Source organism: Talpa occidentalis, unplaced genomic scaffold (genome assembly GCF_014898055.3).
Source record: "Talpa occidentalis isolate TD23 unplaced genomic scaffold, MPIMG_talOcc4v2.1 talOcc4.5, whole genome shotgun sequence".
Lineage (NCBI taxonomy): Eukaryota > Metazoa > Chordata > Mammalia > Eulipotyphla > Talpidae > Talpa > Talpa occidentalis.
In genome coordinates this window covers 17,128,131-17,272,309 of record NW_023604861.1, presented here as the reverse complement: position 1 = coordinate 17,272,309, position 144,179 = coordinate 17,128,131, and positions in this window count along the sequence as shown.

Sequence of the window (144,179 nt, the reverse complement as noted above, 5' to 3'; positions counted from 1 at the left end):
ACAGTCCCACTTGCTGCATCCGTTTTTCTTGTTGGGCGTTTTGGTTTGTTGTTTCCTCCTCTCTGCAGGTCGGAGAGTGCCGCCTCTGTGGGCGGGGGAGGGGAGCAGGGTTCTGCGCTTCCCTCCCTTCTCGTCCTCTTTTATGGCAACTTTCTTCTTCGGGCAGTTTGCTGGAGTCGTCCGTTTATCTTCCCTGTCTCAGTTCTCACTGGGACCTGCCGCTTTTCCTCCCTATTAACTTTTTTTAATGGGAGATCTTACTCGCAGCGTCTCCTCGCCGCCATGTTGCTCCGCCCATCTCTAGGAGCATTTCTTAATACCGATATTCTCTCTCTGTCAGCCCATGTGTCTACCACAAGCCATGGACAAATTAAAACGTCAAATCTGTTTCAGAATATTTCAATTATAACTCCTTCAAATCCTTCAAGTAGAGAAAACTAAACTTACCACGTATCTTGTTATAATTTTTGTATGTTACTTTAGAATTTATTGAATATTTTTAAAATATTTCTTCTGTCTTTTGTAACAGTGACTACAGCTATAATGAGAAGGATGTAGTGAATCTTATATTTAGTCAAAAAATACACTGAGTCAACATTTCTTTTTTTTTTTTTGCAAGTCTATATCAATGCAAAATTAGGTTTCATCTAACTTATCTCCTTGAATAGAAAATATTCTTATAACACAAATAAATAATATATAAGATTAAGCTCTCAAAAGGTGATTAATTTTTATATAATGGCACTGCCCAGCCTTGAATATTACTAATCAAATTTATTTCATTAAGGTGCAATCATGTAAATGATAAGCTGTTCTCACCACAAATTTGAATAATTTTATATAACACACTGAAATCATCTCATTACTTGATGAAACTTAAGAATTCTAAAAAAGGCAAAATATTGATTTCCTGTAAAATCTGCAATATTTTGTCTTATATCTGTAATGTTGCATTTATATTTATTTCTTTCTATTAAAGATTATTTTGATTAACCATTACATTGCATTATTATCAGTACATTTCTGTGTCAATTGTTGGCTCATCATGGTTGCTTGCATCATAGGAACATATATGTGTCTATACATACAAATATGTGTCATACGCATACATGCATGTGTATATGTGTCTATGAATGTACACACAGCTTCTTTTTCTGGGGTGGGGGAAATGGGAAGATGTGGCAAGCGTACAAACTTTTCAATTATATAAAGAATAAATTTTGTGTATCTAATTGATAGCACAGTGACAGCAGCCGCAGTACTGTACTGTAAACTTGAAATTAGTGAAGAGTATAGATCTTACCACACATAAAAACAAACAAACAAACAAAAAAACTGGTTACTATGTGAGGCGATGGCTGTGTTAATGACTTTCATTATGGTAATCAATTTACAATGTACAAGTATATCAAATTATCATAATATATACTTGAATATATATCATTTTTACCTGTCAAATATACCTCAAAAAGTTGGAAATGAAAAAGTATGTGCATGAAAAGAGACAAAAATTAATACTCATATTACATCAGAAAACTTAAATTATCAAGTACTAAAAGAAAAATATAGGGGAAATATAGGGGATCAACAAAGGCTAAAATCCAGATTTCTAAAGAGAAATTAATTTGGGGCTAGATTTGAGAGAAAAGAAAGACATTCTATAAAGGTTGCCAAATATCTCCCAAAATCCCACTGCATAAGGTAAATTCTAGAATAACATATAAGAACACAATCAATGGTATCCTCACCTATCCTCCCAGATTCCATCATTAGTTTCATTTCCAAAATTGACTCATTATTATGTATGAGCACCTTCATTTTATTTCTTTATTCTCTTTTTCTTCTTTTTAACTGTCCTTTCTGTTGTGCACAAAATCTACTTCTTTCATGTACTTTCTCAGACCTCGACTACCTTTAAAGTATAAAAAGGAGGGGGAACGCCACACTGGAAGCTAGACAATTAATTTCATCATTTATTGAATACTTTCTCCAATTATAAAACTAAGAAAACAATACATATTGTGATTAACTTGTGATATTTTGTGATTTTGAAGTGAGATTGCATATGTATAAGCAATTTGCAAAGAACAATGCTTTAGAAGATTGAATCAAAGCAAATAAAACTGGCTCAGGAAATATTTCTCTACTCCACATCTAAGAAGAATATATTTTTCTCTGGTCTACAAAAGCTTTTAATTCATCTATAAGGTATAAGAGTTAGTCTATAAGGCTCAAAAAAAAAAAAATCCCCCACATTAGATGGCACGTCTTTTGAAGTTACAGGCATTATCCATTTCATTCAAGGACTTTCAACCTAGAACATACCCTCCACTAGGTAAAAGTTTATTGAACAGGAAATTCTGTCTTTTGCCTGCATTGCTCACTCTGCCTTTAAACATAAACTCCTCTATGTTTCTCTATCCCCCTCCTTTTAAAATATTGTCTTAAAATTTAACAACTTTGAACTTTATCACAGTTCTATGATCTTGGATAACAGTATAGATTAAAGAAAATCCCTCACCCATTATGTTCATTCTATGAGTTAGATTCTAAGTTGTTTCCCTTTTACCTACGGAATCCTAATTGCATTCTTTGCAGCATAATTGTCCAATCTGGCAAAATATATAACTGGACCAAATTTAGTTATGCTTCTTTCTGTCCCTAGGTTTCTGGGTTTTGACTCATGATCAGTCTGATTCAGTACACAACCCTTCTTAAATAGTGCCCTCTTGAAATGTGGAATATAGAAAAACAAAACAAAGGAACAGACAAAACTAAACCAAACAAATGCTAGAAATTTAATTGTGGGTTCAGTTTACCAGAGGGTTAGGGTTGGTGTGGAGGCAAAGTGGGGAGGGGTTAAAAGGCATGAGGGTGGGGGATTATGGGTGTATAGTTTAGGTGAAGAGGTCAAAAGTATACATTTCCAGCTAAAAATAATTAAGTCACAGGTTAATAATGTACAACATGGTGACTATAGTAGAAATGCAACATTGCATATTTGTAAGTTGCTGAAAGAGTAGATCTTAAAGCTCCTCGTTATAAGAAAAGAATGTTAACTTTATATGGAACAGATGTTAACTTGTCTTATTGTAGTATTAATTTCACAATATATACACATATTAAATCATTATGCTGTATATATGAAACTAACAAAGTAATGTATCAATTACAGTTCAATAAAATGTCCAATAATAATTATTTAAATTGAATAGAATAAAATAGAATTTCCAAATTATATATATATATATATATAGAATAATAGAATTTGAAAAAATACAGTTCTTCAACAGTCATAACTTGTTAAGACAAAAGTCATTAGTAAATGGATGCTAAAAAAGCAGTGAAAATTAGATGAAGATATTCAGTCTTAAAAGCTTTCTTTACAGATTATGGAAACATGAGAATTGTAAAGGGAAAGTAGTAATTTCATAGTGGAAGGACATGACTTGCACACATTTAATTAATTGATCAAATTTAACATCACCACTTAGGTAAATTGACATCACATAGTGTACTGAAGGGATCATTTCTTACCTGCAAAATCCCTGCTATATAAAGCAAATAGAAAAATAAGCAAATACCAGATAAACCTAAAGTGAGGGATAGACTTACTATTTGCCAGTACTCTTAAAAATTAGCCAGTACTCTCAAAAATGTCAGGAGCATGAAAGAACAAACATAGCTAAAAGAGCATGCTAGAATAAGAAATCTAGAAAGACAAATAATTAAATATACTGCAAGATTCTGAACTGATTCCAGCTCAGGGAAGAAAGTGCTATAAGGATATTATTAGGATAAGTGGCAAAGTTTGACTTTGTCATCAGTTTATTGTTTTAATTTTAATAATATTTCTGAGATCATAAAATATATTGTTTTTAAGTTATGGGTAGTTATGGATAAAAGGGCTTGTAAACTAAAACTTTTTCTCAAATGTTTCAGAAAAAAACACATTTTTCATGCATAAATATTTAAACATTTATATTTGAATGTACAGATTCATAGAAAAATCATACGGTAGCCAAAATTATAACAATTGGCAAATACCTATATTTTAACAAACTATATATTTGAATTATATCAAAATTGAAATCTATACAAAGTAAAAAGATATCCATTCAACTAGCAATTATTTATCTGTTTCTGTTATCCTTTCTCCCTCAACACCTAAGGTCAATGTGCTATGCATTTGGGGAACTTTCTATGGCTTTTAGTTTTTGCTTCTAGTAACACATTTCCTCTATTTCTTGTACACTTGGCTGACTATATCTTTTTCTTTCTCAAATTATGTACCTAAGTTGTAGGTTTTTGTAGTGAAATATGAGTCTCCTTGTTGTCTGAATTAAGTGTCCAAATTCATATTTCTATCTGTCTTTTTAAGCATATGTTTACAGAGTCCCTGCCTTAAGGGAAAGCCCTGTAAAGCAAATTTATTTCTTAATAATTTTTAGCCTTTATTAGTAATGTGCTCAGTGGAAACTGTGGTTGGCCTACCTGGATTTAAATGGTGGTTTTTATCACGCACCAGCTCTGTGACAAGCATTGAGACTCTCTAATCTCCTGTCTTCTCATAGGTTAAATGAGGATAAAAATGATTATCTCATAAAACCAGCAGAATAGAGGCTCATTCAAGGATGACAGAGAAGGATGAGATTAGAATAGGTGAATTGTAAGTTCTTGCAGAAAATGTGATCTATGTTAGAGGCAAAGAACGGATTATTTGAAACCCATTGTCAGGCTGTTAAAAATAAAACTGTCTGATAAGAACTACTGAAAGCAGTAGGAGGCTATTTGTGCTTATCCATTCACATTAATCCATATGACAAATAATTATAGATCGACTTTCTATGTCAGGCAATTATGGAAAAAAATAAATGATTGAGTCCCTAAATAGGATGAGAAAGATAGAAACTAATGATAAAAACATAAGAATTTTTCTGGGAAAACAATGGCAGGACTGTATCCATTGGAATAAATGATTAGGAATAGACGCAATGAATGATAGTGGTGAATGTTTAAATCTGGAGAATAGAAGATTTGAGGTGTCAGCAACAATAAACTAAAAATTGGGAAAGAATCATAAGGTAGAAAATGTGGAAGGTGGCAGCATTTTGAAAGACATATCACTTTGTAACTACATGTTTCAATAATATGGTAAAATCCCCACTCCCATGTTCAGAATTTTAAAATATATCAAATTTATATTTTCTTCATGTTTGTTAATTCCATATCCTCATTTTTTGTTGATTATATCACATATATTGTATATATTTACAATCTGTTTACCAACCATTATTTTCCTAGCTCTCTAGATTTCTGTATCTATGTTAATGACGACTGAAATCCCATAATATAGTGAGGGCATATATTGAAAAAATAAATATACTCATGTATTTATATTAAATCATATTATATATTACAGTTAAAACTTATCATAAGTTTTTATCAATCTTGCATATTCTTATGTTCCTCACTATAATATAGCTCATGATTTCCTAGATATAGCCTTCAGGCAGACTTATTCCTTCAAGAATGTACTATTATCATAACTTGAATTCCTCATTTCCATGAATGTTTGTGTGTTATCACAAACACAGTAAAATAGGGCTTCCCTAGTGGCACAAGGGGTTAAGCACCACACTACGAAGCAATCTGCAGCCTCTTCAGCACCAGTTCGATTCCCTGCCGGCCAGGGAGCAACCCACATGGCGAAGCAGACCTCTCCTCAGCAGTGCCAGCTGCTCCCCTCAGCAGTGTATTTCAGTCAATCTGCCAGTACTACTTCCCACTGTGTCTCTGGTGAATCCTCTTAACCTCCCACATCTCTGGCCTGTACCCAGCTCTTGTATGCATAAATAAATAAAATTTTAAAAAAATGTTAAAAAAAAACACAGTAAAATAATCTTACGGGGCATCTAAATCAGGATAGATCATATTGTAATTAGATTAAATGAAATCTTTGTTATTTAAAAAATATACACACTTTCATCACTTCTTATGTTTAAATGTCCATCACAGATCAGTTGTGGCTTATTTACACATATTCAGTTCTGAGCCCAGGCTGACATATTGAGGCTGATCAACACAGCACAGAAAAAGAGGTTATGAAGCTCTACTGCCCCAACAGAAGCCACTAGCAATGTGTAAATCAACAAGAATTCAATAAAATTTCAATTTCAATTATTGAGTCATACTAGACACATGTCAAGTGTTCAGTAGCCTAATATGACTGATGACCACTGGATTAGAATGCACATGTCTAGCCAATATTGAATAGAAGCTATTGGCTAATATGCTTCATTGACACGACTGAAGTGAGCAGAATAATATAGGTACATCAGTGCTCAACTGATTGGCCAAAACTAGTCATGACACCCTATGCACACCCCAGGGAGTTAATAAGAGTATTTCTACCATATGACACGAAGAATTTTTTTATATAATATTTATAGAAATATTTAGCAAATAATCAGTTGATTACACCAATTAGTATAATTTGGGAGGTTCAAATTTCCTCAAATGATTTTGTAAAATTATACAAACATTTTCTGGCATAGAGTTTGTGGATAACTCTTAAATGGATTCTTTTTACCTCATTCCCCTTTAACGTGGTGCTGTTTTTCCATCTTGTTCTAATGAATGTTTCATCCTACATGATACATCTTTAACAACTGTAGATTCAGCTTCCTTCACATCAATGCAAACTTTTTCTTCTATCTGTGAGTAGTCTGCATGCATCATGGAACCAAATATTAATACACTGATTTTAAAATATTTCACCAAATATTTTTATTTAATTTATTTATATTTTTATTTTTTATTGAGGTAATGTTGGCTTACATTGTTGTCTGTATTTTGGAAGTATGGGGTATCCCCCTTTTGATGCTATTACAGTAGTGCTTCTAATACCACCTAGTGTTTTTAGTCTTAAAAGATACTTTTTGCTTTATTCATTATGACTATAACAAGGCAAAACTTCATGACAATTTTTTTTTCAGCTGAGCCAGTTCTGTTTCTTGTTGTTTGTTTAAATTATTAAAGCAATAATTTATAGTTTTGATTCATATTATAATAACCTGAAATTTATGATGTAATGAATTAATTTTATCATTTAGCACTTATTTTAATACATTTATTTTCTTAGTATTATTAGAGATTGAAGCATTTTTTAAAAAAAGTGTTCTTTGTATTGTGGTTTAAATTTTCTTATTATTTTATCACTCTTTTGTATGTTATTTATTTTGCCTGTTTTCACCTAATTTTCTTTATATGCCCATTTCTTCTGCTCTCTTTCCTTGTTCCCTTCCTTCCTGTCTTTTCTTCCCCTCTTTTTCATTTATTCATGATAGGTGCTCAGTCATGTTTTAAAAATACACTGTTGCTTGTCACAGGAAATTATGTCAAGAATTATTTCAGCTTATAAATACATACATATATATATATTTCTCTTCAGAACTGTAATTTGAAATGAGTTTCAATGTGAATTGATAATTTAATCAATATATTTGCAATATGAATTGTAAAGAAAGAGGAAATGGAGTTAAGACTTCAGGCTGTACTTGATAGGGAAATTGGTATGTACTTCTCTAAAATGATCTTGAATATCCTATATTAGAACCTTTTCCCCCAGATAGTTGTATATCAACCTCATGTAGACCTTAGCTTTATTCCCTGTCTTACTACAATTATCTTTGAAAATGGTGCACTCTTATTGCCTAACCTTGCTTTATAAAATTTCCATTTTGATAGACACAGAATTACCTATCTAGAATTTTTTTCATGTCTTTTCCTAGATCATGTGACCATTAGATCACTTATTTCCAATTTAATGGATATAGGAACAGGGCTGGAATCCATGTAAATTATACTTAAATTTCTGTTTGCTAACCTGATGCAATTTCTTGAAGTCTGTGATACTCAACATTATCATCTTCTTTTGTAATTACATCTTGTTTAACATAATTTACTGTTTTTTTTTTATTCTCTTGGTATCAGATAAAGAAGATTCTGAAGAAAGTTTTTCTATCTTTACCCACAGCAAGAATTTTATGAAGGCAAAATTGTAACTCCATATAATTGATACAATTAAATACAAAGAGATAATAATAACCTATTTACTACTGCGACTAGAAATATGTTTTGTAGATAATGTTTTAACTGATTATTAATAATTCCATGAGGTAACACATAAGAAATTGAAATAAGCATTATGGAAACTTTGCCTCAATTTAACAGGGTAATTATTTATGTGCTGAATCTAATAATAAACATAATTGGGATTTTATTTTGCACATATCTGGTGATTTTATTTTTGTATGTACATAAATTATATGTACAATAGATTCAAAATTTATGTAAAACCAAAGCAAACAAAATGAACCAAAATTATTCCCTCAGCAGATTATCACATAAAAAATGAATATCAACCTTCATCTAACACATATGCAAAAGTTAATTTGAAATTTATCACTAACCCAATTATAAGTGCCAAACTATAAAAATTTTAGAAAAAAAAATTAGAAAATACCAGTGATATTGGGATTGGCAAATATTCTTTAAGAGATTACAAAAAGCAAACCTAATAAATAAAATAAAAATTGAGCATAATCAAAATTAAAACCTTGTTATTCAAAAGGCAATGTTAAGAAAGTTAAAAAAGGGAACCTTCCTGGTGTCCTATAGTGTCAGTGTTCCATCCTCGGCCAGGTAGCTAACACACATGGCCCAGCAGACCTCTCTTGTCTTGCCCACTGCTCTCCTTAGCAGTGGATTTCAGTAGATCTGCCTGTTCTGCTCCCTGCTTTGTCTTTGGTGAATCCTCTCAACCCCCACCTCTGGCCAACACCCCAGTTATTCTATGCAAAAATAAATAAATGAAAATTTAAAAAGAAAATAAAGTGAAAAAGAAAGCTATAGTCTGGTAGAAATACGCATAGAAAGAATATGATAAAATACATATACACATAGTACAAAAATAACACTTTTACCTCATAAAAAATAATAATTCACAAGAAATTTGTATATGTCCTCTACCAAAGAAGATGTATATGTATAGTAAATAATCACATGAAATGATGACCAACAATAATTCATAATTAAACTACCATGAGATGCTACTACATCATGCTCATATAATTATTTTGGAAAGCACATTAAATAGCAACAGTTGGAGAGCATGTGAAGATATTGATCTCTTGTGCATAACTGGTTGGAAATCAAAATGGTACAATCACTTGGAAAACAGATTAAAAATTTTGTTTATAAATTAAGCCTATGCCTATCATATGATCTAGCGAATCCATCCTGAAGTATTTGTGAAAAAGAAATGAAAATCTTGGTCAATACAAAAAAAAAATACCCAATTATTTAACACAGCTTTATATATAATCACAAGAACTGGAAGCAACTCCAATGACCTTCAGTTTGTAGAAAAACAGCCTTCAATTTGTAGATAAACAAATTTGGCTTATCTATTCAATAGAAACACTGGAATAAAATGTAGACTACAGCTATTCCTACACATGGAGGTAATTCAAAAGCATGATGCTAGTGTAAGAGGAAGTATTAAAGACTACATATTCACATACGTGCACTTCCACTTTTACTGTAGGAAAGGGAATCTTTTGACAGAAAGAGGATTGAGGTGGTAGGGATGAAGAAGAGGGATTGACGTCAAGGGAACAGAAGTGAATACTTTTGGCATTGGACACGCCCTATTTCACAATTTTGGCGTTAATTATGACTGCATGACTCTATACATCTGTCAAATGTAAAAAATGCGTACTTTATATTGGTGAGTTTTATTGGTTATAAAGTAGACTGCTACACAAATTTCTCAATACCAACCAACCACGCTATCCTTCTACAAATGTCATCAACTCATTCATACCAATGAAAACTGGCAAATTCCTACTATTATACCCCCTGAAATCCCTGTTATATTTTGACTATGAATGAAACTTTTCTAAAGCCTCAACATGGTATTATACCAATCTAGTAGAAAAGCCCTTATCAATGATCATGAAATAAATATTTGCAAGTAGACAATCTTTTCCCATCTAACCCTAAAAGATATAATAGATAAACCTGTGAGGTTAAACCTATGAAGACAAACTAATATCCTAGCCCCTACAAGTTTATTTACTGGTGACTGATGGTATATAATTTTGGTGTTTGCAGAATTTATTTTTTTCCAGATCTGTGTGTTCCTTTTTCCTCTTTTAGTAGAAAACCTATATATGTTCAAAGTTTCACTATCTTAAAAAATAAAACCTCCTCAGAGGCAAAAACATGAGAGAGATGATGCCTCTTTGGTATGCATATATTCATCACAGGAGAGATGTGTCTCTTTGAGCTTGAAGTGGTGTGTCAGACCAATAATATGAAACTTTTGCTTTTCTGCTTGAATTAAAATATTGCTTTGGGCTTTTACCTCACTCAACAAAGCACAGACTTTTATTTGGTATCATTTTTATTGCTGCTCTGCAAGTTCTATTTTATTCTTGAATAGGAAGTCATGCTGTGAAGTAAAGGCTCTTTTCACTTTAAAGTACCTAAAGCCTTTGGAAAATGGCTTTAAACCATGTTCTGCATCAGCTGAGCAGGGTGGAATTTATATAATTGCCAAAGTCATGGATTTCACCTTAAACTCTAAGCAAACCAAGAGAGATCCAGAAATAACCCAACACAATTTTCTCCAAGTTTATTGTTCTTCCTTAAATATACTCAATTCGATATTCATAACATTGTCCATGGAGAGAAAATGGTCATTTAATTTATGTTGTAGTGACAGTACCAGAAAACTTCTCAGTGGATGCACTTGTCTCCTAAGATTCTGGCTCTAAAGTGAAATAAGTATCTATGACATTAGGGAGTCAAAGAAGGTCTTGCATCCAGCAAAAAGGATCTGAGGGACCCTGATTGTGCTAGTGATTTTTTTTTTTATCTCTCCAATGCATTTTATTTTATTTTTTTATTATTTTATTTATTTTTATTTTTATATTCCCCATACAATTGGTTGCAATTGTGCTAGTGATTTTGAGAGTACATTCTTTGCTAAGGTGTTTTAAAAGAGACACGCAGTATCTTTTCCATCTAATATGATTCTAACAGTCCATACAAAAGACTGCTGCTGTTTTTTTTTTTTTTTCCCATCTCCCTATTTATCATCTGAGTGACTGTAAGAAAATACTGAGTGCTTTCAGATAGTTTAGGTAGAGAAACTTGAAAACTGCCAGAAAAGATAAAACTTTTCTTTTGAGAGTAGTAGCCAGGTTGTTTTCAGTTTTAGTGGCCTTTCTTTTAAAAGCTGCTATTATGTCTGATTGATAGACTAATAGTAATTTAATAATAATCTTGGCTTAATAACTCTTCTGAATATAATTGATTTTGAACAAGAACATTAAGTATCAATTGCTGTTGTGTTTGGCTGTGTATAAAATTTGCTTTCTAAATAGAAGTTTCACTTTTCTTAGGCACTTTACAATTTGCAGATAAACAGTTAATGCTTGATGACCCCTCACATGCCTGCTGCCAGCGGGACTGGTTCCCGATTTCTCTTAGTTTGTGGTTTGTATCCTCATCATCACAGGATGTTACTCTATCTCCCAAGACCAAGTGTGTGTTCCAATCAAGAGAAGAAAAAGTGCAAAGGGCAAAAGCACATAATAGGTAAAATCTGAGCAAGTTATAACTTTGATATTTTAATGTTATACAGTATGTTAATGCGTGTATCAGTGTATCAATACATGATACATTAGCTTTTTAATAAAAATAATATATAAGAAGTGACAGCTTTTTATGGAATTATCCTCTGAAGAAATAGCTGTTTATATTTTTTAAACCAGATTATATCTCATAACCTATGTAAATCCCTGATGATATGCTATAACCCTATGCAGCATGAATATGACTCAGCTGTTAAGAAACAGCTATAAGGATATTTATTGTGTCAGTTGTACTTCCAAGCAACACTATTATTTTGTATTTCCTCAGACACATGTACTAAGTGGACACTACAAATAGTGAGGTAAAGAATTATATATTTAGGGGTAACTGCTATCCAAACTTTCAACTGAAGCAAATTATCACTGGAAAAACATCTTTAGAGGCAGAAACCAATTAAAAACACAAAGTTGTAGTAGAGTAAAAATTGAACACAGTCTTCAAAAGTCTGTAGTACTTAATAATTTTTACCTCAGAGACATCTTTATTATATACATTTGTATGCTAAAGCCCACAGAGGCAATTGAAGTAATTATTTGCATTTATTCATGAGGGCATATCTGTTTCTATTTATGCAATATTTTTTTTTCATTTTTGCTTCTTTTATCTACCCCTAAACCCTGTATGCATTTCTGCTACCTACCTTGTTTCTTCTCTACTGGGTTACTCACAAAATAAGATTTTTCTTCATGGCCTGAGCTTTCAGCTCAGTTTCTGCCACAAACTTAATTTCCTCCCAAGTCTGCATTCTAATAATTCTCACTTTGCCCCTGCCACTCTGTACATGAAACTCTTACTTCTTCCTATCAGAGTTCACACATTCTCTCTCACTGACTCTGAATGCTTTGTCCTCTAATTTGGGAGAGTAGATGTCTGTCTTCATTATCACATGGACCTAAATTCCAGAGATTTTCAACATTTTAATCACTTTTTTATTTATTGTTGGAAAAATACTACTATAGGGCATCTGAGAATTCATTAGATCTGACACATTCATCCTTCGAAATTAAGGCATAATTATTCTTTAGTCAATGCCAGGCAGTTAAAGTCATACTGTCTCTTCCACTGAAGACTGTCTTATTCTCCATCCTGTCTGACTTTTTTTTTTAATAATGAAGTACCATTGTTTCACATCCTTGTGAAAAAATCACAAGGATTTTTTTCCCTTCAGGTGTGGTCACCATAGCTCTCCTACCACCAAAGCACCCATAGTCCTGCACCACAGCCCACTGTGCTCTCTCCCTACCTCCTTGCCTCACCCCTTTGTCCATTTCTTCTCCTCTCTTGGATGCCTCAGAGCTATGATCAGCTTTCAAGGGTCGGTTTCAAAGTTTTTCTTTGTCCAAATATTTGTTTATATTTTTTCTCTATTTTCTACATGTAAGTGACACCATCCGATATTCATCTTCCTCCTGGCTTATTTCCCTTAGCACTATCCCTTCCCGCTCCATCCATGTTGCCTTTTTTCCATGCTAAGCCAAAGCAACTTTCAGCCCTGGCTTTCACTGAACAGTGCATCTTGGGATGAGGTACAGTTTCTCCCTCAGACTTTCTCTTGTCTCTTATTTGACTTCTCCTTGATGTTTCACCTTTTCCTCATTCTCTGCCCTGAACATTTCCCTCCTATGCAGTATTTTTCAGTACGTCCTCAAACTTTCCCCACACTTTACAAATGTATTTTTTAACTCTATAGCAGAAAAATAAAAGATTTGCAAGTTATTTTTTCTTATGTTGAAAAATGTAAAGGAATGATTGGAAGGGAGGGTTTCATTTGACCATCAAAATATTGTACTATTTCTCTTATTTTTTAAATCTATGTTTTATAAATAAGTTTCTTTACTATCAGCCCCAGTTTCTCATTGAGTAGTCCCTCCATAGTCCTCTAGAATTTGATTTCATTCCTAATAGCCATATTAAACTGTTATAACTGCCTGTACTTTGGTCCCACAAGAAACTGACTTTAGGGCCTTCCTGGTGGTGCAGGCGGTTGAACTCCGCACTGTGAAGCTGTCCACAGCCTCTGCAGCACAGGTTCAATCCCCGCCGGCCGGCAAGAATCCCACATGGCACAGCAGACCTCTCCTGTCGCACCCACTACTCCCCTCAGCAGTGTATTTTGTCAGTCTGCCTGTTCTGTTCCCCGTTCTGTCTCTAGTGAATCCTCTCACCCTCCCACAAATCTGGCCTATACCCTGGTTCTTGTATAAATAAATAAATCAATCTAAAAAAAAAAAAGAAACTGACGTCATTCATCCATGTTTTCCATTCCTGACCTTTATCACCTTTTTTTTTTTTCTTTTTTAAGATTGATTGATTTATTTATACAAGCATTGGGTACAGTCAGAAGCACTGGAAGTTGAGAGAATGCACCAGAGCCAGAGCGGAGAACAGAACAGGCAGACAGACAAAATACACTGCTGAGGGGAGCAGCAGGCGGGGCAGGAGAGGTCTGTGCACCATGTGGGAACCTCACCAGCGGCGGGGATCAAACCGGCACTGCAGAGGCTGTGCGCAGCTTTGCAGCCCAGCGCTCAACTGCTGAGCCACCAGGGGAGGCCCCATTATCACCTTCTATAATCACCTTTCTTGACTTCTATGATACTGTTTACAATTTTTCTACATCTCTCCTTTTCTTTTTGTCAGTTTATGGCATCTCTCTGTTTTGCTTTTTCAGGAAATTCTGTTGTTGTGAATAACTCCAAAATTTGCTTCTACAGTACAGGACCCCTCTATTTTTCATTACCTAATAATTTCTATATTTGGTAATGCATTAACTTCCTTTCTCATCCCAATAATTATCCTTCTGAATCTCCCTATTTCTATTAGCATTCCCCATACTCATTATATGGTACTTAAGATTTTTCAGTTCCTATTCATCTGCCCTTTTGGGATACTGATTCTCCTCTATTTAGCTACCATATCCCCAAGTCTTTTAAGATTTAACTCATCATTTGTATATTCATAGCTACTACCTTATTCCAAGCACCCATTTTCTTATGCAATTGATTCTATGTAATGATGCTGGATAAACCACACTGAGAAATAATGTCATGTTATAACAGTAATCAATAACCATCAACTCACTCTCTATGATAACAAAATTGATCTTCTTTGAAGAGTTGAGATTTCATTGCATATTTACTTGCCTTTTGAACTTTAACTACAAATCAAGCATTACCACTTTGTTCAAGAGAGATTTGTTACCCTCCTTCAATCATCTTGCTTATTTTTATACATAAACCTGTGATACATCATGTTTATTCTCTTAGGAATCAAAAATAAGATTCCAAAATTAAAACTTTCAGCCTAAAATCATTCCACTCTAAATTATATATAATTCTTACATGGCACATGGAAAATAATTTCATCTGCATATATTTCATAGCTGAAATATATATTATCCTCCCTAATTCCTAAAAGACAAATTTAAAATGTGATATTTATATATTTTAAATTAAAGACTATATAAGTTTGTTAAGTAGAAATGTTTACAAATTCATTCTTGAGCCATAAATTTTGATAATTGCTAAGTAAGTAATAATGCTCATGTTTCCCCCATATTTCAATTTTAACAGACTTGCTTCAGAATTAAGATATTTTGGAATGTATTCCCATCTCTTTTTTTTTAGCATTTTTTAAAATTAATTAATTAATTTTGTTTGTTTGTTTGTTTTTTATACATGCACTGGGTACAGTCAGAAGCTCGGGAGGGTGAGAGAATTCACCAGAGACAGAGCGGGGAGCAGAGCAGGCAGAAGGACCGAAGTACACTGCTGAGGGGAGCAGTGGGTGGCAGGAGAGGTCTGCGCGCCATGTGGGACCCTCCTCCAGTGGCCGAGGAGCAGCCGGGGATTGAACTGGCGCTGCAGAGGCTGCGGGCAGCTTCCCAACCCAGCGTTCAACCGCTGCACCACGGGGGAGGCCCCCTATCTCTTTTTTAAATCTCAACACATAAAATACATATTTATTAACAGAAATATTGGAAAGTGAAAGCATTATCTGACTGAAATTTTGTTCCTTTAATTTTGTGACTTTTTGGAGCATAGGTGATATAAAGAAACTGAGGTAATTTTGTTTATACAATATGTTTATTAGGGAAAATTGAATTCTAAAGAAATATTTTAAATATCCTTACAGAGAAGAAACTAATCAGTGTTATTTAAGCAGTGTAAAAATATACCTTCCTTCAAAGTTACCTTCAAATATGCAGTAATAATTTGGACACATATGTATGGATATTAAGCAATTTAAAGTATCTCATCTATTTGCTGAAAAGTAATGTTTAACACAGTTATATTTTGGATATATTTTAGAAGAACAATTTTTGATTTATGCTAATAGACTAAAGATTCACTCATACTTTCTGGTACATTAACAAATCTAATTCCATCAATTTGAAAGTAAGCTATTCTCATTCTCTATTATAAAGTTTGGACAGACCAATTTTTTACATTAATTATCAACTAATCCCATCTTCCACATTTATAACCAACATATAACCTCATATACTTGTTCACCAAATTAAATAATTTAATATTGCAGACTTTACTCTTTTAAAGTTATACAATACAAATATCTAGTAAAATAGTTGTTAGTTGTTTTACAATGGGAAACTTTTTCTTACCAGGGTTTAAGAAAAATAAAAGAGAAAATGCTATTGAAAGATCAAAAACCATAACATTTTTGTCAATTTCCTAGGTTATTATGATCAATAATAATTCATTATTCTGTTTATTTAAGAACACCACTAACAACTTTTTCTATTTTAGCTACCATTCCTTCTGTTTAGAGTGCTGTCTAACAAACAGTTGAAAAACTACCCCAGCTATTGTATAAATAAAAAATAAATATTAAAAAAAAAAAACCACAATGGAGAAATGAATGAAAGAGAAACTCTCTATAGTATGAATGACTTCAAGGGTACATTTTAAATATAAGTATACTTGAGAAATTTAGTTTCATTGTAAGACTTTATTTCCTAGTGCTTATGAGGTTGGAGAGAGTATTTCTATCCATGATGCTATCCATAGTCCGTCATATGATCAGACTTCAATTTAATGCAAGTCATGGGGCTCTTCAAAAAGTAGTTATTGCCATGGGAATCATCATTAGTTTATATTCAATTACCACTTAGACTTTGTGTTCAGAATTCACAGAAATCCTTAAATGTTATACTCTTTGGTACTATACTTACAAATCCAAGGGTATTTCAGTACTCAGGAATACAACTGCAGTTTTCCTGATAATTATGATGACAACTAATTTAACACTTTGTAGTTTTTCCTGGTCTGCATATGCCTCTTGGCATGTAACTACTACATGTGTAGGCGAATTTTTATGGACCCCTAACTGAAGAACACAGGGCAAATTTAAATTTATAAGAGCAATAAGACAAGTCAGCATTTTCCAAGTATCTGTCACATTTCCTAGTTTTCATAATTAACCAAAGCAAGTTATATGGTCAAAAGTTGGATGAGTGAAGCAGGGGATATCTTCACTCAAGGGAGCAAGAAAAAATTGAGATATAGCCACAATCTAACACATAGGTAATAAAAAATGATGTGCTATAATTAAGATTTTAAATCTGAACCTGAATTTTTTTTTCCGCTAGAGGGATAGTAAATACTCCTTTCCTATAAGAATACTGAACTCACGGAAGTATAAAACATTCTTATCATCAAAAGAATATTTTGAGTTAGAGAAATAATCATTAATTATTATCTGGAATACAAAATGCAGGCCAGGAAACAAAGCAATAACAAAAATGTTGTGTGAGCAGGACAGACAGGAGTGACTCATAGGCAAAATCTGGAGATGCTTTTAATAAAGATGTACTGCATAATATATCACAAGCATTTTTTTTAGAAATTTATAGTGTTCCCTATAATATCATATATATATGTTTGCATACATATTTATTATATATAATCTATATTTTTATTATTAAGATAAAGTTTATGAAATGCCAATAAACCCCTTTTAGCCATTTTAATAAAATTCCAAGTGAAAATCCATTCCTAGTTATCATTACCTTTAGATTCCTATTGTCTGGACAACCTCTGAATTTTTCACTTCAGATTAAGCTAACCACACAAAATTACTTCCCCTTAATAGAATATTATATCATTGTATCACACTATGTAGTAAAAGAAAATGTCATATGGCTTATTTTTCAAAAGGGCTCTGCTGCCATATAGCCTTACTTTATATTTTTATGACTGTTTACTATCTATGTGACTTTAAACAAGGTAGTTATTCTCTTTAACTATTAATGTCTTCATTAGATGGTAATGAAAGTAGCTATTGCTAAGGTTCTTTTAAGTTGAAATGAAGTCACTTATAGAACACTGAATAGACTCAATAGATTTTCTCTGCTATTGATAGCAAATTGCACTAAAAGGGATTAAAGAAAAAACTGCTATCATATAATCTGTAGAAAATGCTACTTAACTTTGCAATTGCTCTATCCAGTCTTTATATGAAAAAAATTAGACTAGTAAATATAGTGTTATTTCATTTCTTTCATACCCCATTTTACAGAAATTACCTTAAAAGAAAGAAAAAATCGAAACTATATAAAATGATTACACTTTAAAATGTTTAGTGCAAATGCATTTCCTATACCACTTTAACCTGCTATTTAACAAATTAACCTGTTAATTAAAAAAATACTATTTAGGCCTCCCTGGAGGCACAGGGGCTAAAGTCTCAGCACCATCAATCTATTGCCAGCCACTAAGGCATAAGTTTGATTCCCAGCCAGGGTGCTAACCCACATGGCACAGTAGACCTTTCCTGTCTTGACCCTGCTCCCCTCGGTACTGCATTTCAGTAAATCCACCTGTTCTGCTCCCCATTCTGTCTCTAGTGAATCTTTCCACCCCCCACACCTCTGGCCTATATCCCAGCTCTTGTAGGCATAAATACATAAAAATAAATATTTTTAAAATACACATATCTGGGCCTCCCCAGTGGCACAGCGCATTGAGCACTGCGCTGTGAAGTTGTTCACAGCCTCTGCAGCACAGAGTGGGTGGGTTCGATTCCCGGCAGACCAGGGAGAAACCCACATGGTGCAGCAAACCTCTCCTGCCTTGCCCATTGCTCCCCTCAGCAGTGTCTTCAGTCTGTCTGCCTGTTTTGCTCCCCTCTCTCTCTGGTGAATTATCTCACCCTCCTGTGCATCTGACCTATACCCCCTGCACATCTTATATAAATAAATCAATCTTTTTTTTTTGTGGGACCCTTGCCAGTGGCCAGGGATTGAACTGGCACGGTAGAGGCTGCAGGCATCCTCGCAACCCAGCGCTCAACCACTGTGCCACCATGGGAGGCCCCTAAATAAATAAATCTTTAAAAAATACACATATTTGATAAGACAAACATTTTTCCTTATTCTGGAGTAGTAAGATATAATGGCTTTGGAAGAACAGAGAAGACTAATGAACAAGAAATAGGACACATGTATTAACACCTTTTAGTGCTACTAATTTTAATTTTTAATGACAGTTCCCTTCAAAAGAAGATATGTAATCACATAAGCTCACATTAGATAATTGTACCTAGTAGCAGCTCTGAAACACACGATATCCATGTGTTTTCAAAATATGACTAAATATAAATACATGAGAATTATTCTGAAAGTGTAATTAATTAAACAAATTATGCTGTACATTTTCTTGGAAAAATGAGAAGTGAACTGAGAACCGAACATGTGTATCAATTTTCCAGGTATGTTAGGGCAAGTAGAACTAAATGTTCCAAAATTCCTGCAGCTAAAAGACCTGGAATTGTTTGAGGAATCAAATAAAATTATTATCTAAAGCAATGGGATGGGAAGGGCATGTGGTCTAACATAATTTGGAAGAAGAAATTTGAGTCAGACATTGTAAGAACTTTCAGACCAAGATAGGTAGGAATTTCCCTCTGTCTAAAAGCAGAGAATTTTAAAAGAGCAGGATAAGATGATTGAATTAAGGAGATCATTCTGAATATCATGTGGGGAAAAATATATATAGAGAGAGAGACAACAAAACAGATTTAAGGAATTAGGCAGATTTTATGCCTTTGGAGTATTGTTGAAAAAATAATTGTGTTTTGTTATTAGAATAAAAACAATGGAAAGATCAACACATGGAGAACAAAATTTTATAACTTATTTGATGTGGTGGTTGATAAAAGGTCTGCTCATGCTTCCCAGACTTTTTTTTTTTTTTTTTTTTTTAGAGGCATGTTTTTATTTATTTATTTATTTATTATGTTTGTTTGTTTGTTTTGTTTATACATGCACTGGGTACAGTCAGAAGCGCGGGAGGGTGAGAGAATTCACCAGAGCCAGAGTGGGGAGCAGAGCAGGCAGAGGGACTGAAGCACACTGCTGAGGGGAGCAGCGGGTGGCAGGAGAGGTCTGCGCACCATGTGGGATTCTCCTCCGGTGGCCAGGGAGCAGCCGGGGATCGAACCGGCGCTGCAGAGGCCGCGGGCAGCTTTGCAACCCAGCGCTCAACCGCTGCGCCACCGGGGAGGCCCAACTTCCCAGACTTTTGATTTGAGCTATTGAGTAAGTTACCAAGATGAGAAAATAACGGAGGAAGTATACATTTGGGGGACAGGGGAAAATTACATGAATTCATGAATTCAGTAAGAGTTGCCTTTACTAAGAAGATTGATCCAGCCATCTATTCAATCAAAAAAGGTAAACTCATGCCATTTGCAGCAACATGGATGGAGCCGGAAGGGTTCATGCTCAGTGAAATAGGCCAGAAAGAAAAAAAAAAAAAAATACCAGATGGTCTCACTTATAGCAGGAATGAAGAGGAACCAAATAAGAGATGGGGGGGGGGGGCTAATTATAATAAAGTAAAAATCAAAATCAACAGGCAACTATAAACCAGAGACATACTGCAGGCGGGGAGAAAGGAGTAGAATCAAAACAAGGGTGGGAAGAGCACAAGGGACCATGGTGATAGTTCATGGGTGAATGGGTGGTGGAAATTTCACAGGGACTATAACCAACATGAAAATGCATACATTGTATAAAAATAAAAAAAAATGATGCAAAAATATATAAAATTTAAAAATGAAAGGAAAAATCCTTTAAAAAAAAGAATATTGATCAGGAACTAGCAGTGAATCTCAAGATAGTTGAACTATTTAAAGTTTCAACAAAGAAAGATTACCTGTAAATGAAGGATAAGTAAAGAGAAAAATAAAAGGTGTAATGTGAGAGGAGTCAAGGAAAGAGCATTTTAAACAGGATTGTTTTTTTAAAATGTATTGAAAGTTGATAAAAGTGTAAAGTAACAAGTGTAACAAAAAGTTGCTATCAGGATATAATAACATAAGTCAATGGGATCTTAGAAAGAATAACAACCATAAGTACTGGGAGCTGAAGGCAGACTGAAGTAGGTTGAAGAAGGTCGGTGGTATTGAGGAGAAGAGGCAGTAATATAGGTGATTCTCTTGAGATACTTTATATAACAGTAGAGAGAGTGTTGAACAGTCAGTACAAAGAGACTTAGGAGAAAAGAGTCACTGTCATGATTGAATGTTAATTGGAAATGTCTATTTACCAAGAACTATAGTGATATATGGTTTTATGTATTGAAGAGTCATTAATGAAAGGAAAGATGGGCAGTTCCTTCAATGCAACAGAATCAGAAGATAAAGTCAGATGTAAGAATAATTTTAGATATGGTGGCATGATAGATAAAATTTCTTCTTGGAGTTTTCTTATTTTTCCATGATAATTAAAGCAAGAGTAGACCAAATCAGAAGGCTGGAAGGCGAAAAAGAGAAAATATGAAAGGTAAATAGAAGGAAAAAAAAAGAATTTTGAGCTAATTAGAAAAACATGGCTAAATTCTTGGACAGGATAGAGCGTATATAAGACTATAAAAGACTAAGTATAGATCAGTTGTTGTTGCTGCTATTTTTTTTTTACTTTTTTTTTTTTTTTACCCTTAGTGCTCAGATTTTTGACAGTCTGTTGTTGTGGTGCATACATTTGTTTCTGTTTTTGGATGCACAGATAACCTGCACTTTTCAGGTTCTCTACATCAATATTTGTGCCATGTAACTAATTATTGCAAATTAATGTGCAAAGACAATGATATATTGTTTGAGTCCTAAAGCAGTTAAGGAAAGATATGCTTTCTGCACATATGCTTATACTAACGGAATAGGAGTATGGCCACAACCTGGAATGCCTGCATAAAGGAAAGCCCCTATTCTCCTTTATCTAGCTGACTGCACTGGACAAATGAGAGAGTAATAAATTTTAACCATAATAATCCACTGAGATCTGGTTTGCTTTTAAACAAGAATTGTTCTACCTTAACTAATACAACAGTTACTAAAATAGTAGCTTATCCTAATTTATTCTGTCAGTTTTAACCATTATATTCTATAGAAAAATAGTTTAATGTGTTTTTTTTTAGAATATAATGGCAAATAAAATTCTTAAAACTAAGTTAGGTGAAGGCACCTGGTGATAGAAGATTTATAATAGATAATTAAAAGACTGAAAGTTAATTGATTTACAATCTCTATTAGTTCATAAATAATTAGATTAGTGGAATTGAACTATAAGTACTATAGTAGAACATGGTCAAAATAAGGAATGCTTTCATTAGTGATTTCAGAGTAGCTTCTGTTTAGCTCGATGGAAAAATGATTCTTAGATTAATCCAGGGAACGTATCAGGTGAATAATGTGATGTTCATGTGAAAGCTATTCCTAGGAAATCAGGTTTTATGAGGGAGAGAACAATAGCATTAATGTGCTAAAACCTTCAAAGAATGAAAGATTGAAAAGAAAGTTGGAATTTGATATAAATGAATGGAATATGGTAGTTGGTGTTGAGCCAAAACAGACTTAAAAAAAAAAAGAAAAAAATGTATAATTATAGGTCATGGACACATGAAATAGGAGGTGACAGCAGCATTAGTAGGGTTGGATCACTGGAAATGTGCACAGCATTATGAGGGCAGTTCAAGAGCACATATAGAACATACATACATAGGTGCGTGCACACACGCACAAACACACATCATGATGCCATGTCCATATTTTGAATTTGATCTTATTATTTGGGGGAAGAAAATAATTATGACTAGTAGAATCAACTTTGGGTGCAAAGAGTGCTCTATGCAAGAGTTAGTCAGTGTTTCTTACAGTCAGTTAGTAGTAGTAGCTGGAATAAATGTAATACAGCAGTAGCAATAAGCAAATAAACAAGATGTCTGGTCCTCCTGGTGATGTATGGCACAGCAGACCTCTCCTGCCTTGCCTGCTGCTCCCCTCAGCAGTGTTTTTCAGTAAACCTGCCTACTCTGGTCCTTAGTCTGTCTCTGGCGAATCCTCTTACCCCCAACCTCTGGCATACATCCCAGTTGTTTTACGCAAAAATAAATAAAATCTTGCAAAAAATACAAGTGGTCTTTATTGGAAGAAATGATTCTTTATTTCCATGGGCTAGAATGTGAGATCCTGAAACTATTACCTCAACAGAAATCTTGGCTGAAATAAATATTTATCTGGTAAGTCTGTTTTGCTTGAATAAAAAAAAACAACTTTTTAAGAGGTGTGTAGGGACAAGGAGATTATAGAAGGGAGGAGAATGGGACAAATGAGATCTTGGAGGAGGGAGTCTGATAGGCCAGGAGAACAAACTAAAGATTCTGTAGCAAAAATATAATACAAATAGAAATTGAAACAAGATTATCTAATGTAAATTTTTACCTTTGTTTTCCTTTTAATGCTATCCTCACTTGACTCTAAGATCTTCAGTAAAGTATTTTCCTGAATTAACATTTGGGTGTGTTTCTTTTTTTAGAAGGGATAGAATTTTAGAAAAAAGTCTTATTTTCCAATCTCTATCAATAAAACCTTTGTTTCAAAGAAAAAAGGCACAGAAGCAGCATTCTAGATGTTGAGGTCATCATGAAAATGGAATTCGTCAGGATTGACAAAAACCCTGAAAAAAAATTTGGATTTGTATGGATTGTAGAACTTGAATTCAAGACAATAGCAAATTCCTATGGGAGAAAAGTAACCTTCACTAAAATCTGATTTACATAAATAGAATCATCTGCGCCATCACTGCTGATTTGTACTTTGCCAGTTTTCATTGACTCAATACTCTGTGGTTTCCTATTGTAAGTTTCTCAATTATAACACAATAATACAACTTTAAAAGTTGTTACTATTGTTATTGTCACTTTGATGAAAAGGAAGTTTAAACTTAGATTTAATAACCTGTCAAATTTTAGAAAGATGGTAACGGACAAAGTTAAATTTTGAGTTAATAAGTTCTCCTACCACCAAATTCTATTAATACATTAAAGAAGTCCCTTGAATATTATTAAATACACATATGAAGTCCTAAGGAGTTTTACTTTTTTAATTAATAAATGATTTATTTTTCCTTAGCCCAACACTTTAAGGGGTTAGAAGTTTTCTTTTTACCATCAGATAAGTTAGATAAGACTATACTAGATTATACATACAAACATCCTTTTATATTGAGACTCAAAATCAAATACAGATTAACTTAATGCTCATTGTCCAGCACTAGGCTAGAAACTTTGATATATGTTGCTTTTTGGTCTGCATATCTATGTGCAGAATCCTCATCTGTGATTAATGAAATGTATGGTTCCATACAGTTCTCTTGGTGCCACTGGTGGATGTTTACTATTCTATTTAAAGATGGCTTTTGAACAACAGGTGCTAACTGTGGTGAATGTGAGCTAACTTTGGTGTCACAGCATCATTATGTTGTTTTAGTTTCACTTCATCACATGTTGAACTTAAACTACCATTCTGAGATACTCACCTCAAATATCAAAGACATATAGGTAAGAAAAAGAAGAAAAACAAACTTTTCAAAGCATTTTATGCATTTGACAACTATTTACAACTTCATACTATGAACAGTTACTATTCTAGGGTTAGAGATAGAACATAAACTAAACAAAACATCTGCCCCTTTACAGTTTACATTCCATTGGGATTGATCTGTCTGTACATTTATTAAATAGAAATATTATGGTGGCAAACATACGGGCATTGCAGTGATCATGCATACACCTTGGTAAATTTTCAGGGATTTGAAGCAATATTTGAAAGTTTAATCATAAAATAATGTGCCTTCATTTACCAGATATGCAAGAATTTGCATAACTTTTTAGACATTATTTAGTACCAAGAATATTACTGAATCAGTAAACACATGACTTGGTATCATTAAAATCCCATTTGTCATAGGTTCAAGTGGGTTATTTTCTAAAGAAATGTTTGTAACTTCTTTTTATTTCATTTTAAAGATTTATGATACATGATTTTCAGTGGACTCCCACAGGGCTAATACCTTTAAAGTGGAAAAATAGATTTTCCATAAGTACAACCATTTTGAAGATAAAGAAATTTACACAAAGGGTACCAGATCTCCATTATCACACACAGACTCTTAGTCTTGGAAACAAAGCATACTATGTGAAAGGACTAAATGGTGATGAGTCAGAAGTCCCAAGTTTTATTCACAAGTATACTATTTAAAATCATGTGAACCCCACATCAAACTACTTTCCATGGAAGTGAAGCAGAGTTTCCTCATTTGTAAATTGAGACCTATACTTCTCCTTTATAGATTAGAGAACTGTTTTAAGGATCAGTTGAAAAAATTATGTAAAATTTATCTGAAATTTGCTCTTCAAATTTAAGATTATTTGGCACACAGCAGGCATTCAATAAATATGTTCTGACTAAATGGAGATTTTATTAGCACTTTTGCATGCAGGACTAAGGTGTTTCAATTCATTGTAGATGGAGAGAACTAGTATTTGAAGGTAGTGTGGCATCTCATTTATATTTGACAGATAATCAGATTGTACTGCCTAGTTTAATTATATATCTTCGTGGGGAGCTAAATTTATTATAGAAGATGAAGGGCAACTTGCAAATTAGTCTAGTAGTGTGGACTAATCATAAAAATGGAAAGCTGAATTCAATTAAATGGAATATAAAAAAGTCAAGGATATATAAAAAAAATCAAGTTGGGGGTTTTACTGATAAAACACATCCTTCACCTCAGTATTTTTCATAAACATTTGTAACTATTCAGTAAATACAATAAGTTAAAAGTTTCTGCAGATTTTATGAAAACAGAAAAGCTTCCAGGCAAAACGTGACTAAGCAACACAATCCATAAAAAGCATTTGCTAAAGCAATGATTGTGATACTACTTTCCATTTTATAATAGCAGTTATCATATTGATTATATACATGCATACTTAGTGGAAATAAGAAATCAAGCAGTCTAATCAGCGGTTGGATTTTTCATTAAATGCTTGCCTCACCAACTTACTATTTTCTATAGCTCCATCAGATTAATGTGACATGTTTTTCCTGAGTGATATCTTCAACCAGATTCTCATGACTACCATGCTCAATTACTCTCAAGTCACTATAGTGGTCTCAAGCTCCCAAACCATAAGTTTCTAGAATTCCAACCCTATCCTGACTATTAATGCCAATTTGCTCTTCTTTCTTCAAATAGTTCTAATCTGAACCATTAAGGAGGAAACATTCTATTATGTTCATAAGATCCTTTGGGCTGAAGCTACTAGCTTCTGCTTCCCAAGCTGATATAAGGGAACACATTCTATCTTTCCAGGTGCCAAAGAGATGCTGAAAATTGTTCCTATTCGCTCCTCTTTTAACAAATAATGATTTTTGGATCCGTGGGTGTAATGTTCTCTATACATTTCATTAAAATGAATAGAATGGAAAAATGCATGAAGTTATTTTTAAATAAGTTGTTATAGATGATAATGGATAGTACAGAAAGCTGCAGTGGTAAATATTAATCTGAATGGTAGAATCTAGAAAAAACTTGATGAATGAAGAGCATAAACCTGGCATGTAAAAGATGGGTGGATTTGAGTAAGCAGACAAGATTTAGGATAGAAGAATCTAAATAGAAGGAACATTTAAGCTAAGGAAGGAAATGCAGAGGTCCATTATATATTGAAGGCAGTTTAAAGTAAAGGGGTGGGTGATGAGACTGAAAAGTAAAGAGTGACATAGAAAAGCAATCTGTTTTCGGAAGAATAGTTAGAATAAGTCTGTATAGAGTATTTGGAACTGAAAGAATAAAAAACAGTGCTACTCCAGGTGTGGTCTGTAAACCAAGCCTGGCAATCAGATGTTACCATTCAATTAAAGAGGGAAAAAAAAATGACAGCTTTAAAAAAATAAAAACAGCAACTTTTTAGAACTTTGCAAGAGTATTTTTGTCTATTTTAAGGACAAATAATCTTTTTTATTTTGAGATTATAGGTTCATACCCAATTTTAAGAATAACATGAGACCCCATGTACACTTTACCCAGATGATTCCCCAAAACATCTTTCAAAATATAGTGTAATATAATCAGGATATTAAAAATTATAGTAAGAATGTATCTACTGTAAGAAGTCCCCTATTTTTAAAGATTTGTTTATTTATATAAGAACTGGGGTACAGTCAGAGGTGCGGGAGGGTGAGAGGATTCACCAGAGACAGAGTGGGGAGCAGAACAGGCAGATGGAAGAAGTCCCCTATTTATAAACACAGCCATTTCTCTCTTTTCCCTAAACCCTGACAACCACTAATTTGCTCTTCATTTCAGTAATTCTGTAATTTCAAGAATGCTCTATAAATGGAATTGGACAGTATAGAAGCTTTTGGATTTTATAATAAAGTATGATATTTTCACTTTATAGCTATTTCTAAATATTTATGTTTTTGCTAATTTCATATTGTATTTTACAAAAATATTGGTCCACAAGAGTTTGAGAAAAGCCACCCACCCCATTCACCTTATATAATTTGAGGAGCACTGTTATGTTTTGGTAGCAGCATGTGATAAATGCGGATAAGTGGAATTGGTAAGACAAAATAAGGCCAGATAAATGCGCTGTGCCCTCAGGCTGGGTTCTCAGTTATTTATTAGCCATAGGGAGTGAGCAAGACTATCTGCACCTCCCACTGTTTCCTTTAAGGTGTCATCTTCCACCACTGTTGCTGCTGGAGTTTCTCCCTGGAGGCTGTGTTCACTGACAATGTTGATGGAGGTAACTCACATTGAAAGTGACAACCTTAATAGCAACACTGTGAAAATGCTCCCAACAGAAGCTATCACAAGTCTTCATTTAACTGGATTCTTCAGCATTCAACTCTCTTTATTCTTCCCCTACTATCTTGGTGTCAGTTTCTCAAGTTCTTGTTCAGTATCTCTGATACACACTTCTATCCTCTATCCTGATACTACTTTCAAAAATTGCCATGTGTTCTATCCCTAAAATTATATCCATCCCAGCAACTAGTTATACATTTCTTTTTGGTCACTGGCCTCTGGATCTCACTGAAAATATGAGAGAAATGGTGTTTGATGACCCTCCTCTTTAAAAATAATTATGAATACATACACTTAAAATTTAAATTTATGTCCCATTTGTCTACATATATGTGTATGTGTGCATATATATGCATATACTGTTCTGTTATTAATGAATAGAGCACCTCACAATAAGCCAGTTGATGAAAAAAATCCCCAAAAAAGTCAATTTTCACAAACATCATATTTTAATATTGCTCAAAATTCTTTCAAAGAGATCATTTATTTGACCTGAATGGAGTGTTCAGTAGGAATTTGCATATCATTCTTTTCGTTTAATCAAAAAAAAGTTTCTCATTTTTATCAACACTGCTAAAATCAATGGTTTGGAAACATTTTGGGGAGTAAATGTGACCAAGAGAGCTTTGTTAGTTCACTTGGCAATATGTTTAGATTACAGCAAGACTCTTCTAGTTGAGGCCAAATTGCTGTAACCTGGTAAGCAGTTCTTTGTCCTCAAGTAAATGGTGTGCCTACCTATGGTAAAATCTGCATTATTCTAATGCCACATTTTGATTTTAATGTAAACATAAAAAAAAAAAACATGGATAGCATTTTCACTTGTCTACAATCCCTTGCCTATGAAAGTGGTAAGATTACACTGCTCTCAAATCTGATATATATGAACGACATTGGAAAGTCCATGTAGCTCATTTAATCTCCTCTTCTAGAGTAACATTTCAGTCAAAAGAGTTCATAGTTTGTCAGTAACATCCATAATCCTGAATGCAGAGTCTTAAATAAAGAATAAATTATTCATGTAATCAAGACATTGCCTAAGTCAGTGGGTATCAAAGTACTAATTCGTGGGTCTCATCTCAAATTTCCTGAAGCAGAAACTATTGGGGTGGAACCCAAATGTCTATGTTTTAATAAGCCCTCTAGGTGATTCTGCTCGACACTACAATTTGAAACCAACTGCTCTAAGTAAACAATCTTCTAATTAAACATTGCCATGAAAGAACTCCTCTGGTCAAACTGTTCTGAGAATTTCTTATCCTTCTCAAAATAAAAGATAAAACTTCTACTTTAAGTTCAATCAAGTGCTTTAAGACTTTCATTTGGAAAACAGAAAATTTCCACATGTAAATAAAAGTGACATCTATGCCCCCATTAAAAAATATATAATACCAAAAATAAATGAAAGTCTTGCCTCTAAACTGATAACATTCAGAATAGTAAACAAGATATTTTGGTAGTGTTAACTGAGATTTTATGACATTATATACAAATGTTACAATTTACGATTTTGATGATGTTCTATTTTCATCTTCAGAGCCTCAAAAACAGGCATGTTAATAAATTTGCCAGGTGCCCACCTACACACAAAGTATGCCAATTTAATTTCATTATAAGATGTATTTCTTCAATAAAAGTTGGCCACTCAAGGGTTTGATACCTTTTAAATTAATTAAATAATGAGAGAATACATGTAATTGTGCAAGCACAGAAGCTGGACAAACACAATTATATGAGCATTCCCATACGGCTGCACGTTGAAAGGACAGAAATTTAGAGACTATTTTCTCATGACAAGTTTCAAAATACCAAGATAAATGTCATCTGCTCTGTGAGGGTGGGAGAATGTCATGTGTCAAATGGTATCTCATATATCTTTTTGCCAAACCTAACCTTGACTCATTTTCAGAACAAATGGCTTTACCAAATTGTGATTGTGCCAAATGGCGTGTATACTTTTATAATTTGATTGCATGATCATGATAAAAAAAACAAAAACAAAAACAAAAAACAACTATAAGATTTTTTTTTTTATAGAGGCATGTTTTATTTATTTATTTATTTGTTTGTTTCTTTACACATGCACTGGGTACAGTCAGAAGCTCGGGAGGGTGAGAGAATTCACCAGAGCCAGAGCGGGGAGCAGAGCAGGCAGAAGGGCCGAAGTACGCTGCTGAGGGAGCAGCGGGCGGCAGGAGAGGTCTGCGCGCCATGTGGGACCCTCCACAGGTGGCCGGGGACAGCCGGGGATCGAACCGGCGCCGCAGAGGCCGCGGGCAGCTTCTCAACCCAGCACTCAACTGCTGCGCCACCGGGGAGGCCCTATAAGATGTTTTAAGGTAATGATTGGGGTAAATCCAAGATTCAACTAGTATTCATTCTTCTTCACATTGAGCTTATTCTTCACATGTGTTTTTATTATGGGCAATTATAAAGTACTCTTTTACTTCTGCTAGCTCCATGCTTACATTGCTATTCTCTGGGGAAAAGGAACTACAACTTCTACAGCTTTATAATCCCCATAGTGACTAAACCCAAAAGATGGGCCTGCTCTCCCTCCTTCCCTCCCTCCCTTCCGTCCCCCTCTTATTTAATACAATAAAAAATAAGAGAGGTTCCTAATAAAATGTCACCATATCCAAATTGAAGCCTATATGATTTTTTTTTTCATTCAATGAGAATGTACAATACTATGGACAGCATGAGATATAATAGGAATGCTAGTCTTGATTCTATACCATAGCATTTTATGACAATTTAATTTGCTTGGAGAAAAATTATGTGTTAAAACAGAGCCTTAGAATTTTCAAATAACAAGAAGGAAATTCTTTGAGGAAATTATACATATAAAGCCTATGCATAGTTCTTCATGCTAACCCCTGTAGATTTCAGAGCGCTAATTAAAATCCATGTCTTTTATCTTCTCTTAGAGCACCAACCACCTCTACAGTTTCCATCAGTCAACACCTAGTTGAAAACTAAAAATAGCTAGCTATTCAGAATTTTGCTTTGAGATAAATTTCAATATAGCTATTTGCCCACATGATACCTTTAGCTCAGTGGATATAACATGGACACCTAAACTTGTATTCACAATTGTACTCAATTTTGCTCAAATACCTAAAAATAGGGAAACAACTTTAGAATTGAGGAATATATAGTGGTGCGTTTTGAGATGAATATAGAAAAAGGAGGTATTTAGGTGAATATATAGCCAGCGGTGATTCTGATAAGAACCCAGAAAGAAGAGAGCTGTAGAGAAAGGCTCAGTCTTCCTAAAGAATATCCAAATAGGTGTGGACAGAATTTGCCAGAAATAAAATATGGATGATAAAGACTATGCTGATGTGATCTTAGAAATGTATCATTGGAGATTGCAGATAATGTGACACTTGCTATAAAGTAGCAAACATCTTCTTATGAATTGTTTTTTATGGAAGGAAGAACTCATGAAAAATTACATTGAATATTTGGCTGAAGAAGTTTCTAAGAAAAGTAAGATCAGCATTGCTTCTCTTACTTTTTAAGAAGAAAACATGAGACGAGAGATGTGACTTGAAGACTAAGTACTTACGTTTTATAGCAATTAATAATTGTTAGTTACAAAAGAGGTAGATCCTAAAATTTTACAAAATTCTTATTCTATCCAAATTGCAAAGTAAGTAACACCTTGCTTGGGAGAAAACACAGAGTGGCCAAATTTGATTTGCAGATTAGTATAGATTGGCCAACTCAACAGAACCTAGTAGCTATTCATCTAAACAATGGGGGGATTACTGAGTCATCTAAACAAAAACCAGGATCTATTGTCCAGGATAAAGGTAGAATGGCACTGAAAGCATTCTGGAAATTCCTGGGGTTGCCACTGACAACGTAGGCCCTTTGTAAGAACCTGCAGAAGAGAACATTTTTAAATTAGGGTTACTATATGGTGAGTTCACCTCAAATCTAAGCCTCTCTGCTACCAGAATTCCCTCACTCTGTCCCTTGTCTTGACCTTGAATTTCTTAGCCTTTAGTACTGTAAGAATGTAATTCCTATAGACTTATTAGAGAAATACTATGACATATCCTTTTCAGTTCAGCTTTTTATTTCATGGGTGGGATTGAATACTTCCAAATTTATTACATGTCAGGAAAAACGTATTAACATTATATTCTGTTCAATGGATTACTGGGGTCAGTCCTCATACAAATTCAGATAGGCTTTTCTCAATAGGCCCAGAGCAGACCTCCTGTCACCTTGGCATAAGAACTAGAGGTCAATGAAAGTTCTGTGAGCCTCAGGAAATCTATTACCATTACTTAAAGAACGTAGATTGTCTTGAGTTGAAACCAGTGAGGGTTCACATCTGTTCCTGCCCAAATCCTTCACATATCCCTAATTGAAGAAATAATCACTGTTCTTTTTATGACCTAGCAGAATGCAGTTTGATTGTCTCACCCAGTTTTAGATATATAAGCAAACATGTTCTATATATCTAAGAATCTCCTCTTTAATGTCAGAGTAAGGATGAGGTCATCCTCTTAACTTTGAAAAGCCCCCTTTTCTGTCCTTGATGACCTTGGTTCTTAAAACTCAGGAAAAATATGCCTGACCTGCTCCATTATACTTCACAATTTACAACCAGGCAAACTTTCCATACATATGTTCTATGTTAATAAATTCATTGATTTTCCTTTGCTAACTTGTCTGCTATTGTTTTGATTACTAGTCCAGGCACAGAGGAAACCAGAAAAGTACAGGATGAATTATTTTGTGCCAATACAACATACTAGCCACTGTGAAACTAAAATAGCATAACTAACACTCAAGAATCACTTTCTCAAAATCAACTGCTTATAATATATATTGCAATTTTTTGAATTTCTCATTTTTATTCATTATTTTACATCATTGTTCATTTTTTAACAATATTTGCTTCCCCCCAACACCTCAGGTGTAGTCCCCATAGAGTTTCCTTCCCCAAGGTACCTGTGCACCATCACCTCAGTCCCCTGTGCTCCTCCCTCCCTCCGTCTGCCCCTCTCCCTCCTCCTCCCCTGCAGGATGTCTCTGATTTATAATTGTCTATTTTTGCTTTGTTGTGTTTTGTACTGTTATTTTTTTTACACTGATGTCTTATTTGGTTCCCCTATATTCCTGTTGTAAGTGAAACCATCTGATATTTTTCTTTTTCCTTCTGTCTTATTTCACTGAACATAATTCCTTCTAGTTCCCTCCACATTGCTGTGAATGGCCTGAGTTTATCTTTTTTGATTGCTGAATAATATTCCATTGTGTATATATGCCATATCTTCTTGATCCAGTCATCTATTTTGGGGCATTTGGGTTGTTTCCAGGTTATTAATATATATTGTATAAACATTAATTAGAAGCTGTGAGTAAAGGATAGGTCCCCCAAAAGTGTTCAGAAGACCTCTCCCAACAATATGCCACATTAGCATGTGAATTATTTTTAGCTGAGGTCAATACCAGCTCTGCAGGGCTCATAAGAAACTTTAACCACTATGTAAAACAATAAAAATTAGGACATTATCCAGAACTGTGGTTATTAGCAGGAATATTATTTTTTGTAGAAGTCTGTATGACAGGGCAAACATCTCATTACAGAATATCTGGTTTTCATGATAGGAGTCACCCTCTCCTTATCATGTGATTCTCATTCTCCCTCCTTAAAGCCCTAGCCCCTGTCCCATTCCTTAGCCTGGATATATACCCTAATTTTGCCTCACTGTGTTAATGGGCAGGTTTAGTGGCACCCCAGGGTCCCCAAAGCTGCCTGGTTAGGTTCTGCCATACACTGCATGAAGACCAAACATACTCTAGTAAGACCTTCAGTGAAAAAGAATTTTAATACAATTAGTGTGCAATAGAGACAGAAACAGTGTACAATTGAGAGAAGAGAAAGAATAGTTAACATAGTTTCTAATTAAACATCCAAAGTTACCTACATCCCTGTCTCTTTCTGGTGTCTCCTCTTTCATGTCCCCCAAGTCCCTGGTACAAGTCCAAGGTTAAGAAGCAAGCATAGCTTCCTCCAGTCTTCTTGATCTCCCCCCTTCTTCTCCTCCCGATCTCTAGCTTCTCCTTCTGCTCAGTTCCACCCTTTTTAGGGTAGGGTAGGGAACGTGGATCCTCTTCTTTCCCTGGGGAGTACCCTGTTAAAACTGGCATTGGAATTCCTGTATCTGTGCAGATTACCTACACTTACTAATTGAATTTAGTTTTTTTTCTTATTTATCTGTTTGATGTTAATATGATTACTCAACCAGCTAGAAAAGAACTCAAAGGGGTAAGGGGAAATTTCAACCACACCCTCAACATAGATTCAGACATTTTTACCAGAAGGGGATACTGAAATGCTAGGAAGTGAAATTACATCAATATCTCATAGGTGGTAAGTGGTTGAATTGACATATGAACCTATGTTGTTTAGTCTCATATCTCATGTTTATAGGCGACAATTTACTGACTATTTTCAGTACGTCATGACTTGCAAAGGCTTAGTTATCCTCTCTCAAATCAACAAAACAGTAAGTTTAGCATTTCTCTTTCAAATTTTAATATGTGGAAACTGAAACTAAACTTGGTGGATACATACCATCAAGGACTTTGTAGAAGTTAGAAGCAATGGATGAGATGTGTGTATACCAAAATAAATGAGTCTTTACAAAAATGACAATACAAAAAGAAACAACATAAAGTATATAATCCAGTCCATTTATGTATTAATATAAGTAAAACATTAAGCAACCATAAAATAATATCCGTTTTGTAAGAACAGACTCAAATAAAAGGGCAACCATTCACACCGAAGCTATAGCTAGAATGGTAATTTCAGGTAAAGGCAAGAAAACGAAAAACACAAGAAGAGTCTCACAGGAACTAATGGTGAAAAATATGATATTAACAGAATAGTGAAATTAATACTGTATTTGATATATAATTTAAAAAAAGGAAGGCAGAAGGGAAGGAGAGGGATACTGAGTCACAGGAGAGAGACACAAACACCAGGAGAGGAGGGAAACACAGAGGAAGAGAGAATGAAAAAAGGCTCAGGTAGAAAATATAACTAAGAGATACACAGTCTACTCCATGTTCTCTTCCAAATATAATTTTTCTAATATGAAGTGCTAGAAGAACCACAGTAGATTTTTAGTAAACACCAAAACTAAGGAGATTTTTAGGAAAGAATCAGAAACCAAGATGAATCCAGAATATGAAACCTCAGGTAGTTAAAAAAAAAAAAAAAAAAAAAAAAACTCTAGAAAACAAAACAAAAAAATCCAGGATACTTTTTAAGTTTGCTGTATATTAGCTACCAGGTGATATAACTAGACTGTTAAAACCCATCTGATCTAGGCTACAAGGGACAATCCCATAATCTAACAAAACAGGTTTTACTGATATGTTGCACCAAAGTAGACTACATATCATAAGTCCACAAGGCAATCATGTCAGGGAGAATGGGTTTCTGGTAAGTCTTAGGTTTTCTTTGATTCATTCCATGAAAGATCACCTCAGAACTGATAGCAGTTTAATTCTAAGGTAAAACAAAGCGAAGTAGATTAGTGCTCAGGACTGGTTGCTGTCATGAGATGATGTATGCTAACAGTTGGGTATTACACTGATCTTGATTTACAGTATGAGAGTAGCAAAGTAGGGCTGTAGTAGTCTCACAAAGAAGGGAAATCATTTTGATATCATATAGCAACAATGAGAGAAGTACTATTTCCTGTTAAGTTGGCAGTTGGCTTCACAATGTCTGCTATCACTACCTAATTAATTGTAGTGCTGATTTCATTGTCTCTGTTCTGAAAGATTTTTTTCCTCTTTCAATTTCAGATTATTTTTCACTTCTTCTGATGTCTCAATTATTATTTGTGGAAAATATTTTGAGTTAAACAGGCTCCATCTTGACTCTAACTGCCACGATGAGACTTCTAGGTGAAAATTAAAAAGCCTGGTTCAGCAATTTGATGACTAAAACAAGAGACCATCTGCTGATTGTGACAACAGACATTGTAGGTCTCTGTCTGAAGACATGTCAGCAAATTCATGGATAGACTTATCCAAACTTGTTCCAAACAAATGATTTAAAAGTCCACTTCCCTGCATGACCCATTACAAGTTTCCTACATTCAACATAACTTGGGACTGCCCCTTGCATGAGTACAGATCATGATTTCTATTCTGGGATAAATGTCTTTTTGATTATATTGCAACTGATTATTAGTCTGAAACTAGAGAGTCTGGAAGTGAATTCGCTTCTGTTACTTAGAGATCTGAGCAGTGGAAAATTCACATAACCTCCGATGCTTCAGTTTTTTTCATATGTAGGGGTGGATAAGAATTCTATTTTCCTTCATATTTGAAACAAACTTAATACAATATCTGGCACTTAGTAAATGCTATATTTAACATATTAAAGTGTAGGTAGAGTTTCTTCATACTCACAAAATATTGTGACACGATTTTTGAATTATGGATGGAAAGAAAATGCAATGCCACAAAAATATGAAATACAAAGCCACAATCACTATGGATTGTCTTTTTGTTTTCAATCTGTTAATCTTTCCCCAATCCAAAAGCAAAATCTCATTAACAGACCCTGTTATGTAACAACAATGAAGATGGAAACATTCACTAAAACAGTATGTCTTTGGCCTAATAAGAATTCAAACAAGGTTAGAAGTCTTCATAAATATAAAAATATGATCAAAGTACACAGTCGGTGGCTACTCATGAGTTTCACTACATTTCATGTGAGGTAACTGAGGTTCTAAGAGATTATATGATTTTCACTTTCATGATCACAGAGATAGCATCAATATTTAATGTACAGAAAAAGTGATAAAGTTCAAAACATCCTGAAGTAAGAAAATTACAAAAAAAATCTTTATCAGGTAAATATGAATTTTATCTTTGGCATGACTTAGGACCAAGTTTCTAAGTTTTGTTAAACAAAATGCAGAGTTCAAGAAAAGGCTGGTTTTTGAGAAGAATTGCTATAATAAGTGATTAAGATCAAAACCACCAATTGTATATTGTTTGGGAAAACCATACATATTTTAAAGCATAAAGGAGGCTATTTATACTATGTATTTTTTCTAAGATTGAATGCAAAATCTAGAATAGAAATATAGACAAAAACTTGAATATAGGACAAAATATGTAGCTGAAACCTTAAAAAATAAATCAAAATATGGATAAATGGAAACTGCACTGAACAGAATAACTTTAGAGTATGACAGTTCTCTTAATGTTGAAGCATTTTGATGAACATATACACCTCTGGGGAGTGGTGACTATGTATAACACATTATTGATGAATCTGTAGAATGTAATATAAAATAAGAGACATGTATTATCGTATTACTTTTTTCTTTCTTAACCCATCCCTAGTGACTGTTTCATATGAGTAAGATATTTCTTATAATAGGTATAAGGATTGTAGGTAATTTCATAATTCATCCTGTTTTTGTTCATCCTTCGATTGTGTTTGTACTTTCTGGGATCAGTTGATTTTTCTTTTCAAGGAAATACTGAGATTCACTCATTAGATGAAAAAAAAAAAATACTGTTCTGATAGCAACTCATGGATTTTACCCCAACACTTCAATAAGTTTGGAGAAAAGAGATGTGAAATATGTTTGATTCTGACAATGTGTAACACATTTAAGGAGGCACAAAGTAAATAACTTGCTAGATTTTGCCACCTCTTTTCAGGAATCCTTCATTTTAAAAATTCCTGGCAATAATCTTCCACTATTTCCTCTTTTCTAGGATTTTTATTCCTAGTAAAAGATGATTTTTAGATTGCTCTGTTTCTAAAAACATAGCAAGAAAACCTTAACAGGCGGGCAATTTTCTGATCTTCTTGTCTCAAGAACAGATGACTTATCCTTCAAATGACTCCTGTGATAGGGAAAATAAATGAACATTATGTGTGAGGCTTTCAAATACTCCATTTTCCTGTCATTACAGCATGCTAAGCTTAACATTTCTAATTATATACAACTATAACTTTTATTCAAGATTCTTACCCTGTAGTGAAAGAAGCTAGCTTTGCCAATTTCAGTTAATCACACACACACACACACACAAAACTTCCCTACTCTAATTCTAAATTAGCTTAAGAATCCATTGAATTATTCAGAATATAAATTTCCATTCATCCAATGTACCAACAGATGAAGCAATTTTTTCCATGTGGACTAAAGTTGTTATTTGTTGTTGTTGTTTTTGCTTTGTTTGTAATCTGATTAAAATGCCTTTACACATATACTCCTCAAGACTGGAATCCTTAGTTCTTTTTTAAAAAAAGCATTTCTTGCAAATGGCCAACAGGCATATGAAAAAATGTTCAACATCACTTGTAATCAGGGAAATGCAAATCAAAACTACCATGAGATACCATCTCACACCAGTGAGAATGGCACATATTAAAAAAACTAGCAACAACAAATGTTGGCGAGGGTGTGGAGAAAAAGGAACTCTTCTGCACTGTTGGTGGGCGTGTAAACTGGTTCAACCACTATGGAGAGCTGTGTGGAGATTTCTGGACCTACTAAATATAGAGCTTCCATATGATCCAGCAATTCCACTCCTAGGTATTTACCCAAAGGATACAGAAACATCAATTCCAAAGAGCACCTGTACCCCTATGTTTATAGCAGCACTATTTACAATAGCTAAGCTTTGGAAACAACCCAAATGCCCAAAAATGGATGACTGGATCAAGAAGATGTGGTACATATATACCATGGAATATTACTCAGCATTCAAAAAAGATAAACACATGCAATTTGCAACAACATGGATGATGCTGGAAGGGATCATGCTCAGCGAAATAAGCCAGAAAGAAAAAGAAAAATACCGGATGGTCTCACTCATAGCAGGAATCTAGAAAACTTAAATAAGGGACTAGGAAAATTAATAACTATAAGAAAGCGAAAATCAAAATCAACAAAAAACTATGAACCAGAGACACTCTATGGGGGGTAGAGGGCGGGAGGGGATGGATTGGGGTCAAAATAAGGGGGTTGCAATTGTATGGGGAATATAAAAATAAAATTTATTATTAAAAAAAACATTTCTACTCCACTTTATCCTCTTGCTTAAATGTTAATCTAAGTCAATTTGACACAACTTTTAGTATCTGTCACTGTGAGATAATTAACATTATTTGAAGTGGATGAAGTTTAAAATGTCTCTATAATCTTGATATATCAATTTATAATGAAGACAGTTCACAGCCCAAATTCTATTACATATACTATTAAGTAAATATACATTGAGAGGCACAGAATATTTCATAAGGCCTGTGTTCAAAATAAAACATCTTTGTTATATTTTATCTTTCTGAACATGGCTTTTATGAAATTGTTGTGGATGTATGCCTGACAATAGTCCAGATTGTCTGATCTTGATTATTGGCAATTGACAAACTCAAATTCTCCAATTCAATTTCTACATGTTGACATTTTTATTGATAAAATTTAAGCTTTTTCTGCAGGTCTCATTGATTTTTTTTTTTTATGTTTGTTGATGCAAGGTTGGGATCTGTCTATAAAGTATTTTATTTTTAACATATCAACTACCATAGAATTCAGCAGAGTGTCAGTTTCTAAGATTTATTGAGCAGATTGAAGATAGACTAATTTTACCAGTTGACCAGGTCTGTAATGAGGCAAATAAAATATTGTGCTGCCCTGGCTGATATACTTTAATTGCAGATTTTATAACATTTATTTGACATATTGTTTTCTCTGTGAAGGAATACTCCTTTGTTGTAAAACAACAAAAGAAAATGTTCTTTATTATTTTGAACAAATCTGTTTTCTACAAATGGACTAGAACATGATTATACGGGGAGGAGCTCATGATATATAACTCTTAGTAATCACTGCAATAGATTTTCTAGAGCGCCTATGCTTCATTGGTGTATAACAATATTTAAATTGTGTGGGCAAGAGGAAGAGTTCAGTCAGGTAATATTCTGTAAAAGACTCTCAAAGATTCACTTGTTTTACTACTCAGAGTACAGGATGCTTAAAAGGTAAACTAAGAGAGGTCCCCAGCAGAGGAACAGTGGTTTGGCAACCATGCCTTCATATGTAGTGAAATCTAAAACCATAGGCTGAGACAATAAATGATTGAAATCTAAAAACAGGCACTGTGAAAAAGAAGAATCAATTAAACACAAAGGCATAAGTCAGAACGTCCAGGACAGCCTTAGTTACAATAATAATGCCTAAGTATTAAGAAACTTAGCAGCCTTCATAACTATGAAGGTAACAAAAAAGCAAAAATCTCCACGCATGAAAATGGTACAAATTCATCCAAACAGGTAGCTTTTTAGCCGTCTTTATTGTGATTATTGTCAGCACAATTTTTTTTTCTCTTACCTGAAACTTACCCTAAATGACCTCTAAGATAGCAAATTAGAATTAACAGCAAAATGCAACTGTTATTTCCTGCTCCTGTGATTCTTCCTTTCAGATTCCTAAACTTTTGATATAACTCTACTGATAGATGACTGTTTTTAGTATTTAGACTACAATTTAGTTGACCTCAATCACCTTTATTATTCATATCAACCAAGAATTTCTGTAGCAATCTAAGACTAGCCAGGGAATTAAACTGAATTGATGAAATTATTTAAATCTCATAAGTAGTCAATGGATATAGAAGTGTGAGGTTTGTTTTCCTTGGTTATCTGGAGCCAAAAGATCACCAAAAATCATTTCCTTTTTGGAAAGAATTATTAACTTTGAGAAAGTGATCTGTTTATTGATCCTATTTTATAGACAATTTAATACAATTCTAATGAACAGATTAACCTGTGTGTGCCCCCATTGTGTTAATCCCCAAAGTACAATGATGAATAATATGCATTCCTAGATTTGAAAGGTTTAGTTCATTTACTAAGTATAATGCAGTCTCCATATTTATGGCAATGGAACAGATATTATATAAGTTTGGAGGAAATGTACTTTTCACAACAAATTATATGATGAGTTCTAGGTAGTTTGATTTTTAGCTTTTGCTTATAAATAGCTAATCTATGGTTAAGAGATAGAACACAGAAATGCACTGATGCCTACATGTTGTAGGAGCCTGTGGAAATTCCTTTATAATTACTTAATTTCATAAGAACATTCACAATAAGGTTGATAATGGGGTAGGGGGTATTAAAAAGTGGAACAGGTATTAAAGAGTCATCTTGGGAATGATGGGCCAGTGAGTAAATATGAGTAACGTAGAATGATTGTAGGATAGCACTGAAATCAACTTAATATTCATACTCAGGACTTTACAGTGGGAAGAATTCCAGTGGCTGTATATTTTCCCACAGCCACATTAAGCTGCACAGGTGCAAGGGTGTTGTAGGAAGAAATGTGCATTTAAACAGGGTTATAGTTTTGTCAAGTGTGTGAGATGAAGAAAGAGAATGGCGGGAAAGTTGGTGTGTAAGTTAGTGTTGTAATGACTGATCTTAGGATTTAAATTTAAAAAAAAAACAATTGATAAGGACAGAGAAAAGGACATCATCAGTTTGAATGCAAAGGGAAAAACAATCCACAGTTACCGGTGTCCTAGTAGAGGAAACTCATAGGAAGCAAAGGAGGTGGTGATCAGAAAGTGCTTCATAGAGTAGAGATGGTGGAGTCCTGAATTATTGAGAAAGATAAAGAAAAGGCAGTGAGTGGCAGAGGTAGGGTAAAAGTAAAGAAGGATGAAAGTTCAGTAAACTAGAATTCTGGAAGAATCATCTAGGATATTGAAGTTACTGTTCATAGGGAGGAAAATGTGAGAATAATATGAAAAGTAATATAAGACCCAAGAAGTCATCTATCACATTGTAGGGTAAATGGTTTCAGGATTTTCTGCCCTCCTGTCATTCTGCCCTCCTGTCAGGATTAGCCCCTGATGGGGCACCTGCATTTTGTTACATTGTTAGAAGTTATGTTGTTTACTTTTGTGGGCCATGGCAGCAGTATTGAGATATTGGCCAGGAGAAGCAGAGGCAGGAGAGAGGCGGGAGAGAGAAGGGGAGAAAGCACCAGAGAAGTCCAGAGTGAAGACTCACCAGGGGCTTGGAGGCCTCCTGGCACCCCAGCACCCCTACCTGTTGTGTGCCTGGTTGCTGTACTATATGCAAAAGCTCAACAAAAGCCTGGGAAACCCACTGAGGGCTCCAGGACTCCTCCTTTACCCGGTCTGCTCAGATCATAGATATCCTGCTCTGTGGTCTTCCTGCTCCTACACACATATAGAAGTCATTACATTTTTTAATTATTTACCTTACTTAAAAGCAAGATAGGCTATTTTACATAGTGTTCCTATAATTAGAATTACAGAAGAAAATAACAATAACAGCTTCATGCATAGAGACTTATATTTCTAAAGTGTGTAATTTCATTCTTGGTACATTTCCTCAAGCATCTTCAATATTATTTTCTACTATGCTTTCTTGAGCCTTCAGCTTTTTTTAAGTTCAAATGGTTTCCACATCATTTAACAGTTTTCTATGAATTTCTCTGGTTTTCTAAACTGTTTAGTTAAAAACTGATGCTGTTTATCCATTTTAGTTCTCAGGTGCTTGGTTTCTTGCTTCCCATAGCTGATTTTGCTTGCATCATCTCTCTAATGCTGTCAACAAGAGAGCAAGGGTAGAATGGAAAGCACACCAAGTTCATATTCAAACTCATTTTCCTTGAATCCTGGCATATTTCCAGCCACCTACTCCCTTACTGAAGTTCACAGTAATTTAATCTCACTCTACACAAAGAAAGTAAAATTTCCAGTTTAATTTAAAATATATAAGATTAGGGCCTCCCCGGTGGCGCAGCGGTTGAGCGCTGGGTTGCGAAGCTGCACGCGGCCTCTGCGGCGCCGGTTCGATCCCCGGCTGCTCCCCGGCCACCGGAGGAGGGTCCCACATGGCGTGCAGACCTCTCCTGCCGCCCGCTGCTCCCCTCAGCAGTGTACTTCGGTCCTTCTGCCTGCTCTGCTCCCTGCTCTGGCTCTGGTGAATTCTCTCACCCTCCCGCGCTTCTGACTGTACCCAGTGCATGTACAAACAAAACAAACAAACAAACAAACCAGCAAACAAATAAATAAAGCATGCCTCTATAAAAAAAAAAAAAAAAAATATATAAGATTAGAAAAGCAGCAGTATGCAAGTAAAAGGAAAAACTTCGTCAACCCAATAAAAGCGACTGACATCTTAGAGAGCAAATAAGAAACTTTCATCTTGCCCCACGATACACTATCTCATTCCAAAAAGAGGCCCTGACATGGATTTCAGTTTTCCATTGGGAACATAAGTTTTCCCACCCACAATAGCCATATGATATGTGGCTGAAAAGCTGCCAAATAACCCATAGCCATTTATTGCCAAGAATTCCATACAAGGCAGTCCACACAATCAGTGTTCAAGATTCCATGTACTATAAGATTGATGAGCTTTTTTGGAGAGCTTCCCAAAAATACAGAGACATGATGTTTAATATATGCGGCCAATTTCTATTCCTGGCAAGTGCCCCAATTACCTGACTTGATCATACTGCATTCTACAATACATAGGAAATCCTCAAGAGTAATTCATAATAAATTCCTTCACTCAAATCAATATATTTTAAAATATTCTGCTCTCTCATTTTTTTAAAATTTTGCATAGTTTAAAGCTGCATAGTTCTATATTCATCTATCTACAAACTAATGCCACTCTTTTCATGGCTATTGCTAAAAACAACTCTCTATGCATTGCTTTCCCATAATTTCTAACAAAGTTCTTATCCTTTTATTTTCCTTTCTTTTTTAGTTTTAGTGAGTCAAAATTTAAGCCTTTTAAATGAGTTCTTATGTGTCTGTCCTTAGAGAAACTTATTCTGACAATAGCACCATGGCTTAACTTATGTTTTCTGATTTAATCCTCCTTTCTCAGAAAATCACCTAGAATTATAATATGACCTTCAATTGTGTTATGTTTAAATGGAGGGGAGAACTCATGGGTATAAATAGGACAAAGACTGTTTCCTTGAACAATTATTTCAGAAGCTACACAAAGGATTTGGAGGCAATGCCAAAACTACAGGTGAACTATCCTCTTCCTAAGTGCTTGGTTTTGATAGAGATGATTCATCATTACTTTTTAAAATGTTTTTTAAAAGAGTCATTTTTTAAGGTAAAGTTGGATTACAGCAACATATATGAGTATAATGCCTCCTCAGATGTATGTTATCACATCACACCCATCACCAAAGCACCCATAATTCCCCAGGGCCATCTATTAGGCCTCCCCTTCCCATTTTCTCTGCACCCTCCACCCTCTCCTTCTGGTAACCTGGAGTTTCTAGGTAAATCTAGGGTTTCTGGTAATCTAATTTCTAGGATTTATTTTAATTGTTTTTGTTTCATTGCTTTGGTTCTTTATATTTCACACATGAGTGAAATCATCTGGCATCTGTCTTCCTCTTGTGACTTTCTTCACTTAGCATAATCCCTTCCGGTTCCATCTATGTTGTCACAAGTGGCGAGAAAGTTCATCTTATTCTCTATAACTAAGCATTATTCCACTGTGTATTGATATATATATGCTACATCTTCTTCAGCTACTCATCTGACCTTGGACACTCAGTTGTTTTCATATCTTGATTATTGTAAATAATGTTGCAGTGAACATAGGAGTGCACATATTATTTTTAATACCTAGGACCTAGGACAGGAATTACTGGATCATATAGCAGGTATATTCTGAATATTTTGAGAAGCCTCTATGCTGTTTTCCTTAGGGTCTGGACAAGTCTGCATTCACTAGCCTACATATACTCATAAAAGCTGGGAGATGATATATGTGGCAAGATATTGGGAAGTGAAATATGGTGGATGGAAAAAAATAACTGAATACAGGAAAGTTCAATGATATTTAATTACTATCACTTAATGGACTAAGTAGAAATTTAGACACTTATGGCAAGGCTGGATTCAATATACACCTGTGCAATATGTACCTAATATCCTGCATGCTCCTAGGAGATGGTGTAAATATATCACTAATCTGGAAAAACAGGTAACATTCCCAAACTTGAAGTAAAAATGCAAGAATAATGGTGAAATATAGTGGAGGTAAGAACATTTTGACTCAGAAGTTAGGGAGGATACACTATGAAAGTCAGAAAAGTCACCAACAAACTTTCTTCTACAGGAGAGCACTGTTTATGAAAATGATAAAGAATATCCTGTTGAGAAGGACACCAGTAATTTTGAGGAGCTCAATAATGAATGTCTTCTGTGCATTGTGGCTTAAAAGAAGTGAGACTGCCAGAGCCACTGACTCCACATTAAACTAACATATTAGCAGCCGGTGGTGATGCATAATCAATAAGTTCAGCAAGGTCAGAGTGGCCATCAATAGAGAAAGACATGTGGAGAGATATGAAGATGGTTACTAAAATTAAAATGTTATAGATATCCATTGAAGCTATTTCTCAATCTATATCATCAAAATAATAAATTATGAATGATATAAAAGTGGAGGGCAGCTGCTGTTATAAAAAATAATTATCCTTTTCAAATTCTGGCCTTGAGCCCGTTTTCAGATCTGGAATAGCACCGACTGATGGAAAGGCCAAGTTTGTAAAATGAAGGAAACTAACACCACAACAATAGCATCAGTATGATTCATATAATCCTCCCACAAGGAGGAACATCGTCATTCACTTAGATGAAGATGTACTAGAAAAAGTGGAACTACACTGATATTTCAATAACAGAGACCAAATTGACATTGATAACTATGACAAAGTGACATCAAAGCATCCCTCTTAGAATAGGTACATATTGCACAGGTGCATATTGAATCCAGCCTTGCCATAAGTGTCTATATTACTACTGAGTCCAGGTATTCATTCAATGATCTTTTCATCAGTATATAATTGGAAAGGATATACACAGTGAATGTCAGAGGACACACTGACATGTACTCTTTGGTTTGAAGTTAACAGGTTTCATACAGGAGAGATCAAGCAGAAGTATCTGAATCTTCCCAGCTAAGAGAGTAAAGACATTTTTCAAAAAATCTTATTGTAAGGCAGAAAGTAAGGACACCTTTAAATATCTAAAACTACAGGGCTGATTGACCTCATTACATCCCCACTTAATTCTTCTTCGTTTACAAAAGGATCTGTCTGAGACTAATACAAATCAGGTGGAATTGGGAGGATTCTGGTGTATTAAATTCTACAAAAACATACAGTAATCCAACATATAACTGTTGTTCTAGATAATGATATTATTTATGAGAATGTTTGCAAGGCTCAGGAACAAATATGTAGCAACTGACATTTGAAGGTGTTCTTTCCACTCTGTTATGAAGGAGGGACAAAGCGGCTTATACTCACAGGTTAGTCCCGTCCGACTAATATGTTAAAATCCTCTGTCAGTCAAAATATAATTTCTAGGGAACTGGACTTTCTATTCATTCTTTATGGGTGGTTTATAACAACAGAAATTTTTCATGTTTCTAAAGATTGGAAGTCCAAGATTAAGGTGCTGGCACTTTCAGTGTCTGGTAAAGACACACTTCATGGTTCATAGACAACTGTTTTTTTCTTTATATCCATGTAAGGTGGGGGAGGGAAGGGAGCTATCTGGGGTCTCTTTTATAAATTCACAATCTCCTTGATGAGGGCTCCACTCTAATGACTTAACTGTCTCTCAAATGCCCTACCATTAAATAACATCACATTGGGGCCTCCCCGGTGGCGCAGCGGTTGAGCGCTGGGTTGCAAAGCTGCCCGCGGCCTCTGCGGCGTCGGTTCGATCCCCGGCTGCTCCCCGGCCACCAGAGGAGGGTCCCACATGGCGCGCAGACCTCTCCTGCCGCCCGCTGCTCCCCTCAGCAGTGTACTTCGGTCCTTCTGCCTGTTCTGCTCCCCGCTCTGACTCTGGTGAATTCTCTCACCCTCCCGCGCTTCTGACTGTACCCAGTGCATGTATAAACAAAACAAACAAACAAACAAATAAAAAAAAAAAGAGTATTTTAAAAAAAAAAAAATAAATAAATAAATAACATCACATTGGGGACTAGGTTTCAAAATATGAATTTTGGGAGTATGCAAACATTCAGTCTATAGCCATATACAAATTCATATTCTTACAAAAAGAAAATAATTGAAGTATTAAATTTTTTGGTCTCTGATGTAAGTTTCTCCAACATGGAGATTGCTTATAACACATTGCTACTTAATCTATTTAGACTTGTAAGCTACAAAAAAAAAAAAAACAAAAAACCTCAATTCTTGTTGCATAATATATATAGAAAACTGGGGAAACTGTTTAAGAATACATTTTAGAGAACAATATGATGTATGACACAGCGATGTTAGTTACATATTTTTAAGAAAGGAAATAAAAAAACTGGAAAGCTGGTAGGCTTTGAGTTTGAATACCTAAATATAAGTCCTGACAATTTTTTAATTACTTAATTGATCTTGAGAACATCATCAAATTTAATTTAGAACAGTCAAGGTCCCTCATTTGGGAAATGAGGTCAGTAACCTAGGTCATAAGGAAACAATTAATGCTAAAATTATGAAATACTTACAAAGCAACAAATGAAATTTCAATATCATCATCCTATTAGTTGATGTAGAATAAATTAAAATATCTGATATGACCAATGGTAAATGAAATTACTTAGAAATGTATGCACATATAACTTTGGAAGTTGAAATGGGATTACTGTCAACAAATAGAAAAACTCTATGGAAATTATTTATAATTAAATATAATTATATATGCCATCTGTTAATTTACATATGCTAATTTAACATAATAAACAAACTTTGACATTCTTATTGTCCTAATCTATAGGTGTGCTGTACCTAGAATAATAGCTTAAATGCATTGTAAATAATTATGGCATTACAATATTTTTTATGAAATAATAATTATAATACCTGGAGAATTCAAAGTCTAAAAAATCTAACAGAAGTCTCTATTACTAATAACAGCTTACGGTAAGGCCTTCTTCTTCAACCAAACCTCTCCTCAAAATAAGTTATAGTAACAACTTGAAAAGACATAGAATTAGTGATAAAATTTAACTTTAATACTAGTGTATCAGAATGTAATTACCTTACAAATTACTTTACATACCGAGTAGATCCCCTGCCATGAGATGTGATCATAATCTATTGTGATGATCTATCTCTGAGGCAAATTTAATATGGTAACATTAAATATTGAATTCCTATTATTAACACTCCTAATTTAATTTTATTCTCACCCAGAAACCTTCAAATATAAAGTCTGGCATTTTCTATTCAGTACCTATAGGGAAAAAATATGTATTGCTGTTTATATTTTTTTCTATTTCATTTATCCCTAACAGTTCATTGTATGGTTACTCTGGTTACACACACCAATCTTGGTTAATCTGCAGCTACCTTGGAGAATTAGAACCTCTTAGTGTTTATAACTCAGCTTCCTTTGACATAATATGAACTCTGGACTGAGGTTAAAGGATTAAGTGTAGGCTTAGAATAGAGACCTTTTTGGGCAGCCAGCCAGTCCTGCTCATGTGTAACTGCATCATAGCCTGCTGCATGCATATTTTAAAATTCAATGAGTACACATTTATAGAGTGTAATGGATGTCAGGTGCTATGCTAGGACTATAGAAATGAGTAAAACACAATTTCACTCCTAAGGAACTCACAATACCCTGAAAGAGAGTTAATGCAAAAAAAAAAAAAAAATCTAAATAGATATGTAAAGGACATAACAATGACACAGGGTACAGAATGATCACGGTTGTCCAGGTAAATGTGTAAAGGAATGTGAATGATGTTTACACTGAGGTTTAAAAGATGGGTAACTGTTTTTCTGGGGTCAATTAGGTATGTGTTGAAATATATAATATGATATTCAGTTGCTGTGAAGGCAATATCTGAATATATTTCTTTGCAGTTACCTTTGAGTTTGAATACAGGGTGGGGATGTAGCTAGGAGGCACACTAAACTAATGATTTCTCTTGTTTATTTCAGCCAGAGGAATGGACTACTTCTCAACCTTGTGCCTCTCATCAATGGAGAGAGTTCATGCTTTTCTTTGTGCATGTTCTCTAAGCTGGGGATTATATTATTCATTAATCAACATTGATAAGTACTTGAAGAATATCTTTTCCACTGCAGAGTGATTCTGATCACAGGTCTGAGACTCAGACTTCTATCTACTTAATTCTACCATGTCAGAACCTGGGGAGTTTTTTTTAACTAATTAGTTTAATTTTTAATTGTGTTAATGTTAGGATTGTCTCCATCCAGTATCACCACTACAGGGTACCCACCACCAAACTGCCCATACTCCACCACCATAGTCCATTGTGCTTCCTTCCCTCTTGGTTCCTACACTACTCCCACCCTTTCTTCCTTTTAATGCTTCAGTTTTTTGTTTTTGTTTTTTTTTAATCAGTTTTTAATGTCTAGCTTTTAATGTTTTTCTCTGGTTTTTAATTTGTTTTCTCTATATTCTTCTTATTAATGACACCATTCAGTATTTTTCTCCTGACATTTCACTTAGCAATATGTAGTCCAACACCATCCACGTTGCTGTGAATGACATGAGTTTATTTGTTTTGATGGCTGAGTAGTATTCCATTATTTGTAATGCATACATTTTGGGACATTTAGGCTGTTTCCATATCCTGGCTATTATAAATAGTGCTGCAATGAACATGGGCGTAAAGTTTTCTATCAAATTACTGTTTTTGTGTTCTTTGGGTAGATACCAAGGGGTGGAATTGCTGGGTGATATGGCATACCTATACTCAGTCCTTTAGCAGCGAGGGAGGGAAAGGAGGTCTTGATATCCTGTTTTCCTGGACCAGGTTTTCTAACCCTGACATTTTAACAGGATAAGTCATTACGGGGTCTGACTGTAAATTATAGGCTATTTAGCAGTATATCTGGCCTACCCCCACTTGTAGTTGTTTCCATCCCCCTTCAAGGATGAAAAAGAAAACTTTTATTTCTACTTAACCTGGCATTATGATGCCCCACTATCTTTATTATTGTCAGAGTCACTTGGCAAATGTATAATTCAGAATTGGATGCATAGAAAACAGTTTTTGAAGAAAGTGATATTTGTATGGGTGTTGGCAGGAATTTGTGAGACAGGGAAAAGGTTGGATAAGAGACAGGTATGGGAAGATTTTAGCTTGAAGAAATAGAGCAGTGGAATATGTAAAATGGCCTACCATGTTTAGTGGATTCTGAGTAAATACGTATGATCAATGCTTAGGTCCATGGGGATCTGATTTTCTCCACCCTTCTTTCCATTGCTTGAGCATGCATTCTATGTTTCCCTTCCTCCTTTTCTTTCTCTCTTGATTTTGTTTATGAATTAGAAATCTCACTGAATCCTTAATCTCGGGATTATTTATTTCTTATTTTAAGATTTAAAAATAATACTAATGGGCCTCCCCGGTGGCGCAGCGAGCGGTTGAGCGCTGGGTTGCGAAGCTGCCCGCGGCCTCTGCAGCGCCAGTTCGATCCCCGGCTGCTCCCCGGCCACCAGAGGAGGGTCCCACATGGCGCGCAGACCTCTCCTGCTGCCCGCTGCTCCCCTCAGCAGTGTACTTCGGTCCTTCTGCCTGCTCTGCTCCCCGCTCTGGCTCTGGTGAATTCTCTCACCCTCCCGTGCTTCTGACTGTACCCAGTGCTTGTATAAACAAAACAAACAAACAAACAAACAAATAAATAAATAAACATGCCTCTATTTAAAATAAAAATAAAAATAAAAATATTAATACTTTGTACATCATTGTTCATTTTTAAACAATATTTGCTTCCCAACACCATGTCAGGTGTAGTCCCCATAGAGTTTCCTTCACCAATGCACCCGTGCACCATCACCTCAGTCACCTGTGCTCCTCCCTCTCTCCCTCTGATCCCTCTCCCTCCTTCAGAGTTATTTAATCCAGTCTAAGAGTTAAAAAATAAAATCTTAATTGGCAGTTATATTTGAAGACATAATTTATTCATGAGTGAAATTAACATTCAAAGATCAACAAGTTATAGTCTAAGGTCAGATTTAAAATATTTTGGCTTTATAAATTGTGAAAAATAAAAAAAAAGTATACTTCACTCTAAAGGACCTTGAGAATTTAAAGCAAACTCAGACCATAGAATATTACCCTTATGACAGATCTGATTTCTCAAATATAAGAGTTATAAAAGGAGAGGAGAAACATGATTCATTTAGTAAAAACAGCCTTCTTCTCTATATAACTATATAACATACCTTAGAGCTACAGGTCATCGCACAAATCTGGAGTAACACAAATCTTTCATTCAGCTGTCGAGACTTGTGTATGATTTGCAGCTTATGCTCCTCCACACTGGGGCTTGCTATGTAAACTCTATGAGTTATTATACTAATTTAACTCCAGATCTTTCAACTCCCATCCCTTCCTTAAAGAGTATATCAAATGTCATTTTATATACAATTCTTCTTATCACCATAGTTGTTAATTATCTTCCTTTTTCTCAATCTAGTTGACTTAAAATTATATACCAGTAACATTATAACCTTATCAAATTTTCAGAAACAGGAACTATGTCATGTATATCTTTTGACTACTGATAACTCCTGGAACAATGACTTGCACATAGTGTTTTTTTTTTAAAGATTATTAATTTATGCAAAATCTGGGGTACAGACCAGATGCATGGGAGAGTGAGAGGATTCACCAGAGACAGAGCGGGGAACAGAACAGGCAGACTGACGAAATACACTGCTGAAGGGCGCAACGGACATGGCAGGAGAGGTCTGTCGTGCTATGTGGGATTCTCCTCATCTGGCTGGGATCAAACCTGTGCTGCAGAGGCTGCAGACAGCTTCACAGCGTGGGGCTCAACCACCTGTGCAACCAGGGAGGCCCTGATTTGCACACAGTTTTGTAGAAGAAATGTTTATCAACAAGGATTGAATGTATAACATATGGGGTAGATATTTTTTTCCATTTTTCTACCCCTCTCCTTCCTGAGGTTTGTTGAATTATTAATGGGATATAAAAACTGATGTTCTTTTGGCAGAATATTACATGAAGATGGCATGCATGATTGGAGATTTAATAGCATAAAAGTTTGATTATCTCACAGGTATCATACCCTGAACATGCTTAAAGAGTCCACTTTCGGGCCTCCCCTGGTGGCACAGCGGTTGAGTGCTGGGCTGTGAAGCTGCCTGCAGCCTCTGCAGCGCCAGTTTGATCCCGGCCACTGGCGAGGGTCCCACATGGCACACAGACCTCTCCTGCCGCTCCCACTGTTCCCCTCAGCAGTGTACTTCGTCTGTCTGCCTGTTCTGTTCCCTGCTCTGTCTCTGGTGAATTCTCTTACCCTCCTGCGCTTCTGACTGTACCCAGTGCTTGTATAAATAAATAAATAAATAAATAAATCTTAAAAAAAAATTCCATTTTCACTCATCCTTCTCCTTATGAATCACTCAGGCATTCAACTTCTTGAGTACTCTGAAATCAGCTTTTATTTTTGTACTTATGTCCCTTCAACCTGATTGGTTCACAGAATCTGTTTATGAGTTCTATTACTTGGCACCAGAAAGTCTTTCCTACAGTCAGAAAAGAAAATGGCATGAAAAGTCCAAGACACTATTTGTATCAATTATGAGGGAAAATGGCTTCACTATGAGGAATGGTACATTATATTCATTCTCAGGAATATCTAAATCTACCTTTGCTTTGATGTGTAGTCCCTGTTTTCTTTATGTTTGATTTTAATTCAACCAGACAGTTCAAATAACACAATTATAACTTGTTGCAGTTTTTCACAATTTCAGAAAATAATGCATAGTTCAACATACCATGGTGGTCTAGACTCAGATTCTGTAAATCAAATCCATTCTTTGCCAAAACCAAAAGCCAGTATATAACATCTGTTACTCATCACTGATTCAGAAATAAAGTATCTTTATCAGTATTTTTTTGTTAGAAAACACAGTGCCATAGGCAGAACATGTTTCATTTTACTTTGTCAAGTCAAAAGTTATTGAACTTAACAAAACCAAGTAGACTGAGAAAAATTATTCCATGATATTAATAATTTTTAAAAGCCTATTGAACTTTTATAAGATGTATATTAACACAAAAGAGAAAATAAGTCGAATAACAAATAATTCAATCACAAGCTAAGCAGTTAAGTCTTTAGTAAGTGCCATTTTCCACCTTTTAATCAGGAATGGAAGCACTACATACAACAAATGAAATATTTTACTTAATAGTAAATTGTTACTATTTTATAATAATTATGAAGAATATCAAAACCATATATCTAGATGGATAGATAGGAAAAGAAAGTAGACCCCATGGTTTGATAATTTTGTATTTCCCTTTAATATTTAAAATACTACTTTAAAGCATTGCTTACATTGACTGGTAAAATTATTGTTAGTTAAAGTAGGGGCATATTTACTGAATAGTCCATGGAAAATAGGAGACTTGAGTAGTCCCTTTAAGCCCACACTGAGCCAAGGGAATCAGTTTGAGTGACAAATGAGAATGACTGAGCACTGAAAATCATTGTGTGCTAAAGTAAACTGCAAATTAAGTAATTCTGAAAAATTAGATTGGAATACTGCTTTGGGGCCAGCTCTTGGAAAATGTGAAATTGAGGCAGACTGGTGCTAAGTTGTGAAATATTTGCATTCATTCACATGGTGGATGCTTTTCTTTGAATTCAAAACTTTGATTTTTAAAATACATGATGATTAAAATACTGAGATTTGTTCAAAGGACAGTATATGTCAAAAAAAAAAAAATAAAAAAGGAGGGCCTCCCGGTGATGCAGCGGGTTGAGTGCCGCACTGTGAAGCTGTCTGCAGCCTCAGCAGTGAGGGTTCGATTCCCGGCTGGCCAGAGAGAGTCCCACATGGTGTGGCAGACCTCTCCTGTCTTGACCGCTGCTCCCCTCAGCAGTGTATTTCGTCAGTCTGCCTGTTCTGGTCCCCACTCTGGCTCTAGTGAATCCTTTCACCCTTCCGCGCATCTGGCCTGTACCCAGGTTCTTGTATAAATAAATAAATCTTTAAAAAATATAAAAAAATCATACTCTCTACATCAAAAATTATTTTAGACTAGTTAATGAGAAAATAATCTCGTGTAAATAAGGCTGTGATATTATTTCTAACAGAATGCCAATGCAAAGGATCTATAAGTTCAATGATTGAACATTAGAAATACAGATATTTTATCTCTATTATTAGTGTACTTAGCAGGAAGTCTTTAAAAGTATGGGGGAAAAGAGAAAAGACACAGAGTCAAATTTAAAGGAAAAATAATTACACACATATACTAACAAGAACAACAATATCCTCTGTGGAAGGATTATAAATTCACAGTATATTCTGTAATGCATTCTCATTATCCTAAATTTGTTCTCATCCTCTTCATGAAAACTCTGCCATCTGGATACTTTATAAACCCCCCAAATTTGATTAGTCTAAAAGTGAAATGCTCAGTCTTTCAAATTCTGCCTTCTCTACTAATATACCCTAAAATGGTATCTGGAGTAGAAGGGGAAGTTGTGTGACTTACATGACATATGGGAATAGAGGGATACATTGTTTGGATCTCACAGAATGTTTGGATCCACATATCCCTTTGTTAGCAGTGCTTCATTTCTGGTGTTGCTGGTGAACAACAACCCCTAACGACACGGTGATTTTATCCTTATGTGTTCAGCTTGGATTTAGCTAACCCTGTATGTCTGTATCATAGGTGAAGAGTAAATGCTTTACCAAGTTCCACACTGGAAGCAGAATTGAAGACATTTGCTTTCAACAGTCTCCTCTTCAAAAATCCACAGCCTGGGATTTTACACAAGGCAAGAGATTACTCCTTTTTTTCCTGTCTCAGTGCATCTTTCTTTATATAAAATTATACGAACAATTCTGAAAGCCTCCTTTTTGAGGTCACAAAAAAAAAAAAAAGATTTCCCCAAAGTGTTTTCTCTTGCCAATGTGTTGCTTTCACTAACTTTATGCAATGTTGTATTTAGATGTCATTAAGTTTAACACTCTTTTTTTTTTTGCATTCTTAATAAATCAGTCCTAATTCTCCTAAGAGAATTATTATGACTTCCTAGAAGAAGTCATGGTTTGATGAGATAATATTTATTTTCTTTGGTAAAGCTAAGAGGAAGATACTTCTTAACATTAAATCTATTACAATAATAACTGACAAATAACCATAAATCCGATGTGATCTGAGCAATTTCTTTGAATTATATATTGTAATTCTCAGAGTATCCACTGATAAGGGTAACTTGGAATCTTTATTTTTATTAGCCTTTCAGGGATTATAGAAATTCCCCAGCTTGAATGAGAGCTATTAAGTGACAAAAATTAGTTCTAGAGTTTGAGATCATAACACGATCTACTCCCTCAGCAAACGTAATAGAAAATAGAATATATAATATACACTTTTCATATATTTTTAAGTGCAGAATTCCATATCCATGGGCACTATTCTGAAGAGCAGATCTTTAGGACTTATTCACATTATAAAACTGAAACTTGGGTCTCCCCTGGTGGCGCAGTGGTTGAGTGCTGGGCTGCAAAGCTGCCCACAGCCTCTGCAGCGCCAGTTCGATCCCCAGCCACCAGTGAGGGTCCCACATGGCGCGCAGACCTCTCCTGCCGCCCACTGCTCCCCTCAGCAGTGTATTTCATCAGTCTGCCTGTTCTGTTCCCCGCTCTGGCTCTGGTGAATTCTCTCACCCTCCTGTGCTTCTGACTGTACCCAGTGCTTGTATAATAAATAAATAAATATTAAAAAAAAACCCAAAACTGAAACTTTATACCTATTTTCCCATCCCCAGTTCTCCCTCCCCTTAGCTACTGGTGGCTCCATTTTGTTTTCTGCTTCTATGTGTTTAGACACCTCATATAAACTTGGATTTCTGTTACTTATTTCACTTAGCATAATGTCCTCTGAGTTAGCCTGTGTTATGACAAATGGTAAGAGTTCCTCCTTCTTTAAGCCTGATAAATATTCCATTTTATGTACATATCACATTTCCTTTTCCTACCCATCTGTGAATGGCCATTTGAGTTGTTTAAATATCTGGGTTGTTGTGAAGAATGCTATAATAAACATGAGAGTGCATATCCTTTGAGAATCTGATTTCACTTCTTTTGGATGTATACTCAACAGTGGGATCACTGTACCATATGGCAGCTCTAATTCTAAATTTTGGAGTAGCATTCATAATATTTTGTACAGCGGTCACACTGTTTTATATTCTCATCAGCAATGTGCAAGGGCCTCAATTTCTCCACATTCTCACCAACCTGTATTATCTTTCATGTTTTGGATAGTAGTCATTATAACTGGTGCGAGGTGACATTTGTTGTTTCATTTTGCATTACTCTAATATTAGCAATATTGAATACCTTTTCACGAATTCAACATAGCGATGTGTGTATTGTCTTTAGAGAAATGTATACTGAAGTCCAATACATCAAACTGTATCCATTAAATGTATGTATTAGTATCTTTATTTTTTCTGAGTTCCCTAATATTCAATAAAAATAAAATAGTATATGGAAACAATTTTTCTCAGTTTTTAAAATATTAGATTTTGTTACTATAGACTATATCAAAATATATATTACTGGGCATAAATATTTGCTCACATTGATAACTATTTTAAAGATTTATCTTTATATAAAGAATATCTGATGCAAAACTGTGATTATTGCTAAGCATTTAAATGAATTTTGTCAAATCAACATGCTATTTATCTGTCATAAGGAGAATATTAGCTTGCTTGTTCCACTTCAGTCTCAGAGAATATTATTTACTTCCTATAAGTTATCTAAAAAATACTGGAGAAGCTCTATTATCATCTATTTTATTTCCAAGAAGCTCAATAATTTCTGGTTTAATGATGTGCATTAAGCATATTAACCCTTTTTCTATTATAATTTTTTTCTCATTGTGTTTTAGTTTCTATTTTTAAATTACATTAGTATTTAATGTGTTTTTACAAGCAGAAAAGATAAACTTTTAAAAATCCCCACATTCTATACCTATAGTATTCTCTTATCTTCCTCTGAAATAACATTTACTAACATATCCATCACTATTAACAAATCACTTATTGTCTCTTTGAAATTATATTCATGAAGATTTTCATTGTGCTAACCCAAAATAAAACCAATATATAAGAACATAAGAAATAATGGTATTCCAAAAAGGAAGTATTCAGGATAACTGATAAGATTTTTTTTGTTATTTTAATTCTTACAGAGAGGTACCCTACTCAAATTCTTTTGAGAATTAAACTTGCAGTTATTAAAATGTAAATAATCAAAGATATTTTATTTTCATATGTTAAATCTTCCAGTGAACTAATTGGTATTAATATTACTATGGTATTTTAAAATTCAATTTAAAAGTCATTTGCAATTTATAAAAATTCTAATTTAATGAAGTCCTTAATTCATGCTAATTCTACATTTTTTAAGGTTTATTTTTTTTATTTATACAACAGCGGGGTACAGGCCAGAGGCACAGGAGGGTGAGAGGATTCACTAGAGACAGAGCAAAGAGCAGAACAGGCAGACAACCGAAATACACTCCTGAGGGGAACAGCGGGTGAGAGAGGAGAGGTCTGCCACGACATGGGGGAATCTCCCTGGCCGGCTAGGAATCGAACCCCGGGCTGCAGAGGTTTCAGACAGCTTCACAGCACTTCGCTCAACCCGCTGCGCCACCAGGGAAACCCCTAAATCTAAATCTCAATGAAACTTTACTTTTCTGAGTTTATAAGATTAAAAATTTTGAATTTTAACACCATGTATCCTTTACTCAAATGCCCTGCTTCATTATTGCATTATGATTCATCATTTCTTCTAAAAATATTATGGAACTTATATTGCTGAACTTCAAAAAGTAATGTTTCTAACTAGAGGAAATTATCAAAAACTCACTAAATATAACAATTTTAAGTATTCTTCCTGCATTAACTTACTTAATATATATAAAAAGCACACACTTTATGTGGCACAGATACTTATTCTCATTTTGCAGAAGCAGATACCAAGACACAGGTGTTAAACAGTTAAACAGCTGTTTCTTAGAGTAAATATTGAGCTCTAAGTAAGAGGTTCCAGATTGTTTTTGTTTTCCTTTTTCCCCAAAAAAATTTATTGTGATAGATTCTCAGGCTTTAAAGCTATTCCCTTGTCTGTCTTCTGGGCTATCCTCCTATGTTTTGGGTATTTTGGGCAGTAGCACTAGCTTAAATCTGACAGACAAAAATTGATGTTCTGAACAAGAAAGCTTTCCATGTCTTTTGAATTTGATGTTGCATGTCTTTGTCACTTTTTCATTCCCTCTCCTCTTTAGTCCTTGGACTGCAGACGTTACTCTTTTCTTTGTCTATTTGACTGATGGGTGAAACCAACTTTGTGAAAGCTGTTCAAGTAAGCAGACATACAAACTAGTAACAAGAAAGTGCCAGGACTAGATTTACATCAGAAATGATAGGTAACACTGACAAGAACACTTTAGTAGTAGTCATTTGTGTCTGATGATGGTAAAAAATGATGAGAAGGGAACAATTCAGTAATCAAAATGCTGATTTTTTCCTGGCTGGACAGCCTAAAACAGTGCAGTGATGAATCTCATCTTAGTCTTTCTTTTCATACAGGTTTTTAAAGTAAGCTGATTCATTTGGATACAAATCTCTAGCTCAACAAGAGATAAAGAATGTATAACACTTAAATATGTAGTCAAGCATAATGCCATTCCAAGTTTGAAATTGGAATGTACTTTTACAAATGATAATAAAACTTAGATATGCTTTGTCTCAATACTTTAAGGTGCCTTTTAATTATTATCTTCAAAGGGTCATTGTCTATTATTCTTTCCCAATTAATCTTTTATAAAATGAGGATCTCATAATGATATGTATCATATATGTTCTTAGCAGAATTAGTTGTAAGGAGGGGAGAGCAACATGTTAATTCAGTATGAGCATATTTAAAAGATCACCTGTGAACTTGAACCTATGACCTCTGAGGAGGCAGGGAAAATAGGAAAACATTGAGGCCAATTTTATTCCAATAAAAGTGTAGGTCAACATATTAAAGAAAACTTTGAAGAGTTGGGAGCAAGGAAAACATTCTTGAAGTTTTTATCATTTTAATTCCTATCTCAAATTGGGAAACAAAATGTCATTTAAAAGGCATGTGCTTCCATTTATCCTTCAATCAGGATGATATTTAAATTACCCCCCAGAGGAATAAAAACATACATTGTTGAAAAACAAAACAAATCACAACAATCAAAAGCAAAACAAAACAGAAATCCAAAAAAGAAAGCTAACATGTTCAAAATCCTTTCTTGTTCACAACCTACAGTCCATCTGCTTAAGTCTATTGTGTCTGATCTAAGAAGAGCTGCAGAACAGATGGTATGTTGGTGGTAGTCTTAGTTAAGTCAATCATCTGTTAAGAAAGATGCTGCTATCCATATTTCTGATTTATTCTATCCAATTGCAATGTGCAAATTAAATGGCAAGTGTGACAATAGAAGCAATTAAATATTTGTGGTACTCTAAATTTGATGAACATTTATGGACACAGTCACTATTTGGAAAAAATAGAGTTATTTTCAATAAGGATTTTTAAATCTGTCTAAATTTTTTCCTTAAGCTAGATTCAGAAGTTCTCAGGTGCTGGAAATGGGAGTTATGTCTGTATGCCCATGATGACCATGTTCAAGACATATTACTTATATTTTGAAAGGGCTACATCTTATTTTAAAACAAACATCCTAGTCATTCTAGCTTCTGCTTGTGGTTATGGCACATTGACTCATTATATATCAGCTACTTAGGCAACCATTTTTATAAATATGTCAGCTATATCAAACGTGTGTGTGTAGATATATCCTTTACATATGTAAATATATACAAACATATATAAATTTATATTTGTATATATATAAATTATATATGTAAAAGATATTTAGGGCCCATGTAGTATCACAGTATCAACCATTTCACACTGCAGTTTTGGTAAATGCTGTCTACTTAGGGTAAAAAATATTACCCAAAATCACCCAAAATTTAAATCAGAGAAATCATGCCTTTGTTAGGCTGTTATCATTATTAGTACTTGTTAGGGGCAGATATAAATAATTACTGAGTTAAAGACTTAAGGCAATAAATTTTCTTATCCATGTGATATTTTTAATGGATGGGCACTAAAAACATAAATAACTTTGTATTCATTTAGGATTATTTGTATTCAAATTTGGGATTACACATTTATTGTTGTTTACATTTTTAAAAATGAAAATTGCCAAAATTAAAAATAGAATTTACATACAATCCAGTTATCCCTCTTCTGCTTCTTTAGGCAAAAACAAACAAAAAAACTCCCCCAAAAAAACATTAACTCAAAGAGATAGCCTTGTTCCTTTCAGCATTATTTATAATAGACAAGAAGTGGAAACAACCAAAGTGGTCATTGACAAATGAGTAAAGGATATGAAATTGTTCTTAGCTACAAAAAGAAAAAACAAAAAAACAGCTGAAATCATGTCATTTGCAATAATATGGATGGAATTAAAAAGTATTATGCTTAGTGAAATAAGACAAAAATTAATAGCCTGCAATTTCCCTCATATGTGGTATATAACAAATGGATGAACTAAATAAAACAAAACTTTTAGACTATAGGACCAATCCATTGTTACAAGAAAAGGGAGGAAGTAGGAAATCAAGTAAAGGTGAAATTGTAGGGTGACGGATTTAGTTGGACATTTATGTGACTTCATGGAGTATAAAAATATGTTGATATTCAATGATGTATACTTGAAAAATGTTATAATGCAATGTTAATACAATAAAAATATAAACAAGGAAATGTTAAAGAATTATACAAGTACTTGGGCCTCCCCTGGTGGCTCAGTGGTTGAGCGCTGGGCTGTGAAGCTGCCCGCAGCCTCTGCAGTGCTGGTATGATCCCTAGCCACTGGCGAGGGTCCCACATGGTGTGATAGACCCTCCTGCCATGCCCGCTACTCCCCTCAGCAATGCATTTCGTCTGTCTGCCTGTTCTGTTCCCCGCTCTGGCTCTGGTGAATTCTCTCACCCTCCCGTGCTTCTGACTGTACCCAGTGCTTGTATAAATAAATAAATAAATCTTTAAAAAAAAAAAAAGAATTATACAAGTACCAGTATAGCCTTTACCTCGATCACTCTATGGCAATATTTTACATTTGCTTTCTCTTCTTTTTCATGAGTACACAAATATACACACTACATTATCAGAAATATCTGACAGCACATTGTAGATATCATTATTCTTTACTTCTTCAGAAGAAGGATCTGCTATTTCCAAACCACAGTGTTAAGAGGATTAAATAAGATTCTGGGGCATTAGAACACTTAATATCAATGTACTGTTATGTACCTAGAAATGAACTTTGCAGCATTTTTTTTTTTTAATTTTCCTCATCTGGAAAGATACATGTTGCTTTGTTGTCCTATGTGTTTTTAGTTTTACATACTTGAGGACTGTTACAAATTTTTTAAAGCATTTTATTTATTTATTTTTTAAGATTTATTTATTTATACAGTAACTGGGGTACAGGCCAGAGGAGCAGGAGTGTGAGAGAATTCACTAGAGACAGTGTGGGGAGCAGAACAGGCAGATGGACTGAAAACACTGCTGAGGGGAGCAGCGGGTGAGACAGGAGAGGTCTGCCTGGACGTGGATATCTCCCTGGCCGGCCTGGAATTGAACCTGTGCCACAGAGGCTATGGACAGCTTCACAGCGCTGAACTCAACCAGCCGCGTCACCAGTGAGGCCCTGTTATGAATTGTTTAGAAAAAATGGGAAAGTTGCCTTGTAGAACTCTCCTGTTTTGGTTTATCAATTTTCCTATACGATTAAACAAAATTTGCATTTTCTTAAGGAATCCTACACTAGTGATACATTTTTACTGAATTGCATTGATATAGTTATTGTCAGTGCCACCCATTATTGGTAATGTTAACTTTGATCACTTGGTTAAGAATATGTCTACTAAGTCTCCATTATGAAATTAACATTTTCTTCTATGAGGAATTATGCTCAGTGAAATAAGCCAGTAGGAGAAAGAAAAACATCAGTTTCACTTATAATCAGGAATATAGGGGAACCAAATAAGACATCAGTGTAGAAAAAAATGACAACAATATAACACACAACAAAGCAAAAACAGACAATTACAAATCAGAGACATCCTGCAGGGGAGGAGGAGGGAGAGGGACCAGAGGGAGGGAGGGAGGAGCACAGGGGACTGTGGTGATGGTGCACAGGTGCCTTAGGGAAGGAAACTCTATGGGGACTACACCTGAGGGGTTGGGGGGAAGCAAATATTGTTTAAAAATAAAAATTTAAAAAAATAAACAACATTTTCTTCTATGTAATTTATGATAATATGAGGAGACCTATCTTGAGGTATTATAAATATCCCAGTTCTCTTTCAGCTATTATTTTGTTGGTTTTAACATCCATACATTCATTTTTTAGTTACATCATTCATTCTACATTTACTATTAAGTTATACTCCATGAAAAGAGTCCACTTTCTTCATTTCATTCATGTACCGCTTATGTGTAAAATAATACATTTTCATGAACATACATACTGTACGTGAAAACAAGTTGGCTTTTGATAGAAGAAAGTAGACAAAGAAATGACCCACATACATGGCAGGTTTAAATACAGAGAAAACTTTGCAACCATATTAGAGAAAATGTATTGGGTATAGTAAGAAAGTTAATGGTTGAATTAATTATATTTTAGAAGAACAAAGCTACATGGTTTTAGAATGTCAGGAAGTATAAATTTTCATATGTTCACCAGGGCTAAATGTCACTGTTTTAAAAGACAATATGAGTACAAAATTAGCTACCCTATTTATGAAGGTCACTGGTAACATATGTAAACTTAGATATATGGATTTGAACATGTTTCAAGAACCATTAATTAGCAGTCAGTGAATTAATTATGTCTAGGCCAATTTTCCAGAAGGGGAAAATTGACATCATAGTAAAGATAGAGGTCATAGCTAAAATAGGTAAAACAGGTATTAATTGCTTTGTAAAGGAAAACAAAATAAGGGTATGTGCACTTAATATCGAGGTGTCCATAGAGACAATATACTACAGGTAAGGTAGAGGTAAAGAGAATCCTACAGTTGTGAATAATAAATGAAAAATAGCCGACATAGTTGCAATCTTCTAATTACTTCATTCAACTGGGGAAGAGCAAGACCATTAAAATATTTAAAGAAAATATATAATATTTAAAAATAGTATGTTACATTATTTTAACAAGTGGTTTTATTTCACCTATCTTGTTCTATTTGTTAATACTAATACCTAATGATGGTATTCTTATTTTTTACCTGTCAGCTAAGTGTCATGGAGTTACAAATTGTATAATATAGACAATAATATGGACCTTTGTTACAATTTGTAGAAGTGTGTTCTAGCATGCATTGGGGGTGGGAGTTGGAATCATGAAATCAGGCCTTTTAAATTGCCTGAAAAATTGAAATTTCCTTTAATTATTCAATGGTGATAAACACAGAATTAGGATGCTGTGTGATGCCAAACACAGAGACACGAATAGGTACTATGCATTAAAGGAAATGCAAATGGGCTCTTGGGGCTGGGGAAACTTTTCTTTCTGTGGTCCTGGTGTCTGGGTATGCATATCTGACACAGTCCTTAAGTATGCTTCAGCATTCCCCCAGCAACTCCACTAGCACTTACAAACAGGCTGTTTTCCTTCTCTCTGTTGTCTAGAACTGAGCTTTGTACCCAAGTTATATTTGTTGAATACATGATAGAAACAAGAAATGAAGCTGAAAAAGTAATTTGAAACAAGGGCAAAGTTTCCAGCTTACAAAGTGATTATGTCAAAGAGTCACATACTTCTCAGTTGTCTTGATTTAAAAGGAGGCATTCATTTTAAACTTTGTAAATTAGATCTATAGCTTGAGAATATATTTCCATCAAAATGTAAGTAAAGTGTTCAGAACTGTGTCCCTGCCTATCATAGAGGATTTTAGTGGATTAATAAGGCTGATGAATTTAGCTCAGTTGTTCTAGAATTCATTACTGATTGACATGGGAGAAAGCAATTTTTAAAATGATACCACATTAGAGTATACTAGTACAACTAATAATTTTCTTGGGGAAGTAAATTACATTTTGTCTTCTAATAATTCTTTTTTAAAAAGGAGCAGGCTACAGTTTAAAAAAAAGATGATTAAAGACAATTCTTGTTTAAAACCTTTCCAAGGTTCAGGGTAGGGGTGCTAGAATGACTTCAATAAAACAAAAAGAAAGAAAATTAACTGTGGATGATTCCTCCATCTAAAATAGAGACATGGGGCCTCCCTGGTGGCGCAGAAGTTGAGCGATGGGTTGCGAAGCTGCCCACAGCCTCTGTAGCGCCGGTTCGATCCCCGGCCACTGGGCGAGGGTCCCACATGGCAAGCAGACCTCTCCTGCCATCCGCTGCTCCCCTCAGCAGTGTATTTCGTCACTCTGCCTGCTCTGCTCTCCCCTCTAGCTCTTGTGAATTCTCTCACCCTCCCGCGCTTCTGGCTATACCCAGTGCTTGTATAAATAAATAAATAAATCTTTTTTAAAAAAAGAATAAAATAAAATAGAGATATGTTTACTAGGAATTTTTGTCTTACATTGAAAAAATTTGGGAATTCACAAGGACAAGCCTTTGAATTCATGGTAGGGCTAATAAACAGGATATGTGACATATTCTGATATATATATATGTAATATGTTTTATATATATGTATATATATATGTAACAGATATGTGGATGTTTTAAGCAAAAAACACTTTCCATTCCCTCAGGGATGCTTACTCAGCACATTTGTATATCTCCATAAAATAACAATGTGAGCTCTCAAAGAGTAAGCTAGTCTAATGCAGTCAATTCAAAAATATCAGTTAAGAAGGCACTTAATGGGGCCTCCCTGGTGGCACTAGGGCTAAAGTCTCAGCACTATTAAGCTATCCCCAGCAGGGAGCTGATCCACATGGCAAAGCAGACCTTTACTGTCTTGCCCACTACTCCCCTCAGCAGTGTATTTTAGTCAATCCTCCTGTTCTGTTCCCCACTCTGTCTCCAGTGACTCTTCTCACACCCTGCATCTCTGGCCTGTGCCCCAGCTCTTGTATGCATAAATAAATAAATCTCTAAATAATAAAAAAAAAGATCTTAAACCATTTTTTGGTTGGGCCATTTGTTTTTGTGCTGCTGAGTTGTATGAGTTCTTTGTATATCTTAATATTAACTCCTTGTTGGATATATGATGTATAAATATTTTATCCTATTTTGTAGGGTGCCTTTCACTTTTTTAATTTATTTATTTATACAAGAACCAGGGTACAGGCCAGATGCACGGGAGGGTGAGATGACTCACCAGGCCAGAGCAGGGAACAGAACAAGCAGACTGATGAAATACACTGCTGAGGGGAGCAGCGGGCAAGACAGAAGAAGTCTGCCACACCATGTGTGACCCTCGCTGGCTGGCCGGGATCGAACTGGGGCTGCAGAGGCTGCGGACAGCTTCATAGCATGTTGCTCAACTGCCTGCACCACCAGGGGAGGCCCGTGCCTTTCATTTTCATGATAGTTTCTTTTACAATGCACATTTTAGTTTGATGTAGTTCCATTTATTTTTATTTCCCTATTTTTCCCTTATTATTTTAGTCAAGTCTGCCAAAACATCATTGAAATAAATACCCAAGTGTGTTTTGCTGTTTTCTTCTATTAATTTTATGGTTTCTAGTCTTACATCTAAGTCTTTGATCCATTTTGTGTTAATATTTGTATATGGAGCAAGATAGTGATTTGTTTCACTCTTTTAGAGCTGGCTGCTCAGTTTTCTCAATAACATTTATTGAAGAATCTTCCCTCTTCATTGTATATTTTTAGCAACTTTGTTATAAATGAACTCTCCAATGAAAGCATGGGTTTATTTCTGGGCTCTCAATATTATTCCACTGATTTGTATAAATAAATATATATATATGCATATATATATTAATATTCCAATATATGCTGTTTTGATCACTACAGCTTTGAATCTGGGCATATGATATCACCCTTCATCTTCTTAGTCAGGATTGCTGTTTTTTTGAAATCTTCTGTGATACCATATAATTTTCCGTATGCTCGACTCCTTTGTTGTAAATTAACTATCCATGTAATTGGATGCCACTGGTTTGTATGCATCTATTTTTTCTTCAAATACCATATTATTTTAATTATCATCACTTTATATTATAGAGTAAACAATTATTCTCTTTTCTTGTCTCAGGGTTGCCTTGGTTATTTGGCATCATTTGTATTTCCACAAATTTTAGGATTGCTTTTTCTAGTTCCTTGAAAAATGTCAATGGGATTTTGATAGGGATTCCATTAAATATGCACATTGCTTTATGTAATATGGCTATTTTAACAATATCTATTTTCCTAATCCATGAACAGAAACACAGACTATTTTTACATTTCTTTGTATCTTCTTATGTTTCTTTTAACATTATCTTGCAGTTTTTGTTGTGCAGGTCTTTCACCACCTTTGTTAAGATATTATTTCTAGATATTATTTTTTTTGATGTGACAGTAAATAGAATTGTCTTCTTACTTTATCTAGTTCATTGTATGCATACAGAAATTATACCTAATTTAATAAATGCTAGACAATCTACAGTTTTATACCCTCTCTCTCACTCCACCAGGTGAAGACAAGGAGAAGAAGACAATTTACAAGTTGGGAAGAGAGTTCTCACCAGAAACTAACCATACTGGCTACTTGATCATGAACTTCCAGCCTCCAGAACTGTGAGATAATATATTATTGTTTTTTCAATCATCCAGTCCATGGTATTTTGTTATAACGATTTCATTACCCAGAGAGATGAACTGTGACATCTGAATTAGGGAAACTGACTCTAGGGAAGAGAGAAATAACAAAATATCCCACTATACAAAGATGCAGAGACAGAGACACAGAACTAATAGGGAAATTTTATCAAAAAAGTAAGTGTGTGAGAGAGAGAAACAGGGAGTTGGGGTGTTTGTAATACATTTATAGGACCTACAAGCCTTTTGTAAACTGTCATTAAATGTGACCAATTTAACAAATGTTGTGGGGAAGTTGATAATCTATGAATTTTTAAACTGACTGTGATAAAAAACAGCCTGGAAAATAAGCGGAAGAATGAAATGACCTATACATATGTTCAGTAACTACTGATAAAGAGTAGTTGGTTGAGGTAGAAAGCAAATGCCATGCAAGTGTAATTTTAGTAGTAGCATCTTGTTTTTCCTGCTGATAACATTTTATTTCTTAGTCAAATGAATTGTTAAAAATAGGTAATTTTGTAATTCTTAGTTATAAGAAACTAATGAATTCTAAAATATTATTTTTAGCTATAATAACTGGCCAGCCAAAAAAAAAAATGCCTGACATATAAATATAAGTACAGTGACAGTGCAGTTTCATTAATACATCGAATATATAATTGTAGATAAGGAATACATAGACTGAAAATGTGCACTCAGAAAGACTGAATTATTCAAGAAAATGGCAATATTGTGTGCATAACTTTTGGAAACAGCATTGGATGTTTCAAGGAAATGTTCATTAAATTCTTATATCAGTAGAGAGATAGAACAAATGAACAAACAAAATAGGCAGCTGTCATGAAGCCATAAAGGAAAGGGGCACATTTCCCCATTAACATTTTCTTTGGCTATTGGGACATTTGGGGTAAACATCCTATTCTAATACTACTTCTGACATTAATTCATTTCTCTCTTACTGGTGAGAATAAACAGAATTTGTCAAACCTACTGGACTGATTCCATGCCTTCACTCTAATGTCGTGTCTAGAAGAACAATTGCTAATGTAATTCAAGCAGAAAAAGCATCTTTAGTCAAGTTAGACATATTCCCTTAACACACTAATTTAAATGGAACTATAAAAGAGATTGCATGCCTGACATCCCAGTACGGATCAATACCATTATCCTATTTCTAATAAAAGTTTCTTACTGAGATTATGAGATTCATAAGAATTTAAATGAATTAACATCATAAGTAATGATAAATTAAAGGAAATCCAGATTACAAGCAAATGAAACTTTACATATTTATTTCCATTTGAATAACTAATAATACACATAATATTACACAAATCTATTTTTCAATGATAAAAAGATATTAAACCAGAAGATGAAATTACAGTTATTGAAGAAATTTGATCAAAGAAAAAGGCATTAATGTAAATATGGCTTCATTTTGTTCTATCATTCTCTCATAAAATTGAAAAAAATACAACTTGTCATAATACAGTGAGTTTTCTACATGTATCTTAAAAGGTAACTATCATACTAGAACAAAAAAGATACATTTGTAAAATACTTGACTTTTAAAATTCATATTAAAAATTACAAAATAATTTATTTAGAAAAGAATAAAAATAATGATCTCATCATAGAAGTATAGAATACTAACTTGGTAGGGAAGATTTTCAATAAAATGCAATTAGTCAATATTGAAGAAATTAAATAAAACCACTCAACACGATCAATAAGAAATTGAGATTAGTGTAAGTAAAGCCTTTGCAATAAAATTTTCATTGTAATAATACCCAAGACTAATTGGGGAAAACGTTACACCCCCATCTTACAGATAACACAATAAAGTTTAGAGAGGCGTTCTTTTTAAAAAAAAAAAGATATATTTATTTACTTATGCATACAAGAACTGGGGTGTAAGCCAGAGGTGTGGTGAGAAGGGGATGATAGGATTCACCAGAGAGTGTGGGGAGCAGAACAGGCAGATCTACTGAAACACACTGCTGAGGGGAGCAGCAGGTGAGGCAGGAGAGTTCTGCTGTACCATGTGGGTCAGCTCCCTGGCTGGGGATGGAACTCATGCTGCAGTGGCTGGTAATAGCTTGATAGTGCTGTCCTTAACCCCTGTGCCACCAGAGAGGCCCCTAGAGAGGTCTTCTATGTCCAATACAACAAAAAAGTGTTCTGAGTAATAGTGTTAATAGCACATCTAGTTTGTAAAATTTACATGATTTATTTTTCTGAACTCAGTACACATATTTTGGTAAGGCATTATCATTATACTTGCTTTATAGCTTGAGCAATTAGTGCTTGTATTAATTTGATGTTCATAATGTCAGATCTATAACAGAACTTGAAGATTTAAAGCCATGCCACCCCCACCCCCCAGTTTGTGTGTATAAGCATTTAAGGTATGCCTTTTTAAAATTTTTAAGTTTACAATATTTATTTTTATTTTATATATTTTTACATCATTTTTCATTTTTGCACAATGTATGCATTTTCATCTTGATTATAGTCCCCATACAATTCCCACCCACCTTGTTTTGATCCTACTTCCTTCTCCAACAATATTATTAACTAAAGTCAAAATGCTTTATCTTAGAGCTCCATAACTTATACATCTTAAAACTGAGCCTCTCCTGATTTCCCATTCTCTGGTTCCATTCTTTTTTTTTTTTTAAGGGTAAGCTTCATGCCAGGTTTTATGATACCACTATGATATCCTAATTTGGGAATATCCTTACCACTTAAAAAAAAAAATTAGTGAACACATACATGGTCATCTGAGGACACAAAAATGACTGACTGAACACTGATATTTCAATAGCTGGATCATTGTACTTCTCTGGCTGTAACATTAGTGGGATTGTTAAGAACACAAAGATGGAGTTAATGCAAATGTTTTTGTATGCAGACATTCATACTGTCAGGCTGCCTTTTTAAATGTGAAGGACATTTTCACAGTTTACAAACAGGCTTCCTTTTAAAATAAACTACCTCACTAACACCTCCATGCTAAGTTTATGCCTGGGGCATTTTTAGTAGCAGAGTTACAAACCTCTGGGGGAATATAAATTTAATGGAAATCCTGACAGCCTCCTATCTTTAACTAAGAAAATGCTGTCAGTGTTAGATGTCATTCTCTAGGTAATACTGATTAGGTCAGCTCTGTACAGGAAACCAATTGAAAGATACATTTTTGCTGACAAATTATAAACTGTGCTTATACATGCTATATAAATAAAATGTAGTTCAGAGCACTGATGGGCACAGAACAATCTGTAGAAGTCATTACATATGTAGAATAAATCAAAATTGCTCTTCTCAGCACATTTTAGACTGCTTATATGAAATACACATAGTATGTCATATATATCACTGTGAAATAAAACCATAGTTGTTTGTAGAGCACTTAAACTTAATTTAAATCTGAAAATTTATCTTATTTTCAGACTGTAAAATGTCAGATACAGTACCCAAGTTTATCAACTATAATCATTTTTCATTTAATTATAATAGCAGATAAAATGATGTTTACTTGAAATTCATGGAGTGCAAAAATCTATTGAGCCAATCATTTTATATTTCTATAAGGAACTGAAGTTATGTTTCCTCTTCACTACTTTTGTTTGGATTCCTTTAATAATATAGAATCGAATGTTTAAGTTTTTCCATAATCTTTATGTTGTTCATCTAGTGATAGAGGTGGAATAAGTAGACTGTCAAGATGATCCAAGCATGTAAAACCTAAACTCCAACGATCTGAGATTGAACACCACCATGTTATATTGAAGTTTATTATAACTATCCTAAACAATAGGAAGTAAGCATAAGTTTGTTATATCCTAAATATAGATAAGTTTATTCTTTATAGATTTAAATGAGATATAAGAATTATCTTGTTGCTTCAAGACTAGTGGAATGGATTTTTTATTATCCCCTCTCTTCCCTCAATCTACAGTAGTGACTTTCAGATTTCTTTTTGACCCAGACTGTGAAGTAATGTTCAATGTCGATTCATCAAAATTAAAACTGTAATATATTAGCAAAAAGACTGGGTATAAAGAAATGGTAGCTCTTGTTTTGACTATACTATATATGAAAATGAAAGTAAAACAGTCATTTCCTTTCTACTGCAATGATTTTACCTCAATAAAAATATCAAATTGTGAAGATATTGAAATGTTTGATTAGGTGGTTTGGCATATTGAAAGGAAATATATTTTGTAATATGGAAAACTTTTTCTAGTCAACAAATTTTTTTATACGTCTTTAGTTCAGTCAGAAAATGGGCTGAAATGGTCATAGAAGCCCTTCTCAAATTCAGTTAAGAACACACTCTTCATATTTCCTAATTTTTACAATGCTGTCACCAGAAGAGAATAACTAAGAAAATTAACTTTAATCAGAATATGTGAAATATTATGATAGATTTACATTTTTCATCTTGAACACTAAAATGAGGTTTTCTTAGAAGATTAAGAGATGAGGAAAGCTAGATATTTGAGATACACTTTAATTTTACTAGGCTATAACTACTCATTACCAAATACCAATATCTGATAGGAAAATTACCCCATCAGTGGTAAAATACTAAAAATGGAATCAATTATCCATTTAGAAAAGAATGAGTAATTTTGATGATTCAAGGAGTTTCTTTTTAAAGCTTTGTCGGTTTTAATGTTAAGTATAAAGTTAAATAGAAACTCAGATTAGCATGTTGGGATGATGTTGGGTACATATGTCAATATTAAGCACTTGAAACCTAAAATGGCTCATATTTTGACTGTTAAAATTATACCATGCTTTATTAATTTGAAAGTAAGTGCATATATTATATATTTTTAAAAAGTAGTATGGCTTTTTAGAATGCATAGTTTTACTTTTTTATTTATCCTCACTTTGTATTGTTTTCATTTGTGTGTACAATATATAAGCATATATATTTTTACATATATATATATATATATATATATATACACATACATATACACATACACATGCACATATCCTACTGGTACTACTTAGCTGGTTGAATGCTGACTGATAGAATGACTGACTATGGAATTATGTAAGGGAGAACAGAAAATGTACAGATAAGTGAGGACATGAGTGGAGGATAACAGGTAGCAAAATGATTGATGTCATGTGCAAAGTTTGGCAGACTGTATGAGACTGAAGACATTCTGAAGAGGTGGTAATAGACTCAATGTTAATAGAAGGAAGTCAGGAATGATTAGCATGAAGTTTTTGGGTATTACTCAGTAATTAATATTACCTAGTTAATGTGGGTGTGTTTAAGATCTCAGCAATAACAAAGTATTTGAGAAGTCAATTGCAATGTCTTTATGCAATGACTTTATCTGAAGTCTTTATGTAATACTTAAAAAGTTGAAGACTGTAATCCTGATAATAACACTTTTAGTGAGTTAAAACTTAACTGAAGTTTTATACCTGTTTACAACTATAAATTTCCATTGGTGAATCTTATGGTGTATACCTTAAAAGAGCTGTGGTGTTTGTGGGGAGCAGGAGGATGAATGGTTTGGAAATAATGGTGTGAAATAAAGAAAGTAACTGTGCTACTAACAGCTCCTATGGAATCTTGAATGGATTAAAATAAATGGTTAATATATGAGAGGTCTCCAGTGAATTTAGAAGTACAGGAAGACATATATTCAGGATAAAGCAAAGCTTCTTATAGGACATAAAGGTGATGAGAAAAACACATAGATATTCACAACACATTAAGATGATGAAACATATGCTCCAGTGAGAACAGTGGAAAAGTTTGAATGACAGTACTGGGTAGGAAATTGAGTCAGATATCCATGCTTTCTATGTAAACTAGAGTCTGGGTGATTGAAAACTATCTTTGCTATCTTTGCTAAAACTATCTTTGCTTCTAAAATAATTAAAACAGTGCTAAAAAAGGATTTTACAGCTTATGGTAGTAATTCTATTAGTTTTTAGGGCATCTGTTTAGTCCTTTTGAATGATTGAGTGACTGACCAATAACAGATTATATAAACTCTATTGGTAGATTCAGATACATAAATCTGTCAATTTTATGTATTCCTGTTGGTATTATTTAAGTGAAAATGAATCAGAGATGAATTAAGAAAAAATAGGTAAAATGGGGAATATTAAAAGAATTGCATGGTATAATCTACTATCTATTGTCTATTCCACTATTTTGTTCCCTAAAATATCTGCTTTGGAGTAGATTTGTATCTTTAACAGGGGAAATGCATGAACCATAACAAGTACACCACTACATAAATTCAGTGGATGCTTTCAGAGCATTTTCAAACCTGAATTGATATTGTACATGGATTGAAAATTTTTCAAAATTCTGTAATTAGAATGCTTTAGGGAATGTATGATTTTTTTGTACCTGCTTTTTTTGCACTCCCCTTTTAGTATGCCCAAGGTACTAGAAAATATATGCTGGTCTGTTGCTGTTTTGCCTTTAATATCTGCAGCAAACTTCAGGAAAACCTCAAAAGTTTAAAGGAATGGAATTAACACATGTATCATCAAGCCTTTCTTGAGATAGGAGAGTATTAATAATTCAAACAATATTTATTTGTTGTCTACTGATAGCTTGTGACCAATATACTAAAGATGATTAATTTTATTCTTTTTAAGATTTATTTATTTATGCATACTAGAACTGGGGTATAGGCCAGAGGTCCAGGGGTGAGAAGATTCAGCAAAGACAGAGTGGAGAACAGAACAGGCAGACTAACTGAAAGACACACTGAGGGGAGAAGCAGTCAAGACAGGAGAAGTCTGCTGCACCATGTGGTTAGCTCCCTGGCTGGCTGGAAATCGAACTCATGCTGCAGAGGCTGTGGATAGGTTCACAGTGCTGTGTTTAACCTCTTGTGCCATCAGGGAGGCCCAGATGATTTAATTGCAATTGCAGTTTAATTTAATTACATTAATGTTGAAAATATCCCTTCTGACTAAAAGTTTGAAAGGGTTAAAAATCGTCATTAAGGAGGACAGAGGATAACTAGATACACTAATAGTTAACCAAAGATAAAAAGAAGAGAGGAAAAGAAGGAAAAGATCAATAAGCAAGACACCGACAATGAATAACAACATGAAGCAAAATGATAATAATAATAAGAAAAAAATAGTAATAGAAGAATAGGAACAATAAGGAAGAAAAAAATACAACATGAATGAGTGGATAAAAGAGAGGAGAAGAAAGAAGAAACAAAGTAATGATAGTGAAGCCTGTAAAACATTGCTTAGCTAGAGAACATCAAAGGCAATGTCACATGATAGAAGGTATCCTTGACAAAGTTCCTTCCATGATTAAAATATAATGGTCATTTATAATTTAACATTTATGATAAGGTTATTTTAACATAGTTTTCTATTGTTTGGCTCTTGATATTTTAAATATATTTTACAAGGTTAGCAAATAAAAACGTGTACCAAGTGCTGTTAAAATAGGTTTTTCTACTCCTTGCTCAGAAAAAATTTCCCTTTAAAGAAGGCATATTCAGGGCCTCCCTGGTGGTGCAAGGGGTTAAGCACCACACTATGAAGCAATCCGCAGACTCTGCAGCACGAGTTTGATCCCCAATTGGCCAGGGAGAAACCCACAAGGCGAGGCAGATCTTTCCTGACTCTCCCTCTACTCCCCTCAGCAGTGTATTTCAGTGAGTCTGCCTGTTCTGTTCCCTGCTCTGTCTCTGGTGGATCCTCTCACTCCCCACATCTCTGGCCTGTGCTCCAGCTCTTGTATGCATAAATAAATAAATCTTTAAAAAATAAAGAAGGCATATTCAGTAAAATTTATATAATAAATGCAATCAGAGGGGACTTTTCTTAAAGACAAGGTGGGCTAATAGCATATTAATATGCTCATTTTTATTATGCATCTCTAGTCAAATTTCAGTAAATTGAAACTTCTGACCACATCTCTTAAGGTGTCCTAGGGAGTTCTTTAAAAGCCCCTTGTTACCCCTTGCAGTCAATGTTCTTGAGTTTTCTGTTCAAAAAGTCATAGTTGAGAACAAGTAACTTTAATGATATATTTATTGCAGATGAAGATAGGAAAGGAAAGATAAGTGGGGTATACTGAATCTGATACAATTCAACCTGCAAAAATTTCCAAATACTGTACTAAGTCCTAGGACTACAAAATTAGTTGTATTACCAGTATTCAAGAAACTTTCTTCTTAATTGGTGGTTTTTGCCCAATATGGTAAAGTTTGACACAGCAAATGGTGTTTCATAAACCCTTTCCAGCTATGTGACAAATTTTGATGGATGTATAACATATTTTTTGATTTTAAACGCTAGACTCCTATTTTTTTTTTTTTTTATGGCCATGTATGCCAGGCTGAATGCTGCACTGTTTACAGAGCAAGGTACAACTTGCTTTGTGTCAGAGGTAAGAGATGAAGCATAAAATTAAATGAATGTCAAAGTGTTTTCTGGAACATGCAAGAACTTGGTCTTGTGAGAATCTAGGAGTTTATTCAGGGCAGTAAACATTTCTCTCTCAAAGCAACATGGTGATGAATGGGAAATATTAAATAGTGCAGTAATATATTTATTTATGACTATAGTAATTCTGAGGCTTCAGGTAATATCAGCAAAAAGCAGGTAATATCAACAAAAAGCAAAAAGAATTTTTCTTGCAAAAGAGAGTGAACTGTAGAAAATTAAATTGACAGCTAGTATTGGTTCTGCCTGAAAGCAACTTGAAACATAGGTTTCTTGGGTCAGGAAATATGAGGTGAATATGAGGCAGTCCTTGAGAGACACTGAATCTCATACCAAGAAATTCTAGGTATCATAAAAGCTCAGGAGGGATTTAACTGAAAAGTGAGTATGCATCATGATGGTATAGGTAGACTCAGTAAGACAAAGATTTTGAAGTGAGTGGTTTTTAAACAACTTATGAAGTCAAATGCTTTTGATGTGGTATATTGCAAAGATGGAAACTGTTGTAGGCATTTAATAAATTTTTCAGAAAATTTCTGAAATTAAAATTACTTGCAACTATCATCTTCTAGGGATTGGTAAAAATCATCTTATAGAATATATGGTAAATTAGAAATGTATGTTAGTGACTACCAGATAGTAAATTCATCTTTGAATATACATTAAGTTGAGTGTTTGGAGTAGTCATTCTAAAACCTCACCTGAAGGCAACCACTAACACTCGGGGAAAATCAATTCTGCTCTTCACTACTATTTGGTATTCCAGAGTTTATCATATCTTGAGAGATGGTTGTTTCACTTCACCATGTGTGACCATTCCTGTCCTTTTATAAATTATATTTGTTATCATTTGCTGTGTTGATGGCACAGCAGTTACATAGAAGCATTGTGACTGTGGGGATGACACATAGGGAAGTACAACCCAGACAAAAATACATGAGAAGTTAATAGTGTAAGCTAGTAACCAAAAGTACCCAAATTAAACCAAGAGAATAGATTTCATTCTTAATTGAAAGTGTTCTCAGAGCTAGATAGTTATATTAGCCAAATTACCTAATTAAATTTTTCTTATATCTCATATATTTTTATTAGTATTAAAGACCCAGGAGAGATCAGCATGGATAGAAGGACACCATTCTTCCCCAAAAACAGCTTATGTTCTTCCTCCAGAGGCCAATATGCTATTTAAAGAGGCTCTCTTCTGAATCACTGCCTGTTTAATTTCATGGGTAAGGGCATTGCCTTGCATCCATTCTCATTTTTTATCCATATACATAGAATTTCTCCACTTCCTTTGAGTCTTGTAAAGCATAGAGTGGAGAGGTTAGAGTGGGGAAGAGAATTCCCCTGAATGGGAGCTGGTTGTAGCTAGTGTGATACTAACAGGAAATCAAAATTTTAGTATCAAGACAAATAGATAGACCTAAAGTGAAAGTCAAGTTGTGCTTCTTGCTCATAAGATCAATAAAAGGGAGACAGTTTCCAAATCTACACCATCTGTTCTCTAATTCATTTCCAAGTTTTATTTATATAAAAGTGCATTCACCGACTAGCATAAGAACTAGCTCAACTGAAAAATACTGAACTATTGTTTCGATGGAGATAAAATCATCCATTTCTAATAATGAAGTGATATAGAATTTTAAATTTCTGGCTATTTGTCCTGTTGGGGTATCTACCACTTAAAAGTTACCTAATAGTTGAGTCAGTTACCCAACAAAGCAACTAAATTCTGCAAGAAAACAATAACAAGGTAAGTCCTATGGCTCCCAAAGGAAAATGTTTACAAATCCAATAGTCAAATTATTCTATGCTTTAGCACTCATGAATAAATTGCATCCAGGTACTAGACTCATACCAAGGAGTGACTAAGGAAGAGACTGCCATAAAAAGATCATAGCCCTTATGCTGCACCAGGAGGTAAAATCTTTGGAAAAGTTCAGAGGGACAATTTTATAATGTTCAGTGTCTCCTGTGAAAAAGGATAGTGGGAAAATCTGAATGCCAAGTGTGACATGTTTCAATAGGAGATTAAATATCCCTGGAGGACCTCAAAAGGAGACTTCCAAAAAAATTATATCAAACTAAAACCACAAAAAGAACAAGTTGGACACTGTAATCAATCAAAGCTGTTAGGAAAAAATATATGGTAAAACCCCAGAGTTTATCTCTTATGTGTCTGCAACCACCATGATCCTGGGAAACTAAAGATAAACATGCAATGGTCCAGACCTTAGGACTCATGTGAACATCTCTAAATGAATTTGATGTAACTATTGCTTATTTTTTAAAGATTTATTATTTATTTATTTATTTATGCACACAAGAACTGGGGTGTAGACCAGATGTTTAGGGGATGAGAGGATTCACCAGGACAGAGTATGGAGCAGAACAGGTGGATCTACTGAAATACACTGCTGAGGGGAGCAGTGGGTGAGACAGGAGAGGTTTACTGTGCCATGTGGGTTAGCAACCTGGCCAGGGATCAAATTCATGCTGCAGTGAGTGACAATAGCTTAATAGTGCTGATACAGAACCCCTACACTCCCAGAGAGTCCTGTGATGTAGGTTTTAAATATGTGTTTTGGTCATTCTTTGCTTATTCTCAGGTAGCTGATCCTTGTCAAACAACTATGCCTCAATTGATAGCAAAAACTAATTTTTAATTGTTCAGTTTTTTTGTTATTTGATTTTGCCTTCCCAAACTGGAGGAATCCAAGCTTTCTCTATAGTGACAGGAAATCTCCCTCTGGTAGATTCAGTTCTACAGTCACATTTCTAGGACTTGTTATTAGTTGGCTTTGTCTGATCTGATAGGTGTTGGTGGTAGGTGTAGTGGATTATCTAAGCCTGAGAGGGAAATCCTATACCTTAAAACACAATTTTGTAAACCAATTTTGCCTTAAAAAAAAAGTTAAGAAAAACAAGATGTTGAGAAACCTATCATGTGGATACATATTCTTTCCTAAGGGGATGCTAAGAAAGAGATTTTAGAATTAACAGTAATAACCTCACATTTTATATCCTGTTAAGATGGGTTCTTCAGAGAAAATGAAAATGTGAATAATCATGATACTTTACCTAGAGAGTAAGGATATATAAATCCACAGAATATAGATCAGAGAATTATAGCGGTTGCTAGAATGTTATCAAAACATCTGCCAATGTTCTTAATCACGAAGGAAAGTGATTTTTTTTTAACTAAGTAAAATGTTTTAACATGGTTTTCTAGTTAAAATTTCATACATCCGCATTAGAATGCCAGCAACAGAAGAATAAAAGAGTAAATTAAAATTAGGAGGGTTAAAACATTGTCACACATAGAAGATGAAAATCTCAGAGAACTGATTAGGGCTTAATTATAATTTTTTTTTTATGGCAAGAATAAATCAAGGTTACCTTTAAGAATGAACATAGTATCCTTACTATAAAACCATTAAGGCAAAATTCTTCGGATAATAACAACATATAAACATACATGGATATAATGGTTTATAGTCAGATCCATTATATCCATATGCATACAGTATGCATGTGTTCATGTATGTATGTATGCATATTTATAGCCCATTTCCCATGGATCTTTCATATTTCTCTACATGTTCTACAAATATGACTGTCATTTTTCCAAACTTTACTTTCAAGAAGATCTATAAAGTAAGTAACATAAAAAGACAAAGATATCCTCCAGTGCAAAGAGTATTTTTGCATCAAGGCTTGAAAGACAGTGACAGCATCTCCTTCAGGAACAATGGGTAGGCATGCTTATGGTCCATTATAAAAGATACAGTAGGCTCTTTAAGTGCAGAGTTGTACATTAATTCAACACATTTTATATATAGATATCTTCTTTATGTCACCCTGTGTGAATCAGTCCTTATAAAACTGGAGCAAAATGCTTATGATTTGGGTACTACTAGGGCTATGAATATGTTCTTCTGACCTAGTAGTCTTGTGTCTTCTGCCTGAATCTATATTACTATGGAGGGAAAACTTGATAACCTGCAAGAAAGTGAAATCTAAGACCCTTAATAATCTTGACATTTATTACATATGGTACTTGAAAACAGTTTATGGTTATACTTGTAATCATAGGGAATTGGCCTGATTTTTGGAGTTTTCAGATATTAGGATACTGATAAAATAATCACAAAGTGCTTAGATACCTTTGAGAATTCTGGTCATATTAATACAAATTTGGGAATGATAATGTAACTACATTCATTCTAGATTAGTTGGTCTTAATAGGATACACAAAGATCTGGTTTCAATTTTAAAAGTTCAGGTAACAAGACTGACCTTATTTTCTTTTGCTATGCTAGCTTAAAAAAACATCATGCCAGTGGTTGACTACAGGCTGCCATTAAAGTAAAATTATTAGGATATTAACAATTGGGAGAATACTGGGAAAATTTTGGTTCTCAAGATCTTTTGTTACCTTTTGAGACTCTGTCCTAATTTTTATTTTTTATTTATTTATTTTTTTATAGAGGCATGGTTTTTATTTATTTATTTATGTATTGTTTGTTTGTTTTGTTTATACATGCACTGGGCACAGTCAGAAGCGCGGGAGGGTGAGAGAATTCACCAGAGTCAGAGCGGGGAGCAGAGCAGGCAGAAGGACCGAAGTACACTGCTGAGGGGAGCAGCGGGCGGCAGGAGAGGTCCGCGCGCCATGTGGGACCCTCCTCTGGTGGCCGGGGAGCAGCCGGGGATCGAACCGGCGCCGCAGCCGCGGGCAGCTTCCCAACCCAGCGCTCAACCACCGCGCCACCTGGGAGGCCCTCTGTCCTAATTTTTAAAAGAAAGAACATTTGATAAGAATATTTGAATTTTTCTTCTTCTTCTGTGAGGGAGAGTACTTCATACATTTAGTGAGAATGCCTGGATTTTAGGAGCCATGCAATACTCTTCCTCAATTTAGTTTAAATACTCTCCTGATACACGCTCATAGCACTTACTATATTAAATTGCAAACATTTGTCTACTTCACTGTTTTCTTCAGAGGACTGAATTCCTGGAGGACAAGTAGCTTAACACTTGTTATTTGCACTCACTCCTCATCCCAACCCAACCCTCATTACATGGTAGCCACTGAATACTTTTGGAATGATATCAACTCTATGGCCTGACATCTAAATCACAGGACTGCTTTTTAAACCCTGAGATATGGTGGGAGGAGAGAAAGAATCTTGAAATAGAATCTGTAGAAGGAGCATCCTAGGATCTGCAGTTTTAAAAATTTCTCTAGGTGATTATGATAATCCACTTGGTTATGAAGCTCTTTTCTAACACGTACCTTATGGTGTATTTAGCTTATGATTTAAGGTAACTTATATAAATCTTTATAATCTCTTGTCATTTTATAACAACATCCAGGTGAGAGATACATGTAGTAAGATGTATGTTACCTATGTTACCTCTCAAATATTTACCTGCGCATTCATCAATGCAGGCATGGGGGGAACTACCTGAGACTGAGGAAAGAAAGAACCTTGAAAATTAACAGTTCCTCATGGCAGGATGCAGACTATACCAACAGTTGGACTGAACACATCATGATTCATGATTCACTGCGGAGAGTACAGATCAGGGTTGGAATATTAAAGCTAGACCAAGCAATGATCTGAGCCTTCCTTTAAAGATTTTATAAGTAAACTTGAGAGGATAAAACTGTAAAATGGTAATATCCATAAAATATTTTTTTTAAGATTTATTTATTTATTTATTTATACAGGCACTGGGTTCAGTCACAAGCTCAGGAGGGTGAGATAATTCACCAGAGCCAGAGCAGGGAACAGAACAGGCAGACTGACGAAATATACTGCTGAGGGGAGCAGCGGGCACGGCAGGAGAGGTCTGTCGCGCTATGTGGGACCCTCACAGGCAGCCGGGGATTGAACCTGCGCTGCAGAGGCCGCAGGCAGCTTCGCAGCCCAGCACTCAACCGCTGCACCACCAGGAGAGGCCCATATTTACAAATATTTCTAAGAACACAAAATATAACCAGTTCCTAAGATGGCAAATATCACTATTTCTAGCATCCCCATAAAAATTTATCAGGCTTTCAAAGAGCAAAGAAGGAGTTTGTTAGAATTTAGAAAGTTTGTTAGATGTTAAAATTAGGAGACAATCATTTTTAAATAGTTATTTTACCTGTTTCCTAAGAGTTCAAACATTTAAAAGACAGAATATATAAAGATACTGTTCTAAAATCTGGTTAGACATTGCAAAAAAAAGGTAATTGAACTTGAATACTTAGCTATGAAAAATATTCAAAAAGAAACAGGGAGAGAGCAATAAACTGAACAGTGGATTAGTGACCCATGAGACAATATCCAGAAGCCAACAATGTATAATTGAAATCCTCTAGGGAAAAAAAAAAAACACAAAAATATATAGACCCAGGAAGCTTAACAAATCATAAGAACAAGAGACATGAAGAAAATTACAAGGAAGAGTGACAAAACCAGTTGTAAAAGAAAATTGTTAAAACAACTGAACTAAACTAGGAAATTTGAAGACCAGTGGAATATGCCATTTTAAATATCCTGAAAAAGATATTATAACATAGTTTTGTCATTTTTTACCATTGGGGAAAACGGTAAAAGAGCTATGAGGTTTGTCTGTGTAATTTCTCACAATGGCATATAAATCTATAGTGATTTCAAAATCTTTCTGAAATATTGAAAAATACGGCAACACAGAATTATATGCCCATTTGAAAATAGATTTCCTAAAAGAAAAAAAAGATTATAAATTTAATTTCATGGAATTCAAAATTTACTTGACACGAAAAGACAAGTCACAAACTGGGAGTTAATATTCTAAAGGCTCATATTTAATTAAGGACTTGTGTCCAATAGTTATAAAGCACTATAAACACAAGAAAACAAACAACATAATTTTTAAAATAGGCAAATTATTTAAACCAAGATCACACCAAAGATATGTAGGTAAGGAAAATAAGAACATGAAAATATGTGTATCATTAGGCACAAAGTAAATACACACACATATAATTTCAGTCATATAAATTTCTAGGGATTATAAAGTAAATTACAGTGAAAGAAAATATACCAGACTTTAATGAAGGTGGTGGTGGAGGAAGGAATAGGAGAGGAAATACAAGTGGGCATGTAGAGTCAGACATCTACAATTTCACCATGAGATCTCACTCTGTGAAAAGATATACATATCCCTATGTTCATTGCCGCACTATTCAAATCCTGGCATGATAAACCTAATGGACATCAATGAAAGACTGGATAAAGAACATGGGCTATTAGCTATATATTCCATGTATATATCCATATATGCATATGTATGTATACATATGCATATATATTATATATGACAATATTTCATCTTTTTAAAATGGAAACCAGACCAAAACATTGTGTCCTTTAGGGTTTCACCGTGGTTTGACAGGTGCAAATTAATTTCATTTACCCCCAAATTCACAGAAGTAGAAAAAAGCTTGTTTTTTAAAGTTTTGAGTTCTACTTCCTTTAATGTTTACATTATTTAATTGCAGGCCTATATTCCATTTTCCCCTTCTATCAAAGCTGTATTTTCTATTTAGTAAAGTGAAAAAATAATTAGGATAAATTTATATTTCATCTAGTTGTTGACTTTCACAGATATAGTTCAGGTCATCTGGATAATAAAACTTTTACACTTCATTCTACAACTATATTAAAATGCATATGGCCTCAAAAGATACACAATCACCCTTTAATTTTATTACTATAACATAAATACAGACAAACAATAAAGAATCATTTTTATACATTGTATAATAGGCTGAATCTGTTCAAACTATGCTCTTCTCTTTTAGTTTTGTTATAAAAAATGAGACCAAGTAGGATTTTATTTATTTCCTTGAATCATGTTAAGCTATTTAGGATTATTTTTCTTCTCAGAACCTGTTTACCTTAGCCTAAGTTAAGAATTCTTTTTTCTCCTTTGAAAACCATCTAATTACCGTAGTGAGGACTTTCATCAGCCAGTACATATTGCATCTAGAAGTGCTGGAACAATAACTGAAGGCGACTGATTGACAGTGACTGTTACCAAATTAGCATTTCCATGGAAGCCAGCATCAGTTATCCTCAACAGACATTATCCTTTTCTGAGATTTTCTGAACTGCTTTTCAATACAGGCCAAATCACTCAGTATGCAATAAAACAAAAGAAACTTTGTCAGAATACTGTATTAGGACAGAAGCAAGGATCCTGAGTTCTTTTATGTTATGCAGTGTTTAAATTATAAGTGAAACAACAGATTCTTTGTATTATCCATTATGTTTAGACTGGGATGATTCAAATATAGCATATTTAATAAATAACATACACTGCATTGAAAAATTTTGTTTTTAAGCTGGTTGATTAATGGATTGTCAATACATCTGTCATCAAATCAAAAATCTTTTTAGGATTAGATCTGGGCACATTTCACATGGCAAGGAAATATACCTTATGATAAGGAATAAGAAAAGGAATAAAGCTTATAAGATTTTTTAAATTTAAAAAACAATAGTTAAATTTCAAGTTTGAAATTTATAACAATTTAGTGAAATTTTCAGCTAGTGAAAATCTTTTTATGTAAATAAGAAACTAAAACCATAGATGTTCATTCCTTTCCATTTTTAAACCATCAAATACAAAGAGATAAGGACTGAAAATACTCTCTAGACATATTTTAGCGTTTCTCTCATTTCCAAATACTCAGAAACACCTTATTATTGATAGCCACTATGTCTACTATTCCTGTTCTTTCTCATCTCATTTAAACTAGCTTTGGTAATAGTTTGATTAGCTGATTTAAAATTTGAGTCAAAATTAGTTCTTAGATCTTTCCAATGCTACAAAATGAGTTTTTATGTTTTCAAAGATCTCAATGAATTATTATTTTTCCTTTAACTCTGCAGTTAGTATAAAACCATCCTGAGCTACTAAACACACACCATGTAGTCAATATCTACAAATTAAGCACTGAAAGTTACAATTTAGTATAGGAAGAATTCTGATAAAGTATAATGAAGTTTCATCATCATAATTAATTGGTAATTTTATGGTATCTTGGATATTGATACTTCTCCCACTCATAGATAGATTGACATGAGTTAGAGTCAAATGAAGCTGATGAACTGTGCTAATTTCCAAACCACTGCAAGGAACTATGATGTTTCTGATGTGCACATTATACCATTTATACAATAATGAGGATTTTTTTTTTAATTTTATGGGAGAAATTACTGAGATTGCTGAGACTGCTTCATTTTTTTTTCTTTTCATGAAAAGTTCAATTTGCCAGACTGGATGCTCCTAACATTGGAACATCAATATTAAATTGATCATTTTCATCTAGAAATGCCTCATTTTAACATATTTTGGAAAGTGAAAATCCATTACTCTTACCATTATATCTAGAATCTTAATTTAAAAAAATGTTTCTTCTGTCTCAACCAATAATAGTAATTTTAGTAAATTTTCAAAAACGTCTCTAACATATGTCAAAATTTTTTCTTTTCATTTTAAAAAAGAAAACACATAATTCTATCTACAGTGTAATCATAATTTTCTTAAATTGCATGTATAAGTAAACAACCACAAGGAATAAAGTAGTATTAGGAGAGGTGGTTTATTAGAATGGTGGAAATCTGTTTTCTTTTGGTTTGTTTGTTTTAATTATCTCACTTTTATCACTACAGCTCCCATTTTTGTATCCATAAAGTAATAGATTTTTTTTATTCAAAAGTGACACTGTTAGAATTTATTTGCAGAGTTAGTCGACCTATCCCTCCAAACTGGCTAAGATAATAAAAAAAAATGAATTAGTAATATAATTGCTATGACCTGTTCACTTGATTTTTATATGAATAAATAGAACCACTTTTCTTTTTCTTTGTAATTCCCTGACAGCTACCTACCTACTCTTCATAAGAAGAAATTAACTATTATTCCCATAAATTATCTAATAATCCTTACATCTAAAGGAATAAAGCCTGCTTCAATATACCAAGAAGATGGATATTTATATTACCGTGACACTGACATTCATCTGAAAATGAATCAGTCCATTATGATTTGATTCCTCTGTTCTTCTGTTTCCTTAATATTCTTGAATCTCTGAGTTTCTACAACTTTTCTAAAGACATCTCACATTTTGACTCATGAGATTTTAACCCTTAAGAACAAGTTTAATAATAGTTAGCTGAGTCAAAGTGCCAGAAAAACAACAAATTAATCCTTCAAAAATGAGAAAATAGAACATAGAAAAAAATGATTATAAATTCTTCGAAGAAAGACAGGTAAATGTCAGATTGATACAGGATATAACAAACTGCAGAGGAAAACTATGATTTATATTTTAAAATATTTTCTTACCACACTTTGTACTGCAGTTAATCAATTTACTTGAATCCAGTATATATTAATTTATTTGTCGGGGATGCCATAACAAAATACCACCAAATGGATAGCTTAAACAACGAAAATGCATTTTCTCACAGTTCTGTAGGCTGAAAGTCAAAGACAAAAGTGTTGGCAGGTTTGATTTCTCTAAAGACAATCTCTCCTTGCCTTGAAGATAGTTGCCTTTTTGATTTATTCCTGTATGGCATGGTGTGTATAAGGGGGGGGGGATGCATGCATGTGCATTTGTGTATGTGCGTGTGTGTGTATGTTCCCTGTGCATTTCTTCCTCTTCCTCTAAGGTTTCTAGTCCTATTGGATTAAGTCCCACTCTTATGTTCTTAATTACCTGCTTCAAAGGCCCTCTTTCCGGGGCCTTCCTGGTGGTGCAAGGGGTTAAGACACAACTTATGAAGCTTTCTGCAGCCACTGCAGCACGAGTTTGATATCCAGCCAGGGAGCAACCCATATGGCGCAACAGACCTCCCCTGACTCACTCACTGCTCCCCTCAGCAGTGTATTTCAGTGGATCTGCCTGTTCTGTTTCACACTCTGTCTCTGATAAATCCTTTCACCCACCACACCTCTGGCCTGTACCCTAGTTCTTGTATGAGTAAATATATAAAAAATAAATATTTAAAAAAATAGGCCCTCTTTCCACACAGATTCATTATCAGAGGTTCTCAGACTATTAATTTGGGAAGGGGACACATAATTCATTTCCTACAACCTTAGATTTTTGACTCCTGGAAAATTGGAAAGGAGTCTTCAATAATTGTCAGGCTTCTGCTTGTTTGGTCCAAGGAATCATTTACAAAGATATGGGTTTTTGTATGTGAACAACTATGAAAGACAAACTGAAAACCTTCAAACAAGTAAATGGTATTATGCTTTTAAAATAAAAAAGTACAATACAAGAGTATATGACCTTTTAAACTTGATCAATTTAGATCAAATATATTTTATTTCACATAAGTTTTACTGATCTATTATTACTTTGGATAATGCACTGGAGGCAATGCATCTGAATTTCAGGAAAGCATCTGACAAGGTTTCATATAATGTCCTTGAGAACAAGAAGTCATGTTGGAAGGCATGCTATTTGGGTGGAGTTGTCAGTGGTTGATCTTGTTCAGAAAAATCTATTATTACTGAAAATTCTTGCCAAGAGAGAAAACACATTCAAGTAGCATGCAACAGAGGCTTCTGCTCCTGCTCTGTTTTACATTTTTATCAATGACTTGGATGATTAAAATTGCAGACAACACAAAACTGGAAGTGATAGCTATTATGTTAGATGACAGACATCAGATGAAAATAGAAACAAAGGATATCAGATGTCCTGAGAGAGTTACACTGGAAAATCAACACAATGTATCAAAGCAGAGTTATACAAAGTCACCTCAAAGGCAGGCAAGGTCCCTGGCTTCAAGATTTGGTTGTAATTTGACTGAATACATTATATTATTAAAAAAAAAGAATATGCCAATCAAGAGTATCAAGTCTCCATCATGGGAATGTAGAAAAAGGAGAGTCACAGAAACAAATGTAGGCTCTTGCCATCCGAGCCCTAATCGGGGAAGAAGGAGCCTTGGCAAATGTGCTTCAGATATTCACATTCCATTAACAAGATATTTATTATTAATATTTTGGGTAAACATATTATGTTATCCCAATGCCAGTAAAAATGAGATTCTAGTCATTATTTTTATCCTTAAAGATTCTCAAAATAACTTTTTAATTATGTTCTTGTTTTCCATCAAAAATCTATCTACAGAGAGAGGATAAACATCTGATACAGACCTAAACATTCCTCCCATTTCAAGTTTTATTTTTAGTTAGATGAATACATTGCCCTGGTTTTATAGATCAATTTTAAGAGATTAATATAGTTCACAAGTATAAGATCCATTTGGGTATAATTACACAGTTTTCTGACCCTGCAAATGAGGATAAGAATCTGAACCACTATAAACTAATAACAGAAGATCTCTTGAGTGACAACCTCTGGCCATTCCTAAGAGACACATCCTTCAGTACAGTACAGCGTTTCCATTTTATTATTCAAGGTTCAGCACTTATTCTATTTTTTTCTTTGTTTCCTCTGTTCAAAATTAAGCTTAGACAAAAATACTGACAAATAGTAATTCACATCAATACACGTGGAAAAGTTTTCCTGTTTTTTTGAATTATAGGAGGAGACAGTAAGATATAAGATAGTAACACAAAACATGAAAAAAAGCTGTTTCATTTTAAACAACATTAATAAGATGAATTACAGATAAAAGAAGATAATTCTCTTCATATAGTTAAAACTTGCACTATAATATACAGTTCTGATAAAATGTTTTAAGAAAGACACTAAACAAAATTATGTTAAGGAAGGATCAACTAGGATGATAAAAGAAATTTAACATATAAAATTAAAATGTTGTTGTAAAATGCTAACTACTTCAAAATGTATAATGAATAATATATGTATGTATATAAATATATATATGTATATTCAACACCCAGCTTAATATACTGTTGAAGTTCCCTCCCAATTTACTTATTTTGGTAATTTCACAGAATGTCCTTCTACTCTAAATTTTATGTGTATCATTCCAATTCATCTTCTATAACTTTACTATTTGCATACATATTTTTGAGGATACTGTGATTTTATTTTGCATGTTTTAAATGTTCCTGAAACTGACCTTGGGATGTATGTTTCCTGCAATTTATTTTCTTCCAAGAAAAATTAAGTCCCTGAAGTTCATCAACTTCATATAAGAGTTTTCTATTTTATGCATATTCACTCTGTGTAGTACCATTATATAAACACTTATGGATATGGAGATATAATTCATTTATTGTTCTCCATCAATACACAAGTAGGTCTTGTGTCTCTTTGAGGGGCAACACCTTTATCATTTTTGAATATATTCCTACTTTCTGGTCTGACAAATTATTCCTAGATGCTATAATGTAATTCTCCCTCCACCATCTCCCCCCATACTAGACTCAACAGTGTCTCCAAAATCCTTGTTCCTTTGTTTGTAAACATGTTATTTAGAAACAAATAGTTGGGCAATGACTGTACATAGTTTGCTGAGTTACTTCTAAGTGCTCTCAAGGAACAATTAGCAATATATACATGTCTGTATTTTGGTATCTATCCTTTTGTATATCCATTGAACTAAATATGAGTTCAAAAATATGTCTCTAACTGCAATCAAGTAATACAGGGTTCACTCTAGAAAGTCATTCTTGTTTATATGTATATTTTCTTCAATACTGATAAATCTGATTCTAAAAATGAAAGTTAACTTCTTTCCAAAATTATGTTAGATTCTGCTCTTGTCCTTCTTGTTTTTTTTTTTTTTTTGTGTTTGTTTGTTTATCCTTTTGCCAATAGCACACTCCTTTGCTTACCATAACTCTGCTTTAATTGTGACATGTTGTACTACGAAGTTTATGTTTGTTAAACTGTTTATTATTTTGTCTAATCTTGGTTACTAAATCCCCTATATGAACTTTAGAATTATCTCATTTGTTTTTCTGAAAAATCTAATTATAATTTGTAGACTTGAGTACAAAAGAGATGTTTAAAATACCTTTTCTTATTCCTGAATATACTTCCACATTTGAGTATTCATTAATCTCTTTCAATAAGGTATTTTTTCATAAATTGCATCTTATCTTTTAATTTTGATTTATCTGAAAACATCATAGTCCTTTTCACCTTGTAAGGGGTAAAGGTAACCAAAATTAATTTAGTACTTCCTCAAGCCAGGCATGTCGCTAATACTTTATGTACAGTATTTCTAATCTTAATCCTGTAATAAAGGAACTACAATGATATATTTCACAGAGAGAGAAACAGATTTACAGATGTTAAATCGCTGAAGCTTGTCTTAGACCTAAGCATATTTGATTCTACTGTTTATATAGTGGAAACAAATTCTGATTCCCCTGCATTTTTCTCTTTTTGCAAACCATTGTTTGATTTAGATTATCACTCTAGAAATTCTAGTGACTCTGAACTCTTCTAGCATGGTATCAATTGTAAGGCACTTGTGCTATAATTATATGCATGCTTAATAAGAGCTATTGCTTATTGAGTACTTAGCATGCTATGCAAATCATTTAAACTGACACCAGGTACTATCAGGGTAGGTACCATTAGTGCCCACATATTAAAGATGAGGAAAATGAGAGGTAAAAGTATCTTGTCTAAAAATGATCTACAGGCTGACCTTACAAAAGAAAAGAGCTAACTATGACCAAGTTCCATGGAAACTAATCAAAATTGATTTCCTTAAACCCTGGACCACAGCCCAACAAGATATTTGCTTTATGTTTACCAAGGGGTGAGGAGGGACTGCCACATAATTAACATTAACTTTATATATTGGAAGTTATAAATGCTAAGTCCAGAAATATGTTGTCATAAACCCTGAACAATACAGTTAACAATTGGCTCATTATCACATAATGTCATTTTGATGGTTTGTATACACACACATATACATGCACACATATATATTTATATATAATATGTATCATTATATAATATATATCATTATATGTTTATATTTGCAACCTCTGTATATACAATATTGCTTTAACCTTTAGCTGTCATATTTATTTTGTTAAACACCTACACATCTTAGTAGTTATATATTGATATTTCATTCAGTGTGTCAAGATAATCTCAATGCCTGTTATGGCAAATCCCTTTTAATCTCATTTGATTATTTTAACTATTTACCATTCATATAATGTAAAATGTATCAGTGCTGTCTATATGTCACTAGCCAGAACTATGGTCACATTACTTAATCATATAATCCAGAAACAAAATTTCATTTACATTCTATTAATCTTTTAAAATCCAAGTAAGTTTCCATTTTTTCCATGAAATTGAAATTTGTCCATTCAATAACTATTAATCCCTTTATTTTCTGAATTCTTGTTATAGTGACTATGATTATTTTACAAGGTAACTTTGTATTTTTGCTTACATCTAAGATTTTTAAAAGAGCTATAAGCTTGATGAGAAGAAAAAAATTATCTATTTTCTTACCTTTAGTGCCTATCAATGTTCCTATAAGCAACTTTTAAGATGATATATAACATAGAAATACATACTTGCTGAATTACAATCCTAAATGGGTAACACTTTTCTCAATAAAAACGTCATTTTTCATCAACTATACTTAACTTTGCTGACCTAGGTAAAACACTAGTTTTCCTATTAAGATAATGCAAATTTATTTGAGTATATGCCAATTAATTCACAATCATCAATACAGATTAATTGAAAAGAACAGGAATTTGGAAGACAAAAATAACTGCTAAAATTCTCACAATACTCTACCTTAATCACCATCTATTTCCCTTAAGATTACTAAATTAGACATATCTTTACTACAATAAGCTACACAGTATTCACATTCAGAAATATGTATTTTAATTTGGTCCTAAAATTAAGTTAACTTTACAGTGTTTTGAATATAGAAAAACATATTGACCTCATTAAGATTAGTAAATAAATTGATTTTACAGGGTATAATCTGAATTTTATGTGTGCCATTCTAACTGAGCTAATGAAATTATTTTGGTTGCCAGAAGAATTTCAGTCTGGTTATCTGGAGTGCAGCATTTTACATGAGCTGCCAGAAATAAAAGCATTCATTTGCACTTCTAGACAGAAAATGTGGGTGTCTACAGGCTGCCATACAGAGTTAAAGAAACCAATTGGACAATAAAAAACTTTAAAGTATCTCTCCAGATGGCTGAGCTGCTGTTCCTTCACGTGGAACTGCAATATCCTACTTAGGTGATGGCATTTCTGCCTGTGTATGAAAATTCAGAAGAAATGTTTAGAATTCAATGAACAGTATCCATCTTTTTTGGTGATCAATATTTTTAGCATGATTTTTGGAGGTGTAATATTTATCATACCCCTGATGATAGGACTATACAAGATTCTTCAAATAACTGAGTAAACATGAACTTTCATTATAAACAGGAGCAAATATCTAATAGCACACAAAGAAAGAAAATAGCACAGATACTAAGATTAAAAAGCTTGATATTCTATTGACATACAGTCAATAGCAATTTTTTTAGGAGCAATAAATATAAGACCCATTCCTAGTGTTTTGCATGATAAAAAAATATTTGGTTGTCATTATAGCTTTTATGAAAAATGACTAAATGATTATACAAATGTTATTCTCAGAGACTGTTGTCTGAAATGGCAGCCAATAGCTTCTGGATATATTAGATTTTATTGGTATTGTACAGATGTGTATAATTACTGCTTTGCTTGCTTGAATAGAAGCCATCTGTTTATCTTAGAATGATTAGAACATTTAACAAATTTAGTCCCTTTAGCATCAGAATCAGAATTCCATTTATTTATTTGTTTATGATTCATTTTGTGAAATTTAAGGGATCACTATGAGAAGTAGTCTCTGGGCAGATAAACTTTGAAAAATCTTGAATTGTGAAGGACAATGACAGTGACATTTCTCTACAACAGGCAGAATTAAATCCATTTTGCTAGAACACAACAAAAATAGCTCTTAGGTGGTGTGAAAAATAAGTTGATTACCAGAGGGAGAGGAGGTAGCAACCATGGGTAGAGGAGTCAGTTTGACAGTGTGACGCACCAGAACCTTAGTGGTCATTGAATGAAGCTTACACACATATGAAGGTAGGAAGTTGTACTCCTAATATTACATAGCTTTGTAAACAAATGGTAAACCAATGAAATTTGACTAAAAAAACATGTTCTAAAGATATTAAACATGGGTTTACTTTGCCTATTTAAGGAACAAATGAAATTATTTTGAATTTTATCATATACTAAATGTGAACTTTATTAATTCATTTAGTTTATGAATCTATTGTGGTGGTAAAAAAATTGTGTGACTTCAATCTCTTAATACTATAATGTACATTGATGACTTTTACAAAATTGATTCTTAAACTTGTTTTAAAAAATGGTCTTTTTTTTTAAACATAGCTTAAGTCAATTATATATTTTTCCATAAGAACATAATATACAAAGTTAAACAGCAAACATTTTGCTATATCTTATTTTTATATTGAGGCACAGTTTATAAAACTGTTTATGATTTAGAGGTATAGTTGTGTCTGTTACCACACCACGTCCACCATCAAGGCACCATAGTCCTCTAGGAACATTCTACTAGGTAATATTTCTCCTCCAAATGGTACCAACAGACATCTTTTGGCAGTATTGAACTGCAGAATGGATTGATATAGAAGACCAATCTCCTTGTTTATTATATTCACATTTTGGTCACTTCATATGGATAACTGCAAGATTAGAGCTGTAGAGTATCTATTCTAGACCCCTTATGTTGTTAGAATGTAGTGATCTTAGGTACATAGACTCCCTGTATTTCACTTCTAAGATCCAACAGAAAAAAAAATAGTAGAAGCTGAGAGCATTCTTAAAGATGAGACTAATAACTGTCTAGCATCATTTGATGATACTATATTGGTCACTGGGGCCATTAAAGCCACCCAGTGACAAGGAGATCAAAGAGATTCCACCTCTCAGTATGAGGAACAGAAATTAACTTTCACCCATATTATCTTCCATGAACTGAAAGCAGTTTGCTCTCATTTTAAATGATCTTTTTGTATGTTTTTTAATGAGTTTTGTTTCTCCTTCATCAGTTTAAATATATATCGGATAACTTTTCTATAAAGCTTATAACTGAAATTATAGTTTTAAAAATTTGCTTGAATAATTTACATATTTATAAAGCATATTAATAAAATATATAATTATGACCTCATCCATCTCTGATTTTATGTTTCCTTGGCCTCATTTTAGGTATATAAAAGTTTGTTATTTCTTATGAAATGTTTATTATTTTATCAACTCTAATATTTTATTATATACTTTATAAATTTCATTTGAAAATTATTTGGGTTGGATTTTTTTTTCTTTTAAAATTTATTTATGCATACAAGAACTGGGGTACAAGCCAGATGCACGGGAGGGTGAGAGGATTCACCAGAGGCAGAGCGGGGAGCAGAACAGGCAGACTGATGAAATACACTGCTGAGGGGAGCAGCAGGCGAGACAGGAGAGGTCTGCCACACCATGTGGGATTCTCACCTACCGGCCTGGATGGAACCCAAGCTGCAGAGGCTGCAGACAGCTTCACAGCACTGCGCTCTACCACCTGCACCACCAGGGGAGGCCCTAGCTTGGAATTTTTAATCAATTTAAACATGCATGCATATTGTAAACTGAGAAATAATCAGGCTTTAATATAATGAGGAAAGCATTTATGCAAGAATAGAAATGATTTGGGTACATGATTAAGGGACAGTGTCTTGGTGTCCTGCCCCAGAGTCAGGATATAGGGAAGTTGTGAAAAAGCAAACAGGAGGGTTTAACTATTTCTAAATCATTTGCTTGAAACTTTTGGATTGGATGACAGGATTCTTCAGGGAGAAAGCTGTAGTGTGGGGTCTTTATAACAATCAGTATATAGCTTTCCTGTCTGCTAATCATTGATAAGGAGACACAGTGTTTTGCTGTAATCAATTGGGAAATTTCAGGTTTTTTTTCCACAGCCCCTGATAGCATAGTCAGGCTGCTGCTTATTTTTCACCCAGACTTCTCAAAATGGCAACTTAGAGACAAGATGGAGTCTATTTGACTAAAAACAGATTCCATAGGATAACAATGTAACTTGAAACTACATATTTATCCTTTTTTTACCCTAATTTTCTCATTTTCTTGGAAAATCTTTCCTATTGTTCAATTTTTCTATGTGCTATAAGCTTTCTCTATAGATTTTGTAGTCATAATATGTTTTTAATCACGTTATTGAATACCCAAAAATATTTACATTAATACTAAATTAAAACTATTTTTACTGATCATCTTCATTGTAGTGGTTTCAATGCTATGGAATAAGAAAAATACTTAAGCTTTATTCATTTACACAAAACCTCTTTTTCCCGTTCCCTTTCCTATTTTCTTTGTTAGAGTTGTCTAAAAACTTGTTTCACCTCATATGGGATATAGCATTCAACTATAATTTTTAAATTTATTTTTGTATAAGTATTGGTTATTTCTACCTACATTTTCTATCAATACATGTTTTATTTTTTGTATCTCATTACTTTTGTTTTGGTGAAAGCAGAAGTTAGAACTTCTTTCAGTGAATATTCTTGTCCTAAAGATTATTTCCCCCCTAATAATTTTCTCAACTTAGACTTCTAGACTTACAATTATTTTTCTTCATCACCTTTGTTATTTTTCATTATATTTTCACATTCAATTTTGATTCAAGAAATGCTATCTCCAATTGCCATCCATGTATATATAGTCTCTATTTTGCCTTCACTGGTTTTAATACATTCTCTTTATCTTTGAATAGCCTCCTTTCACATCTATATTTGAATTTAATTTGCTTGCATAACACTTGAAATATATCTCATTTTATAGACCTAAATAATTAACTTTCTGTGATATTTTCAAATAAATTCCTATTAAGCATTTAAAGAAACCTGTTAATCTAGCTTTCATATTTTGTAATTGGGCTTTTATTTGCTTAACATGTACCTTCTGTCATGCATCTTAATTTCTCAGCTTCATCTCATTTCCATTTGGAACATTTTAAGTTTTCTTGTTGATAGTCAACTGAGACATTGTGCGTCTGCTTCCCCCTCCTTTATTTATTTATTTATTTTTGCAGGGATGACTTCTATCTCTGGTATCCCTTTATTTATCCCTTTGAAAAAACCAAAGACACTTTGAAGCTTATTTCAGACTAATCTATTTGAAATTCATATGGAAGAATATATATTCTATTTTTTTATGTTTGTCTTGTTTAACATTTGGTGTTTTTATATATTATCCAATGTTGGATTTCTTTGTGTGAAACTGTATTTTCATCATTTTTCCATTTCTCCATACCTTTGTCCCATAAAGCATTTCTTCCAGTTAGCTCTTCTCTTTGGCCTCCTGTTCAAAAAAATAAGCCTTTAATCTTGGTTTGGATTGATGCTGCGTGCTTATTTTAGGGATGTAAAAGATGTATTCTTCAAAACAGCATGTCGCCTGGCTCACTCTATGGTCAAGGGTTTGTGATTTTTTTTTCTTCCCACCTTCTAGATGATAGTTTAGCAAAAGCTTTAGTTCTGGGTAAAGGTCATTATTAACTTTATGAAGCTCTCTTTTTTGAAGCTTTGGAGGGAATGTGAACTACACATTTGACCTCCAGTTTCAACGAATAAGTCTGACTCCAGTCATTTTCACATTTTGAATGGAGTTATCCACCCCCCATGATTAGCCTGGAAGGATAGAACTTCTTGCAACTCCCACCTGCTTCCAGAGCAAGAGTACAACATACCATCGTATCAGCCCTGCTCCCTGCTCTCTATATTAGCTTTGGTTTTGATTCTCAATGATAGCATTTGGGTGAGCTACTGTTTAAATTGCTATTGGATATTTTATCTAGCATTCCTATAATTGGTGCAGAAATAGAGTGCTTAAAAATTATGAAATTATGAATGAAGTTGAAATTTACACCAAGTATATTATATAATTACTCCTTGAAATATTGTATTCCCAATCTTTATAGTTTGCTTCAGTCATAGAGGAAATAATTGATAAAGTATGTCTGTAATGCTTTTAATTTTATATATCACAAAAACAGTTTTAAAATTTTAATTCAGGTGCAGTAGTAATGCATCTTTTTTTTAAAGATTTATTTATTTTTATACAAGAGCTGGGGTACAGTCTAGAGGCAAAGGAGGGTGAGAGGATTCACCAGAGACAGAGCAGGGAGCAGAACAGGCAGACGGCAGAAATACAATTGAACCCGCACTGTCGAGGCTGAGGACAGCTTCACAGAGTAGCGCTAAACCTGCTGTGCCACCGGGGAGGCCTCAGTAATGCATCTTATTTAATATGTTTATGGAATGTAATATATATAAACATATGTAAGATTTGTATTATATACTATGTTACATTAAAATAGACTACATTTTATATTACTAATGTGTTTAATGTATAATCCCATATGTATAATCAAGAGGCATAGCTGAAGCAAATAATTAGGAACGCAGTGGAGATAATATATAATATCATGATTCACATTCAGGAAAAGAGGCAAAGAAAGTGGGTGCTGAGTAAAGGCAGTGGGCCATGAAAACTAAATCAGCATATATCTGTTTTGCAGAAGCAAGGGTACATTCATTCATCTGTATGTGGCAATCCAGTTTTCCCAGCACCATTAAAGAGGCTATATTTTTGTGCATTGTGTATTATTGGTGCAAATGTAAAAGATGAGTGAGATGTATATATGTGAGTTTATTTCTGGACTCTAATATTCCATTGGTGTATATATATATATATGTATATGCCATATATATATTTATATGCCATTTATATATATCTGCCAATGCCATACACCTTTTTAAACTCTTTTGTAACATAGTTTGAAATCAGAAAGCATGATGCCTTTTTTGGTCATCTTTGTGTGTGTGTGTGATTCCATATAGAGAAAACAACAATGGTTAAAAAATGGCTATTAGGTTAGGGATATGTTATCTTGATTTCAAAAAGTATACATATGTTAAATCATATTGCACAGTCTAAATAAACCCTAGAAAAGGTAAAAATGTTCATAAGACTTTAGAGTCAAGAATTTCAGTAACTTGAAGAAAGATATTATGAGCATGAGTACAAGAGGTTTTAGAGAGGGAAATATTTTTCAATTTGTAATAATGTGTAATTTCTCTGTGCCATGTAGGATTCTCACTGGCGGGCAGGGATCGAACCCACACTGCAGAGGCTGGGGATAGCTTCACAGCACTGCACTCAACCTGCTGTGCCACTGGGGAGGCCCAATAACTGCAACGTTTAGTAGCCTGTATTAGGACCTCTTATTCCTTCTCTTGGTTTCTCATCTTCTGGTGGACTGTGAGAAAAGCTCAGAGGAACTGAAGGAATCAGGTCAGGGTATACCCTAATTTTGCTGAAATGCTCCAAATGCCCTCACAGACCTCCATCATGGAGTTGGGTGAAAAACCACCTTTTCTTCATTTGAACACCCCAGTGGACTGTTTGGCTTATGAACAACTGAAGGGGTCTGATATGGGCACCTTCAAGTTTCCCTGTAAGGTCTCCACGTACTGGACATTCCATCATAGATGGGGCAGCAGAACTTTCTCTGTCTTCCTCCTTACATTTCCTTCTGTAGCCTGTGATGAAGTCTACTTGCTCCAAATGAAGAACCCCAGCTCCTAACTCTCCACTTAATAACTGGTGAGTCATTCCAGAACTAACATAAAGCATCCCCATTTTGCCAACATCACTTCCTCCTGTATACTATCTGCAATAGTCTTTGTGACTTAAATATCATTCTGTCAGAATTATCTCCAGAACGCAGGTTCTTGCACCCTATTGTTTCCTTTAGTTCACGCAAAATGTCAAAAATAAAAGGAAAATATTTATAAGATACTTTGATTCTAGAACATGAGAGTTCAAGCCAAATTATTGGTATCTAAATTCTTCACAGATCTTAAGTCTCACAAACTATGTATTGTTATTATCACACAAGGACCTTTTGATATTTTAGCAAATTGCATTGGGAGGACACTGTCCATATTTTCTATCTTTATTGAAATTTTATTCCGGCTTTCTACCCTTGCCTTTAATTTGTACACTACAATATGTTCTGCTATGTAACATTCCCTTTCTTGGTATTTTTACTTTTTTTCTGAGCAACCCAGTTTCCTAAAATCATAACTGATTTTTTTCTAACTTAGAGTTCATAAAAATATTAATAGACTCCACTGGAATATGGAGAGAAGTAGGCTTTTTTAACTGTTTGGCACTGTTACCTGTGATTTCCATCTGGCATTTAGCTATCTCTCACATATTTCACTGCACAACATAGCAGCTGGTTGCATGAGTGGATAGTGTCATAAAATTCTTGGATGGTGGGAAAGTAAGAACAGAAAAAGGGATGGGTAAGAATTACAGATACATGTTTTAATCCTTTTAAATTGAGATCATGAAATTATAAATAACAATACCCAATGACGCATATTTCTAAATAATGCAGAAAATATACTAAACTGTGTTAACTGAATGTCTGTTATATTTTAAGTCATTGAGTACCTCATTTTTAAGCTATCAGATCACTAATTAGAAAGTTTGACAAGTATTTGCCACTCCATTACTCTCTTTTAGGTACTCAGGTACCTAAAAGCTAATGTGATTGTCTATTATTGGGCAATATTTTCACTCATAGTACATAATTTATTGAACAAGACTTTAGACATGTTTTAGTATATAGTTAAATGTGTTTCCATTGAGTAAATCCTGATAGGTAAGGATGTGTCCTAATACCCTGTCTTTATTACTCCTTTTTGCTAAAACTGATAACAAACCTATTCCCTATTTCCTTCAAGTGTTGTTCAAGAAACACTAACTAGCTTTCCTGGTTTAACTAGTTTTAGAGATGAAATTTCATAAAACAATGGTTAAAAAAAAAGATCTTTTGATTGTTTCTAGTTTGTTTTTCTTTTCTTAGTTTTTTTGGGGGAAGGGTGGTTTTGCCAGGGAGTAGATATTGGAAGACACTTTTGGAACTACTGAAGCATAGCATCAAGTGATTAATATCCTAAGTTAGCCATAGTTAGTGCTTGTCAAGCACTTAAAACAAAAACCCCAGTTTTATTTTTTATTTTTTAAAGATTTATTTATTTAAGCATACAAGAGCTGGGGTACAGGCCAGAGGTGGGGGTGGTGAGAGGAACCACCAGAGACAGAGTGGGGAACAGAACAGCCAGACTGACTGAAATGCACTGCTGAGGGGAGCATCAGGTGAGACAGAAGAGGTCTGCTGCGCCATGTGGGTTTCTCTCTGGCCAGACAGGGATTGAACTTGCGCTTCAGAGGCTGCGGATTGCTTCATAGTGTGGTGCTTAACCCCTTGTACCACCAGGGAGGCCCAACCCCAGTTTTAGTACAAACTTTACATACCTCACTGTCTTATTGTATCTTCACTAAGCCCCTCTGATATAGGCATTACTGTGATCATAGAGGGTAAATATAATATTCCCAGCCTCCAAGCTTTCCTGTTTAGAGTCAAGATTCAGACTCTACTCTTTGTCCTGAGATTCTTCGCTATCTACTCCCTATACATGGGTCACATCACAGAGTAAAAGCATTCAAGTGTAAATGTTCTGTTGTGACACATTCCCTAAAAACGCAAAGACCCTCCCTTTTTTATGTTGATAAGCTCCTCAAATTTAAAATAATCATCTTCACAATTATTTTCTTCTGAATATATGCTGTAACCTAATCTTCCCATTTAGAATGTGACAAATTAATTCATTCAGTAGCTCAAGGCAAAATTTTGGAGTATTTTCTCCTTTGTCTTGGATGTAAACTATCAATGAATTCTCTTAACTTCATGTTTAAAATCAAACCTTAGTCCTAAAATTTCTCATCATCTATAATGTATGGTATTATAAACCTATGATAAGAAGTTTATTTTTCTTCATATATTTAAACAGTGAAAATCATTTAATTGAATGGATATTTTTACATTAATATGAGTATACATGGGTAGGTTATTTGATTTTATAGACTAGTTATTGTAGGGAAATGGCAATTTTTGCAAATAGGAAAAAAAATTACAATTCCAGAGCTATTTTCTATCACAGCCATAAAATACATTATCTTCTGAAATGTCCTATATTAAGATAAGGATTGAAATATTTTAATTTGGGGGGGGAAGTCATCAGGAATCATCTTTAATTACATGGAATAAGATCCTATATTTACTATGTAAAATCAGCTTCCACTTAAGGGAGGTAACCTTTGTATTTTTCCCAAAAGTGGGTTGCTTTGAGAATCACCTGTAAAGTTTCTTTGATTTTCTTTATGTGGTTCTCAATATCCTTCGTAACTTATTAAATCACAAATACAGAAAATAGTTGTATACATTTATAATTTGATGAATCAAAATAATATGTAAAATCTTATGTAGCTACAACATAGTCACTAAATAGAAAATTACTGATACTATAGAAACCCACCTCCTGACTTCTAATCACTGCTTCTTTTCTTCTATGACAAAAACCACCATCCAACAGATTTATTTTGCTTGCAGTAGATTTTTTACAAATGAGTTATACAATGGGAATTATTCTACTTTGTTCATTTATTCAACTTTGTGTGATTTAGACTGTTATAATTAGTTATATTTTATATATTATCATTGTCCTATATTCCCTTGGCAGGCTATCATTTTTTAAAAATATATATACATCAGTTTTACTGCTGAAAACCTTTGGATTATTTCCAACTGTTTGTTATTAGGACTATTAATATGATTGTTATGGACCCATTCTTGTATGTTTTTTGCACATATTCAGTCAATTCTATTATAATCAATTATCTTACAATCATTGATAATATTCTTAGGAATGAGACTGCTGTCTTACAAGGGGTATGTTTAGTTTCATTAAATTCTGTCAAATAGTTTTCCAATAGTTTTCTATCATCAGAGCATGACAATTCCCATTATCCTACATGAAATATACCCATTTCAGGTTAAGAACTGTATCTAGGAATTTTAAGCACCTTGTAAAACTTCAAGCCACTAGTAAACTATAGAACTAGTCCTCATAGTTAAGACCTGCTTGAGATATCAAGGTCTTAAATGTCACATTATTTTGTTTCGATTGAGATATTTTATATATGGTTTAGATATAGTTGATGATTCAGTTCAGAAAAATATGCTATCTGGGTCTCCCTGGTGGCACAGGCGGTTGAGCGCAGCGCTGTGAAGCTGTCCTCAGCCTCTGCAGCACCCGTTCAATCCCCGCTGGCCTTGGAGCAACCCACACGGTGCAGCAGACCTTTCCTGTCTTGCCTGCTGCTCCCCTCAGTGGTGTATTTCGTCAGTCTGCCTGTTCTGTTCCCTTCTCTGTCTCTGGTGAATCCTCTCACCCTCCCGTGCATCTGGCCTGTACCCCGGTTCTTGTATAAATAAAAATAAATCTTAAAAAAAAGAGAAAAATATGCTATCTAGCTATGATTTTAAGTGAATGAAAATATTGCAAATTTATTCACTCATATCTTCTAACAATCCAGTAAGTATTATAAATTTCAATTTAGGGTTGAGAAATGTTTGTTAAAATGTACATTTTAAAATGCACATAAAATGTGCCACCTCACAACTACCAAATTAGATTATTTTGTAGCAGGATGTAGAGACTTAAAATTTTAATACAGTTGATTTACTTGCCCATTCGAGTTTAAGGAATATTGTGCATTAAAATGTTTCTAAACAAAAAATGTCCCACCTATACATTGTGTTCTATTAAAATTAAACCATTACTGAATAGGTAGAGTTAAATCCCAATTTGCTCACCATGTAAAACAAGCAGCCCTTACTGATTTTACCGCTAAAAAGATTTTACAGGCAGTTACTCAACCTCATTTTATGAACCCAGAAGGATTTATTCAAATACAATCTACAGCCTCTATAAAAAGAGTAAAGCAATCTATTTTTTTTCAGAATTATTTCATTAAATTCTATGGACTTTGACTTGTCCAAAGTGATTTGAATCATTGAAATCAGGACTTTGGGAGCTTATGTTACATAAAGTACCCACATGTCACGTTAATCAAGATAAGCTAAACTTAAAAACACTATTGGTGGAGAAATTTTACCTATGAGACACAAAAGATGATCAAACTTTACCTTATCAGTAACCATAATTTAGGAAAAATTTAATATATGGCAAGATTCAGAATAATCATGCAGGCATCATTTGAATTTATAAATAGATTTTAACCAGTTATCCAAAAAGCCATCACTGTAACTTAGGAGCAGTATAGAAGTTTCCTATTTAAATTAACATTTTCCTTTATGTAGAATTTGCAAAATGGATTGTCAGTGTTGTCTCTTCTCCTTGGGAAACATGTTGAATACACTTGTGTAAGAAACATACTTTATAAATTTAATAACGAAGAAATTTTAGAAGTTTTCTCATTAAAAGATAAACTTCCATTATCTATTATCTGAGTGTTTAGAAAAGGTTAAACTAGTATGTTTTAAGATCAAAACTGTCCAAATGTACAACAGATTTTAATCTTGACGTAATATTCTTTCCTTAGGTCTAATGATGTTGTATCTACATATTGCAAATTTTAATTATATAATATTATTACAAGATGTCACACGAGAGTTAGATTGATTCTTCCATTGTCAGACTATTACATTATGACCTTAAATTAAATTTTTATAAACACATGCACATATACTATAGAAACATTTCAAAAACAGAGTCACTAAAATTAACTTTACATGCTAAACAGCTAGAAGATTGAATTTCATTTAAAAAAAAATACACCATTAAATCAAACCTTATTTATGCACTCTAAGGGACAACATCAGTCACTTTTGTTTGTACAGCTCTTATACTCTAGAACACACACTCAAGGATTCATGTGTAAATGTGCTATGCATTTAGTGCTTGGACCTCCAGTGATATGAAAGATTTAACCCTGAAATACATGTGGTAACACATTCTGGCACCACACAGTTATTACACAATTTATGAATAGTGAGATATTAGCCCACATTCTCAGGATCTTTGGTTGCTTATTATAAGTTGCTTATATATTTTGGGCCCTTTTCCATCCTTTATTCTCATTATATTATTTCTGTTTTGTCATTTTCAGACATCAGACTACAAAAATCATCAATTAAATTGTTTTCCATTCTCTTAATTCAGTACCCTTTAAACTTTTTGAAATTTCTGGTTTGCCATTCTCAAATTTTTACACCGATCACATTTTCAGCTGTTGACTTTGCCACACAACTTTCTGATAATAATTAGGTGAATTCTAGGTCCCCACAATTAACTATCAGGACTAATTATCCCAGATCCTAAAATAAGTTGAGGGATATTAGAAAATGAAACATTGGGATAATAACAGAAGTTATGATCCAAATTAATTTTTAATAAAACCATTATTTTAACTCTATTTTAGAACATCAATTTGTCTTCTACAGTGAGACTAACAAATCTAGATAAAAAATTGAACTAATCTTCATTTTTTGTACCATTACACCTCATTATTATTCTCAAAAATATATTTTTTGTGTGATCACATTACCATAATATGGTTACCCATCAAAATATGACTATACATCACATCACCATTTTGCCTTTCAGTAACTCAAACAAATCTCTAATTTGTTTATATATTTGTTATGGTGCAGTTTCTTAATATGACAAACATAATATATTTACTAACAGACTCAATAAAATTAGCCTTTCTGTATCATAAAAATAAGAAAACAGAAGTATAGAAAATCAAATGTCATGTTTTGTTAAAGCCTCAATAGATCATCTTACTTAGAAATTAGCTAGATATTTCATGTATATCTATTAATTTAGCATAAGTCTAGTGTTTTACATTATCAAAAATATTTTTGAAGAAGAGATAGTTGCTTACATTAATCCAAAACTATTAAAATATGACTTGCCAAAATTTTATCTAATTTATATCAACTTGAGTTTTTAAATTACTTTGGTAAATATTTATAAGAATATATTTTTTCAAGTCATAAAAATAAGAAGTTTGGTATCTTTTAAATTTCAGGAATTTAGGAATACATGAGTTACTTAGTTATCTCTTAAGTCCATTATAGAGGAGCTCCTTTAACAGATACAAATTTAATTTGATATCCAGTGAACAGGGTTGAGAGAGGAATTTGATAGAGCTGAGGAAATTATTAAGAAATGACAGACACAAAATAGAGTTTAAGCAGGAGCCAGGAGATGCAAGGCCTCTCATTTGTGTTTAAGTGTTTTGAGCGTTTGGTGTAACTTATTTTTATTGATACAAGTAGCCCCCTCCCTCATGTTAATTACTAGAAAATGAAGTATTTTTTTAGCATTTGGCCTTGTCTGGGTACACATTCACTGTCAAGGTTTTGTGTCATTAGGTTATTTTTTTTAATTTAGTTTGTCCCCCAGACACAGCTTTACAAATACAAAAAAATTCATCCCACTCTGTACACGGGCCAGTTTTCCAGCCCAATATAATCAATTTTTAGTCATAACCCTCATGTTTTCCTTTTCTCAACACTACATGCTTTACAGGTCTTCAACAGATAATTCCACCCAGAGTCAGGATGATATAAGTATATACACATAGCAGATATACATTAAAATGCGGATGAACACAAATAGTGATCTTATACTTTTGACCTAAAATTCTATCAATGAGTAAGGAATAAACAGAATAGTATAAAACTAACTAGTTTATATACTTTGATTATTGATTTTGCATTACTGTAGTGCTTGTATCAGAATTGTGCTTCTAGCAAATCTCAAATTGAGACGATCTATACAATATTCGAAGTAAATAATCTCATCAATATGTGTTCAGAGAACTTTTAATCTCCTCTGCATCCTGAGAAACAACTGAGCCACACCCTGATGTTGCTTCAAGTTCTTGTCATTTGGGTAATGAGGCTCAAAACATGACAAATCCAGACAAATCAACATGCTGCATTGTACAACAGGAAATAGGGGTATTCTTAAGACCAAGGCAGTGAAACTACCATGAGCCTTGTGGCCCTTCCTGGAATATGATTCATCATAGATATTTTTCAGTAGATTGTCAGTAGATGGCCTTCCTAGACACCATCCCTAACTATATGTTATTTCTTAAAGCCATATCAGCAGTAGATGGGAGAAGTACAAATGAATAAGCTTCAGCGGATACGACTAAACTATATGGAAAGAGGTTAAACAATGAATTCATCTGCAGCACTGATGCAAAAAGAAATCTCAAAAGATTGACTTTACCCTGACACATAATCAAATGAAAACTGTAGACTAATTTTTGGGTGTGGGACAAAAAATGACCAAATGAATTTCTGAGTGCTTCCACAGCCTAAATATGTAAATAAAATATTCAGTATCTTTCCAAGGTGCTTTTTCAATCTGTGATTGCTTTTGGAATACTTGATCCCAAAGGAGACAGAAGGCCTACAGTTCAAGAAACTGTACGGCATTGGGAGCTTGCATGGGGCGGGGGTTGGGGGGAAATGTCTGGAAGAGGTAGATTGAGCAAAAAATGCAGATAGGGATTTTAAAGGTGGCATATCAAAGAATGTAAGTAGTTTTAAAGGAGGAGAATACAAAGAGTGATAATTTTCCATGGGATATAGAGGTACCAAAATAGTAGACCAAAAATCAAACAGTCTCAATACATGCTAGTCTCAGCAAAGGAAAAATCTGTTCAAGCAAATAGAATTTCAATAAGAATATTATTAGTTGCTTGTTGATTTTGACTTTTACTTTATTATAACTGACCAAATGATATCATTTAAATATGATTCCAATTAAATGTACACCTTTTGTTTTTTACCAAAACAGATTTCTACCGGATGGTGGCTGAATGGTTTTCTTTCTTTAAAGAAATAGGTGATATGTAACTCTATTATTCCTTTTGTAAGAGAAATGTATGGAATGAAAGAATAAATCCCTATGAACAGTGGAAAAATATTATTAGAATTAAATTTTATTCCTTACCATGTTTCAGTGGTTGGATGTTAGTAGCCCTGGAAGAAAGTCAGATTCATCCATATTGTCTTGATCATTTCAGTCTAGAGAATAGCTCTAAATTGTACAGTAAGAGTCCTGATGTTAGGTCCCATTAATCTAATGATAAATCCAATCCTTTCCAAGTGGCAGTGCCAGAACTGTTAAAAGAAAATTTGAACCATAGTTAAATAGGCTAGGTACTAGGGGAATAAATTTAACTCAACTTCATTGAAAGAAAGTTCTGGAGTTTTTTTTTTTTTTTACGTGCTAGGGTGTGCTATGGGAAAAGTACTGAAGGGCTTAGATGTGAAGTTGGTGAATATGATTAGGTATGTATTTGCTCATTAGCATTTATTGAAGTTAGTCTCCTATTTCTTTTTTTTTTGGCTTTCATTAACAAAATTTATAAACTTTTAAAAGTTTTGAAATTAATAATCCATGAAGACTATTTAGAAAAGTATTCTTTACAGTACAGTATTACACTTTTATTTTTTACCCTAATAATATTTTAATGTATTTACATATATTTTACATCATTGTTCATTTTAGCCTCCTACCATTGGATAGAGCCAGGAAAATAGGAGTTCAATAAAATGGGCAAGAGGCTGTAAAATCTATTTATATTTTAAGGGTCAGCAAGAGAATTTTCAGTTACTGTTTTCTACAGTAAATACTCCAGAAAATTATGGTCAGAGCCTAGAATCAAGGAGGTTCAGTATAAAGTTTAGTTAAGCTGAGGGAATGTTAAGACTATCTTTGTCGGTTAGTCTGAAACAATGCATGCATTAAAGTTAAGGTATGTCATAAACCATCACTAATTGAAATAAGTGCAATTTTAAAGACAAAAAAACTCTCAAATTATGCATTCTTCTTATATAATTGTACATAATGGTTACTCAAAAATAACAAATGAAAGAACAAGTCTCAAGTGATCAAGAAATCAAATTCAGATTCCAAAGGAAAGTCAATGTAGTCAAAGGACATAAGGAATGTAGGACAGAAATTAGGTTTATTTAATTTTTTAATATTTATTTTCAACTAAGGTAACATTGGGGTATCCCCATCTGGTATTATTAGCGTAGTACATCCACAACCATCCTCCATCACCACAGACCATTTTGTCTCCCACCCTATCCCCTTGGTGTCTCAGTTTTGTAGTCAACTATTAAAAGTTAGTTACTCAGGGCCTCTCTGGTGACTTAGGCATTAAGTCTCAGTGCTACCACTGGGATGGCCTGAGTTCAAGCCCCAGCCAGGGAGCTAACCTACATAGTGCAGCAAACCTCTCCTTTCTCACCTGCTGCCCCTCTTAGCTGTGTATTTCAGCAGATCTACCTGTTCTGCTCCCCACTCTGTCTCTGGTAAATTCTCTCAACCCCTGCACCTCTGGCCTGAACCCCAGTTCTTCAATGCAAAATAAAATCTCCAAAAGAAAAAGTTATTCAGCTTGTCTTTATGAATTTAGTTACTTAATATGCCACATATTAGTGACACCATCAAATATGTATCCTTCTTCTTCTAACTTATTTCACTTAGGATTAACTTTTCAAGCTCCATCCGTGTTGCTGGAAATGGCATGAATTTTTCTTTTTTGCTTGTTGAGTAGTATTCCATTTTGTGTATATATATATATATATATATATATATATATATATATATATATATATATATACACACACACACACCAAATCTTGAAATCTTGATCCACTCATCTGTTCTGGGGCACTTACATTGTTTCCATATTTTGGCTATAGTAAATAGCACTGCAATAAACAGGGGAGGACAAGTTTACTTTTGAATCAGCATTTTTGATTTTTTTAGATGCATGCCTAGGAGTAGAATTACTGCATTGAATGGAAGATCATGTTTAATGTTTTGAGACACCTCCATACTGCTTTCCATGAGTGGACTAGCTTGCATTCCCACCAACAGTGTAGGAAGCTTCCTGTTTCCCTATACCTTGGCCAGCAGGTGTTTATTCTAGTCTTTTCAATATGGGATATTATTACAAGAATGAGATGGTTTTTCAATGTGGTCTTGAATTGCATTTCCCTGATAATAAGGGTGAGCATTTAGAAATTATGTTTAAAACAAAGGAAATGAGATGAGAGAACATTATCATTCAGGTAACTAGAAACAAACAAAACAGCAAAAGAGGTCACACCTGAATGTCTTAAACTTTTGAAAGGGGTTTATAAAGTTTTCCCTATCACCTTTCACAAGAAGATTTGATTCATGCTTGGCCCTCAGATTCCACTGGACATAGCAAATGTCTGCTAATTTGTACCAGAAATTTTAAGTTGTTCCATTTCAACTTCTTCAAATTTTTTTTAATGAAAAATCTCTTAGGAATGGATGAACGTGACCTTCTTGCCAATTACTTTTATTTTGATTTTTAAAATACTGTATTAAACTATTACCAAGTTTTTCACCAGGTTATATTTGTAGACAAAACTATTTTATAGCTCACTGATTATTTTCCATTAAACAGATCTTCATTGTTGTATATTAAGATGCCATGCCAAGATTTCCTAGGAATACCTATAGCTTATTGTTGAATCACAATAGATAGCTCACATGTCAACAATTAACAATTATACCCTGATATGAACATCCTCTCTATATACATATATATTTAATTAGCAATTTATAACTAAATATTTAAAAGATTAGAAAATATGACGGGGCAAGGACATCTGACAGCATATGGCATGCTGGAATTTATTTATTATTTTTTTAAAGATTTATTTATTTATTTATACACACACTGGGTACAGTCAGAAGCACAGGAGGGTGAGAGAATTCACCAGACCCAGAGCAGGGAACAGAACAGGCAGACTGACGAAATACACTGCTGAGGGGAGCAGCGGGCCAGACAGGAGAGGTCTGTCGAGCCATGTGGGACCCTCGCCAGTGGCCAGGGAGCGAACCAGCGCTGCAGAGGCTGTGGGCAGCTTCGCAGCCCAGTGCTCAACCACTGCGCCACCAGGGGAGGCCCGCTGGAATTTATTTTAATCTAATGTTGATGAATTATTTCTATCCATGAAAGTTTTCCATAGCAAGAAAGGAGACATCTATTATGTATTAATAATGAGTTCAGTTCATATTGCCTTTGATTTTTTTGAAAATCTTAGAAATATCCATAAGCTGCTGAAACACAACTAACCATAAAATACTTCAGGAACTAAAAAAGTAAAATTAAAAAAGTGGTGCTTGCTATCCTACACACAATGAATTAAATATTAAATATTTCCAATTTTATTTAATATTTTCAAAATATTTTAAAGAATATGAATACTTAAAAAATTGATGAGTGCATTGCATACAAATCACCACTAAAATAGCACAGAGGAGAAATATTCTATTATTAGAACAATGTGAATAGCAGAGAAAGTCAGAATGAATATAGTAAATTTTAGGCTTCTGTGTTATAATATTTGGTATTATCTGATATCTATGCTGCAAGTTCAGATTTCAATACCTCAGCCTGAGAACAGAGTGTATTCAGAGCTTCCTCTGAGGGACAACAGAATACATCACTAAAGAATTTTTTCACCTATACCTGGATATCCATATCAATTTACATAGCCAGGGTTTATAAGTCTATATTCCCTTTCCATTTGTTTGCTACACACATTGATAATTCAACTTTTGATTTCATTGGTTCAAATTATTTTTGATATGGCTATTTGTTTCTGTTTGAGTTCTTAAATTTGACATCTTTCTTGATTTATTCACAAGGAAAATATGTCCAGTCTGTATTTGGCAATGGGATACATTAGAAATGCAGAACACAAAACAAGAATTAGCATATGGGGTCAGACCTATGATTGATACACTTTAATGAGTTATCTTTAATGGCTGATTTGGAGTTAATTTTTGAAATGACTTCTCTACTGTGTTTCCCAGTGTAGATGTCTTTATCATTGATCATTGCTGCATCCTGCTACCACTGTTTACAATTGTGATGGACAGTATCAAAAATTAAGTAGAAGTGATACTGTCTTCTCTGGAAACCAGGGCAGGATGAATAAGCCCCTTTCACATCAACTCTCATAGAAGTTCAGCAGAGTAATACTCCCTGTACTCAGAAACCTGAAAGAGGTTTTATAGAGAAAAACATATTTTAAAACCATAGCTCTCTCATACTCTGAGTCACTGGCATAATTCTGTAAGAGCTTGAGCCATAGATAAGGAAAGTTATAGGCAGTGATTGCTTTGCAAACCACAGTGGCAATTTTATGGGTCAAGTTATTTATTTCTTTCCCAATTTTCCCTTAGAATCTATTCTCTCCCAGTTTTTTATGCAAACTGATATACACCCCATGTCATAAGATAGGTTCAAACATGTCTATATATCCCCTGCAGAATCAGCTTAAAATCAAGCTGAAAAGACCCCTACTCAAATTTAAAAAAAATTTACACAGTTTAACTCCTGACTAAAATTACCTATTTTTAAGAGAATAACAGTCAGAATTCTTAGACTTACATATAGGTAGTAAAACTCTTGCTTTTTACTATCTTATTTTCTACCTTTTCTTTGAAACTGTGAAGGTAACCAACTTTTATTTTTCACACCCTAAGTAAAATAAACTGCTCTATAGTATTTATATATGCATTTTATAACCATATGTAAACTGTACCTCGTTATGGTAAGGAAACAGGGAATTAACTGCAGGTATTACAATTCCTCCTACTCAGCTCTGTCTGAATGTTGCAAAATATGAACTTTTTTTTTAATTCTTGTATGAATTGGAGACTCACCAGCAGCCACTTATTCATAGGTGGCAGAACTCTGTTTGAACCCAGACAATCTCCACAGACTTAACCATGCACTAGTCTGCCTTGCTCTTTTGAATTGCCTAGGAATTACAAACTTTCCTGAATTATTGGCAAAATGTTTTGTTTTCTGTTAACCACTAGATCCTCCACAAAGGAAGAAGGGTGAGTTATTTTATTGCCACTGAAGAAAACTGGACAAGTATCAGGTTCCACTTAACACACGCATTAGAGGTTATGAGAATATTTGGTTTGTGCTTTGTCCTTTTACCACTTTGGAAGAATCAGATTACCTGCAAGATGTCACTGTCCTCACAGGTGGGTCATAATGTACAGGCCTGGAGACAGATGTGGCTTCAAGTTTAAATAATATTCACTAATTCAGGCTTGCTAGGAACAAAGCTAATGTGTTGCTCATCAGTTTACACACTATTGTTCAACTAGTTCAAAACTAACTTTTGACCATAGTGTGATAAATTTCTAGCATTATTCCACTATGTTAACACTTATTGAAAGCTTACTATTGATATCCCCAGCATTTTTTATATACCTTAAATAGAGCAACAGTATGACACAGGTGTTAGCAGATCCATTTTACTCATGTAGAAAGTTAGACAACTTAAATAACTTGTCAAGGCTATTTAACCTAATATATCCACACTCTTCATATTGTTTGAATCTAAGTAATAAATGGTTGATAACCCATCTGGAGCTCGTTGGAGTGTTTAAAATGCCCCATAGCTCCCCTCCCAAAATATTAAAGACTTGTGTAAAGCTGCATTGCATTATGCTTTAAAACTTATTCTTGGGCTTCCCTGGTGGTGCAGCGGGTTGAGCACAGTGCTATGAAACTGTCCTCAACCTCTGCAGTGCAGGTTCAATTCTCAGACGGCCAGGGAGATACCTACATGGTGCAGCATACATCCCCTGCCGCGCCTGCTGCTCCCCTCAGCAATGCTTTTGGTCTGTCTGCCTGTTCTGCTCCCTTCTCTGTCTCTGGTGAATCCTCTCACCCTCCTATGCCTCTGGCCTGTAACCCAGCTCTTGTATAAATAAATTAAAAAAAATTAAAAAAAAAAAACAACTCATTCTTACCCTTACTTTTATCCCTGTCCTCTAGGGTATAACCTTAAGTGAGGACATCACCAAAGATAAAACATCCTTGGAAAATATTGCCTTAGCTGAAGAAAGTCAGGCTAAATAAGGATAATATAGAAAAGTTAAAATCAATGAAAGAGAATAATTCTGTTTCCATTGCCCAGTTGGTCTCAGAAGTATGCGTGTGTGTATATTATATATTATATACATATATTATATATAATGTCCATTAGAACTCAGTGTTTAAGAAGACAGAGTTTGGAGTTAAACAACCCAGGATAATAGTAGTACTTTCTGATTCTTTAGCCTTGGAGAACTAAACTGATACATTTCATTTTGAAATACAGGGTCATAACACCTACTTGGACATATAATTCGAGGTCATCATTGCAACACAATTCTTATTGAGTGAATGGATGAAAAAATAATGTATTTCATGAATAACTCCAAAACAAGTGTTTTTTTTTTTTTTTTTCAGTTTTTCAGGCTTTCCTTAGGCATTTATGCAATGTGACAGAGCTTTCCACCTCATAGTGATCTATAGAGAGGACAAGAGTGCTGCACAGAAATAACTTCATGTTGCTAACCCCTAATAAACTGCTCAATGCATCCCCCCTATTGTTCGCTTTCAATATTAGTTTTCTTTTAATATCACAGTAGTTGCTAGTTCAATTATAAAAGTTCCTTTTTAATACAGCAAATATGTTTTATTTCCCTAGATATCATAATATAGAGACATAAATAATTTTGGCATTAATACAAAACATTTATTGAGCCTGACTATGGGCAATGCTTATATGTGACAGGTGCTTAACAGTGATGGATTTGATCCCATAGGAAGTTAATTAAGTTATTCAGGCACTGGGTTTCTATTTGGAAAGTTTCCCTAAAAGCTTTCTTGTAATAGCTAATTGTACTTCTATTTTACATTACTTGACAACCATGGCTGATGTTTATTCTGTACCTGGTTTCCTACCACATGTATCACAAAAATAATTCTTGTGACTTATAGCAAATACATCATTATAATTGCGAGTAGGGTAGAGCAGAATACTTCTAGGGTGAGAAATCCATGTTTTTTAGGGAAATAAATTTAAGTTATTTCATATTAATAGTGTGGGAAGAACAATAAGATGCCACAGATTTATCTAACAATTTGGGTTTACTGAGTAGGTTTAAATTCTCCCGCAAGCCAACTCTAATATGAAAGGTACTACTGTTCCCCTTGCTAATAAGGAAGCTCATTTAAAAAAATATTGCTTGGCTTAACTTGATTAAAACAAAATCCTTGGTCCTGGTCATTTTTTTTTTTTTTACAATGGTGCACTTCACTTGGATGCTACATAATGTAGAAAGAACTGAGACAGATTTCTAGAGAAGCAGATACTTGGAAAAATAATTCTTCAATCAGTATGTTGTGGTCAGCTGCAACACGAAATATCCACTTAGTACAGACACTCAACTCTGTATGTCAAATACAGAATGTTAACTTCTTTCCTGTTTTCACCATTCAGAAAATAATTGTACTGTTTCATATAATTTTTGTTTAAATTTAAAACCTATACAGCATGGAGATTTACTTTATATCATTTATTAACATGTCAGTTAGTGAATTGAATAGAAAAATGAGAATTCTTACATATATTTTAGCATTCACTATTATAGTTATTATTTTTCTGTAATACAAAGATCAAATTTAATTTTATATAATTCCAGTCACAGTCCTGAGTAGCCTTCACTTTCCATAATGTTATTTCTTTTTTTATGATTTATTTATTTGTTTATACAAGCACTGGGTACAGTCAGAAGTGCAGGAGGGTGAGAGAATTCACCAGAGTGGGGAACAGAACAGGCAGACTGACAAAATGCACTGCTGAGGGGAGCAGTGGGCGCAGCAGGAGAGGTCTGCATGCTATGTGGGACCCTTGCTGGCGGCCGGGGATCAAACTGGTGCTGCAGAGGCTGCATCGCAGCCCAGTGCTTAACCACTGCACCACCAGGGAGGCCCTATAATGTTATTTTATCTTAAATTTAAGGCAGCGATATAAATCAACATAGTCAAGAATATTATACTCCTGATATGATTTTTCTTTTTTGAGAACTTTTCAGTTATCCTCATTAATATAATACTTCTTGAATCATACAGAGCTAGGACTCTACTGATGTAAGTTGTATACAGTATTTACCATATGGAATAACACCATTCATTTAATATTAGGTATTTTTTAGTATAATCAGCACCTTCATCCTCATTTATCTGGATTTCTTTTTAGATTCTAAACACATGAAATAGCAATTTTTATACAGAAACATCACTTCAGTGGAATTAGACATTGTGTCTTCTATAGCTATGTTCTTTTGGTGGCCTCATTGCATCCCCTGAAATTAAATGCAGCATCTAATCCATATGCTGACAACCCAAACTGAGACTAAAAGTGAAACTGCACACTCAACATTGTCACTCACGCTTACTACACATCTCTAACCAAATGTCCAATCTCTACTTCTGTTCTTCTTTTGAAACCTTCATTTTTAATTTACCTTATTTCAGATAAGACAATACTTCCACCTGCTTAGACTAAAATTGGTATCATCTGTGACTACCCTCATTCTCTTATACTGAACATTCAGTCAGAGTAAAACCAATTTGCTCATCCTTCAAATTTCTCTATAACCAGGGACAGTCCAATTTTAGCACTTCCACCATTACTACCACGTCTCCTATATGAGTCACTGGAAAACCTTAAAAAATGTTCCATTTCTACTATTGCTCCTACATTCTATCCCTTATAAGCCAGTCAAATTATCCTGTAATCAAGTTATAGCAGGCCACTATTTTGCCCAAAGCCTTAAAGTGATTCTCCCTACAAGATCCTACGTAATAAAGAATCTATTATTTTACCATTCATCCCATTTCTGTCTCAGCTATACAAGCATAGACATTCTTGATCTTCCTGAAACATCCCTGTCTTGTGCCTGCGGTAAGGGTCATTGTGCTAGAATTACTTCTACATGGACCACACTTTTTCCAGATGTACATAGGCCAACTGTGCCATATCAGTTTGTACAAATGTCAATTTCTCAAATTGGTATAGTCTGATCACCCTATTTGAAAGGGCAGCATTCCCATACCTACCTCTTCCAGTTTCCCTCTTAACTAGTAAACATCCTTAAGTTGACATCCTTAACTGGTTATTTTTATAGCATTTATCACCCTCCCATATTATTATTTTAGGGTACCTATTTTATTCTGTTAATTCATTATCTTCTTTGCTGTCTTGCTTATTTACACTAAAATTTAAGCTATGGAAGTTCAACGACAGATAACTTTATATCCTACCTTATTTTTCTCTCTGATAAATCCAAACTCTAATCAAATGTATAATGAATGTTTTAATAGATTTCTGATTTATGTCAAATTGTGCAATGAGTATAGCCTATAACTATTATATTTAACTAAAGTTGGACTAAAAATTTATTCAAGATGTCAGTTGCATTTTGAACTGAACATCTTGAATAAATTTTTAGCTGTTCTGCAAATTCTAGTCATGACATCTTGCTGCTTCATTCACAATGAAGTTTTTACTTTTATTCCCCTTCTGCAAAGGAAACATTCAGTTATCTCATTCATTGAAGTCATTTTCATTATAATCATTGACTATTCAAGCCAGGATCTTTCTTGAGAGGACTTTTCTTTTATCCTCAAGTCTTTTTCTATATGATCTCATATGCTATGTCTCCCTAATTGCTTTAGGTAATTGCAAGGATTATCTATGCATTAATATTTTCCTGTTTTAATTCTGCTTCAATTCACATTAAAATGCAAAATAACCACTTATTTGTTCGTAAGTTTACCTCTCATCTATGTTTGTTAACTTATGATTTAATACAAATAATAATCAGTCCATAAATGTGGATGGCTTCTTTCAATAAATTATTCTAGATTATGAGGAAACATCTGGTTAGAACTCAGTCAAATCAATTTTCAGCATCATATTATCAAAGTTATGGGCGTGATTCACTGATTCATTCTGTGTTAAAAATATGCCCCTGAGTGCTGTTGTGGAAGACAAAGTACTGGTGTCGGTGGTTTCCATGCAGAATGGCATTATAGGCAGCAGCTATGACACAATGTAAGTGAACCATGAGTAAACCATGAGCAGTAAACCATGAGCCATATTAATTACATTTGAAAGTAAAATATTTCCAGTAATGAAATATATTAGTTTGCTGTGTAAATTACTGAAATCTTTGGAAAAGAATATTACCCCTACCTTGGTGCACCTCAGAAATTGTTTTATTCTTCCTAGCATATTTGCTCATGCCTTGAAGTATTTTGTTCTCTAAAAATGATGACTGTGCTGACAGTTCTATCTTCTTTGTTTTAAAAATATCTCAGATTAGGGATATGAGGTTCCTAACTAACATTTCATTTATAGACCAGGATCTGTCAGATATGAGTCTAATAAGATACTCAAATAGAGATGTGTTCCAAGTGGTAACAAATACCTTTAGCTGATAGAACTTCCACACAAGCAATTTCATCTTAATCTTCTAACAATAAGTTTAACATCTTCATGAAATTGAAGGTTATGTTATGTGAGTAAAAGAATGTCTTAAGTCTCTAGATTTCTGTAACAGGAATCCTGTGTGAGATGCTATTAACCTTAGTGCCTTTACAGACTAATGTTGAACCCATTTCAATCTGACTAAAATGATACTTTTCAAGTAGAACTTTTGATAGTAAGCTATAATCATTAACATTTTAAGTTGAAGTAGTGCATTTTATTAATCATATTATTTTTGGTAATTTATAATTTTTAAATTAAAATGGGGATAAATTTAATTAGAAGTAGAACTGGTTTCACGTAAAATTGGACATTCTTACTATGTATTTTTCAATGCACCATTTTTTTTTTCCTCTGGCTTTCAATATCTTCCTCTAAATGTGCCCAAATACATATTTCAAATTTTGACCCAAGTTATTCTTGCCTCATGCTGTGTATGTACTGAATATAGTTTTGTTGAAAAAATAAATCCTATCTTTATCTGTATCTATGAACAAGCTTTATTCATCTCTTTTTCAACTCTATGTCCTCTCCTGCATAATAAATGAAAACTAACACACAACAAATGGACTGATAAACATAATATTTAACATATTAAAACTTTGATATAAAATATGGTTGAAATGTTATCCAAAAGATCAATTTCCAAGTGATTGCTCTTCCCACCTTATTACAGTAATTGGTAGAAAAAGTGACTAAATGTAAAAAGCATTACTAAGTTAAAAAGTTTAACTATGACATATGCATTTGAAACTTTCTTCTCCTGGGCCTCCCTGGTGGCACAAGGGTTTAAGACACAACCTATGAAGGTATCCACAGCCACTGCAGCATGAGTTTGAACCCCAGTCAACCAGGGAACTACCCACATGGCACAGCAGAACTCTCCTGACCCGCCCGCTGCTTCCCTCAGCAGGGTATTTCACTTAATCCACCTATTCTGTTCCTCTCTGTTTCTTGTGAATCCTCTCACCCCCACACCTCTGGCCTGTACACCAGTTCTGCTATACATAAATACATATTAAAAAAATACCTTTAAAGAAACTTCCCTCTTCCTATAACTCGACGAGAGAACAATATGCACAAATAGTAAAGGAAGAAAAAACAGACTGAGCACTGTAATCCTTTGTTAGTAGTGGGCTCCACAACCAAGATGGAGTTTCTAAGATGCAAGGTACAATCAGGTAGGTTCATTTATTTTCCCAGGCAAAAAGAGTTTAAAATTACATTAACTACAATGGTATACTAGACAATTATACAATGTTTGAAATCCCATCATTTGCAACAATGTGGATGAACCTACAGAATATTATGCTTAATGATATAAACCAGACATAGAAAGACAAATGATGTATGATTTCATTCATATGTGTTACATAGATAAAATTACGGATGAACTGAAAAAAAAAATAAACTTTTGGACTATGGGACCAGTTGGTTTTTACAAGCAAAGGTGGAAGTAGGGTAGATGAATCAAGACAAAGGGAAAGATGGTACGAAGAAGGAAAGGATGGACATTTAGTGGTGAACTTAATGTAGCATGCACACCTTGATTCTCAATGATATCTCTCTGAATCTTAAGTGATATAATTCAGTGTTATTTCAATTAAAGAAAGAAAAGATATATTATAAACCAAACGAGACCCAGAGTACAAATCAGATTTAGATTCTACAAAACAAATGTGACAAAAGACCATATTTTTCAGGTTCAGAGGAATGATGGAGAAACAAAAAGCAGTAATCTCAATATCTCCTCAGTGTGAGGGATATGTTTAGGTATGATCACTGTCTGCTGTTCCTTCCTTTGTAGGCCACAATCAGGAAAAGCATCCAGAAAGCATGTGTTCTGTGGGAATGCTGGTGGGTTATTTGGGAAAGCCTGGAGACTTCACTGTCCTACCACAGAATTCAGACAGTATCATGGATATTTTGACAGAAAAAGACAATATTTTCAGCCTTGTTTTTAATCTCTGACATTTCTTAATTCAAACTTCCAACATTTTAAAATTGGGTTTAACACAAAAGCTTCATATGGTCTCCAAGTTTCCCTCAACTCATATGAGAATCATTTCATTTTTATTTACAACTCTTGCTACTTTTTTTCTCTAACCAAAGGCAGCCATTCTTATAAAAAATCATGTTATATCAAAATATGATACAGGATATAAAAATGCTCAATAAATTCAAAATTCTGAGAATTATGGCATTTTGCATATTTTATTGTTCTCTATATATTTTTGTATAATTGGTATCTGACTATATATATAATCAATCATGAATGATTCAGCAAATATTTAACCCTTTATATGTGCAAGGTGTTGCTTTGACAAAAAGATTGATAAAACAAATTTTCCATTTTCATGGAGCTTGTATTCCATTGCGAAAGTGATAGTGTTATAGGGCATCCCCGATATTGAATGGGTTGCCTGGCTGTGGGTCCCCACCCGCGCGCTTAAAAGGGACTTATGAATACTCCACTACAGGCACACACAAAAGGTTAATAAAAGGTTTATTTACAAGGGAAAAGGAAATAAGGAAAATGTACAACTCAGGCAGAAAATAGGGAAACAAAGTCTTTAATGCGTCCTACCCGATCCGCCGACCTGGAAACCCAAAAAGTACTCTCAGAGCTGGCTGGACATTGCGAGCTGGCGGAGAGCCAAAATGCGGGGACCCCTTCAAAGCCCACGTGCTTGACTTTATACCAACCTGGCTGCTTAACTCCACCCTCAGGTCCCAGTGACCTTCCCTTTGGTGGTGATGGGATTTGGAGTTCCCAGTGTCTTTGACTTTGGCCTGGGGTGGGGGTGGAGTCCACAAAGCCCTTATGGAATTAGCTTTAGAACATCATTTTCCCCCTAACAATAGGACATAAATAAATATACCAGAACATTTTAATAAGACTATTGTAAGAGGAAAGATAATGGTGGGCATGGCATGAGTGGTCTATGTCAGCATTGTTGAGGATATTTCGATATATGACCTAATTGCTGAGATAGAAATATTGAGAGCATTTTCCATGTTATTGAAAAATCTAATGCCAATTTTAATTGTATTTTTGTGCAAATGGATATTTAACAACTCCTATTGTTTAAATTAAAATTCAGGTTAACTTTTTCTATTAAGTAAATGTACCCAGCTTATGTAATATATGACATGTTCCCATTTCTTATGTTTTCAAAAGAACATTCATTTAAATGTAAAATTATCTGTCAAAGTCTAACATTTTTAATGCTTTAATAATGAATATTAGGTTGCATTTCAGAATACATGTACAATATATTGTTTCTAGCAGGGCACATTATTGCTCAAACTCTTATATGCAAGTCAAATGACATTGCTTATTACATTTTCACTTTTACTAATTTAATAGGAAAAATTAGTTAGTTCTTTCAATTGTTATTTCCCTGATTATTACTTAGGTGACATTTTAAACACTTTTTTCCTCCTATCTCTCTTCTCTAGTTTTTATTTTGGTGTTCTAGAACCAATGAAATTATCAGTTATTTTACATTGACCCTTTGCTCTTACCCTCATCATTACTTATTCCCAGTAGCTGCTCATTATTGCAGTAGTTTAGAAACTATTTATGGGAAAAATAAGTTCTGCAATAAAAATGTTATGCCTCATGGATTAAGTAAATTCAGAGATTGAGTTTGATTGAAGGGCATTAAGATAAGCAATCTCTCCTGCCCATCTACACTTTAGTGGATTCAGAGGGATCCCCTAGATATTTTTGTAAATGGTCCACAGGAAAAAGTACATATTTAAGATAATCCATGGCTTTTTAAAGATCAAAACTTATTTCTCATCTGTATCTCCTAAACTCTACCTAAGATACCAAATTGCAATTTTTCTCTATAAGTCATAATCTCACTTTCTACCCTATTCCTTCTTTGGGGAGTGAACTCTCTCATATGGTATACTTCAACTCCAAAATATCTATAAATTTCCCAAACCTCAGTGCAATATGCCCCATCTCAACCTCTTTTCCAACAGGTCAGGCATCCCTGCTCCATTTTCATGATAGTTAAAACATTTATCATGTACCTCTATCATTATAACCCTGTTTTACTGCTTGTCTCCTACACTAAATTCCTGGAGGACGCAGATGAATTCATATTAGTTTTTAGCATTCAATGAACCATCAGGAAATTATTCTTAAATAGATGGAAGCAGAAAAGAACTTTACTTTTCACTCATTCTGACATATTCCTAGACTCTCCAACAACATTCAAGCAATTCATCTCTCATGTCAACACCTGATTATCTTTAGAGCAAACTTCAATAATGTTAGGTAGTGCTGAAAAATATTCAATATTTTCTTATAGCCTACAAAGTCAAATCAAAATGCCATAGCTTGATTTAAACACAACCTATAGTACAATCTGATACTTTAGGCTGATGTGGAGATGACCAGCCTGCAAAATCTGTAAACTTCTTAGCATTGCAAGCCAGTTTCCCCAATATTTTCCAGTAGTCATCTCATTACAATAAAACTTGCACTATTTTTGATAATGTTCAACTGCCTGAATTGCCTCCCCTGATCCCTCACAAATAGAGGGGAGCTCTACTTTCTCTGAACTTATGACTTTGTAATTACTTTATAGCACTAATTATAGGCTGTCTTTTAAGGCAATTATTTCTTCTCTTCTGTGTCCTGTAATGTATTTATACTTCTGACACAGTAATATCATATGTTATTAAAATTATGAGTTCACATTTTTAGTCACTTTTGGGGCTTAGCAATTTGCATAACATCTGATAAAATAAGATATTCAATGACTGTTGAATACACACACAGTTTGATAAAAAAGAGCTCTTATTGTATCCAGTGCAATATTTTAATTATAGTAGTAGGCAATTAATACTTGCATATGGTACTGAATTAAACATTTGAACTTGGATAAGAATATACCACTCTTTTATTTCTGGATTAGCTTAATACTTATTTTCTACTTTCATTTTCTGAATATTTATTCTTCTACTACTGTAATCAACTCTTCATGAATTTTTTATTAATTAACCTCTACATCTTTTAATCATATATACATTAAGAAGTTAAAACTTCACTGTACTATGTCCCTTATCTGTAGTCATCAAAATATTGACTATTTGAAATTCCCTATTTTTGGAAGATTAAAAATTACTTTAAAATGCCAGACACACCTGAAATATTTTATGGCTCTAGGAAATGAAGGATTAGAAGAATACAGGGGTTCTCTCAAAAAAAAAAATCAACCAAAAGAAGTATTCTGTTCTATAGTCAAAAACTACTATAATTTGACTCAAAGTTTTAAATGGTGATATTAGATACACTCATGACTACCTATAGAGATGAAAAAATACTTCAATCAGACATATGAAGAAGAAAAGAGAACTAGCTCTTCCTTAAAAATTTACCATGTGAAGAATTAAGGAAACCCAAAATCATCATTAGGCAAAATACAGAGTAGTATTTTTTCCAGACAGTTACGGAATACTTAAATCAGTGGGGATGAATATATAACATGATATCAATGTTAATAATACTGTATTGAATCAATGGAAATTTTCTGATAATAGAATTCAGGTGTAATCAAATATACATACAAAAATGGTAAATATGTAGGGAAAATTTTGTATATTGTCTAATAGCCTTTCATTTATATTTATATATCAAATCATGTTAAAAATTTAAGCATGTACTTTTTATTTATAAATCAAAATAAAATTAAGAATATAGAATCATTTGGTCAAATTTAAGAATGATATTAGCATAATCTCAAAATAATTATCCTAAGATATTTATCATTTATAAAATAAATAATAGTAACATCTTACAGGAGGAAAATCTGCCAATATCATTTTAATTTTTTGCTTTGTTATTTTATTATATTTTTATTAATATAGTTATTTTATATAATTCTTACATCATTTTTCATTTTTGCACAATGTATGCATTTTCATTTTGGTTATATTCCCCATATCATTCCATCCCCCCCTTATTTTAACTCTAATCCCTCCTCTTCTCCCCACCCAGGCAATATCATTTTAATCAAGTTATTGAGTTTACCACCACAAGTAATACAACATTGAAATTATGAAAACTTAATATATGAGAATAACAAAAGTTCCATGGTCTTTTTGCCTAAAATGCAAAGCATTAATCTAATTATGAAAAATGAGAACCATCAGGTAAACCAATAATGAGAGAAAGTCTATAAACTGCCTAGACTACATCAAAAGTATCAAGGTGAATCATAAAGGATGAAGGAAGAATGAGAAAGTGCTCACATATAACATGAGAATAAAAAAGAATAGTCTTTGTGTTCTGGAGCAGAAAAGAAGGCATTGGGGGAAAACTCAAGTAAGCTAGATGGTTTTTTGAATATTATTGAAACAATGTCGGTTTTCTGACTTGATAGTTGCACAATGACTGTGGAAGTTAACATTAGGGTAAAGTGGGTGAAGACTGTATGTGAACTCCTTTTGTAAATATTTGTATGTTTAAATTATTTCAAAATAATATCTTAAAAAGTACAATTTGGGAACAAGATTTTTATCTTGGTAATAGTTGAGTTGTTTTGTCAAAGATGTTATAAAATCAGATGCCCACATTTCTACTCTCTATCTACAAAATAACTATGTATGAATTATTTTGCCCATTTTCAGTTTTTTAAGAAAATAATTAGTGTTAAATTAATGCATAATCAAAATTTAAAAATTATTACATTCAATTTAATGTGCTATGTTCAGTATTTTAAAATAAAGGCATATTACATTCTAAAAACTAATAAGTTTAGAAAATTATTCATCATTTTTTATTCTCAATAAGTATTTCTTACCTTATGTACATTTTAGTTGTTGCTGTTTTGTGTGGCACTGTGTCAGCAGAGCAAGAATCTGCTTGGCATACCTTATTGTTATTTATTAAACTAATAAACATGTCATCTGATGTATAATATCCTTGTACTACCATCTGTTTGTGTACAGACAGTTTCTAACATGATGAATGACCAAATCTTTCTTACAATTTAAATAATGATCCACACTGCCGCTAGTGGGGTCAAATAAGTGTCTTAGCTTTACAGCAATTCGGCAACCCTTTTAAGATAGTATACCTGCAAAAATAACTCCCAAAACTGCTGGCTATTTATTATATGCAACATTGCTGATTTTACTGAGCAGACTTCTTCACAGATGGCACAAGTTATGTTACCATTTCTACAATTTATTGCCCCAGGACAGATGCCTTACAATTTTATTCTCTTGTGATTTGCTATTTCATTTGTGAGAAACTATACTGGATAAAAGACAAAATATCCAAATGACTAATATTTCAGCCACAATTAAAAAAAAAATCCCAATTTAAGGATAAAATGAAATAGAAAATTATTCAAATGTATTAGTATATTATGATTAGTTATTTTAAATTCCTAATGAAACAATAAAAAACAAAGTATATTGATTAAGTACAAATGGAAAATCATAATTTGATTGGTCACTTATTCTTATTATTAGTTATAAAATACATTATTATTTACTGAATTTGCATGTTTTTGCATATTTTAATATGCTGACCTATTTCTTTTTCAGCATATTTTCAGGAAAATAAGCTAAAAACTATTATCAAAAAAATGTTAATCACCTGGTAAAGGAGATTTCACCCTGTCATGTAGGCAGATGTTCAACAATGAATTTGTGCCTGCATAATTGCATATATATTTTTTACATATTTGAATTTACCTATGGGTGCAGAGAAAATGTGACTTACCAAATAAAAGTTTATATTAATATTTTTGCTCTCTTTTCTCTTTCCATGTACTCTGTTGATGGGGAGTAGAAACATCAAGGAATCATTTCTTACAAGCCTGGTTTCTCACGGGAGGATGGGTGTGGGAAAGGAAATATATGAGATTCCACAACATTTTTTGAGGAATATGTTACATTAAAATTGCATTCCATAGGAAATGGTCTAATTTTAACTCCTTTATACAGAGCTAGGATAAACTATGCTTGAGAAAGAAATAAAGAATTAAATTAATGCCATCATATTTGGGAATAGGTTGTCTTATGTGTTGAATTCATCTTCCTATGCAAAATACTTGGAGTAGTCTATTAGAAATATTTGAATTTACTTTTTGTAATCAACATAGGCAATCAACATATTCTGGCCCTCTACTATACTCATAGAAAACATTTACTCTCCCTATACCATATGGCTTCACAACTGGAAAAAGTAAAAATTCTCTGTGAATTTGTTGGCCAGAGTACTACATTTTCATGCTGACCTCCATGGCAGTTGAGCTCAGAATACATATTCACACATTATCCTATATTCATAGAATTTCATAGCTTAAGGGCTCAGAGATCATCTGGTCACATTTGCACATTTCTAGTAAAAGTTAAGACTGAATTCTTAATTGCACACTTCCTTTACATGATGAGGAAAAATAATACTCTTCTGAAATATTTATTTCATTCATGACATGATCAAGTCTGGAGTGAAGACAAATTCATTTATCTCCCTGGTAGAATTCAAGTTGTCCCCCAAGAGGTTACAAAGAGTTCATTAAAGTGGAAAAGCTTGAAAGCACAACTAGAGGTCATTTTTTAACTTCCAGATATTTTAATTTTTAAAAAGTGAAGAAGCTACTTCAATGTTTTTGATTATTATAAAAAATTTGGGTAGGGAGTTCAATTTATTTTATCTGATTCTACTACCTGGCTACTTTGTAAACCTTTAATTTAATGTGTTTTATATTTATAGTGATGACTCAAACTGCAAAGCATAAAATAAAATTTTATAATGGAAAAGTGTTCAGAGCTTCAAATAGTTCAAGTTTTTGTTACCATAAAGAGATCTTTGTCTCAAATGAACAATGCGTACAAGTAGCTTCCTAATATTTTGATATTGTTGCCTCCAATAGGGAGACTGCAATTCTAACAGGGTTTAGGAGCAGAAAATATTTCCTCCACACAGCCTCTTAGGCTATTCTTACCAATATTGACTTTAAGGGAGAAGTTATGATAACTGTATTTACATTTTCCTTCCTTGCTTCCTCTCACTATATGATTTAATGAAGAAATAAAGGACAAGACAAAGAATTGCATATTTTACTTAGGAGTTAAATCTTAAAATTATACTTCTACCTATATGGAATTTTATAGTTTCCAAAGAATGTATAAAATAATAAGGGTATAATGAACCTAATTGTCTCCCTGAATCTGATTTGCTTTTCCCCCCATTTTACTATAAGTCTAATAAACAATATATATTTAAAAAGAACAGAATAGTGTTCCATTGATATACTGTATATCAAACCCTATTAAAGACCTACAGAATATATACAACAAAATTTGGGTGAAAATAAAATATGTATCCTATTTCTTATGTGTATAAATGGTAGAAAATGAACATTTATTGTCAAATAGAAACCTAAATAGCAGAGGAAGGTTAGGTTGCAGGATGTAAGACTGACTCATCATTAGGGCATGTATAGAATTTAGTGTTCTTTACTCAGTTTCTGAAATAAGAACAAAACCAGCAGTGATACGGGATGAGTAGGCAGGGAACATCCTGAGGTTATCACTATTTTCTCCTAGCCCCCAAATAATAGTAAGTTCTATTTATCTCAGCAGCCTTCCAAATCAGTCAAAGTTAGCATTTTAATGAGGAACTCTGAGGTCATTTTTGTAATCTTCAACTGACTCTGATTCCTTTAATGTCTTCCTCTTAATTGTTTTAACATTAGGGGAGAAAAATCTCTAGTAATCTCAACTTTCTTCCAATTCTTTCAGTAAATGCACTGTTTACAGAGTGAAAAATAAGAAGCTTTCATCATATTATGAACTTCATCAACATATTAGTTACACTGCCGCCTGATACATTTTAACAGAGCTTTGGGACATGGATGTTTGAAATAAAAAAAAGAGCAAGGCCTACAGACCTGCCTTTTTTGAAACAGGACTACTGAAGAACAAAATCTACTATTATCTCATCTAATATATATACTCAATTCAGTTTCCCTTATGTTTATGCACTCTAAAATGACCACAATGGGGCCTCCCTGGTGGCGCAAGGGGTTAAGATGCAACCTATGGGGCTATCAGCAGCCACTGCAACATGAGTTCCATCCCTGGCCAGGGAGTTACCCACATGGTGCAGCAGACCTCTCCTGACTCGTCCACTGCTCTCCTCAGCAGTGTGTTTCACTCAGTCTGCTTGTTTTGTTCCCCACTCTGTCTGTGGTGAATCCTCTCACCCCCCACACCTCTGGCCTATACCTCAATTCTTGTATACATAAATAAATACATTTTTAAAAAAATGACCACTATGATTAGAATTAGGGGATTATGCTTCACATCCCTTATTTCAACATATGATAGACTTTGCTTCCTTGGAATGTTCACTTTAATTAAAGTATATTAGTACATATCCACACTATTGGCTAATGTGAAATATCAGTAATTTTCCTGTACAATTAGAGAATGTGTTTTACATTAGGTTTCTGTTGCTATTAGTAATATCCACATTGTTGGCTAATGTGAAATATCAGTAATTTTTCCTGTACAATTAAAGAATGTGTTTTACATTAGGTTTCTGTTGCTTCAAATGAGAATCTGTTTCTGTTAGCTTCTGAAGGAACACAGTGGGCTCAGAAATATGTTGCTTATAAGTAGTAGGCTTGGTAATTTGATAGATTCTGTGTTTTTATTTTCTTCCCCAACTAGAAAACAAGTTTTAAAAAGTGTGTCTTGCAAGGAACATCTTTCGCAAATATCTTATATCTTACTAATAAAATATATATATATAATTAATCAACTAGTACAGATGACTGAAATAAAATTATCAGATGCACCTTTAAATACAATAGTCCAACACTTGGCTTATTTTAATACTATAAAAAACGGGGGTGGCAGGGTGTAAAGAGAACAGACTTTCAACATCAAGTTTATCAAGTCTAAAAATTTTTGTAAATGGTTTCAACACTGTGTGCTTGTTAATTCATTTCAGATAAAGTCATCATAGTCAACGTATTAAATATTATAGAGGACTTTCTGAGAAATAGAATTGCAAATTAGATAAGAGAGCTAATTCTATCTGTACCTTACCCCGCCTGCTTTTCCTAAGATCCTCAGGACCATAACGATCTCCAAAAAGTCCTGCCCCATGTCACTGCCTCCTGCTACCACTACAGAGCTAAAATGAAGCCTTAAATTGCCAGAAGGGCAGGATGACATAACTCAGAAAAACAGAGAAATTAACTTACAGTGGACACACTCTAAATCATGGTATATGGGTACTGAGGGAGACTGAAAGAGAAAATTTCTTTCCCTTTTTATCTCCAATAGACTCTTTCAGTCATGATTTTGCTCTGAAGTCTCTCTAGAGATTTTCAAGTGGCTGATTGACTGTCTCTGTTCATGAGCTTTAGCCAGATTTTTGAAACATCACTTTGCTGGGTAGACAATCATGAAACAACAGTAATGTTTTAAGGTGCTGTCATAAATTCAGGACAGTTAGGGGCACACCCTATTCCTAGTCCCTAACCTAGAACAAGGAGATTGAGGAAGGTTTCTGGTAGGAGATAGTTTTAAATAATGGGGCATGCTTATTAAGTAATAATTGCCTAGGAGTTCTGGAAGAGAGATCATATTTGAGAATCCCCACAGATAGGTTATAGAGAAATAATTGACCAGGTGAGAAAGGGAAGTTAGGCAGTAGAAGGGGAGGGAGAACATTAGTCAAACTATCCTGGCAAAACAACAACGTATTTCTAGATATTTGTTTTGGGATTGTTACTTTAAGACTCATATGGATTTTGAGCACGCTGCAATTAAGAGGATATTTTATTTCCTTCCTGTAACTTGCACTAGAGGAGCTACCTTTTTCTTTTTATCTCTCTTTTGTTTTGTTTACATCCCTAAGCTTAACTAAGAAATTATGACTCATTTTTAACACATTTCCTTTGCCATGAAGCAAGTCTCTTAAGGACTATACCTGTGCATTATAGTCAATCATACTTTTATAATGGATACCATTTTATGTTATGCTGATTAAAATGCACTGCAATTTTTAAATGACAATGATGTATAAAATATGTCCACACACATTTCTGTGTGTCATTTAGTGTGTTCATGGTGCCGATCCAAAGCAAGAATGACAGAAATGGTTGATTTATTTTCCTCCTTAGTTGGAAATTTTAGCACAGAATTCAAAATAGGATCTCAAGGATATATACTGTAATTTAGAAATGTACAGTTAACTGCTTTATTGTTATCATTGTTTTGTTTTGTATTTGTTTAAATCCTTAAAGAGTACAAAAGGAGGGTCTCCCTGGTGGCACAGAGGTTAAAGTTTCAGCATTATCAAGCTATAGCCAGTCACTGAGGCATGAGTTCGATCCCCAGCCAGGGAAATTACCCACATGATGCAGCAGATCTCTCCTGTCTCACCTACTGCTCCCCTCAGCAGTGTATTTCAGTATATCTGATTATTCTGCTCCCCACTGTCTCTGGTGAATCCTCTTACCCCCACATCTCTGACCTACATCCTAGTCTTATATGCATAAATAAAAATAAAAACACAAAAAATTGATAGAAATAGTTAAATTCCTTTGTTAGTTATGTTAGTATCTATGGATAATAAAACTTAGAGCCCCTTTAATAAAGCTCAACTCCCTCACAAAGTAAATATGACATATCATTCACTAACTTTATAGGCTCTTAGATTATATCATGGGTATTAAAGTCATATTTCTATTAGCATGTGGCCAATAATCATCTTAATGGTTAAATTATTAAACTCAGTCATTTCTGTAGAGTTTTTACCTTATATATAATGCTGCTTATAAATATGAAGGCAAATGTGACTGAAAAAGTGAATACTAATATAGTATTTTAAAATGATTACTGTCCATTTTTTAAGATTCTCCACTGCTCTGTTCAAAATAAATTTAACCAGGTTTAAATGTAAACATCATTTATCTCTTATGGTAGCTTGTGAAAGGGTCTCTGAACATAGGGAAAGATGTTTCTATCTAGGTGTTTATTCAGTACAATTTCTTTGAAAAGCGATGCTATTTGTGAACCTTGTAAGTGAACCTTAATTTGTAGACATGGTTAGCCATACACCACCTTCAGCCTTATTAAGAGCACAGGGTGAAAATTAAGAAGTCAAGAGACAAACATTGTGTCATATAGAAGAGTTAACTCTGGATAAATACAGATTTTATAAGACCAAGAATGAAAATCCTAACCTCACCAAAATCCACTGTTTTCATGGTACAAAGATGTGCAAAGGGAAGATGGAAAAATGGCAAGGGTTATTGTTATTTGAAATTGAACTATCTGAGGTCTCTTGTCTATACTTTTCCCACATGATTACATATTAACAATTAAAGAATTAGAAGAATAACAATCATTAAATATATAACAAAGTATAACATAACTTTAGAAGAGGAATATAAAAGTACAGAATCAAGAAGTTGTAAAGAGAACTAATGTTATACTGATCCAAATCCCTCATTTTTATGAGATTGAAACCAGGTAGATGAATGTGCATGAATCTAACCAATACATCATTTACATTCAATACATTGTATTTGTTTGCCTTTTATTCTTCTATTTAAATTTCCTCTTTCTTAAAAATGCCTTCCTTTCCTTTCCTCCCCAAGCTTGTTTTCTTGAAGAATCCACTTTAAATACAGATTGAGGGCGAAGGCCTCCCTGATGGTGCAGGGGATAAAGACAGCACTGTCAAGCTATTGCCAGCAACTGTAGCATGAGTTCCATCCCCCATGCAGCTGGCTAGGTAGCAACCCATATGGTGTAGCAGACCTCTCCTGTCTCACCTGCTGCTCCCCTCAGCAGTGTATTTCATCAGTCTGCCTGTTCTGTTCCCCACTGTGTCTGTTGAATCCTCTCACCTCCTGTACCTCTTTTCTACACCCCAGTTCTTGTATGGATAAATAAATAAATCTTTTTAAAAATAAATATAGATTGAATATAAAATGGCATAAACCCAGAGTTGTGTGGAGGTTTTTTTCCCCCTTATTTTTTTCTGGAGAATGAGGCAGGCACATAATCTCAAGATATAAAGATTTGAGACTAAACCTGTCATATGCTCTGTATGCTTTTATTAAATAGATGTGATGAATTTTGCTTCTGTTCACTGACCTATGTTTAATAATCAACTTAATAAACTAGTCTCCAAAGTATAACATTTTTTTTTAATTTTTTTTTTTTAGATTTATTTATTTATACAAGCACTGGGTACAGTCAGAGGCGCGGGAGGGTGAGAGAATTCACCAGAGCCAGAGCGGAGAGCAGAACAGGCAGACTGACAAAGTACACCACTGAGGGGAGCAGCGGGCGGCAGAAGAGGTCTGCGCGCCATGTGGGACCCTCGCCCAGTGGCCGGGGATTGAACCGGCACTGCAGAGGCTGTGGGCAGCTTTGCAACCCAGCACTCAACTGCTGTGCCACCGGGGAGGCCCCAAGGTATAACATTTTAAAGATGTTATGTGAACTTAAAAATAAGTTAATGGTCATATGTTAAGAAATAAAATCTGTGTATAGAATGTTAACTAGTCCAGAATTTTTGTTTTTTGACTTCTATTTATCCATCAGCTTTGACACCATATAAAGTGGCAAGTGTCTGAATAGGCAACTACTTAAAAAAAAATTAAGTCTCTATATCCATAGTTTATACGTAATGACTAATTTATTATGAGGCAAAAGAAACCTGCATGCTAACAACTTCAGGGGTCTGGACACAGAAGATATACCATGATTTTAAAAGCTCTTCAGTAATAGTAATATCAAATATGTATAGCTTTAGAGATAAAATATCACTAAATTGAAATAAATTGAAATAAATGTTAATGTATAATTTTGATATTAATTTGCAAGTTAATTCTCATGCTAAAAGATGTTAGACATTATTTATAAAGATATACTAAAATAAATTGTCTCTGCAAAAATGCTTTCCCCCAATTATACAGATGGTAATTGGAAAACAAAATTAAATCCAAGTTCTCTTTTTTGCATGCATTGCTCTTTTTAGTACATTTGTTGCCTCATTACACCTCATCTACTTTACAATGAAATGAACAATCTTATAGTTTTTTCAGTGTCTTGCAGGGTTCTCATATTGGCATAAAATAGAGTTTTGAGTACTACAAAAGATAGAGCCAAATAATACTGACATGTATTAATGACTAATACTATTTTCCAATAATAGGAATATCCTCTTAACCATTCAAGTTGGCAGTCTCAAATGGTCCACTATTTATATTCAGATTTTCCTGTCGATCATATTACTACCAACAACTGAATCAGTTTCCATCTTTAAATTCTCATTCATTTAAGTTCACCCACATTTTAGCTCTACATCACTATTAGAATGTCTTCACACCATGAAAGACATTAAGAAGTATAAAAATGTTAAATGTGGTACAGACACATTCTGCTAGGTTATTGTGTAGCCTTTTAGGTAAATGTGTATACTATTAAGTTGAATGAGTGTCCCACTAGCTTTAATATATTCACATACTTCCTGATACAATGAAAAATATCATCAGTCTTGAACACAAGCAAAGCTAGAGTAGGGAAAAGGTCAACACTTCATTTGCCCTGAGTTCAAAGACCTCTAAGAGTTGTTGTAGGTTATCATTCATTGCAATAAGAAGGACATTGTATTCCATTTGGTCCAGCCTCTCTGCCATAATATAGCAAGCTATGGAATCATAGGCCATATCCCACAGGTAGTTTAAGTAAATGTTGATAATATTGAGATCAACAAATAATTTTGTAACAAACTTTAAATGTGTCTCTTTTGCATGAATTTTTTCTCTTTTTAGTGAGCCTTATACACAGCTGATAATTTATTTGAAACCATTGGTTATTCATTGATAAATAAGACATGGTCTCTTTAGAAGGATATAAAGAAGACTGGAGATGATACACGTTCATAATTCAATATGACATAAACTGCACAGAACTCTGCCCAAAGATAATTAGCTGTGAATAACCGAACTGATCTTGTGTAATATAGAAAAATCCTCCAAAAAATATGGAAAGTTTAATTCATTACAACCATATAATACTAACTTCATTAACAATACAAAACAGGAGTGGTGAAATACATGAGGAAGAAATAAACTAAATACATGCTACAAGTCATGCAGTATCCAAAGTATGGCATTTTCCATGGAGGTGAGATGTTTAGTGTGCCTCGAGCTTGGGTGTACAGAAATTAAAAGAGGTGGGGACTCCCTGGTGGCGCAGGTGGTGGAGCACAGCACTGTGAAGCTGTCCGCAGCCTCTGCAGTGCTGGTTCGATCCCTGCCTGCCTCAGAGCAACCCACATGGCGAGCAGACCTCTCCTGTATCGCCCGCTGCTCCCCTCAGCAGTGTATGTCAGTCAGCTGCCTGATCTATTCACCACTCTGTCTCTGGTGAATCCTCTCACCCTCCCACACATCTGGCTTATATCCCGGTTCTTGTATGCATGAATAAATAAATCTTAAAAAAAAAAAAAGAAATTAAAAGGGGAAAATGTTTTGAAAAGCAAGCATGAGATTTTGATTAATGCTATGGATTAGAATGAACCATTAAATGTGTTAAAAGAAAAATAGCCAATGATAAGCATAACACAAATATTCAAAGGTGTTTGTAGTAAATAGCATGGTGGGGTAAGGGATCCCCAATTATGAGGTAGAGAGAAAGAACAGAGAATATAGCATCCATATAATTTGGGGAATAAACAGCTAGGGTTGTGATAATTAAGACTTGTGGGAGAAAGCACTATCTAGATTGATAGGTTTCAAACCTGTTTTACTTGAATATATGATGTTCAGTTTGAGATTTTTATAGAAAGTGGAAGAAAACAATTTTAAAGGTAACTACCTGTTGACCTGTAAGCATAACCCTGGCATTAGAGGCAACTCCCACCCTGGAAATCGTGTTTTACTTCCCTCCCAGCTTCCTAAAGTTGCCCAAAGGTTTATCCCTGAGATAAATGTGCCGCTGATGCCCTCCTCTAAATAGCACATGTGATTAAATTCAGTTAGAGCCTGTACAAAAGCTTTTAAGATTTGAGAGGCAGATTGTGGAAACTCATACTCATCTCATGCCATCTGTAGGGTAAGTGAAAAAGTATCAGGCTTTTCTGCCCTCCCACCATTAGGAATGATGATGGATCCTTACAGTCCTGAATGCATGCCTGAAGGCAGGCACCTGGAGCAGGGTGTGGGCATATGCGTAGATGGGATACACCTGGGCTGAGAGACTGGGCTTATCAGGAAGGTGTCACGGGGACGCCAGCAGAAACAGAGCAGAGAACAGAGAAGCAGGGAGAACCAGAGAACACCGGAGAACCCAGATAGAGTGAAGTCTTGCTGGGGGCTGGAAGGCCTGCCAGCCTCCCAGTCCCCCAGCACCCCTGCCTGCTGTGTACCTGGTAAACCCCAATAAGAGCCTGAAAAGCCACGGAGGGCTCCTGGACTCCTCCTTTACCCCATCTGCTCCAGTCATAGAGATCCTGCTCCATGCCCTCCTGCCACCACACCATACCATCCTCCTCATCATGTGTAGGGCCTCAGCTACAAGCTTGCCCAACTCTCTATGGTGGCAGTTGAGAAAGCAGGTCACAAAGCCAGTTTGTGGGGAAGCAGGAACCAATCTTTTTTATGAGACAGCAGGAGGTTAACAGGTAGCAACAGCGGTAGCATCCAGTAGCAGCAGCCCCTCTGGACTCCGGCTACAGCAGTGGTCCCATGCCCCAAGAGTGGCCTGTGAGTGAGTGACCCCTGAGAGGCCCATAAAAGCCCATGAGAGCCACACCCCCAGGATCCCTATTACCTTTTGTACGTGTGGTGCCAGCAAGGCATAGAGCAGGTTCTCTATGATCCGGGCAGATGGGTAGAGTCCTGGAGCCCTCAGTGGCTTTTCCGGCTTATATTGAGCATTTTCATTATTTGCAGTGAAGGAACCAGGTACACAGCAGGCAAAAGGATGGTGGGGGGGGACCCAGAAGGCTGGGAGCCGCCTCCCCAAACCCCCGCCAAATCTTCCCTGCTTCTGGACTCTCTGGCATTCCTGTGACATCGCCCTTATACATGCAGCCTCTCAGCCCAGGCGCGCCCAATTACGCACGCCCATACCCTACTCCAGGCATTTGTCATCAGGCACGCGTGTAAGAATACAGGTGTGGACCCTAGACACCGATGGTGGGAGGTCAGAAAATCCTGACAATTTCTACTTACCCTACAATATGATTTATAGAAAAGTCAGCACAGAACTAAGTTTAGGCCTAGTTTCCAGAAGTATGTCAGTACAGGTGAACTGTACATCAAGGTTACACATTATTTACTGCTCCACACATACAGACTGCATCTCAAGGCTGCATGCCATCTACTAGCCCACTTGTGCCGGAAGGTCACGGTGATAAACAGTGAGAAACTGAGAAAACTGTTTTCCCATGGGCCTTTCAAAAGTGTAGAAATCTACTTTTATTGTCAACACCCATGATAAAACTCTTATATAATTTGGTCCTGGTTATTAAAACTTGCCACGTACCATTAATGGAAATGTCTGTGTAGGGGCAGGAAGGCGTAGAGCAGATTCTCTATGATCTGAACAGATGGGTGAAGGAGGATCCCTGGAGCCCTCGGCGGCTTTTTCAGGATTTTACTGATCTTTTACCAAGTACATGGCAGGCAGGGGTGCTATGGGGCCGGGAAGCTGACAGGCCTCCCGGCACCCAGCAAGTCTTCATTCTTTGTGGTCCTTCTGGTGTTTTCTCCTGGCCTCTGTTCTCTGCTGGTTCTCCCTCACTCTCTTGCTTGTTTTCCTGCTCCTATTTTTCCTCTGGTGGCCCATGACGCTGCCCTTATAGGCCTACTCTCAGCCCAGGTGTACCCACCTACACATGCCCGCACCCTACTCCAGGTGTCCACCATCAGGCATGTATTCAGGACCATAGGGATCCATCATCAATACTAATGGTGGGAGGGCAGAAAAGCCTGATACTTTATTTACCCTACAGTCTGCCTTTTTGCTTTTGGTCTTTCCTTGCCCTCCATGTATGGATATTTCACCAGGGTTATAACCAGGAGAACATATTAGAGGACAAGAGAGACCATGCAAGTTGATTGGGAATTCATTTTAAATAAGAATATCAGAATATGACTGTAAAAGGTTATGCCATGTTGTTGTGTTTGGTATAGCCAGAGCAGATAAGCAGTGGACCTACTCAGGCATAATATAAAGACAAAAGGAAAACATGATTAAGAACTGAAGAAGATGAGGGCTGCTCAATTGACAGAAGAGACACAAACCTATGACAGAAAATTTCCACAAACCCTTCTCCTAGCTGCTCCTAGTATGAACCTCTCATAATTGTGTTAATTTCTCATTGCTTTAGTAACAAATGTAGTGGCTTAAAACAACACAAAATTTATCAACTTACAGTTCTGGAGGTTAGGAGTCCAAAAATGGTCTCAGTGGCTTCAAACCAAGGTGTCCACTGTTCTTGGTGGTGGGGGAGGGGCAGCATTTTCTTGCCCTGTTCAGCTTCTCTAGAAAATCTGCATTTCTTGGTTTGTGGGTGACCCCTTTCCACTTTCAAAAACAGCAATAGCAGTGGAGTCTTTTTCACATGGCATTACTCTGATACTAAGTCCTCTGCCTTCCTTGGAGATATTTAAGGAAACTATAATTAGATTGGGTCCAGCTGGTTAATTTAGGCCACACCATTTAAATCAATGTCAGTTTCTGTATTGTGTCCACCTGATTTATCCAGGACATTTCCCCCTAATTTAAGGTCAGTTTCTTTGCACACTGGATGCCTTTATACCCCTTTGTCATGTTTCATCACATATTCACAGATCCAGAGATTAGAATGTAGACATTTTTGAAAGAGGTGTGGTTTCATTGTCAATACTCAGAAATTAAAATATAAACTGTTAACTGCAGTTCAGGATTTATTTTTGTTTCACCAGTTTTTCTACTATTGTTTAAAGGCACTATTCAAATGTAGAGTAAAGATGTCAGAGTGGTATCCTACTAGAAGTAGCTGGTTTGTAATTTTTTGTAAATTGAATTCCAAAACATAGACATGGTTATTTATATATTAATTTTCATCTTCTACAAAGCATATTCAAGTGAATGTTCCAGCTACACCTAGGCTTATGAGGTATTTAAAACACACAAACACAAAGCTATCCAATATCCTCTTATTTTAGAGGTATTACTCTTGAATAATTAGCTAACATTTTTTTTAAAAGATGTATGTATGTATTTATATATTTATTTGTTTATTTATTTATACAAGAACAGGGGTACAGGCCAGATGCGCGGGAGGGTGAGAGGATTCACCAGAGACAGAGCGGGGAAACAGAACAGGCAGACTGACGAAATACATTGCTGAGGGGAGCATCGGACCAGCAGGAGAGGTCGCCGGCCAGCCAGGATTGAACCAGTGCTGCAGAGGCTGTGAACAGCTTCACAGCCCTGCGCTCAACCGCTTGCGCCACCAGGGGAGGCCCCTAATATTTTTTTTTAACTCTTCAACCTTTCTTTATTAATAGGAACCATTTCTGCTTAACTGCTCCACTATATAAATTATACTGTGTTGGGGATTATTCTATAGCTGCCTAACAATTTCCTTAATTTTGTTATTTTCTGTCACAGAATATATTCTATATGACAAGTCAATATACTTCTTAAAATACAAAAATATCTATTTTACTCTTACGCTCACTTCCTCCAATGGCTTTCTTTCACACTAAGAGTAAAAGCCCACCTCCTAGTCTTGAATTAAAAACTGAAAATGATATAGCTCAACTTCCAAAATTCATCTTCTACAACCACTCTCCTGATTTTTTTTTCCATTTCTCAAATATACCAAAACCATTCTGCTCTCAACTATTTGCTTCTATTTATTTCTATCTAATATTTCTCCTTCTTGGAATATTCTTCGCTTAAACATGTGCAGAATTGCTCCATCATTCCTTTTGTAGCTCACATCTCTGTTCAAATAACCCTTTTCATCAGATATTCAGAGATATAAAGATGTCCTCTAAACGTACCAGTCTTTTTGCTTAATTGTACTTCTTTAATATGCTATCATTTAGTGTTACTTGACTATTAGCTTTAAATACCCAAATAGTTACATTTAAATTAATTTCCTATAATGAAATTAATAGCTAATATTTCAAACTATTAGTTGCATTAGGTGTCATATATTGTTATAAGCATGTTTGATTAAATGAATATCTTCAAAAACTCTCTGATCAAAATATTACAGTTATCTTCATTCTATAGTTGAGGAAACTGAGGCATGAGAGAGTAGGTAATTTGTCTGCATATAGTTGACTATTCAGTGATAGAATAAATCATCTACCCCTATTGTGTTGCTGTTGAATCACCTTACACTGACCACTTTGTCATGCTGTCTCTAATGTAGACATGGAGGAATAAAACACATGTGATATATATTTTCAAAATATATTTAAAGTAAGCTCTATCTTACAGAAATATTTAGGTCAGTGAAAGGATGTTTCAAAACTCTACTCTCATTACTTTTCATAACTGAAACTTGTGCTTTTTCCAATTACTTTTATCCAATTCAGGTTTTTTAAAAGTTGATCTCTCAATTAATGTCTTTATAAAATAATCTGTCTGAAAATCTCTCATGTGTGCTCTTATGCCTAATTTTTATGTTCAACATAAGCGATTTCTCTCTATTCAATCATGTTTTTCTTTCTCTTAAGCCTGCCACTTGTATGAATCAACTACCCTGCTTTCATTTGACATTTCATCATGAGCCCATGAATCAAACTGATCTCATCTGAAGGAAGAGTCTATAGTCTCCATTGCACTGAATAGTTGGATAGTAGCTAATTAGAAACTCAGGAACCTATATCAAGACACTCATATTTGTGAGTTACCCCCCTTTCTGAAATAATGGCTGTCTGGATATTTCGTGAAACGCATGACAATAGCATCAACCCACTTTTAATATAACAAAAATAGATATTTTGTATCACCTATTAATATAAGCAGACGAAATTCCATTAATGTAGGAAAGTGTGTTTTCTCCCTTCTCCTTGAGTCCCTGTGTACTCTGGAGCACATCTGGGAGAACTGGCTCACATAGATTGTCCTTGTTTTGTCCTAAACACTGCTATTAAAATGCCACAAATTTATATTAATATCTATCTTCTTCAGTAGTCATATTTATTCCCAATATTTTATGTACTTTGCTGGTGCTATGTCCCAAAAGATAATGCATGGCAGGAAACAGCTATCACATTGGAAACACAGACTCTTATGATTCAGAGATGCTGTTTCCATTTCTCTGAATTGCTTTCTCTAAAGGAATCAAACCTCAGGCATCCTCTAGTTAATTTCTTTAAAAAGTTAAAAAAAGGTTCCAAAAGAGCATGTCTTTTTAAGTCTCAGTAGAGTACACATATTTTCTAGGATACACAGGAAAAGATATGTTTAGTTTGCTGAATGAACACAATGGCAGATATGATTATGTAGTGGCCACTTTTAACTTTATAAAAAGCACATTTTAGACTACTTTGGGAAAACATTTAAAATCCATGCATGACTTGGAAAAATCTAACAGATTTCATTTTTAAAGTATACATTTTGATATTTCTCAAAGGAAGTAATCATTTTCAGTTTAGGGTGATTATTTGCATGAATTTGTCCTCTTAGTGATGAGACACTTCTTTTATTCATTAAAGTCTTATTAGCAATGAATATCCAAGCTCACAATTCTGGAAAACATTTTGTTTCAGTAATATTAGACTTTTTTGACAATGTCAAAACTTATGCTTCCTAACATAGCATCACAATACATTAGATAGCACGTGGTTCATTTTAAGGAGGCCTAAATATCCTTAATATGGGATATATTACTTCACACTTAGAAGAAACCTGTGACATTTTCTCTAAACTGCCCTTACATGGCCAGTTGTCTTCAAGTACAATTTCACTAAGATTCAGAATGACAGTTCACTAAGGATTCTACAAATACATTTTGGAGAAAAATCATTATCAAACCTCTCTAGAGTCTAAGTGGGCCAAGTAAGAGATAAATTAACAATAATTGGCTCAGACAAAGTATCTTTGCCATGACTCTGTGTGTGTGTGTGTGTGTATGTGTGTATATACCCTTCCCCTTCACAGAAAACACATCTGTCCACCATGTGCTCTCATCTGGTTCATTTCCTTTGTGTTGATTAAGGAGACTTGGCAACTCAATAATATTTCAATTTGATTTGGATATCTGCCCAAGCAGAATTTATGAGGACTTCTCTGTTATAATGAGAAATGATTAATCTATTTTACCCTTCTTCTCAAGTATGAGCTGAATATAAACATGCAAATAAAATTTGAGATGGAAGTAACATTGCATCAGCAAAAGAAACAGAGTATCCATGTAGAAGAACATTTGAGTAAATTCTCTTAGCTATAGTGGAGTTATTACGAAATTAAAGGAAAAGTCAATGGCCCAAACATAACTGAAATTAAAAACATTGCTCAGAAATTGAATAACAAGACAAGTATTCCAACAAACCTTTACTAGTCCAGTTCTAACTCTATGGAACAAAGATCAACAAGGATAAAGAATGCCTCTGAATGATCAGCATTAGCATTTGTTCCTACATATCACAGGCAAAACATTAGGAACAAAAATGATTTCACTATGGAGAGACATATGTCTTCCGTAAGTCATTTTCATTGACCATACCACACATAATGAATACAAGATAAAAGTTCCTGAAACGATAAAACCAATTTATTTTTGTGACACCCTAATTACTATTTTTAGACTCCATTTAAAATGGATTAATCGTACCTATTCAAGTAGATTAATCAATCTGGGGATAGTTTAGTTAATTAAGACATATACTTTTCCTATTATCTCCCCCTTGTTGGTCCTAAGGGCTAAAAGATTACATTGAGGGACTGAGAAACAAGGAGATGATGATTAGATCTATGCTTCTCAAACATTAATATTTATGTATTTAAATCACCTAAGATTGTTATGAAGCAGATCCTGACTTGAAAGATCTGAGATAGGACCAAGATTCTGTATTTCTAAGAAGCTTAGCTATTAATGATACTGGCAGACAGGACCAAATTTTGAGTAACAAAAGATTAAATTAATGTCTCAGTCATGTCCCCAGCTATGGTGTCTGGAAATATTTCATTCCATTTTATGTACAGATATAGCAATCTGTCCCCACTGAATACTCAGTGTTCCCACTAGCTATCTACTTTTAGAATCTAGGTAGAGTCAGGTTTGCTTGGGATAGTTTATGACTGTTGAACCAGTTAATTTACTAATAACACTACTCTTTTACTCTGAAGTACCCCGGTTTGTTTGGTGAATCATATTGGCAGGTCACTTTCAGCACAGAGTCCCCACATTACAGCTTTGAGACAAATGTTCCTTTCTTCAAAGTACTTTTGTTCCTTCAGTATCTCTTGGGAATTCAACTACTAGACATTGGAGCAGTGTTACTTAGTCAATTTCTTCTTAGCTTTCCAGAAAGGAGAAGGGCTATGGTTTAGTATATTTCGGGGTTCTCATATAGTTCTTGGGCACCTAGCACATTACTGAAGAGTTAAAATTGGCATCAGGTGGTGGAATGGAAACTACTTCACAAAATCCCTGATCGCTTGTAAATCTTGCTTTACTCTCTAACACGTGTTTTACACTTCTTACAGACTATCTGTGACAGCACATGGGTGATGGAAGGAATAAAATGTATCAATTAAATTTTCATAATTGTATCTATCTAAATTTTTCTTTTAAACTTCAAAGGGCAAAAGTCTATACCTGTTCTTGTTCCTGCAAACTCCTCTCTTGGTGTAGTGTCATATCATATAAAATGAAGGTTTTTTTTTTTTTAGTTTTATTTTTAAGTGGCTTGAGGAGTTCGTTAAAATTTCTAAACCTTCCAATTGGAAGTTCTTGTAAGTAAAGACAAAAATATTTAAGCTTTACATTAAAAAATAAGTTAGTAATACTATGGATGTTTCATAAATAAATGATACATAAAATTCTAATAAAATATGTTGAATAAAACAGACTAATGTTAATGAAAGAATTACAGGCAGAAGAATATATTTTAATAAAAGGATAAGACAAAAAACTAAGGAATTTCCATAACAGTAACATTTGAAGCATGGATACAAATGAATAAATCAAAAATGGTCTAAATAAAAATGCTTTATTAAAGAAATTTATTTTTCTTCATATGATCTACAACTTAATGGCAAATTATTTGAATAACCATAAATATAAAGGAAAACAAAATGACTATCTGATATGGGAAATAAATGTTTATCTAAGCATAAGGCATAGGAGTTTGTAATAGGAAACACTTTTTTTCCACAGATGCAGGAATCATTTTCAATCACCGCAAACAAAATATACAGAAATGCTGGGAAAGAATGCAGATTATGAAATATTAGAGAATACACAATCCCCAAAACATGATGATCTAACAAGTTTATTTCATTCTAACATGTGCTCAGTGAAGGAGGATGGTGTTCTCCATACCATGCTGATATTCAGGGATCCAGAATATTTCAATATGGTAGTTCACAACCCTGTAAGTCTTATCCCCCTTAATTTGTGACTCACAGTTGTGGACAATAGTTGGATGGTGAATGCTTTTAGCAATCATGATCAGAGTTGATTAACTTAACTTTCTTTCATAATTCAATGCATGTTTGGTGCAAAAAGCTATGGGGGAGATAGAGAATACCTCCAAAAATTTGTACACAGACAGGGGATACTGATTTGGGTATTGATGACATTAAAAATCTCAACCACATGCTGTCTAGATAGCTGATTCTCTTCATAACCAATAAGCTTAATTATTTTTTTCTCTGAGAGATTAATTATCTAGATACAGAGTGAGTATGGAGTTTGATCTGTTTAATTTCTAATATACTGAAATACAAAAATGTGGAAAGTCATAAAATATTAATTGAGTGATTTGTAGGAATTATATATTAATATTAATTACTTGTATATCCATTGTATATAAATATTAATTTAGTGATTAGTGATTGAAGGACTTGTAAAATATTCATGGAAAAATCCAACATAAAGCTCATTAAGGGGCCTCCCTAGTGGCACAAGGGGTTAAGCACTGCACTGTGATGCTATCCACAGCCACTAAGGACGAGTTCGATACCAGGTGGCCAGGAAGCAACACATATGGAGAAGCAGACCTCTCCTGTCTCACCCACTGCTACCCTCAGCAGTGTATTTCAGTTAGTCTGCCTGTTCTGTTCCCAACTCTGTCTCTGGTGAATTCTCTCAAACCCTTCACTTCTGGCCTGACCCCCAGTTCTTGATGCATAAATAAATAAGTCTTTAAAAAAAGCTCATTAAATATTAGTTACTATTGCTATTATTAGAATATTAGATCCTTATATCTATTATGTAAATTTAAAAAGCTAACAGTACCTAGAATACACAGTCTTCAAGCAATTAAAAATATCAATTTTTAGAGTAAATGTTCTGCACAATAAATAAATTGAAAAATTAAAGGAAGGGTTCAACATATATTATGTCATATGCAAGAAAGAATCAGCAAACTCTATGAGTAGACAGTGGAATTTATTCAATCCAAAGAGCAAAAAGAAAAATGAGTGAAAGTGTTAAGAGAGATTAAGAGACTTAAGGACACTATTAAGCAGACCTACATATACATTTTTTATATCTCAAAAGGAAAGGAGAGAAAGTATCTCTAAAAAGGTAGCATTTTCTAGTACTGACAGATATTGTTGTGACTGGAGCAGAGTGAGAAATGGTTAGCAGCCAGAAATGAAGCTGGAGAAAGAGTTGGGGCTGGGTTATTAGGCCATGTTAAGGAATTTGGATTGTATTCAAAATCTAATGGAAAGCTATTACAAGATTTTAAGATGACCAACATGATGTAAATTACATTTTTGGAAGATCACTCTGTAGCAAGGACTGTATTAGAAAGTCACTGGAGGAAACAGTTAAGAGACTATGGCAATAATCCAAGAATTGATTGTGGCTTGGAAAAGAGTTGTATCAGCAGAGATGGAGATATGTAGAATGAATTGAATATATTGCAGTTGCAAAGGACATGATTTGCCATTGAATTGGATATGAGATGAAGTAAAGCATGAATGTTATTCCTGACTTTGGTATCTGGTGGATTTTATTGGATTTTACTAAGGAAAGCAAGTGATAACCAGTTTGAGGTAAAGATGAGTACTTCATCTG